This window comes from Pan troglodytes, chromosome 1, assembly GCF_028858775.2.
Source record: "Pan troglodytes isolate AG18354 chromosome 1, NHGRI_mPanTro3-v2.0_pri, whole genome shotgun sequence".
Lineage (NCBI taxonomy): Eukaryota > Metazoa > Chordata > Mammalia > Primates > Hominidae > Pan > Pan troglodytes.
In genome coordinates, this window is record NC_072398.2 from 192049390 (window position 1) to 192191860 (window position 142471).

A 142471-nucleotide genomic window follows, 5' to 3' on the forward strand; every position below is an offset into this window, starting at 1 on the left:
TCCTAACCTCAAGTGATCCACCCATCTCGGCCTCCCAAAGTATTGGGATTACAGGCATGAGCCACCGCACCTGGCCATTCTTCCTGATTTCTCAATCTTGTTTGTGGTCACCACTATCAACCTAGTTAGTTATTCCAGTTGGAAATCTTAGAGTCATCCTAGATTCCTCCCTTACTCTTTAAGTCCCATCAATTGTACTCCCTTAGCATCTCTTGAATCTCTTTCTCTCACTCCCACCCCCACTCCCTAGCCAATGCCTTGATAAGGACTACATTATCACTTGCCCTGACTCATGCAACCCTGACTGGTTTTCTTGCCTCTAGTCTTGCCTCCTTCAAACCCTTCTTTACATTGCAGTTCTCAGTGAATTTTTTTTTTTTTAAGACAGGGTCTCACTCTGTCATCCAGGCTAGAGTGCTGTGGTGTGATCATAGCTCATTGCAGCCTCAACCTCTTGGGCTCAAGCTGTCCTCTCACTTCGGCCTCTGGAGTATAGCTGGGACTACATGTGCACACTACCATTGCCTGGATAATTAAAAAAAATTTGTTTTGTAGAGACAGGTGCCACTATGTTGCTCAGGCTGGTCTCAAACTCCTGGGCTTAAGCAATCCTCCAGCCTTGACCTCCCAAAGTGCTGGGATTACAGGTGTGAGCCACCACACCTGGCTCCAGTGATCTATTTTAAATGCAGTCTGATAGTTTGTGTCCCTTGTTTAAGGCCTATCTGTGAGCTAGCAGGGTGTGGTGTACCACCTGTAATCCCAGTGCTCTGGGAGGTCAAGGCGGGAGGATCTCTTGAGGCCAGGAGTTCGTGATCACCCTGGGCAACAGAGTGAAATTCCATCTCTACAAAAAATTTAAAAACTGGCTGACCATGGTGGTGGGTGCCTGTAGTCCCAGCTACACAGGCAGCTGAAGTGGGAGGATCACTTGAGTCCAGGAGTTCAAGGCTGCTTCAAGCTATGACTGCACCACTGCACTCTAGCCTGGGTAACTGAGAGAGATCCCATTTTTTCTTTTTTCTTTTTTTTTGAGATGGAGTCTCACTCTGTTGCCAAGGCTAGAGTGCAGTGGCGCAATCTCGGCTCACTGCAGCCTCTGCCTCCCAGAGAGACCCTGTATTGCAACAAACAAACGAACAAACAAACAAACAAACAAACAATCTTTCTATGACTCCCCAGAACCTATAGGACACAGTCCAAACTGTTTACCAAGGCACACAAGGCCCTTCATGATCTGACACTCCCTGCTCACAATTCTGAACTTTGAGTAGTTCCTGCTGAATTCCGTCCCTTCCCATGGCCTTTTCTGTCAGCCTGTGCTCCCCTTCTGTGTGCTCCCCGCTCACAATTCTGGAAAACCCCTGTTCACCTTTTCAAAACCCATCTTGTATGTCATGTCATCTAGGAGCTTTTCCAGAACACTTCCACACAGGGGGATTCCTCCCTGGTCCCTTCTGCCTGAATTTTTTTTTTTTTTTTTTTTTTTTTTTTGAGACCGAGTTTCGCTGCTGTTGCCCAGGCTGGAGTGCAATGGCGTGATCTTGGCTCACTGCAACCTCCGCCTCCCGGGTTCAAGCGATTCTCCTGCCTCAGCCTCCCGAGTGGCTGGGATTACTGGCATGCACCACCATGCCCAGCTAATTTTGTATTTTTAGTAGAGATGAGGTTTCTCCATGTTGATCAGGCTGGTCTCGAACTCCCGACTTCAGGTGATCCACCCACCTCAACCTCCCAAAGTGCTGGGATTACAGGCGTGAGCCACCATGCCTGGCCACCTTCTGCCTGAATCTTGAGCAGCGTCTACTTAAAGCTTCATTCTTTGTCTTCCTAGTAGAGTAGGAGGTCAGGGACCCCGTTAATCTACCTCTTCATCCTCAGGGCCTCACACAAGGCCAGTTATTCTCAAAATGCTTTGAATGAATAATCAGAGCTGGCAAAGCTATTTCACCAGGGGCCATGGTGTCACCAATTCTTCTGTGGACTAAATCTCTGCTGAGGATCATCAAGTCATCCACCCTGGTGCCCAGTACAGGCCTGGCTTCAGACTGGAGCATAACCAAATGCAGAGTGATAGAGACCACCCGGTTGAGGCGTCAGAGAGCTGAGAGTGGAGAGCAGGGGACCCAGGCATGAAGCAGGAGGGCAGGACTTGGAGGAGGAATGGAGCTCAGTGTCCTGGAGAAAGAGCAGAGGCTGCCACCGGCTCCCTGGCTAAGACCCAAGCAGGCGAAGAGGAGGACTCATTCATCCAGGGCCAGCCCAGGAGCAAGACTGCCAAGCAGGCCGGCCCAGCCCAGCTGGGAGGGGATTTCCTCAGCCTCCCTCCTCCTGGGCTGGGCAGCTTTGGAACCTGTCTGGAGGATTTTTGTTTGGGGAGGGACGGAGGAGCGCCTGGCAGAGCGGGATCTTCAGGGCAGCGGGCAACCCCTTGGCCCAGGAAGCCTGGAACGCAAGGACCGGAGGGCGTGGGCTGGGACGCCCCTACCTTGGTCTTTCAGGGTAAGATGTGGGAGCTGGGAGGGAGTGGAGGGAGTCCCATGTCAGGACAAGGGGGCGGCAGCAGGAAGTGCAGGGCCGAGGGGTGCTGTGCAGAAAGGAGGAGGGACATGTGGGGTGCTTTGCTGGTAACCCCCATTCTGGAGTGACCTCCTGGTGTGGCCGCTTTGGATCCTGCTACTTTCATTTTAAAAGTTGGCAGCATGTTGGGCCAGGAGTCAGGGGCTATCTTCCCGAGGGAAATGGCAGGGAAGGGCTGAGGATGAGGACAGAGTAATTCCATTCCTCTTCCCTGCCCTTCACACTGGCTTTCCCTCCAGCCATCACGTTCTCCCCAGCACCCCCTACCCTCCTAAGTTTTTCTAACTCCAACTAAGCCAGTTCCTAGCCCTTTGCTGACCTGGACACTGGAGACCACAGCCAGGGAGACAGTCTCCACTTCTTCCTGCAAGGCGGCTCCTCCAGAGTTATTTGTTTCCTTCTTCCTGGTGTGGGTATCAGAGAGATTTCACTCAATCTTTCATTTATTCATTAGTGTTCATTTGTTTATTCATCACTGTTTGAGCATATACCTGGATTCTCTGGAGGGAGGGCTGCGCAATTTCTGCTCCTCTTGGGAATAAGAAAACTGAAACTTATTGCTCAAACATTTGATGGTCATCTACAAGCTGGTGGGCAGCATGGCAGAGTAGAAAATTATTTTGGAGTCACAGAGAGACTTCGCTTTTTATCCCATATCTCCTGTTTACCTCCTGAGCCTCAGTTTCCTCAGCTATAATTTTTTTTTAAAGAGACAGGGTCTTGCTACATTGCCCAGGCTGCAGTGCAGTGGCTGATCATAGCTTACTACAACTTCAAACTCCTGTGCTCAAGCAGTCTTCTTGCCTCAGCTTCCTGAGTTAACTGAGCCACAGGGGCCAGCTCAAAATGATATTTTTATGAAGATGACAGGGAACAATGCATGTTGAATACCAAGCCGGGTGCCAGGCTCATTGTGGAGCCTTCCTAAACACCTGTGCTTTTCCCTTCCTCTTTGACTGCCTTCTTGCCATGCCTCTCCCTAACCAGCAACTCCCTCACCTTAGGCTTGTAAAGATATGCTAGACAACCCCTGGCCTTGAAAGCACGTAGGCAGCGTGTAAACAGAATTGGCCAGTGACGGGTGGAGTGTTGAAGGGAGAGGGAAGGCTGGGTTCCATGGCTTGCTCCCAGCGATTTGGGAGGCCGAGGCGGGAGGATTCATTGAGTCCAGGAGTTCGAGACCAGCCTGGGCAATAAAGTGAGGCCTTGTCTTTAAAAAATAAAATAAAAAAGAAGGGAGAGCCACAAAGGCATGGGATTAGGGAAGGTGTCAGGTGCTGGTTTGTGGTAAAAATACTGGACCAGGGCTGAGTCCAGACATGCTGTGTTTCTGAATTTGCACACTCAACACTGAGCAAGTGATGGGAACCACCAATTCCTAAACTATGGATGCAGGCTAAGGGCTTTTAAATGCATTCTCTTATTTAATCATAATCCTCTTATGATATTATTATTAACCCTATTTTATAGATGGGGAAATGAAGATACAAACAGGTTAAGGGATTTGCCTAAGGTCACATGGCTAATAAGTAATGGATCCAGAATTCAAGTCTAGGTCAGACTCTAAACTCCATGCTTTTTGCTCTGGTGCTTGGTGTCTTTCAAGTTTCTCTGTATTAGAAAGACCAGGCTGGGGGTGGTGACTCATGCCTGTAGTCCCAACATTTTGGGAGGCTAGGTAGGAGGATTGCTTGAAGCCAGGAGTTCAAAGCCAGCCTGGGCAACAAGCGAGACCCTGTCTCAAAAAAAAAAAGAAGTCCTGGCACGGTGGCTCACGCCTGTAATCCCAGCACTTTAGGAGGCCAAGGTGGGAGAATTGCTTGAGTCCAGGACTTTGAGACTGGTCTGGGCAACACAGTGAGACCTCTTCTCTACAAAAAATAAAACAAAATTAGCCTGGTGTGGTGGTGTGCACCTGTAGTCTCAGCTACTTGGTTTTTTTTTCTGAGGTGGAGCCTCACTCTGTGGCCCAGGCTAGAGTGCAGTGGCGGCATCCCCATCTCAGTTGATTCTCTCACCTCAGCCTCCTGAATAGCTGGGACTATAGGTGCACACCATCATGCCCAGCTAACTTTTGTTGTTGTTGTTGTATTTTTGGTAGAGACAAGGTTTCATCATGTTGCCCAGGATGGTCTCGAACTCCTGGACTCAAGTGATCCACCTGCCTTGGCCTCCCAAAGTGTGGGGATTACAGGCATGAGCCACCATGCCCGGCCCATCTCAGCTACTTTGTAGGCTGGGATGGGAGGATCATTTGAGCCTGAGACGCCAAGGCTGCCGTGAGCTGAGATCAGGCCGCTGCACTCCAGCCTGGGTGACAGAGCAAGACTGTCTCTCAAGGAAAAGAAAAAAGAAAGACCAAAAGGGCATCAGCATTCCCCAACTACCTCCCTAGACACTGGCCTTTCACTTCCTGTAGATCTGCTCTGGGCTGCTGCATCCAGACTCCTTCCCTGATTCGTTAACTCATCCACTCATTCCTACATCATTCATTAAATCAAGTGCTCTGTTTATCCCCGAGACTGCAAAGTTTCAAGAGGGCAGGGATCATAAGCATGATCCTGTTCATTCAGTTTTATAATCCTGTTCGTTCAGCACCTCATTCATTCCTGATACGAAAATTTTCAATGAATTCTTTGTAAGTAAATGAATTTGACAAATATTTACTGATGCATTCCATGGACTAGGTAATAGGGAGTCAAAGATGAATAATGCAGAAGCCCTGTCCTCAGAATGCTCACAGCCTTGTAGAGGAGACAGTTATAATACAAAGAAGACATTGATGCTCTAGATGCAAGCAGAGGTTGCTGACGGAACTAAGAAGAGCATTTAATTCTACCATGCATCCTCGGTGCCTAACACAATGCTAAGCACGTGGTAGATGCTCAGTAAGGCTTTGCAGAGGAGTTGTAAAGGACAGAGTCGTTTAGTTTTGTTTTTCTTTAAGTAAAAAATTTTCTTTTCTTTTCTTTAACTTAATCCCAAATGTGATAGTAAGGAACAGAGTCTTAAAGGGGGTGTTAATACTTCCCTGGGACAACAAATGGGGAGTGGGGGAGGATGTTCTAGCAGAGGGAGGAGCTCATGAAAAGACCTCATGGAGAGTGGGAGCTGGAACTGCTAGGGACTCAGTGTGGCTGGGGCATAGGGTGTATTTGGGGAAATGGAAAGAAATGAAGGTGGATAAATAGGCAGGGTTCAGGTCATGAGGTCTTTCTGTGCCTCGTTAAGGAATCTAGGCTTTAAACCAAAGACATTGGATACCCATTGAAAAGATTTTGGCTGGGCGCGGTGGCTCACGCCTCTAATCCCAGCACTTTGGGAGGCCGAGGCCGGCGGATCACAAGGTCAGGAGTTCGAGACCAGCCTGACCAATATGGTGAAACGCCACCTCTACTAAAAGAAAAAAAAAAAAAAATTAGCTGGGCATGGTGGCGTGCACCTGTAGTCCCAGCCACTCTGGAGGTTGAGGGAGGAGAATCGCTTGAACCCAGGAGGCAGAGGTTGTAGTGAGCCAAGATTGCGCCACTGCACTCCAGCCTGGGCAACAGAGTGAGACACTGTCTCAAAAAAAAAAAAAAAAAAAATTAGCAAAGAGAATGACACTACCTGATTTGCATTTCAGAAGTGAGGCTGATGTGTAGGGGCCTAGGATATGATGACGCCAAGGTTTTCAGGCCTGATGGGTCCCCAGCTATCTATGAAAATTAGTCTTCCTTTTTAAGACTTCAGCATGGTTTGTTCATGAAGGGTCTCTTGAGTTGGCCTTTTCCTGATGACTGGTACTTTGCCCTCAGCTGTATACTGGGTCACAGTGAATCTGTTCCTCCTAATAAAAGTTTGGAAATTTATAAATAGTTTCCTTTTGTATAATCTGGAATAAGTTCAAGGATACTACTTGCAATACCTTGTGCTTTCTTATGCCAGAGAGCTAGAGATGGAGGTGTAGAAGGGTTTCCGGGAATTATATCTAGCTCTGAGTGTGCCCAGTGAGGGTGTGTCAAACTAGCCAGTGGTCCTGGAACTGGGGATGCAGGGGCACAGATAACATTAAAGGAATCCATTTCCAGATTCTCAGCTTCTGCAGGGACTCTTGCCTAAAAGTCATCTGCTTGTCTGGATTCTTTTAAGTTCTCCTTTTCAACTCTGTTTTCATTGTTTCTCTTCTTTGGCTTTATAAGAAAGTTACACCTCTGTCCATCCCAAATTCATTGAACAAGGTCCATTGTTCAAAAGGACAGTTAGAGAATGCTCTGTTCCTGAGAGATAGCAAGTAAAGGGAGATTAGGCAGGAGAAACTAAAGGGTGCTGTGCCTCTACTACGGACTCGTAGTATTTGTTTTATTTAAGAATACTCGGCCAGGGGCCAGGAGCGGTGGCTCACGCCTGTAATCCCAGCACTTTGAGAGGCCGAGGCGGGTGGATCACAAGGTCAGGAGATCGAGACCATCCTGGCTAATACGGTGAAACCCTGTCTCTACCAAAAATACAAAAAATTAGCTGGGCGTGGTGGCGGGTGCCTGTAGTCCCAGCTACTTGGGAGGTTGAGGCAGGAGAATGGTGTGAACCCGGGAGGCGGAGCATGCAGTGAGCCGAGACTGTGCCGCTGCACTCCAGCCTGGGTGACAGGGTGAGACTCTGTCTCAAAAAAAAAAAAAAAAAGAATACTCGAGAATACTCGGCCAGGCATGGTGGCTTACACCTATAATCCTAGCACTTTGGGAGGCCGAGTTAGGTGGATGACTTGAGGTCAGGAGTTCAAGACCAGCCTGGCCAACATGGTGAAACCTAGTCTCTACTAAAAATACAAAAATTGCTGGGCACGGTGGCTCACACTTGTAATCCCAGCACTTTGGGAGGCCGAGGTGGGTGGATCACCTGAGGTCAGGAGTTCCAGACCAGCCTGGCCAACATCGTGAAACCCCATCTCTACTAAAAATGCAAAAATTAGCTGGGCGTGGTGGCCAGCATCTGTAATCCCGGCTATTCGGGAGGCTGAGGCAGGAGAATTGCTTGAACCTAGGAGACGGAGGTTGCAGTGAGCTGAGATCGCGCCATTGCACTCCAACTGGGTGACAAGAGCAAAACTCCATCTCGAAAAAAAAAAAAAATACCCAAAAAGCAAAAAACCAAAAATTAGATGGGTATGGTTGCGTGTGCCTGCTGCAATCCCAGCTACTCAGAAGGCTGAGGCAGGAGAATCGCTTGAACCTGGGAGACAGAGGTTGGAGTGAGCCAAGGTCATGCCACTGCCTTCCAGCCTGGGCAACAGAGTGAGACTCCATCTCAAAAAAACCCCCAAAAACCAACAAACAAAAAAGAATACTTGTTTATTCAACCTGAGGAAGCTGATTAAGTAAAGCCAGAAAATAAAACATAAAATAAAAATAAAGAAATAAAAATATTTGTTTAGGCTGGGCACAGTGGCTCATTCCTCCAATCCCAGCACTTAGGAAGGTCGAAGTGAGAGGATCACTTGAGCCCAGGAGTTTGAATCCAGCCTGGGTAATGTGACAAGACCTCGTCTCTACAAGATTTGCTGGGTGTGGTGGCATGTGCCTGTAGTCCTAGCTATTTGGGAGGCTGAGGTGGGAGGATATCTTGAGCCCAAGAGGTCGAGGCTTCAGTGAGTTGGGTTTGCATCACTGCACTCCAGCCTGGGCAACAAAGCAAGACCCTGTCTCAAAAAACACCCAAATAGGGCCGGGTGTGGTGGCTCATACCTGTCATCTCAATACTTCAGGGGGCCGAGGTGGGCAGATCGCTTGAGCTCAGGAGTTCGAGACCAGCATGGGCGACATGGCTAAACCCTGTCTCTACAAAAAAATACAAAAGTTAGCCAGGTGTGGTGGTACACACCTGTAGTCCCAGCTACTTGGGAGGCTAAGGTGGGAGGATAGCTTGAACCCGGGAGGCAGAGGTTGCAGTGAGCTGAGATCATGCCACTATACTCCAGCCTGGGTAACAGAGTGAGACCCTGTCTCGAAACAAAACAAAACGAAAAATTTGCTCAATGCTAATTATGTGCCAGACACTCTTCTAAGAATTTTACAGATAATAAACTAATTCAATACTGATACCGAATCTATAAAGTAGATATTTACCACCCTCCTTTTACAGATGATGCTCCCAAGGCACAAAGAGGTTTAATAAGTTGCCCAAGGTCACAGAGGTGTTAAGTGGTGAAATCAGAATTTGAATTCAGACACCTTTGAATTCCTCTAGAATTTGTGTTTTAGCCATTATGCTATATTAAACTTAAGTGCTTTAGCTCTTTATTTATGTATTATAAAATTAGAATTGAGACATGAGCCAGTTGTCATGGGGATGCAAATTAATGCATTTATGGAACCTTTTAAAAATAAAGGTAGATTTTCTTATGGACAGAAAATCTCTTTGATTTGGCTAATTGGTTTGACAGTGAGGACAGGCTTTGCCAACTGGATTATGTGGTAGACATTTTCCATAAACTGAACAAGTGAAATCTGTAGCTCTAAGGTTTGGATGAAAATGTATTTAAAACATGTCTCTAACAAAGACTATGACAAAAAATTTGATCTTGGAGCCGATTTTAACTTGTAAAAAATAATTGTAGTTATTAACTTAAAAATGTATGAGACAGAACAGAGCTTCTTAAAAAAAATTTTTTTTTTTTTGTGACTGAGCCTAGCTTTGTCACCCAGGCTGGAGTGCAGTGGCATGATCTCAGCTCACTGCAACTTCTGTCTCCTGGGTTCAAGTGATTCTCCTGCCTCAGTCTCTCAAATAGCTGGGATTACAGGTGCCTGCCACCACACCCAGCTAATTTTTTTGTATTTTTAGTAGAGACGGGGTTTGACTGTGTTGGCCAGGCTGGTCTCAAACTCTTGACCTTGTGATCTGCCCACCTCGGCCCCCCAAAATGCTGGGATTACAAGTGTGAGCCACCGCGCCCAGCCATTTTTTTTTTTTTTTTTTGAGACAGTCTTGCTCTGTCACTCAGGCTGGAATGCAGTGGCGCGATCTCTGCATTGCTCACTGCAACCTCCGCCTCCCGGGTTCAAGCGATTCTCCTACCTCCACCTCCGAGTAGCTGGGATTACAGGTGCCCATCACCACTCCTGGCTAATTTTTTTGTATTTTTAGTAGAGACGGGGTTTCACTATGTTGGCCAGGCTGGTCTCGAACTCCTGACCTCACGATCTTCTGGCCTCGTCCTCCCAAAGTGCTGGGATTACAAGTGTGAGCCACCGTGCCGGGCCATTTTATTTTTATTTATTTATTTATTTTTGAGACAGTCTTGCTCTGTCATCCAGGCTGGAGTGCAGCGGCACAATCTCGACTCACTGCAACCTCTGCCTCTTAAGTTCAAGCGATTCTCTTGCCTCAGCCCCCTGAGTAGCTGGGATTACAGGCACCCGCCATAACGCCTGGCTAATTTTTTGCATTTTTCATAGAGATGGGGTTTTGCCATATTGGCAGGCTGGTCTTGAACTCCTGGCCTCAAATGATCCACCCGCCTCAGTTTCCCAAAGTGCTGGGATTATATGCGTCAGCCACCACACCTGATATTCTTCAAAATTTTTATGGGGATTTATGAAGACTTGTGGACCCAGCTTGTGGGATTACGGTGGCTAACTCCTGTAATCCCAGCTCTTTGGGAGGCCAAAGGGGGTGGATCATTTGAGGTCAGGATTTTGAGACCAGCCCAGCCTACAAGTGAAAGTCCGTCTCTACTAAAAATACAAAAATTAGCTGGGCATAGTGGTGGGCACTTGTAATCCCAGCTACTTGGGAGGCTAAGGCAGGAGAATTGCTTGAACCTAGAAGGCAGATGTTGCAGTGAGCCAAGATTGCACCACTGCACTCCAGCCTGGGCAACAGAGCGAGACTCTGTCTCTAAAAAAAAAAAAAAAAAATTGTGAAGACCTGTGAGGTATGACACTGATAAACATCGCCGGCCATGTGTTTGCTGGTGGGGATGAAGTTTCTGGTTAGGTGAGGGGAAGTAGCTTATCCATAGGTAAGCAGGGGCAGAATTGGAGCAAGGACCAGGATTTTCTGACTCCTGCAATGTCAGAGCTCTTTCCATGATACTTCCCTTTTCCTTCCTTCTCCATTCATGGGATTGTTAATTCAGCAAATACTTGCTGAGAAATATTTTCCACTTTCGTGGAGCTCATATTCTAGCAGAAAGAGACAGACAATAAATAAGCTAACTATTTTTAGATAATGATAAGTGCTGGGAGAATATAAGTGGGGAAATGTAGTAGAGCATATAGGGGTGCGGGAAGGCATGGGCAGGGGAGACTTCCTAGGGACGTGCTACAGGTTATGAAGGATCAAGACCAACCTTGTGTGTATGAGTTGTAGGGAAGGGAGAGGGCTAGGTAGAAGGAACAGCAAGTACAAAGACCTCGAGACAGGAGAAGATTTGGTGTATTCCAGGAACAGAAAGACGTCCCTGTGGCTGCAGCGCTGAGTCGTTAGGAGAAGGTAGTAGAAAGTGAATTCCACAAAGAAGGTAGGAGCTAGGTCATATAGGATCTTATCATTTGCCATTAGGATCCTATATCTATCCCAAAGACAATGGGAAACCATTTAAGCCGAGAGTTAATACACTCTGATTTACGGTTTTGTTTTGCTTCATTATTGGAGGGAGGCAGGAGTGGAAACAGAGTGAAGACTAATTTGGGAGGGTAATTTTGGGTCAGACATCAGTAATCTACTCAATGGAAGAATACAAAGATGAACAATGTGAATGGAAAGAAAGGCAGAATGGTATGAGATGTCATTCTGTCTTCTGGTTCTGATGAGGCATGCTGGTAGCTATTACTGTGTAACAGATCACCCCAAAATTTAGTGACTCAAAACAAGAATAGGTGTGGTGGCTCACGCCTGTAATTCCAGCACTTTGGGAGGCCAAGGTGGGTGGATCGCGTGAGCTCAGGAGTTCAAGACCAGCTTCGGCAAGATGGCGAAACCCCATCTCTACAAAAAATGCGAAAATTAGTTGGGCATGGTGGCACTCACCTGTAGTCCCAGCTACTTGGGAGGCTGAGGCACAAGAGTCCCTTGAACCGGGGAGGTAGAGCTTACAGTCAGCTGAGTTCGTGCCACTGCACTCCAGCCTGGGCGACAGAGTCAGACCTTGTCTCAAAACAAACAAATAACAGAAAAACCAAGAGCCATTTTATTTCGTCATAATTATGCAAGTCAGGGATTTGGGCAGGGTTCAGCTGAGCAGTTCTTCTCCATGTAGTCATCAGCTAGGGTCATTCACAGCTGTATTCAACTGGGGGATGAGCTGGGCTGGTAGGTCAAGAAGGTTCCATTCATAGGTCTGGCACCTTGGTGCTTTTCTTTATTTCATTTTCACATGACTTTTTTTTTTTTTTTTTTTTTAAATCAGGCAACCTCCTGAGCCAGAGCAGGCTCAGAGAGACTCCTACCTTTGTGCTCTTCTACATGGCCTCTCTTTCCACGTGGGCACCTTGGGCTTTCTCATAGCATGGTGGCCTCCAGGTAGTGTTAGGTTATATGGTGTTAGGCTTCAAAGAGGAAGCATTCCCAAAGGAGCAAAAGTGGGGACCACATAGCTGTTAAGGCCTGGCCCTGCAAAGTATCCAGCATAGCTTCTGCCACGTAGTATTGGTCAAAACCAGTCACAGCGCTGGCCCAGACTTAAGGAGAGGAGAAACAAACCCAAACCATATCTCTCAGTGAGAGGAATGGCAAATTATATGCTCCGTCTTTAGTCTACCATCCTTGGCTTCTGGGAACTGAATAGCCCTAACCATGCTGATGGTGCTGACCCACTTTTAAATCTAAACCACAGTATACTATGTTGGAACAATTTATAGGTGTTTATTCCCCAGTGAATAGAGAGGGACTGGAGAACAGGAGGTGGTTTCCTTTTCTTTCTTTCTTTTTTTTTTTTTCCCATGTGTTTCCAGAGCCTAACACATACAAGGCATTCAGGGAATGCTACCACTGGATGCACACATCACATAAGCATTCACTGGTAGTTGAAACATGATGTATATAAGAATCCCCTGGGAGCTGTTAAAAAGGCATGCAGATTTCTTTTTTCTTTTCTTTTTTTTTTGAGACGGAGTCTCGCTCTGTCACCCAGGCTGGAGTGCAGTGGCGCGATCTCGGCTTACTGCAAGCTCTGCCTTCCTGGGTTCATGCCATTCTCCTGCCTCAGCCTTCCGAGTAGCTGTGACTACAGGCGCCCACCAACACGCCCAGCTAATTTTTTGTATTTTTAGTAGAGACGGGGTTTTACTGTGTTAGCCAGGATGGTCTCGATCTCCTGACCTCGTGATCTGCCCACCTCGGCCTCCCAAAGTGCTAGGATTACAGGCGTGAGCCATAGTGCCCGGCCGCCTGCAGATTTCTGAACAAGACCTGAGCCCAGACCCTCTGAATCCAAATCTCTAGGGCAGAAGTTTTCAGTCTTGGCTGTACATGAAAAGATACAAGTGCCAGGCCTTCACCCCAGAGACCCAGTTTCTGTTGATCCGGGGTGAACTCAAACACATTTAAATCTCTTCAGATGATTCTGATGTGAGGCCAGGGTGAAGAACCAGTGCCCTAGGATTAGAACCAGCTATCTCTGCTAACCTCCCCAGATGATTCTGATGCAGGTGGTCCATGACAGGGTGACCAACACCCTTGGCTTGCCCTGATTTTAGCACTAAAAGTCTCACATCCCAAGAAACTCCTAGTCCTGTGCAAACCAGACAGTTGGTCATTATCAGTGGACCACTATTGAAAAAAAAATTCTACACGAAGCAGTGAAAGCCTTTTTTTGAGAAATGCCCACAAATACCTACTGAAAGCCATGATTTTGTCTCCTTACTTAAGGGCCTGAGCCAACTGTCCTTGAATTAAGGGGGAAGTGGCTCAGGGTCACTGTTTTCCTTCAGCCCTGTGCTGGTGTGCTAGGTCTGTTAACTCATGTAAATAGTGTGTCTGTCTTTGGGAATTCTTTCAGACTATATCCCTTAGTGCGCACACCACAGCTTTGAAAGCCCAATCACCATCAACAAAGATGATGTGTTTAGGATAATACAAGATACAGGATGAAATTCCTATGTCTTCTGCAGCAATGTGTATTATTATTACTATTACAAATACTATAATAGGGTACACAAATATATGTAATATGTTAAATAGCTGTGGGGCAGCCCAGACTCTGGTCTGAGATTCCCAGGTTTGTGCCCCAGCTTTGCTGTACCTAGGTATGTAATCATGGATGCCTCTTTTTTGCCCTAGTTGTTTACCTGTAAAATGGGAATAATAAAGAGGTCTTCTTCACAGAGCAGATGGGAGGATCCAGAAAATAATAAAAGCGAAAGTGGTTCTGTAGAGTGAGAAGGCTGAGTATTATGATGGTCTTTGAATGGGAGGGACTTGAAGACATTATTCCGCTGAGAGGCCCTGCATGTGACTGGGGCTCTGGTCCCCCTACCCTGAACCATAGCCCACCTGTGAAGTTTCAAGGAAGAAGCTTTTGACGCAGAGTGGACCATGGAGAGAGCTCAGGAAGCAGAGTTCTCTACCTTAGCTGCCCTTACTGCTGATGTCAAGTGTGCCTTGCTTCAGCAAAAAGCAAAGCTTTTGGAAACGGGGGTTTGTGAAGGCATTTTTTGTTTTCAAATCTTTTGCCTATTTATTCCAAGTGTATCCTCAGAAATGTAGCCAAAAGAAAACAACCACAACCACAAACCTGTAATATTGAAAAGCCAGTTCTTAATTTCTGTAGCTAAAAAAGCATCCTTTCAGGCTGTAACCACAGAGAGATTGCTGCAGGCCTCTGGCATAATGATGGTTTGCAGTGTGATGAAGGAGGCTGCTAAGCTCTGTGGCCCAGAAGTCCAATCCTGGCCTCTCCAATTACCCAGGCGCCTAGCAACACCACCAAAAGTCTCCCCGGCAGCCCCAGCTGGGCAGCAATTGGCTACACCCAGCACAGCCCGCTGCCCAGCCTCCTGAGCTCCCCAGCCACATCAAGGCGGGTCTCAGCCCCGGCAGGGGCCTGCCTGGTACCAACGAATGGGTGGGGCCAGCTGTTTAGAAAAAACAATTCAGATATTTAAAACCTCCCTGTTTGAATGCAGCTAGGCAAGCGGCACAAGCTCACAACTAAAAGTGTCTGCCATGGAAAAGGAGTTGTCATAAGGGTGTTGGCCTTGCCAGGGCCCTCCTGGGTGAGGCGAAGAAGGGAAGGTGAGCCTGATTTAGTCCTCTGGCTTCTCAAAGAGGCAAATCCTTTTCCCGTCCTGGACGCTTGTGTCCACCTAGAGTCCTCGTCGTAGCAGTGGGGATGGTGGGAATTCCCAGCCCCATCTTCTCCCAGGGGTCGTGACCTGCCACTTCCTCTACAGCTTCCTTTTGGGAATTCCCAGGGTCTAGTCTGGGACTGTCTAGGCAGCTGGAGGAAAAAGAGGGAGCTAAGAGTACAGGAAAGGATGGGTTGAAAATAACCAAAAAGAAGATTCACACTTCTTTTGTTTAAATTTTTATTTTTATTTATTTAGGTTTTGGAGACAGGGTTTCGCTCTGTCACCCAGGCTGGAGTGCAAGTGGCACCATTGTAGCTCACTGCAATCTTGAACTCCCCATTTCAAGCGATCCTCCTGCCTCAGCCTCCTGAGTACCTGGAAGTGCAGGTGTGCACACCACTGCACCTGGCAAACTTTAATTTTTAATTTTTTTTTGTAGAGAAAGGCTTTCGCTGTGTTGCCCAGGCTGGTCTCAAACTCCTGGCCTCAAGCAATCCTCCTGCCTCGGTCTCTCAAAGTGCTAGGATTACAGGCATGAGCCACCATGCCTGGCCCATTATTTTTTATTTAATTTTTTTTTTTACATGGCCAGGCACAGTGGTTCATGCCTGTAATCCCAGCACGTTGGGAGGCCGAGGCGGGTGGATCACCTGAGGTAGGGAGTTCGAGATCAGCCTGACCAACATGGAGAAACCCCATCTCTACTAAAAATACAAAATTAGCCAGGCATGGTGGCGCATGCCTGTAATCCCAGCTACTCGGGAGGGTGAGGCAGGAGACTCTCTTGAACCTAGGAGGCAGAGGTTGTCGTGAGCCAAGATCGTGCCATTGCACTCCAGTCTGGGCAACAAGAGTGAAACTCTGTCTCAAAACAAAACAAAACAAAACAAAGCAAAACAAAACAAAACAAAACAAGGCCGGGCGCCGTGGCTCACCCCTGTAATCCCAGCACTTTGGGAGGCCGAGGCGGGTGGATCAAGAGGTCAGGAGATTGAGACCATCCTGGCTAATACGGTGAAACCCCGTCTCTACTAAAAATACAAAAAAATTAGCTGGGCGTGGTGGCAGGCACCTGTAATCCCAGCTACTTGAGAGACTGAGGCAGGAGAATCGCTTGAACCCGGGAGGCGGAGGTTGCAGTGAGCCGAGATCGCACCACTGCATTCCAGCCTGGGCGACAGAGCGAGACTCCGTCTCAAAAAAAAAAAAAAAGAAAGAAAAAAATTTACATTTTAAAATCTTAAATTTATTTATTTATTTTAGAGACAGGGTCTTGCTCTGTGGCCAAGGCTGGAGTAAATTTTCATTTTTAACTCTAATCCCATCACAGATGAAGGAGTACCTTTCTATAACACTCGGTGCGTAGAAATCACAGGGGCTGTGGAACATGTGGGGGTTTGGAGTCAGGCGCCCGAGACTCTTCTCCCAGCCCTCCCCTTATTAGCTGTGAGACCTTGAGTAAGTTACTTTGGGAGCCTGGGTTTCTTTATCCTTAAAATGGGAATATTATTACCCTGCCTTACAAAGTGGTAAAAATTAATGAAGAGAATGCTTATAAAGTGTTTAGCCTGGAAGCTGGCACACAGTAAGTGTTTATTATTCTAGTACCTCTTTATTATTTTATTTGATTCTTACCACAATTCTGTAAGATACTCAGGGCAGAGGTGAGCTCTGTTTTATAGCTGAGGAAACTGAGGCCCAGTGGAAAACTAAATGTGGATGCTGGGAGTAGAATTCAGGTCTTTACAGTGTCAAACACAAGGCAGGCTATTCTTCAAAGGCAGATGGGAAGCCCTTTTTTTGGTAGCCATTATGACATGGCAGCTTCACAGTGATGGTGCCCAGTGATGGTAGAATGATAATGGAGGTGGTGCGGCCTTGCAGAGGAAAAGGTTGGTAGGAGGCTCTTTTCTTTTCTTTTTTTTTTGAGATGGAGTCTGGCTCTGTCGCCCAGGCTGGAGTGCAGTGGCGCGATCTCGGCTCACCGCAACCTCCACCTCCCAGGTTCACGCCGTTCTCCTGCCTCAGCCTCCCGAGTAGCTGGGACTACAGGCGCCCGCCACCACGCCCGGCTAATTTTTTGTATTTTTAGTAGAGACGGGGTTTCACTGTGTTAGCCAGGATGGTCTCGATCTCCTGACCTTGTGATCCACCCGCCTTGGCTTTCCAAAGTGCTGGGATTACAGGCGTGAGCCACCGCGCCCGGCCCGGTAGAAGGCTCTTTTCAACATAAAGTCACATAAGGACTTAGTCAATGTGTGGTTGGAATTCCTCCTTCCCCCTTTTCCCTCCTCTCTTTCTCTCCCTCTCTCTTTCCCTCCCTTTCTTCCAGAAGCATTCCTTTTAAAAAACATTTTAAAAAAAAATAACTCTGATGTTTTGTATGGAATGCTTCACGAATTTGCGTGTCATCTTTGTGCAGAGACCATGTTAATCTTCTCTGTATTGGTCCGGTTTTTAGTATATGTGCTGCTGAAGCAAGCACCACAAGCATTCTTTTATTGATTGATTGGTTGAGATAGGGTCTCGCTTTATCACTCAGGATGGAGTGTAGTGCCACGATCTTGGCTCACTGCAACCTCCACCTCCAGGGTTCAAGCGATTCTCCTGCCTCAGCATCCCCAGTAGCTGGGATTAAAGGCATCTGTCACCTCACCTGGCTAATTTTTTGGGTACTTTTCGTAGAGATGGGGTTTTACCATGTTGGTCAGGCTGGTCTCGAATGCCCGACCTCAGGTGATCCGCCCGCCTCGGCCTCCCAAAGTGCTGGGATTATAGACGTGAGCCACCGCGCCCGGCCCAAGTCAGGTTTTTTGATTGCAAAAGATGGGAACTGATTCTGGCTAATTAAATCAGGAAGTGAATTTTATTGAAAGCACATTGAGAAAGTTACAGAATCACTTGAAGGCTGTAGAAACAAGGCTTGGGAAAAAAGCAGAAACAGAGACCAGGTACCTAGAATTACACCAAATCCCATCACAGAGCCAGATAGGTGAGGACAGCCTCAGTGCTGCTGCTGCTGAACGCCCAGTGCTGCTGCCTTCATCACAGCCACAGCTGGCGTTGGATGCTGGATGCCATGCTGACCCCAGTGGCAAGGCTGTCTGGACACTGGATACTGCTGCCACTGCTGCAACCACTGTAAAGAATTTTTTCCATCCCCACCTCCAGCCTCAGAAATCCTAAGCAAATGCAGCTGATTGGTCAAGCTGCCCTAGCTGCCTAGGGACAGGCAAAAGTGAATATTGGGCATGGTTAATGTCTGTAGTGGGATCCGTTTCCTGCTGCCCACCAGGAGAAGATAAATTCCCCAAGAAAACTGACAAATGACGACTACGTACATGTTGTCAAAGAATCCACTGGAAGTCCTTGACATTTGCAGATTCAACACTTGCAATTTTGGTAATTTATTAGTTACTCCCAAAGGCCCATTATAAATGAATATGAGTTGAATGATTGGCTTTGCCTGTTAGTGAGCCAGGCCTACCACTCTGCCTGGACATCTCACATGACTGTTATCCTTTATGTAGTTTGCATGCAGTGATTAAAATATTTGTTTCTTGTTTGCAGAGTAGAAAAGATTCATAAAATAAATAATCCAATAGTGCCAGTGATATAAACAAAGAGAAAGTGGGGAGGTATAAGACAGTAACTTTGTTTTTTGGCTACAAATAGAAGTTTTGGATAAATTGGCATGCTGTGTCAAGTTCAGTGGTGTCTAAGATCCCTGATATCATTAGATCCACCATGTGTGTCACTGAGATACAAGGAAAAGTTGTTTAGTGAATGCATCAGCCAGGCTGCTCATCAAGAGAGAGATTAACCTTTTTTTTTTTTTGAGACAGAATCTCACTCTGTCGCCCAGGCTGGAATGCAGTGGCAAAATCTCAGCTCACTGCAACCTCCGCCTCCCACTGCAACCTCCACCTCCTGGGTTCAAGAGATTCTCCTGTCTCAGCCTCCCGAGTAGCTGGGATTACAGGCACATGCCACCACTGCCGGCTAATTTTTGTATTTTTACTAGAGACAGGGTTTCACCATGTTGGTCAGGCTGGTCTCGAACGCCTGACCTCAAGTGATCTGCCTGCCTCGGCCTCTCAAAGTGCTGGGATTACAGGTGTGAGCTACCATGCCTGTCCTGGCTATACTTTACAATGTAATTTTGGGAGACACTATGTGGTATGTAGTGCATTAGGGCATCTGAAAGGTCTGGAAAAATCTCTTGCAAATGTCAGGAGTCTCCTATGTAAATCTCTTTATAGAAATCTCTTTTCGGCTGGGCACGGTGGTTTACGCCTATAATCCCAGCACTTTATGAGGCCTAGGTGGATGGATCACTTGAGGTCAGGAGTTTGAGACCAGCCTGACCAACATGGTGAAACCCTGTCTCTACTAAAAATACAAAATTAGCTGGGTATGGTGGTGCATGCCTGTAACTTCAGCTACTTGGGAGTTTGAGGCAGGAGAATTGCTTGAACCTGGGAGGTAGAGGTTGTGGTGAGCCGAGATCGCACCATTGCACTCCAGCCTGGCAACAAGAGCAAAACTCTATCTCAAAAAAAAAAAAAAAAGAAAAGAAATCTCTTTTCAACAGATTTTTTTTTTTAAGGTAGTCAACTGTCCTGAGTAAATGAGCACAGTCTTGCCCTTTCAAGTCTTTGGCCAATACACTGGCTCTGTGATTGTTAACAAGTAATGCTTATTCCAGGCAAAGTCAGGAAGTAGGAAAGTTCCTTTCGTGTTTCCTTGTTTTTTTTTTGAGACGGAGTCTTGCTCTGTCGCCCAGGCTGGAGTGCAGTGGCGCAATCTCAGCTCACTGCAACCTCCGCCTCCCGTGTTCATGCTATTCCCCTGCTTCAGCCTCCCGAGTAGCTGGGACTACAGGCACCCGCCACCACGCCCGGCTAATTTTTTGTATTTTTAGTAGAGATGGGGTTTCACGGTGTTAGCCAGGATGATCTCGATCTCCTGACCTTGTGATCCGCCTGCCTCCGCCTCCCAAAATGCTGGGATTACAGGCATGAGCCACTGTGCCCAGCCCTGTGTTTCCTTTTAAGAGTACTTGTGGCCAGGTGGGATCTTTCTATGTTTCCTCTTCAGAATACTTGTGGATTACAGGGTCTCTCACACCTGTAATCTCAATGCTTTGAGAGGTCAAGCAGGGAGGATCCCTTGAATTCAAGGGTTTGAGACTAGCCTGGACAACATGGGGAGGCCACCATTTCAAAATAATAATAATAATAAAGTTTAAAAACTTATTTTTTTTTGAAAAAAGAATACCTGCCAACCATGAAGGAAAGGGTTTTGGTTCTTTTCTCTCCCTCCCCAATCCTTAGAACCCATGAAAGGGTTTTGGTTCTTGGTGTGCATAAGGAACATTTCCATTTTTAACCAGAAGGCTAGAGACATTCTAACAATCTACTCAGTTGTTCCCTACCTGTAGGATGAGAACTTCTCACAGCAGTGCCACCCAGTTTTGATCTGTGTATGCGAGGCCTTTCAAAAAAGAGTGGGCAGCAACTGTCTGCAGATAAGAGGTAGGAGGTTTGCTTAGTGAGTAAGAAAGCAGAGTCAGTGCAGTAAATCTCCACCCAGTGAATGACACCCAATAAGTGAGTGCTCGAGTGCCAAGTAAATGAATGGACAGCTGTTGATGCTTGAATATTTCTTTGAGACTAGAATGTGTTGTAATCATTATTTTGTTTTGAGACTCCTGCTCCATTCAATTGGGCTTCCAAAAATTCTGGTAATCTGACGTGTGTTTCTGAACGCTGTATCCCAAGTTTGACCTATAGAGCCCATGGAGTTTATATACAGGCCATGCCCAAGGAAGGACAAAATTAATGACAACATGACCTTCGATTAGATTTGCTTTGTGAGGCTCCAGGGAGGGAAACCTTGGACCCAGGAGCTGGTGAATAGATTCCAGCAGTGTAAGGAAGAACTACCCATGAATTAGAACTGTTAGAAAATACAGCAACCCCGCTGAAGTCCATCTAGGTTGTTTATAATTCTTCACGGCTATGAATAGTTCTGCATGAATATCCTTGTAATATACCATTGTGTATGTGCTCAAATACCTTTGAAGGGTGGATTTCTAGAAGTTGGATGGTTCTGTTGAAAGGTATATGCTTTTAATAGTTTATACACATTGGCCAATTGCTTTCCAAAAGGCTGCATTAATTTACACCTCATACATTGCACCCATTGCCACACACCTCATAAATATGGGATATTATCAGTCTTTTTTTTTTTCTTTTTTTTGAGATGGAGTTTCACTCTTGTCGCCCAGGGTTGAGTGCAATGACACGATATCAGCTCACTGAAACCTCCACCTCCTGGTTTCAAGTGATTCTCCTGCCTCAGCCTCATGAGTAGCTGGGATTACAGGTCTTGCTACCATGCCCAGCTAATTTTTGTATTTTTAACGGAGACGGGTTTCACCATATTGGCCAGGCTGGTCTTGAGCTCCTGACCTCAGGTTATCCACCGACCTCAGCCTCCCAAAGTGCTGGTATTACAGGCATGACCCACTGTGCCCAGCCTAAGTCTTTTTCATTGTTACCAATCTAATAGGTAATATTTCCTCAGAAATTCAGGAGTGGGGCAGAAGATAAACGTGAGCAGGAGAGATGAGGAAATGTTAGAGACTGGAAGGAGCACCTGTGAGCATTATAGCACCAGGTATTGGAGATAAGATAAATCAGAGAGAGGCCCCTGTTCTCAGGAAACAGGGTGGAGAGGTATGGAAGTTGGAGGATGATAGTAATTGACTGAGAAGAGAGGTAAAACCAAAATGCAGTGGCTCACACTTGTAATCCCAGCACTTTGGGAGGCTGAGGCGGGAGGATCGCTTGAGCCCAGGAGTTTGAGACCAGCCTGGGTAACACAGGAAGACCCCATCTCAACAAAGAAAAAAAAAATAGCTGGGTGTGGTGGCGTGTGTGCTTGCAGTCCCAGCTACTTGGGAGGCTTGAGGTGGGAGGCTCACTTGAGCCTGGGAGGTAGAGGCTGCAATGAGCCGTGATCCTGCCACTGCGTTCCAGCCTGGGTGACAGGGAGAGATCTTGTCTCAAAAAAATTAAATAAAAAAACCCCAAATGTTTCTAATTGCTAGCAATGTGCTCATTTGGTGCTAGAGCCTGAAGTAGCTAGAACTACATGTCTACTTTACAAGGCAAGGCAGAAAGCAGACATGCAGTGAGTTTTGGCTAAACCGGTTGGGTCAACTATCTTTGCAGCACAGGAAATATATTTAGGCACTAACATATTTAAAATGGTGGTCTTGAAGTTGTAAAATTTCTGGAAGTGTTGAAATCCCAAGATAAGGGCAAATGTAATCCTTATTTTTGTAGCTCCTTTTATACAGTTGTATTGTTAACAATGTGACATTTTATTTCCTCATAAAATGATTATGTATGATATTTAGATACAAAAAGGCTGATTTATACAATGTGAACTGTCCCTAATTGAACTTATTTTTAAAATGCTTTAATATTTGTGGTTAAAAGCTGCTGATCTTAAATCCACATTGTAGTTTTGTCAATTATGAGATGTGGCAAAAAGTAGAAAAAAATCATCAGTCTTCAAGGGAAATTAATAAAAGAGTTATATCTATGGACGGAATGTCTGACTCTGGGAGGCGGGTGAGTGGGTGGGTGAAAAATGCAGGGGAGAGAAAAAGCCTTTATTTTCAGAAAATTTGCTGGGGAAAAGAAAAATAAGATGTCTCTTCCTCAATTTATTGAATATAACCTATTCTAATGTGAAAACTTGCCTAATGAGTTTCATTTGAAAATCAATTGAATTTGATCTGATTCCCAGTAACATGCAGTGTGAAAACAGGCCCCAGGCTCAGCTCCATCCCTTCCATCTATCCATCCATCCATCTAAAACTCATTCATCCATCCATAGCCAATAACAACTAATAATTATAGGGTGTTTACTACGTGCCAGATACAGTTCTTTTTTTTTTCTTCGAGACAGAGTCTTGCTCCGTCACCCAGTCTGGAGTGCAGTGGTGTGAATTTGGCTCATTGTAACCTCTGCCTCCCAGGTTCAAGTGATTCTCCTGCTTCAGCCTTCCTTCAGCTTGAAGTACAGGCACGTGCCACTATGCCCAGCTAATTTTTGTATTTTTAATAGAGATGGGGTTTCACCAGGTTGGCCAGTCTGGTCTGAAACTCCTGACCTCAAGTGATGGGATTACAGGCGTGAGCCACCACGCCCGGCCCAGATACTGTTTTAAGTGCTTTACATGCATTATCTCAAGTAAGCTTCCCAGCAATGTTATGAAGCAAGTGCTATCATTATCCTCAGTTTAAAATGGAATCTGAGGGTTTCCCAATAAGTTAAACATAGAATTAATTACCATATGACCCAGCAATTCCACTCATAGGTATATGCTCCCCCTCAAACTGGAAACAGATGTTTAAAGAAAACTTGTGCCAGGTGCGGTGGCTCACGCCTGTAATCCCAGCACTTTGGGAGGCCGAGGCGGGCGGATCACGAGGTCAGGAGATCGAGACCATCCTGGCTAACATGGTGAAACCCCGTCTCTACTAAAAATACAAAAAAAAAAAAAAAAAAAATTTAGCCAGGTGTGGTGGTGGGCGCCTGTAGTCCCAGCTACTCAGGAGGTTGAGGTAGGAAAATGGTGTGAACTCGGGAGGCGGAGGTTGCAGTGAGCCGAGATCGCACCACTGCACTCCAGCCTGGGCGACAGAGCGAGACTCCGTCTCAAAAAAAAAAAAAGAGAAAACTTGTACAGGGATGTTCATTCACAATAGTGAAAAGGTGGAAACAACCCAAATGTCCATAAACAGACGAGTGGATAAACAAAATGTGGCATGTCTATACAACCCAATAGCATTCAGCCATTAAAAAAAGGAAATTCTAGGCTAGGTGTAATGGCTCATGCCTGTAATCCCAACACTTTGGGAAGCCGAGGCGGGTGGATCACTTGAGGTTGGGAGTTCAAGACTAGCCTGGCCAACATGGTGAAACCCTGTCTCTACTAAAAATACAAAAATTTTCTGGGTGTGGTGCCGGGCGCCCATAATCCCAGCTACCTGGGAGGCTGAGGCAGGAGAATCGCTTGAACCTGGGAGGCAGAGGTTCCAGTGAGCCGAGATCGCACCACTGGACTCCAGCCTGGGCGACAGAGCGAGACTACATCTCAAAAAAAAAAGAAAAGAAAAGAAAAGAAAAGAAAACATGTGAAGGAAGCCAACTACAAAAGGCCACCTACTGGATGGTACATATGTATTGTATGATTTCATTTATGTGAAATATCCAGAATAGGTCAATCTATAGACACAGAAAGCGGATTAGTCATTGCCAGGGACTATGGTAAGAGGAGAATAGGAATTAACTGCTTAACGGGTATGGGTATGGGGTTTTTGTTTGTGATGAAAAAGTTTTGGAACTAGTGGTGATGGCTGCACAACATTGCAAATGTACTCAATGTCACTGAATTGTACACTCTAAATGGTTAAAAACAGGGCCGGCTTCGGTGGCTCATGCCTGTAATCCCAGCACTTTGGGAGGCCTAGGCGGGTGAATCACTTGAGGTCAGGAGTTCGAGACCAGCCTGGCCAACATGGTGAAACCCTGTCTCTACTAAAAATACAAAAATTAGCCAGGGAGGGTGAAGCAGAAGAATTGCTTGAACCCAGGAGGCAGAGGTTGCAGTGAGCTGAGATCTCACCATTGCACTCCAGCCTGGGCAGAAGAGCAAGATGACTCCACCTCATAAAAAAAAAAAGAAAAAATATATATTATATATTAAATGGCGAAAATGGTAAATTTTATGTTATGTGTATTTCACCACAATTTAAGAAATACGTAATTTGAGGCTTGGAGAATTTAATTAAGTGATTTATCTGATGTTAACTTACAGCTGATACGTGATAGAGCTGCGTTTTAATCTCAGTCATCTGGCTCTTTTTAAAACAATTACAGAGAAAACTTTATTTTGGGCCATTTAGGAGGTTTAGATCATTTTGATCATCTTCAGCTGTCTTCTCTTCACATACAGGAAAGGCCTTGGAAAGCAGTCGTTGCGCCAGACAGCCCAGGGAAGAGCCGCAGCCTGAGGACCTAGGGCCACCTGCTGTTCCCTGGGATTCATGTCCTTCTGGGGAGGAGGGAGGACCCAGGACAATGGCTGCTGTTCATGATCTGGAGATGGAGAGCATGAATCTGAATATGGGGAGAGAGATGAAAGAAGAGCTGGAGGAAGAGGAGAAAATGAGAGAGGATGGGGGAGGTAAAGATCGTGCCAAGAGTAAAAAGGTCCACAGGATCGTATCAAAATGGATGCTGCCCGAAAAGTCCCGAGGAACATACTTGGAGAGAGCTAACTGCTTCCCGCCCCCCGTGTTCATCATCTCCATCAGCCTGGCCGAGGTGAATGGGGAGTGGGGTGGGCACTGGGGTAAGTGGCACCGGGAAGTTGCAAACAAACTAGGGGTCAGATCTAGATCTAGAGAAGAGACTGGGAACATGGGAGAGAGCTTCGCGGGGATGGGGACAGCACACACCTCACCTCTGCCTCTGCCCTCCCCACAGCTGCCTTTGAGGCTTTCCCTATACTCACGGTCACTGCCAACCCAGGGTGGAGTTTCATTTGTCAGACAAATCTGCCCAGCTGTGGCTGCAATTTCAGTGGCTTCCTTTCATTTTAGTTGTGAGGTCTTTAGGAAGCAAATCATTCTGGGGTTGCACAAGGGTTTTCTCTCATGAACCGATTTAGGCTGGTTGGTAAGGTATTTCTGGGACCCCAGGTTTAGAAGTGTTATAGAATTCTTCTGAATTTCAGTAGGAAAAAAACGGGATCCTTTAACAACGTCTGCTTCAGGCAGCACGTGGTGTGTTTTCAGGCTCTGATTTAGTCAGTCCTCTTGTTTTCCAGAACAGACTGCAAGGCTCAGAGAGGTGGGATGACTATCCCAAGGTCACATCATAGTCACTGGGCCAGGATGAGGCTCCCCTGTACCTCGTGGCACCTAGTTTTTCCCCCCACACTTGATGTCCTATAAAGGAATTGGCCAACCATGGCTGCCTGTGGAATTTGACTTCAGGGGCATTAGGAAGTTCCTAATGTAACCCTTTTAGTTCCCACTGATGCACTGATGCCTCAGCTTCCTTATCACAAACTGTATTAGTCAAGAGTTCTTCAGAAAAACAGAATCAATAGGTGTGTTTCCTGGGGGAAGAGAGATTAATATTTATTTTAAGGAATTAGCTCAAATGATTATGGAGACTTGGCAAGTCCAAAATCTTCAGGGAAGGCTGGCAGGCTGGAGGCCCAGGGAAGACTTGCCATTCAAGTCCAAAGGTAGAGTTCTGCTGGCAGAATTCCCTTTTCCTAACAGAGGACAATCTTTTCTCTAGCAAGGCCTTCAACTGATTAGACAAGGCTCACCCACAGTATGGTGGGAAATCGGCTTTACTCAAAGACTACTGATTTAAATATTAGTATAAACCATACCCTCACAAAAACATCTAGGATAATGTTTAAGCAAATGTCTGGGTAGCATAGCCTAGCTAAGTTGACACATAAAATTAACTGTTGCAGGGACCAAGCCTCTTATGGCTTAGACAAAGGTAAGGCTAAGGTGTAAGCATCCCAGGAGATGCTGTGGTCAAGTCTGTTTAGGTTGAAGGGGCACAATTCTAATTGTTTTCATGGGATTTTATTGTGAGACTGCTTGCAACTGGGAAGTCGTCCGGATCTGAGACATCTGTATCTGTTTTTTCTGCTTCTCCTTCCTGTTATCCTTCTGGCCTATGGGTTGTCTTGTGTTTCAATCAGCTGTGTGTGTGTCTTGTCCAGGTGAATGGGGAACAATGAGATAAGGTATCGTGGTACAAACCACAATTGCCTAGGCAATGAGTGCTATGGAGGAGGGCAGTTTGCCATAGGAGGCTCATGGAGCAGGTGCTGAGATACCTGCCTCTCACAGAAAGACCAATTTTTAAATTAAAAATTTTAATTTTGGAATAATTTTACCTCTATAGAGATATTGTAAAGATAGAACAGAAAGTTCCTGTAGGCCGGGCGCAGTGGCTCACGCCTGTAATCCCAGCACTTTGGGAGGCCGAGGTGGGCAGATCACAAGGTCAGGAGATCGAGACCACCCTGGCTAACACAGTGAAACCCTGTCTCTACTAAAAATACAAAAAATTAGCCGGGCATGGTGGCGGGCACCTGTAGTCCCAGCTACTTGGGAGGCTGAGGCAGGAGAGTAGCGTGAACCCAGGAGGCAGAGCTTGCAGTGAGCTGAGATCACGCCACTGCACTCCAGCCTGGGCTACAGAGCAAGACTCCATCTCAAAAAAAAAAAAAAAAAAAGAAAGTTCCTGTATGCCTCTCACCCAGTTTCTCCCATGGTTTATATCCTACATTTCCATAGTACATTGTATTTTTTTCTTTTTTTCAAACCCAGGATAATCTCTGTATATAGTACATTACATTTCCATAGTATTTTTTTTTTTTTTTTGAGATGGAGTCGCTCTGTCGCCCAGGCTGGAGTGCCAGTAGTGTGATCTCAGCTCACTGCAACCTCCGCCGTCCAGGGTCAAGTGATTCTCCTGACTCAGCCTCCCAAGTAGCTGGGATTACAGGTGTGCACCACCACGCCTGGCTAGTTTTTTTTTTTTTTTTTTTTTTTGTATTTTTAGTAGAGATGTGGTTTTGCCATGTTGGCCAGGCTGGTCTTGAACTCCTGACCTCAGGTGATCCACCTGCCTCAGCCTCCCCCCAAAGGGCTGGGACTATAGGCATGAGCCACTGCATCTGGCCCCATAGTACATTTGTCAAAACTAAGAAACTGACATTGGCATATTCCTAACTAAACTCCAGATTTACCTGAATTTTTACCAGTTTCTCCATTAATGTCCTCTTTCTGTTCCTCTGGTACCCACTCCATTTAGCTGCCATGTCTACCCAGGCTCCTCTGATCTATGGCAGCTTCTCAGTCTTTGTTTTTCATGACTCTGATAGTCTTGAGGGGGACTGGCTAGGGATCCTGTAGAATGTCCCCCAGCTGGGGTTTGACTGATGCTTTTCTCATGGTTTAACTGGAGTTATGAGTTTGGGAGAAGAATACCACGGAGGTGAAGGGCCCTTCCCATCACATAGCCTCAGAAGGTTGAGAACATCACGTGGCATCGCTGGGACATTCACCTCCATCCCTTGGTTAAGGCAGGGTTTGCCAGGTCTCTCCCCTGGCAAGTGACTATTTTTCCCTTTCCCTGTTCTATTATTCGGAAGCCAGCATTGACCTACTTTCATAGCAAGTTGTAAATGAAAGATCAGTTGGTGCGACGATGAGGGCAGTGGGTATTTAAGAGGAAGAGGGTAGTAGAGAACATAGTGCCAGAGAGCAGGGTGTCCAAGAGCAGGGCAAAAGGGGTTCAGAAAGTCTTCCTTACAATGTGAGCTAGCACTGCTCCCAACCATCAGAGGAAGTGGGGTATGGTGGAAACCATCACAGCGGGGGATGGTGAAGAAGTGTATTTCATGTCACCTTCTGGCACTGTGGTGTGGCCCACTTGAGAGCTGAATCATCTGAAACAGTTACTGCCCACGGGCTTGGATGGGGCCCCTCTCTGGAGAAGGTGTGGTTAACACTTATGTCTGCTCCGTCCGTCAGCTGGCAGTGTTTATTTACTATGCTGTGTGGAAGCCTCAGAAACAGTGGATCACGTTGGACACAGGCATCTTGGAGAGTCCCTTTATCTACAGTCCTGAGAAGAGGGAGGAAGCCTGGAGGTTTATCTCATACATGCTGGTACATGCTGGGTAAGCAATGATAGTTAAGCCCCTGGTATCAGAGGTGATTATATCATTGTAACCTCTAACATTTGTTGAGTGCTTTATTATTGATGAGGCACTTTCATGTCCATAATCTTCACAGCAACCCTAAGGGGTAGGTATTGCTCCCACTGTTTTATGTCTGAGGCATAGGAGATGTAATCATGGAGGCTGAGGTGGGCAGATCACTTGAGGTCAGGAATTCGAGGCCAGCCTGGCTGATATAGTGAAACCCCATCTCTACTAAAAATAAAAAAATTAGACAGGCATGGTGGTGCATACCTGTAGTCCCGGGAGGCTGAGGCAGGAGAATTGCTTGAACCTGGGAGGCGGAGGTTGCAGTAAGCCGAGATCGTGCCACTGCACTCCAGGCTGGGGGACAAGAGCAAGACCCCATCTCAAAAAAAAAAAAAAAGATGTAGTCACTTGCTCCAAGTCACACAGCTAAGTTGCAGAGCTAGGACCTCAGCCCACTAGTGCTAACTCTAAGGCCAGTATCCTTTCTTACTTTTTTTTTTTTTGAGACGGAGTCTCGCTCTTGTCGCCAGGCTGGAGTGCAGTGGTGTGATCTTGGCTCACTGCAACCTCCGCCTCCCGGGTTGGAGCGATTCTCCTGCCTCAGCCTCCTGAGTAGCTGGGATTACAGGCACCCGCCACCAGGCCGGGCTAATTTTTATACTTTTAGTAGAGACGGGGTTTCACCATGTTGGCTAGGCTAGTCTTGAACTCTGACCTCAGGTGATCCATCCGCCTCAGCCTCCCAAAATGCTGGGATTACAGGCGTGAGCCACTGTGCCCTTAAGGCCAGTATACTTTATATTGCATTATAACTGCCCGATATTAGTATTTATTTAGGAATATTAATGAGAAGAGATCAAATCATTGCAAAACCAAAAGCATGTTCCCCTAGTTGTCTAATGTTGTTAAATATACTCTTTAGGCTATGAAAATGGTGGTGTTGAATCACCAGTCTCCTCCTCCACCACCACATATCAAACAAAATTTAGTTCATGGCCGGGCACAGTGCCTCACACCTGTAATCCCAGCACTTTGGGAGGCTGAGGTGGATAGATCATCTGAGGTCAGAAGTTCAAGACCAGCCTGACCAATATGGTAAAACCCCGTCTCTACTAAAAATACAAAAACTAGCTGGGCATGGTGGCATGCGCTTGTAATCTCAGCTACTCAGGAGGCTGAGACAATAAAATTGCTTGAACCCAGGAGGCGGAGGTTGCAGTGTGCCGAGATCGCGCCACTGCATTCTAGAGTAGGTGACAGAGTGAGACTGTCTCAAGAATAAAATAAAATAAATTTAGTTCATGAACATATTGATGAGTGTGTGATACTGTTATCCATCTGGAATAATACTGGTAATAGGAGATGCAGTGCCCGCCATTTAGTTTTGCCTATAGTTTCTTTCTTTCTTTCTTTCTTTTTTTTTTTGAGATAGAGTCTAGCTCTATCGCCAGGCTGGAGTGCGGTGGCGCGATCTCGGCTCACTGCAACCTCTGGCTCCCTGGTTTAAGCCATTCTCCTGCCTCAGCTTCCCGAGTAGCTGGGATTACAGGCACGTGCCACCACGCCCAGCTAATTTTTGTATTTTTAGTAGAGACGGGGTTTCACCATGTTGGCCAGGATGGTCTCAATCTCTTGACCTTGTGATCTGCCTGCCTTGGCCTCCCAAAGTGCTGGGATTACAGGCGTGACCCACTGTGCCCGGCCGCCTATAGTTTCTTAAATGCCGATGGCCTTTCATGAACTCACTCAGCATCCATGATCCACCATGCCCACTGCAGACAGCGAGCAGCTTCCTGTTGGCCCCACCTATCCGGTGGACTCTTGTGGTCTCAGGTGGGGCCAACCTTTTCTGTGCAGTCTACCCAACTCTGGACTTGAAAACGACTTGTAGCTGGGGTGTGGTGGTGTGTGCCTGCAGTCCCAGCTACTTGGGAGGCTGACGAAGGAGGATCTCTTTGAGTCCAGGAGTCTGAGACCAGCCTGGGCAACATAGAGAGTGTCTCTACAAAAAAAAAAAAAAAAAAAGTTAAAAATAAATAAAAAATAAAATAGAAAGGATGACACTTTTGCTTGGTGGCTAAATAGGCATCAGGACACATGGCTCAGAGGCTTGATGAATCAGGGGCAAAATCACCAACTGCTCAGTTTCCATTTAACAAGTATGTTCTGAGCAAACATGGCTCCCGCACACAAGGACTTTAAGATGATAAGAAGGAACATGTCAGTTAAATAGCAATGTAAGGCAGTACAGTATTATAGTATACAGTAGGCTGGGTGCAGTGGCTCATGCCTGTAATCCCAGCAGTTTGGGAAGCTGAGGTGGGTGGATCACCTGAGGTCAGGAGTTTGAGACCAGCCTGGCCAACATGGTGAAACCCCGTCTCTAGTAAAAATACAAAAATTAGCTGGGCGTGGTGGCAGGTGCCTGTAATCGCAGCTACTTGGGAAGCTGAGGCAGGAGAATCGTTTGAACCCAGGAGGCGGAGGTTGCAGTGAGCCGAGATTGCGCCACTGCCCTCCAGCCTGGGTGACAGAGTGAGACTCTGTCTCAAAAAAAAAAAAAAAAAAAATACACACACACACACACACACATATGTGTATATGTAAATACACACACACACATATGTGTATATGTAAATACACACACACACATATATATATGGTATATGGTAGTTACTTAGCTTCCTTGTCCTTCAGTTTCCTCAGGTGTAAAATGGAGTAATATGAATAGTACCTACCTCATAAGATTGTTGTGATTAAATGAAACAATGGCTATAATTTTCACTGTGCCTAACACATAGTAAGACACTTAAAAAGAATCTGTGGCCAGGAGCAGTGGCTCACACCTGTAATCCCAGCCCTTTGGGGGGCTGAGGTGGATGGATTGCTTGAACCCAGGAGTTTGAGACCAGCCTGGGTGACACGGTGAAAACCCCATCTCTACAAAAAAATAAAATAAAATAAAAAATTCGATCTGCACAGGGTGTGTGCCTGTAGTCCCAGCTGCTGGGGAGGCTGAGGTGGGACGATTAAGGAATCCTCAGGCCCAGGAGATGGAAATGTAGTGAGTCGAAATCGAGACACTGCACTCTACCTTGGGTGAAGGGAGTGAAACCCTGTCTCAAGAAAAAAAAAAAAGGGCCAGGCGCGGTGGCTCATGCGTGTAATCCCAGCACTTTGGGAGGCCAACGCGGGTGGATCAATGAGGTCAGGAGTTCGAGACCAGCCTGACCAACATGGTGAAACCCCATCTCTACTAAAAATACAAAAATTAGGCTGGGCATGGTGGCTCACTACTGTAATCCCAGTCTTCGGGAGGCTGAGGCAGGTAGATCACCTGAGGTCAGGAGTTTGAGGCCAGCCTGACCAACATGGAGAAACCCTGTCTCTACTAAAAATACAAAATTAGCCGGGCATGGTGGCGCATGCTTGTAATCACAGTTACTCAGCAGGCTGAGGCAGGAGAATCGCTTGAACTCAGAAGGTGGAGGTTGCAGTGAGCCGAGATCATGCCATTGTACTGCAGCCTGGGCAACAAGAGCAAAACTCCGTCTACAAAAAAAAAAAAAAAAAAATTAGCTGGGCGTGGTTGCAGGCACCTGTAATCTCAGCTACTAGGGAGGCTGAAGCAAGAGAATCGCTTGAACCCAGGAGGCAGAGATTGCAGTGAGCCAAGATCATGCCATTGCACTCCAGCCTGGGCGACAGAGGGAGACTTCGTCCATAAAAAAAGAAAAAAAAATTAGCCAGGAGTGGTGGCACATGCCTGTAGTCCCAGCTACTTGGGAGGCTGAGGCATGAGAATTACTTGAACCCTTGAGGCAGAGGTTCTGGTGAGCAGAGATTGCACCACTGCACTCCTGGCTGGGAGACACAGCAAGTCACACACGCACACACACACACACACAGAAAAAAGAAAAAGAAAAAAAGAGTTGTCTGCTAAGAAAAATGAGAAAATGGAATTCTAGTTAAGCAAATCCTTAACTAGAGAAAACACATGAAAGTCTGTTCATCTCCCAGGGAAATAACTGCTTGGTTTAGTCATAATATTTGACAACTATTGTTTGTCTTTGCAGAGTTCAGCACATCTTGGGGAATCTTTGTATGCAGCTTGTTTTGGGTATTCCCTTGGAAATGGTCCACAAAGGCCTCCGTGTGGGGCTGGTGTATCTGGCAGGAGTGATTGCAGGTCAGTGTTCTGAGGTAACACAGAATCAATACCTCTGGGCTCTTAGGATTAAAAGCAAATGAAATACACACTTATAGTAGGCTTCTTTAAGTCAAGGTTTACTGCACTCCTAATATGTGCTCGGGAACACACTAAGCCTTAGAGATCATTGAATTAGAGATACTATCAGCAAGCAAAGACAAGTCATTGTGCCTGTCCTCAGGTATCTCACACTCAAGACAGGGTTTTGCATAATTGAAATTGCAAGTATGCCTGGCGCTCCTGCCTGTAATCCCAGCACTTTGGGAGGCTGATGTGGGTAGATCGCACGAGGCCAGGAGTTCGAGACCAGCCTGGCCAATATGGTGAAACCCTGTCTCTACCAAAAATACAAAAATTAGCTGGGGGTGGTGGCTCACCCCTATAATCCCAGCTACTCAGGGGGCTGAGGCACCAGAATCGCTTGAACCTAGGGGGTGGAGATTGCAGTGAGCCAAGATTGTGCCACTGCACTCCACACTCCAGCCTGGGCAACAGAGCGAGACTCTGTCTCAAAAAAAAAAAAAAAAAAAGAAAGAAAAGGAATAAAGAAAACTGCAAGTAGTTTGGTGTACAGGTACGTATTTGAGTAAAGGTCTAAGGCCAGATCATGGAGGCCCTTATATGTCAGACTAATGATTTTGAGAAGTAACATGATCAGATTTGCATTTAAGAAAGACAACTTTAAGAGAATGTAGAGAATAACCAAAGGGGCTCTAAGACTGGGTAGGTAAAAGTAGCATACGTCAGTGATCCCTAAATCTGGGTGTGCCTAAGATGATCCATTATGGCATGGGAAGAAAATATTAGAACTCCCATCCATCCATTTGTTTATTTATTGGAAACATTTTTTTAAAAAATTAAACTTTTAATTTTGCGATAATTGTAGATTTACATGCAGTTGTTAGAAATAATGCCTAGAGGTCTTATGTACCCTTTAAACCAGCGATCCCCAATGGTGACATCTTGCAAAACATTAGTACTGTATCACAACTAGGATATCCACGTTGATATAGTCAGGGTACAAAACATTTTCAAACCATATGGATCCCTTATGATGCCTTTTTATAGCTATACCATCTTCTGTCCCACCCTCCTTTACCTCTGGCAACCACTAATCTGTTCTCCATTTCTATAATTTTGTCATTTGAAGAATATTATATAAATGGAATAATCCAGTATATACCCTTGTGGGATTGATTTTCTTCACTCAGCATAATTCTCCGGGGATTCATCTAGGTTGTTGCATGTGTCAACAGTTTATTCCTTTTTATTGCCCAGTATTCATTCCATAAAATGGATATAGCACTGCTTGTTTAACCATTCACTCATTGAAGGTTATCTGAGTTGTTTCAGTTTTTGGCTATTAGGAATAACACCACTCCAAACACTTGTGTATATGTTTTTATGAACATAAGTATGGGGTTTTGTGAACAGAGTTTTCAGTTTTCTAGGATAAATGTCCAAAGGCACAGTTGTTGGAACATATGATAGTGGCATATTTTATTTTTAAATTTAATTTAATTTAATTCATTAATTTATTTATTTTGAGATGGAGTCTTGCCCTGTTGTCCAGGCTGGAGTGCAATGGTGCGATCTTGGCTCACTGCAACCTCCGTTTCCCAGGTTCAAATGATTCTCCCGCCTCAGCCTCCTGAGTAGCTGGGATTACAGGTGTCTGCCACCACACCCAGCTAATTTTTGTATTTTTAGTAGAGATGGGGTTTCACCATGTTGGCCAGGCTGGTCTCGAACTCCTGACCTTGTGATCCACCCACCTTGGCCTCCCAAAGTGCTGGGATTACAGGTGAATTTTTAAAGAAAATTCTTTAAATATTAAACATTTAAAGAATGTTTTCTAGAATGCCTCTCCCATTTTACATTCACCGTAGCAATGCATAAATGATTCAGATTCAGCATTTGGTGTTGTCATGATTTTTTATTTTACCTGTGCTCGTGATATGAAAGGGTGGAAGGGGAGTGCTGGATAGAGGAGGGCATAGTGCCTGGCTAGGGCTCCACCCCCAGGCCTGTGCCCACGGAACTAGGTGAGGACGGACATTTTTGTTTTCCTGCCCAAATGTTGCATTTTCCAATACCACCCTGACTTGCCACGCCCCCATCCTGTGCCTATAAAAACCCCGAGACACTAGCCTGCGGACACACAAGCAGCAGGATGTCAAGAGGAACACATCGACAGAAGATGACAGGACAGACGCCAGCACGCCAGCAGGCCACTGACCAGCCGGAGGACGCGGAGTTTGGCTGGGGCAGTCAGAGGAGATCCCGGGCTGCCGAGTGGCCTGACTCCAGGGGAAAACCATCCGCCTTCTGGCTACCTCATCTGCTGAGAGCTGCTTCCACTCAATAAAACCTTGCACTCATTCTCCAAGCCCACGTGTTATCCATCCAATTCTTCCTGTACACCAGGCAAGAATCCTGGGATTACAGAAAGCTCTCTGACCTGGAGATAAGGCACAAGTATAATTGAGCTGACTAACAGAAGCCACCTACAGACTACTAAACTAAAAGAGTACCCTGTAACACATGCCCACTGGGGCTTCAGCTGTAAATTCACCCCTAGATCACTGCCTTGGGGTCAGAACCCCACAGCCTGCCGGTCTGAATACTCCCCCAGAGGTTTGAGCAGCAGGGCACTGAAGAAGCGAACAACACCCCCATCGCACGCCCTGCGAGGGGGACAAGGGAACTTTTCCCATTTCACTCCTAAGTGGGTAGTGATATATGATCATGGTTTTTTTTTTTTTTTGGAGACGGAGTTTCACTCTTGTTGCCCAGGTTGGAGTGCAATGGTGCAGTCTCAGCTCACAGCAACCTCCACCTCCCGGGTTCAAGTGATTCTCCTGCCTCAGCCTCCCGAGTAGCTGGGATTACAGGTGTGCACCACCACACCCGGCTAATTTTGTATTTTTAGTAGAGACAGGGTTTCTCCATGTTGGTCAGGCTGGTCTCAAACTCCTAACCTCAGATGATCCACCTGCCTCGGCCTCCCAAAGTGCTGGGATTACGGGCATGAGTCACTGCACCCAGCTGATATTGATCTTAATTTGCATTTCCCTAATGGCTAATGATATTGAATATCTTTTTTTTTTTTTTCTCAAATTTGGAGAGATTCTGAGACGCATTGTTGAATATCTTTTTATGTGTTTATCTGTCATCTATCTTCTTTAGTGAAATGTCTCTTTATGTTTTTTGCCCATTTTCTAACTTTTTTTAACTGTTGAATTTTGAGGGTTCTTTATATATTCTAGCTGCTAGCCCTTAGCTGAATATGTAGTTTATAAATATTTTCACCCAGTCTGTAGCTTGTCTTTTTATCCTCTTACCAAGGTCTTTCAGAGAACATGAATTTTAAATTTTGATGAAGTCTAACATCAATTTTTCCATTTATGAATGGTACTTTTGGGGTTATGTCTTAAAAACCTTTCACTGAACCTTAGGTCCTGAAGATTTTTTCCAATGTTATCTTCTAAAAGTTATAGCTTTATGCTTTACATTTATTTATTTGTTTGTTCACTTTTAGAGACAGGGTCTCACTTGTTTGCCTAGGCTGGAATGCAGTGGCACAATCATAGCTTACTGCAGCCTGCAGCCTCGAACTCCTGTGCTCAAGTGATCCTCCGGCCTTGGCCTCCTAAAGTGTTGGGATTACAGGCATGAGCCACTGCACCAGGCCTTATGCTTTACTTTTTTTCTTTAATTTTATTTATTTATTTATTTTGAGACAGAGTTCCGCTTTTGTCGCCCAGGCTGAAGTGCAATGGCGCGATCTCGGCTCACTGCAACCTCCACCTCCCAGGTTCAAGCAATTCTCCAGCCTCAGCCTCCTGAGTAGCTGGGATTACAGGTGCCCACCACCATGCCTGGCTAATTTTTGTACTTTTATTAGAGACGGGGTTTCGCCATGTTGGCCAGGCTGGTCTCGAACTCCTGACCTTAGGTGATCTGCCTGCCTCGGCCTCCCAAAGTGCTGGGATTACAGGCATGAGCCACTGCACCTGGCCTTTACTTTTAAATATGCAACCCATTTTGAGTTTGAGGTTTGTTTTGTTTGTTTGGCCTGAAGATATCCAGTTATGCTAGAATAATTCGTTGAAAGGAATTTTTCCTCCTTTGTTGAATTGCTTTTACACCATTATAAAAAATCAGTTGCCTATAGTTTTGTGGGGGCTATTCTGGGTTCTTTTTATTCTATCAATCTCTATGTCTGTCCCTCCACCAAAACTACATAGGCTTGATTACTGTAGCTATATAATAAGTTTTGAAATCAGAATGGTTCCTCCCATTTTATTCTTCATTTTGAAAATTGTAGCTGTTTTAATTCCTTTGCCTTTCCATATAAGCATTAGACTAATTCTGTTTATAGCTATAGAAATTCTTGCTGGAATTTTGATAGGAGTTGCCTTAAATCTGTACATCAATTTGGGGAGAACTGATATATTTTCTATATTGAGTGTTTCAATGTATGAACAGTGTCTTTTATTTATATCTCCTAAATGGTGTTGTATTTTAAATTTCAGTGTCCATAATTTCATTGCTAGTATATAGAAACACAATTGATTTGTGCATGTTATTCTTTTTTTTTTTGAGATGGAGTGTCGCTCTGTCGCCCAGGCTGGAGTGCAGTGGTGCAATCTCCGCTCACTGCAAGCTCCACCTCCCAGGTTCACGCCATTCTCCTGCCTCAGCCTCCCGAGTAGCTGGGACTACAGGTGCCCACCACCACATCCAGCTAATTTTTTGTATTTTTAGTAGGGACAGGGTTTCACCGTGTTAGCCAGGATGGTCTCAATCTCCTGACCTCATGATCTGCCCGCCTTGGCCTCCCGAAGTGCTGGGATTACAGGCATGAGCCACTGCGCCTGGCCTGTGCATGTTATTCTTATACCTTGCAACCTTGCTGAACTCACTTAGTAGTAGGGTTTTTGTTTTGTTTTAGATTCCTTGGGATTTTTCATGTCATCTGCAAATCATCATGTCATCTATAAATAAGGATATTTTATTTCTTCCTTTCCAATCTATATGCCTTTTGTTTCTTTTTCTTGCCTTATTGTGTTGGCTAGCACTTCAAGCACTATGTTGATTAAGAGTTAAGAGAAAAGATGTTCTTGCCTTGTTTCCAATCTTAGGCAGAAAGCAATTAGTATTTCGCCACAAAATGTAATGTTAGCTGTAAGTTTTTTTTTTTTTTTTTTTGAGTTGGAGTCTTGCACTGTTGCCCAAGATGGAGTGCAATGGCACGATCTTGGCTCACTGCAACCTCTGCCTCCCAGGTTCAAGCGATTCTCCTGCCTCAGCCTCCCAAGTAGCTGGGATTACAGGTGCTCACCACCATGCCCGGCTAATTTTTTGTATTTTTAGTAGAGATGGGGTTTCATTATGTTGGCCAGGCTTGTCTCAAACTCCTGACCTCATGATCTGCCTGCCTTGGCCTCCCAAAGTGCTGGGATTAGAGGTGTGAGCAACCATGCCTGGCCTGAGCCACTGCGCCTGGCCTTTTTTTTTTTTTTCTTGAGACAGAGTCTCTGTCACCCAGGCTGGAGTGAAGTAGCATGATCTTGGCTCACTGCAACCTCCACCTCCCAGGTTCAAGCAATTCTTGTGTCTCAGCCTCAAAGTAGTTGGGATTACAGGCATGCAGTACCACACCCAGCTAATTTTTTTTTTTTTTCTGTAGAAACAGGGTTTCAACATGTTGGCCAGGCTGATTTCAAACTCCTGGCCTCAAGTAATTCATTTGCCTCAGCCTCCCAAAGTGCTGGGATTACAGGCATGAGCCACCATGCCCAGCCAACTGTAAGTTTTTTGTAGGTGCTCTTTACCAATCCATTTATTCTAAAAAATGAACAAGAAATCTATCGAGCAGAGTCCTGTGGATGGCAAAAAGAAAAATAAGGCTGGGCACAGTGGCTCATGCCTATAATCCCAGCACTATGGGAGGCCAAGGCCGGAGGATTGCCTGAGTTCAGTAGTTTGAGACCAGCCTGGGCAATATAATGAAACTCCGTCTCTACCAAAAGAAAATTAGGCCAGGCATGGTGGCTCATGCTTGTAATGCCAGGCTGGTCTCGAACTCCTGATCTCAGGTGATCCACCTACCTTGGCCTCCCAAAGTGCTGAGATTACAGGCGTGAGCCACCGTGCCTGGCCTTATTCTCTTAATAATATCTTTTGGAGAGGAGAAGTTATAAATATTAAATCTATAATTTTTATTTTTAAAAATGTTTTACTATATATATAGTACACATATTATATATATATAAATATATATATGTATTTTTTTATTTCTGTAGAGACAGTGTTTTGCCATATTACCTAGACTAGTCTCAAACTCCTGAGCTCAAGTGATCCGTCTGCACTGGCCTCCCAAAATGCTAGGATTACAGGTGTGTGCCATGATGCCTGGCCTTTTATACATTTTCAAACTTTAGGAATTGTGGCTTTTAGTGTCATATCAAATAATTTTTTTTTCTTTTTTTTTTGAGATGGAGTCTCATTCTGTCACCCAGACTGGAGTGCAGTGGCGCAATCTCGGCTCACTGCAAATTCCGCCTCCGGGTTCACGCAACTCTCCTGCCTCAGCCTCCTGAGTAGCTGAGATTACAGGCGCACACCACCACACCTGGCTAATTTTTTTTTTTGTATTTTTAGTAGAGACGGGGTTTCACTACGTTGGCCAGACTGGTCTCAAACTCCTGACCTTGTGATCCACCTGCCTCGGCCTCCCAAAGCGCTGGGATTACAGGCGTGAGCCACTGCGCCCAGCCTGTATAAAATAATTTTTACCTAACACAAAATCACCAAGATTTCTCCTAGAATCACCATGTTTTCTCCTAGAAGTTTTATTATTTTAGGCTTTCCATTTAGGTGTATCATCTGGTTTTTTTGCAAGGGGAAGGACTGAAGTGTCATTTTTTTGCATGTGGATGTCTGTTCTAACATCATTTGTTGAAAAGACAGTCGTTTCTCCATTGAATTGCTTTAGTATCTGTTGAAAATACAAATTGCTTTTGTATCTTTGTTGAAGTTGTTGTTTGTATATATGAGTGTGTTAATTTCTGGAGGTTCTATTCTGTTCCACTTATGTATTTGTATATCTTTACACCAATACCACATATCTTGGTTACTGTAGTTTTCATGACTTTTAGTCATGAAATCAGGAAGGGCTAGCACTCCATCTTTACTCTTTTTCACAAATTTTTTGGCTATTCTAAATCCTTTGCATTTCCATATAACTTGGTTTGTGCGTTTCTAAAAAAAAATCTGCTGGGATTTGGATTGCATTGAATCTATAGATCAACTTGGGGAAAACGGACATTTTAACAATATTGAGTCTTCCAACCCATGTTGAACAAGGTATACCTTTCTGTGTATTTAGGTCTTTCAAAATTCCTCTCAGCATGTTTTTTAGTTTTCAGTGTTTATGTCTTGCAGAGTTTTTAGTCAGATTTATCTCTATGTATTTCATATTTTTGATGTATTAGAAAGGGTAATGTTTTTAAAATTTCTATTTCTTGGCCGGGGGTGGTAGCTCATGCCTGTAATCCCAGCACTTTGGGAGGCTGAGGCAGGTGGATCGCCTGAGGTCAGGAGCTCGAGACCAGCCTGGGCAACATAGTGAAACCCCGTCTCTACTAAAAATACAAAAATTAGCTGGGTGTGGTGGTGGGCGCCTGTAATCCCAGCTACTTGGGAGGCTGAGGTAGAAGAAAGGCTTGAACCCAGGAGGTGGAGGTTGCAGTGAGCCAAGATCGCGCCATTGCACTCCAGCCTGGGCAACAAGAGCAAAACTCTGTCTCAAAAAAAAAAAATTATATTTCTCATTCTTCATTGTTACGGCATGAAAATATATACTTTTTGGTATATTTTGTATATAGATCTTGTGTTTTCCAACCTTGCTAAACTCACTTATTACTTCTAGAAGCTTTTTGTAGATTCCATTAGATTTTCTACATAGATTATTATGTTGTCTGTACTTTCCCTTTTGATGTTTTCTTTGACACATGGGTTATTTAAAATGTGTTATTTAGTTTTTAAATATTTGTGTGTTTTTCCAAAGATGTTCTGTTGTTAATATCTAGTTTAACTGTGGTTAGGGGCTGGGCGTGGTGGCTCACGCCTGTAATCCCAGCACTTTGGGAGGTTGAGGTGGGCAGATCATTGAGCCCAGGAGTTTGAGACCAGCCTGGGCAACATGGTTAAACCTCATCTTTAAAAAAAAATAACAAAGGCTGGGTGTGGTGGCTTATGCCTGTAATCCCAGCACTTGGGGAGGCCGAGGTGGGCGGATCATCAGGTCAGGAGTTCGAGACCAGCCCGACCAACATGGTGAAACCCCGTCTCTATTAAAAATACAAAAAAATTAGCTGGGCGTGGTGGTGTGCACCTGTAATCCAAGCTACTCAGGAGGCTAAGGCAGGAGAATCGCTTAAACCTGGGAAGCAGAGGTTACAGTGACCTGAGATTGCGCCACTGTACTCCAGCCTGGGCGACAAAGCGAGACTCCATCTCAAAAAATAATAATAATAATAAAAAAATAAAAAAATAAAATGAAATAAAGTAAAACAAAACAAAAACAAAAATTAGCTTGGTGGTGCACACCTGTAGTCCCAGCTATTCGGGAGGCTGAGGTAGAAAAATCACCTGAGCCTAGGAAGTCGAGGCTGCAGTGAGCTGTGATCACGCCACTGCGTTCCAGCCTGGGCGACAGAGTGAGACTCTGTCTCAAAAAAAAAAAAAAAAAAAAAAAAAGAAAAAGAAAAAAGAAGAAAAGAAAACTGTGGTTAGAGAACAAACTTTGTATGACTTGAATCCTTCTAAATGTATTAAGATTTGTTTTATGGTCCAGAATATGGCCTATGTTGGTAAGTGTTCTTTGTACATTTGAAAATAATGTGTGAGATCAGTTGTTGTTGGGTAGAATATTGTATACATGTCAATTAGGTCCATTTGGTTGATTGTGTTGTTTGTCTTCTGATTTTCTGTCTACTTTTTCTATAAATTATTAAGAAAGGATTATTGAAATCTCTGATTATAATAATGCATTTGTCTGTTTCTCCTGTGGTTCTATCAGTTTTTGTTTTATTTATTTATTTATTTATTTATTTATTTATTTATTCTATTTTTTTTGAGATGGAGTCTCGCTCTGTCACCCAGGCTGGAGTGCAGTGGTGCAATCTCAGCTCACTGCAACCTCCACTGGGTTCAAGCAATTCTCCTGCCTCAGCCTCTTGAGTAGCTGGGACTACAGGCATGTGCCACCATGCCCGGCTAATTTTTGTATTTTTAGTAGAGACGGGGTTTCACCATGCTGGCCAGGCTGGTCTCAGACTCCTGACCTCAGGTGATCCACTGGCCTCGGCCTCCCAAAGTGCTGGGATTATAAGCGTGAGACACTGGCCCATTTATTTATTTATTTATTTTTAAATTTTTCTTTCTTTTGTTTTCTTTCTCTTTCTTTCTTTCTTTCTCTCTTTCTTTCTTTTTTTTTTTTTTGAGACTGAGTCTTGCTCTATCACCTAGGCTGGAGTGCAATGGTGCGATCTTGGTTCACTGCAACCTCTGCCTCCTGGGTTCAAGCAATTCTCCTGTCTCGGCCTCCTGAGTAGCTGGGATTACAGGTGCCTGCCACCAAGCCCAGCTAATTTTTGTATTTTTAGTAGAGACAGGGTTTCACCACTTTGGCCAGGTCGTCTTGAACTCCTGACCTCAGGAGATCTGCCTGCCTTGGCCTCCCAAAGTGCTGGGATTACAGGTGTGAGCCACTGCAGCCGACCATATGCCTGATAATTTTTGATTGGATGCTACACATTTTATCTAGTTGGATGGTGCATATTTTTGTGTTCCTGTAAATACTTTTTTAATTTTTAAAATTTTTATTTATTTATTTATTTATTTATTTAGAGATGGAGTCTTGCTCTGTCACCCAGATTGGAGTGCAGTGATGTGATCTTGGCTCACTGTAGCCTCTGCCTCCTGGGTTCAAGCGATGCTCCTGCCTCAGCCTCCCAAGTAGCTGGGACTACAGACGTGTGCCACCACGCCTGGTTAATTTTTGTATTTTTAGTAGAGACAGGGTTTTGCTATGTTGGTCAGGCTGGTCTTGAACTCCTGACCTCAAGTGATCCTCCCGCCTTGGCCTCCCAAAGTGCTGGGATTACAGGCATGAGCCACTTTGCCCCGCCAATGCTTTTTATTTTTTATTTTTATTTACTTATTTTTTTTGAGACAGAGTCTCCCTCTGTCACCCAGGCTGGAGTGTGGTGGCATGATCTTGGCTCACCGTAACCTCCGTCTCCCAGGTTCAAGTGACTCTTTTTTTTCTTTTTTTAGACAGAGTCTAACTCTTGTCGCCCAGGCTGGAGTGCAGTAGTGGATCTTGGCTCACTGCAACCTCCGCCTCTCAGGCTCAAGCGATTCTCCTGCCTCAGTCTCCCAAGTAACTGGGATTATAGGCATGCACCACCATGCCTGGCTAATTTTTGTGTTTTTAGTGGAGATGGGGTTTTGCCATGTTGGCCAGGCTGGTCTCAAACTTCCGACCTTAATGATCCACATGCCTTGGCGTCCCAAAGTGCTGGGATTATAGGCATGAGCCACTGCACTCGGCCCAGGGGGTTCTTGTGTCTCAGCCTCCCAAGTAGCTGGGATTATAGGTGCACACCACCATACCCGGCTAATTTTTGTATTTTTAGTAGAGAAGGGGCTTCACCATGTTGGCCAGGCTGCTTTTGAACTCCTGACCTCAAGTGATCTACCCGCCTTGGCCTTCCAAAGTGCTGAGATTACAGGCCTGAACCACCGATCCAGGCCATAAATACTTTTTAGATTTGTTCTGTAACTCAGTTATGTTACTTGAAAGCAGTTTGATTCTTTTTGGTAAGATGGTAATTATTCCCACCACTGGACCCTTTTGTGTACTCTAAGCATTGCCCCATTAATTATGGCATTTTCCAGTACACATCCCCACACTGCTTGCAGGAAAGGACCTAGAGAAAAGTCGTAGGGCAGAAAAGCAGCGGAGGACGGCCCTGGATTTGGCTTATCAGTCCTTGGGGCCCTCCTGCCCCAGGAAGGGCAGCGAGGACCATGGTGTTGCCGCCATCATTATCACCCTGGCCATGAGATTGCAGGACTGGGGCAGACCCAGAGGAGGACTGGAAGGGCCAGAGTCAGCCAGGAACACAGCAGCTCAGCTCTCGGCTGCTGGCAGGTGGCCTTGATGGCTTTTCAAAGGCAATCACTCCACCCAGGACAAAGCTCATTTTTCTCTGGGGCAAAACACATTGGTTCATTTGTTCAGTTCATTAATTCAACCAGTCTGTTTCTAAGGGAAACCTGGCTGTGGCCAGTCCTGCTCCCACATCCCTAGGTGCCCAGTGTTCCCAAGGGACCTGAATTCCAACCCCAGTTAGGAGTTCAGGGGTCAGCATCCCCATGCCCCACATGCCTGTTAGGGAGGACAGTGAAGGCTGAGCACTCTTGGGCTCACCAAACACCAGCATTGAGAAACCACCCCCCATCTTCCCTAGGTAAGGTGACCTTGCAGGACAGTTCATGCTATTGGGATGGTCTGGGTAAGGTGGCCACGAGGGCAGGGGACCAAGGTCTGCCTCACCTTTGACCTTAGTGACATACCCATGATTGCCTGGCCCCCCTCTGGTTGTCGTCTGAGTCCCTTCTCTGGGGGTACCTGGGCCTTGCTGCACTTCCTTTGTATGCTAACTTCATCCTGATCACACTTGATTTTTCTACTGTGATTTCTTTCCAATTTCTTCATCAAGTTAAAAATTCTGTATTGAGAGCAGTTTCCTACATTACCTCAAATCCTGTTCAAACAAGGATTATTCCTAGAAGTCAGAAAGGAGGGAAAACAAGCTTAGTCACAGAAGACTACTCCATACTTGAGCTTCTGTTTCAAGGGAAGTGAGTAACTGGTGGTGGAGCCCTGCCCCTCTGCAATGTGTGGTTTTGTCCTGATATATTTTAAGATTGAGATGTAACTTACCTGTCATAAAATGCCCAGACTTATGATGTGTCGAAACAAAAGAGTTTTCCAGTACAGAAAGTTACTTAGCCTCTCTGGTGCTGTGTAAGAAACAGGTAGTCTTCCCACTTCATTTTTGGTGGTTCTTTCCTTGGCTTGGGTAATTTCCTTGCATGCTCCTTTCTGGAGTTTTCTGTATGCAGCTTTCTGCTCTCTGGTACCCTGTCCTGTAAACTCTAGCAGTCCAGATCTATCTGGACTCTAAACTTCATCTCATCAACTTAAAGTTTGCTAAGATCTGCCTGGGTTCCTGCTTCATGCGCTGTATTCTGTAATCTCCCTCAAGGTAGTACCTGGGCAATCAGATAACTCATCTATTAATAACTGATTCCCTGTCTCTAAGGGTTTACTGGTTTTGTTTTCTGATGTCTAGTATCTTGAAGACCATTCTTTCCTATATGTTGTCTAGTGCTTTTGGCTTTTTCAAGTGAGACAGCAAATCCTATTCTTGTGACCTTATCATGGTCAGAAGTAGACATTTGTATCTATTTTAAAAATAAATTTCTCATATGATTATGATATAATCACCCCAGCCCTAGTCTATAGGTTAGCATTTGAGAATCATTGCTCTAAGTTGCTCTGGACTACTTCTTTGTTTTTTGAGACAGAGTCTCATTCTGTCACCAGGCTGGAGTGCGGTGGTGCGATCTCAGCTCCCTGCAACCTCTGCCTCCCAGGTTCAAGTGATCCTTGTGCCTCAGACTCCCCAGTAGTTGGAATTATAGGCATGTGCCACCACAGCCAGCTAATTTTATTTTTTTTCAATTTTTTTGAGACAGAGTCTCACTCTTGTTGCCCAGGCTGGAGTGCAGTGGCGCCATCTCAGCTCACTGCAACCTCCACCTCCAGGGTTCAAGCTATTCTCCTGCCTCAGCCTCCCAAATAGCTGGGATTACAGGTGTCTGCCACCATGCCCGGCTAATTTTTGTATTTTTAGTGGAGATGGGGTTTCACCATATTGCCCAGGCTGGTCTGGAACTCCTGAGCTCAGCTGATCCACCTGCCATGGCCTCCCAAAGTGCTGGGATTACAGGCGTGAGCCACCGTGCCCGGCCTACTGGACTACTTCTCACTGATCTTCAGTCATGCATATACCTGTTTCTATGCCATTGCTTTTCCAGTTCTCTAAGTCCTGAATACCTTCTTCTCTTTTGTTTTTCTTATCCAATCCTTTTGTGTGTGGGGGTGAGGGGAGAGGTCTTCCTCTGTCACCCAGACTGGAGCGCAGTGGCACGATGATACCTCACTGCAGCCTCAAACTCCTGGGCTCAAGTGATCCTATTGGCTTAGCCTCTTGAGTAGCAAGGACCACAGGCGGGTACCACCATGCTTGGCTAATATTTTTCTTATATTTTTGGAGACGGATATCACTCTGTGGCCCGGGTTGGTCTCAGACTCCTGACTTTCTGGCCTCAAGCAATCTCCTGCCTGGGACTCCCAAAGCACTGAGATTATAGGAGTGAACCACCGTGTCTGGCCAATCTTAAAGATTCTTCAAAGTTTAGGCCGGGCGCAATGGCTCACGCCTGTAATCCCAGCACTTTGGGAGGCCGAGGTGGGCAGATCACGAGGTCAGGAGATCGAGACCATCCTGGCTAACATGGTGAAACCCCGTCTCTACTAAAAACACAAAAAATTAGCCAGGCGTGGTGGTGCGCGCCTGTAGTCCCAGCTGCTCGGGAGGCTGAGGCAGGAGAATAGCATGAACCTGGGAGGCAGAGCTTGCAGTGAGCTGAGATCACGCCACTGCACTCCAGTCTGGGCGACAGAGCGGGACTCCATCTCAAAAAAAAAAAAAAAAAAAAATTCTTCAAAGTTTAATCAAAATGCTATCTCCTCCTCCTCAGAGTAGCAAGGACTCCACCCTTCTGCTGAGAAAATCACTCCTTCCTAAGTGCTTCTACGATAAATTTATTTTTGTCATAGTAGTTGTTATATTCTGCACTTTATAATAGTTGTTTGCTCATCTTTTTGTAAAATTACTGAGGACAGACACTTTTTCTTGCACAAAATAGGTACTGTATTGTTTTGTATCATACACTAAGGAAATGAAAGAAGACCTTGAAAGGAATAGACCAAGTAATAGAACTAAGCAGTATAGAGAGAATATTTTTGTCTTTGCATAAGGTGGTTTGCAAAGCCTTGTTTTGGTCCAGTAAATCTAGGATTAGGTTAGCAATTAGGATTCATCTTGCTTGGGGAATCTGATTGGATCGTATGTTGAGAAGGATTCTGAGGGCACATTATGGCTCATTGAGAAAGATAGCTATTAGATAATAAAATGTTGGATTGTCTCAGGTATTTTGACTGAACATAGGATATTTTGCAATAATATTAGGTTGATGCAAAAATAATTGCAGTTTTTGCCCTTAAAAGTAATGGCAAAACCGCAATTACTTTTGCACCAACCTAATAGCTAACAAATATATAATACACATCAAGCAGTATTCTAAGTACAAAACATACATCAACTCATTACTTACCCTGACAATCCATTAAGGTAAGTTCTATTAATAGCCCCATTTTGCAGGTAGGGAAACTGAGACATAGAGAAGTGAACTAACTTCCTCAAGTCACACTGCTGGTAATTCTGGCTCCAGACGATTCTGCCATTGTCACTGCTATGTTGCTGTTCTAATGAACATTCCATGTTTTCAGAAACACTGTGGTAGTTAGCATATACAGCTATGCTTCTATGGTATGAAAGGGGCAAAATAGATTTGTTGCTTGCTAATGTGATAATAGACCAGACTTCCCAAATGTCTACCTTAGATTAGAAAGATTTATCTTTCCTGATCCATATAGTCATGTCTGATCCTTTGTGTTTTATTTCTTTAGGGTCCCTTGCCAGCTCCATCTTTGACCCACTCAGATATCTTGTGGGAGCTTCAGGAGGAGTCTATGCTCTGATGGGAGGCTATTTTATGAATGTTCTGGTGGTAAGAACCATGGGGATGGAGTCCACGAGTCTCTTAAAAAAACAGAAAACAGTAACTCTTCTTTGTTTCAACGAACCTTCATTTATCAATATTTACTGAGCACTCAATTTTCTGAGAATTGTATGGCAATGCCATTTTGTTTCCTTTCTTTTCTTTCTTTTTTTTTGAGACAGAGTCTTGCACCATTGCCCAGGCTGGAATGCAGTGGTGTGATACTGGCTCACTGCACTTCTGCCTCCTGGGCTCAAGCAATCCTCCCACCTCAGCCTCCTAAATAGCTGGGACTACAGGTGTGGGCCACCATGCCTGACTAATGTTTTTATTGTTTGTAGAGCCAGGGTTTCGCCATGTTGCCCAGGCTGGTCTCGAACTCCTAGGCTCAAGCGATCTGCCCACGTTGGCCTCCCAAAGTGCTGGGATTACAGGTGTGAGCTGCTGCACCTAGCTTCCTTTCATATGTTATCATTTTTTTTCTCATTTCAAAAGTAATGAGTACAACATAAAATTTTAAATAAAAAAGTAGAAAGTTAAGGTCCTCAATATAGTATCTGTTAACAGTTGGGTGGGTGGTGAAAGACGTTGTTGACAGTTTTATATATTTTTTTCAGCCCTTTTTATTTATTTATTTTTTTAAAGGAAACCAAGTTTATTAAGAAAGTAAAGGAATAAAAGAACGGCTACTTCATAGGCAGAGCAGCCCAGACCTTTTTCTACATGTATTCAAAATCCTACCGATGTTAATCTTACAACAATGACACCACCGTTATATTGTTCTGCATTTTATCATAGAGCATCCTGACCATCTACCCATGTCAGTGCTTAGAAATCCTCCCAGCTTAGAGCTGCTCCCTAGCATCCTCTATATAGATGCACCATGATTTATTTAATGAATCTCTCATTGAAAAAAATTTGGGGTGATTCCTGCTTTTCATGTTTACAAGTAATGCTATAAGAGATGCCCTCGGCCGGGTGCGGTGGCTCACGCCTGTAATCCCAACACTGTGGGAGGCCAAGGTGAGTGGATCATGAGGTCAAGAGATCGAGACCATCCAGGCCAACATGGTGAAACCCCGTCTCTACTAAAAATACAAAAATTAGCTGGGTATGGTGGTGTGTGCCTGTAGTCCCAGCTACTCGAGAGACTGAGGCAAAAGAATGGCTTGAACCTGGAAGGCGGAGGTTGCAGGGAGCTGAGATCATGCCACTGCACTCCAGCCTGGCAACAAAGCAAGACTCTGTCTCAAAAAAAAAAAAAAGAAAAAAAGAAAAAAAAGAAAAGAAATGCTCTTTTACATTTATCTTTTTGCATTTGTGTAAATTTTTTTTTGTAGGATAAATTTCTAGGCCAGGCATGGTGGCTCATGCCTGTAATCCCAGCACTTTGGGAGGCTGAGGTGGGCAGATCACAAGGTCAAGAGATCGGGACCATCCTGGCCAACGTGGTGAAACCCCGTCTCTACTAAAAATACAAAAATTAGCTGGGTGTGGTGGCACGCCCCTGTAGTCCCAGCTACTCTGGAGGCTGAGGCAGGAGAATCGCTTGAACCCGGGAGGTGGAGGTTGCAGTGAGCCAAAATTGTGCCACTGCACTCCAGCCTGGTGACAGAGTGAGACTCCATCTCAAACAACAACAACAACAACAACAACAACAACAACAAAATTCTAGGTAGAAAAGTGTAAAGCAATTATAAAACTGTTCCAAATATAGAAATCACTAAGAAAAGTGGTTTTTTCAACTTTGGATTGCAACCCATTAGTGGTTGTAGACTCACTTTAAGGAACTGTGGCCAAAAGTTAAACCCAAGAAAAAAAAAGTCAGTGTTATTGTTTGATTTATGTGTGTACTGGGTTGTTATGTAAATTATTTCTTACTGTAGGTCATGGTCACAAGAGTTTGAAAATAATTGATTTAGAGTAAACATGCCTATTTCAGCATCTTTACTCCTTGGGAAGAGAGTTACTAATTTGAAAGGGAAGGGACAAGTAATTCAATAAATTATATTAGAAATGTCTCACTCAGCAGTTCGCCACTGACGCATAAGGGACCCAAAGCTAAAATCCAACAATGAGCCAGGTGTGCTGGAATGCACCTGTAGTCCCAGCTACTCAGGAGTCTGAGACAGGAGGAAGGCTTGAGTCCAGGAGTTCGAGGCTGCAGTGAGCTATAGATTGCACCACTGCGCTCCAACTTGGGTGACAGAGTGAGACCCTCCCTGTCTTCTACCTCCCCTCACAGAACCCCCCAAAGAGCGCCCCCAAAAGACCCTGCAATAATTTTTGACGAATATTTTCAATGTTTTTGAAATTACCTCAAAAATTAAGGTAATACTCAAATCTCAGTTAAGTCTTTGCTAAATACTACTGGGAAAGAGGATGAAGAAACATCAAATGAATATTAACCAAAAATCTTATGAATATTTCATCAATCTTAGTTTAACAGCATTTATTTATCTATTTATTTATTGACATGTTAAATGCTGATTTTATATTACTTTTATTGAGATTATTTCTGGCTAGCAAAGTTGTGTCATTTATATTATTAAATTAAATGTCTTGTCATTTTATTCTCCAAAGTGCATTGTACTTCCCAAATACATTTAAAAACTCGGCTGTGACACTCATGCTTTGTTTTGCAAATATTTGATACTGGAAGATTATTTCAAATGAAGAGCAGATGAAGAGCGAGTAGAGTTGAGGTTTCATTTGTCCATAGATAGCTTATATAATTATTATTTATCTCTTTTTAAGAATTTTCAAGAAATGATTCCTGCCTTTGGAATTTTCAGACTGCTGATCATCATCCTGATAAGTAAGTGTGTTTTGTGAATACTTCATACTGTCCAAGTGAAAATAAAATATAGAGACAAATCTCTAAACATGTTATTTGGGAATCACAGGATTGCAATTTGGGGCATACACACAGACCTGGGAGGTCTATGGTATGTCTGAAGTACAAAAGAAAAGGCTGGGGGTTTTATTAGAAAGATAAATTTTACATATTATTTTGAAAGAAAGCTCATTGGCACTAGAGCAGCCTTTGGGAGCTGTTTGGTGAGTGATGGTAGTGGGGAGAACTAGTCTTAGACTTGTGTTGTTTAGACCTGATTCTTAGACTCAATTTGTTTTAGCAGCTATTAGGTAAAACTAGTCTTATGGTTAGAACAGGTAGTTTCGGCAGCTGGGCTTGTGGAGAATTCAATTGTTGGAGCAGTGCTATGTGCTCTGAGTGCTTTTGTCCCCTGGCCCCTCAACTCTGATTTAGCTGGGTTTGACAACAATGACCTATTTCACATAATCATCTCACATAATATTTTCACAATGTTATTGGTTTAGGCTTCAGAAGGCCTTTCCACATTTCCCAGACACTAACATGGAGAATAACTGCAAGCCTACAGTTAGAAAAAAATTGTCCACTTCACAGCACTAAGCAGAAAGAAGTAAACAAAGGAGTTTTACAGGCTCTCGTGGGTGGTTCTTAGACATGCCTACGTGATGTATTTTTGCTTTTAGTATCTTTATGGAGTAGGGGAAGCCAAGAGAATAGAGCCCTAGGCACCCCCTCTACTTGAACCACAATAGCTTCACTTATATTTTATATACTGGACTTTTTCATATATTGGAAGCTGTATGTGATTTTGTCTGCCGAGGGAAAACTTGGAAACCACTGATATAATCTCTTTTCTTCCTCAATTTCTAAATTTTCAGATTAAAAAAAAACTGATCCAGTAAGTATTGAGTGATAGCTGATAGTTGAGGATTAATGATAGAGAGTTGGGGGAGCGGGGGGCGGGTGGCAGCGGGCAACCGTTCAAGAAGCCCAGACCAAGAGGGTGACTAATGTGGCTTTTGAAATCTCCAAGCATTCTAGAATCACATGCTAAAGGAGGTTAGGAAGAATGCTGTCTGGAGAGGGGATGGAAGTGCAGCTGAGTCTGAGAGTAAAGGTAGATTCCAGATGACAGCAGGCCATAGAGCATGGAAGAAAACACGAGCAAAGGTGGGGGTGGTAACTGGTGTTGACAGACCTGCTCCAGTTGAAGTTCTCTCCACCTGGAGGGCTGTGGAAGAATGACAGACCCTGGGGTCAGACCTGAAAGCCAAGGCAGAGGTTATACCTGATAAAGCCTAAGATGTTTTTGGCTGTCCACATAGTAAGAAAACAGGATTTTGCAATTTCTATGAAGGGTTCGATTATCCCCATTACAGGAACAGAGGCAACTATGTCTGTGGGAAGGGACTCTTTCGTTTATTGACCATTTAAATATAAGAATGCTAATATTTCACTCAGATAAAATAATTCACTTGTTTATAGTTTATACTATTCTTAACTTTTTTCTTCATAACAAATTCAAAACCTAAGAGAAGGGAGAGTGAGTATCTGGGAGACAGCAGAGCCGCTGCAGGAGCTGAGCTGCCTCCTCAGTTGTTCAGGGTCACACCCAGAATCAGAGGACACATTGTTTGGGCACAGAAAGGTTGTCACCCGAGATACGGGGTCTTCAGTCAGTCTGCTTCATTTCTAAAAGTTCTTTGGCCTGGTTTACCTACTATTGAAAATGGGAAGAGTTACAACACATACCAGATTAATAAAATATAAGTGCATCTGTATTTGAAATGTGTTTCTTTGGAAATGTATATAATTTTGTAATATGTAATATGTAATGTATATAAAGTTGTAAATATTCTTCTTTTTTTTTTTTTTTGAGACGGAGTCTCGCTCTGTTGCCCAGGCTGGAGTGTAGTGGTGTGATCTTGGCTTACTGCAACCCCCGCCTCCTGGGTTCAAGCAATTCTCCTGTCTCAGCCTCTCCTGTCTACAGGTGCATGCCACCATGCCTGGCTAATTATTGTATTTTTAGTAGAGATGGGGTTTTACCATATTGGTCAGGCTGGTCTCGAACTCCTGACCTCAGGTGATCCACTCACCTCAGCCTCCCAAAGTGATGGGATTACAGCCGTGAGCCACTGAGCCCAGCCAAGTTGTAAATATTCTTCTTAATTGTAAATGGCAATTGCCCTAAAAAACATTCCTTCATCAAGCATTATGTTTGAGACCATCCTGTGAAACATAGGGAGACTCTGTCTCTACAAAAAAATTGGTCAGGTGTTGCGGTGTGGGCCTGTGGTTCCAGCTACTCAGGAGGCTGAGGTGGGAGAATTCGCTTGAGCCTGGGAGGTCAAGGCTGCAGTGAGCCGTGAACATGCCACTGTAGTCTAGTCTGGGCAGCAGAGCGAGGTTGTCTCAAAAAAAAAAATCCATATGAAGGCAACTCTTTTAAAGTAAATGTTAAATTTTTAAAGAGGACAATGGTTTGGCTTCTTGGAATAAGGGCTTATTTTCAGGTGGGAAGACATGTCTCAGTTTAGAGGCTGCAGCAACCCAGAAGAAAAGTCCCCTAGGAAGCAGAAAGAGGAAAGAGCCAGACTCAGATATAGGAAGGGGCAAGATGAGAGAAACTGGTTGGAGAAATTGACATACTAATGGTTACAAAGACTTTCTGAGAGGAGGTCTCCTATTGTGGAAGACTAAGCCAAAGTAACTGTTTCCAGTTATGTGGCAGTGTTTTTTAAAAACACTTTCCTAGACCCATGGGCATGTTATTTATGTGGACCAGGAAATGCAAATGATGATTGAAAATATGGGCCAGGCACGGTAGCTCACGCCTGTAATCGCAGCACTTTAGGAAGCCGAGGCGGGTGGATCACGAGGTCAGGAGATCTCATGGTGAAACCCCGTCTCTACTAAAAATACAAAAATTAACCAGGCGTGGTGGCATGGGCCTGTAGTTCCAGCTGCTCAGGAGGCTGAGGCAGGAGAATGGCGTGAACCCAGGAGGTGGAGGTTGCAGTGAGCTGAGATTGCACCACTGCACTCCAGCCTAGGCGACAGAGTGAGACTGCGTCTTGAAAAAAAAAAAAAAAAAAAAGGAAAAAGAAAAAAAAAAAGAAAATATTATATAGCCTCATGAATCTAGCACTTTGTGTAATAGTCATTTACAATTAAATGAATATTGAATATTTCCTCGACCTCAATTTCTGTCCAGTGACTTCAACATCAATCAATACAGTATTGAAAGGGAATCTAGTCAGAACACATGTCCTGCTGCTATTTTCCCAAAGGCAAGGACTAGGTCTTTTCATCTCCTAGGACACAGTGGCTCACTAAGTAGAGCACAGGGAATTAGGGGATGGGTGTGGAATGTGATAGCTGCAAGAGATGTTTCCAAGCACTACACATATAGGGCAGAGTTATTCTAGGCCAAGAAGTCGGAAGCTCCTTTTGCAGCGCAGATCCGACTTACTTGAAGACTGCCTAACTTCTGGCTCTCACAGTTTTATTGGAGAATATGGAATGATTTCCTTTCATGGCCTGACACCTTCAGAACTCCCGATGGTAATTACAGGCAATTAGTGTGGTGGCTGAGAGTGGAGTCTTGGTGTCTTGGTTTCTTTATGTATAAAATGCCACCATCCTTCTTCACTTCGATTGCTACAATAGTATTTTTCCAGCTGGTCTTCCAGTTCCTATTCTTGCTCCCTTATAGTCTACTTCCTATATGGCAGCTAGAATAATCTTTGTAAAACCACCAGTGTGGTTGCTCAAGCCTGTAATCCCAGCACTTCGGGAGGTCGAGGTGGGTGGATCACCTGAGGTCAGGAGTTCGAGAGTTGGAGACCAGCCTTGTCAACACGGTGAAACGCTGTCTCTACTAAAAATACAAAAATTAACCGGGCGTGGTGGCACATGTCTGTAATCCCAGCTAATCAGGAGTCTGAGGCACGAGAATTGCTTGAACCTGGGAGGCGGAGGTTGCAGTGAGCCGAGATTGCACTACTGCATTCCAGCCTGGGCGACAGAGTTGAGACTCTGTCATAAACAAACAAAATCTATCATGTCACTCCTGTGCTCAAGAGCTTTCAAAGACTTCCTATCACTCAGTAAAGGTTGAAGTCCTTACAATGGCCCATATAGACCCTACATAATCTGTCCCCTGCTACCTGTCTGACCTCATCACCCACAACCTTATCCCTAACTCTAGTCCAGAATCACCTGGAGGTCTTGTTAAAACAAAGTTGTTGGAAACAACTTTACCACAGTTGGTAGTTGGAAAACACAGCCATGGAAGTAGGAATCTGCTAAGGAGCGTACAACTCACCTTCTGAAAACAAAAACAAAAACAAAAACAAAAACAGAAAGCTGAGTCCCACCCTCAAGTTTTCTGGTTCAGTAGGTCTGGGGTGGGTTTAAGAGTTTTCATTTCTAGTAAGTTTCCAGGTGAAGCTGATGCTGCTGGTCTTGGTAAAAACCACTTTGAAAACCACTGATCCAGCCAGCTCAACTGCTTTGGTATTTTTTAAACACACCAGGCACATTCCTGCTTAGGGACTTTGTACTTGGTCTTCCCTCTCTCTGAAACACTCTTGTGTCAAATAGCAGCATGACTTGGACCCTTACCTCTGTCCAGCGTCATATTCTCAAAGAGATCCTCCTTGACACCCCTATTGGAAATCACACTCGACAACTGGCATTCCTAGTTCTTCCTCTCTTTGTATTTTCTCCATAGCACTTAGCACTATTTGACATACTGTATGTTTTACTTATTTGTTTGCCTCCCTGCCAATCACCCCCCCACACACCCCCCAACAGTTTGTCAGCTCCATGAGGCAGGGCTGTTAGATCTGTCCATTGCTGCCTATCTACCAGCTAGAATAATGCCTGACACATAGAGGACAATGAATGCTTGTTGGATGAATAAATCTGTAAAATGGGATAATGATAGTTCCTACTTCATAGGGTTGTGATGAAGATTAATGAGTTAAAAGATCTCTTAGAAAAGCACCTGTCACAGAGTTAAGTATCAATAAATGATAGCTAGTATTATTATTATTAGAGGGGAACCAAAAACATCTGGTGTACTACTGTGGAGATTCTGAGCCTTTATCAGGGTGTTTTTCCTTCTAGTTGTGTTGGACATGGGATTTGCTCTCTATAGAAGGTTCTTTGTTCCTGAAGATGGGTCTCCGGTGAGTTCAGTTTCTTTCTTTTATAAAATGGAAATTAGTTTACTGTCAAAAAGGGTTATCAAATAGGGGTTACAACGCTGTGATTTAGGGCAGCCAAATTTCCATTTGGAAGTTAAGAAAATTTTTAAGGAAATCAGACTTTTGAATTGTCCTTCCCACTTAACTCTCTCACAGCCCTGATCACTGGCTCTACTTCACTGCACCTGCCATATTGGTAGCTATTCCAAAACAGGAGAGAATGGCCAGGCGCGGTGGCTCATGCCTGTAATCCCAGCACTTTGGGAAGCCAAGATCGGCGGATCACAGGGTCAGGAGTTTGAGACCAGCCTGGCCAATATGATGAAACCCCATCTTTACTAAAAATACAAAAATTAGCTGGGCGTGGTGGCAGTCACCTGTAATCCCAGCTACTTGGGAAGCTGAGGCAGGAGAATCACTTGAATCTGGGAGGCGGAGGTTGCAGTGAGCCGAGATCGCACCACTGCACTCCAGCCTGGGTGACAGAGTGACTCTGTCTCAAAAAAACAAAAAACAGGAGAGAATGGATTTTCCTGTCCACATAGAATAAAAAGCAGTTGGTTTAGCCAGGCATGGTGGCATGTGCCTGTAGTCCCAGCTACTTGGGGAGCTGAGATGGGAGGATTGCTTGAGTCCTAGAGGTTGAGTCTACAGTGAGCTGTGATCATGTGACTGCAGTCCAGCCTGGGCGACAGAGTTGAGACCCCATTTCAAAAAACAAAACAAAACAAAAAAACAGATTGGAAAACAGCAATGAAAGATTGAGTTCTATAAATTGACAATAAAGAAAATTGACAAAAATTTCCAGTTTTGCTGTGATTTGTCTTTGAATTTGGTAGTTTCTGTTTGGGTATTTCTTGTGTATGTTATTACTTGTGTTTTAAATCTGACACCCCATGTATGTGGAATCAGATTATGCTGCTATAGAGATCCCTCATGGCAACTCAACCATTCTCTTAGTTGGCATTATATAGAATTATTTTAAATGCAATGATGATGAAGAATGAGAAACAATTTCTCTGTCTTTTGTACTCTAAGAATGGGTGAAAATGACATTTTTAAGCTTTGTATCTTTCAGAGTATCTCCTTCTCTCTGTGCACGTGGAGTTTTGTGTCTCTTTTGCCTTACCCCTAGTTCTCTAGACCTTTAAGACTCTTGTTTAACTGTGACGGTATTTGTGTTTGAATAAGAGAGATGCAACTGAAATACACAATTAGCATTGTCTTCACTTATTTCCATTTTCCCCCCTTTTCTCCCAAGGTGTCTTTTGCAGCTCACATTGCAGGTGGATTTGCTGGAATGTCCATTGGCTACACGGTGTTTAGCTGCTTTGATAAAGCACTGCTGAAAGATCCAAGGTTTTGGATAGCAATTGCTGCATATTTAGCTTGTGTCTTATTTGCTGTGTTTTTCAACATTTTCCTATCTCCAGCAAACTGACCTGCCCCTATTGTAAGTCAATTAATAAAAAGAGCCATCTGGAGGAAATAAAAAAAAAAGGAAGACTCTATGAAGAAACAGAGAAGTCTCAGCAAAGGCTAACAATTTTATATAGAGGACAAAACAGCACTAAACTCATCAGTTGCAAAGATTGCCTATAAAAGGACCTTAGGATTTAAGGAAGGGGCTTCTTAATGTAGAAAGGGAAGAAGAGAGAAAAGAAGGGTAGTAAAAACTAGAGATTGGGGCTAGGCGCAGTGGCTCACGCCTGTAATCCCAGCACTTTGGGAGGCTGAGGCGGGTGAAATCACCTGAGGTCAGGAGTTCAAGACCAGCCTGACCAATATGGTGAAACCCTGTCTCTACTAAAGAAAATACAAAAATTAGCCGGGCGTGGTGGCGTGTGCCTGTAGTCCCAGCTACTTGCGAGGCTGAGGCAGGAGAATTGCTTGAACCTGGGAGGCGAAGGTTGCAGTGAGCCGAGATTGCGCCACTGCACTCCAGCCTGGGTGATAGAGCGACACTCGGTCTCAAAAAACAAAACAAAACAAAACAAAATTAGAGATTGGGTCTTTCCCAGGCATATGGTATTCTATAAAACAGACTTACTCTCCTTGGGGGATATATTTTGGAGAATGCTTCATAAAATCTATGAATACTGTACAATGCTGATAATAAAAACTTTTTATACCTGTGTCAGACTCCTGATAATCACTTTAAAATAGATCACTGTTTAAGGAGATAGATCACTACTGTTTGAGGTGTTTTACACACTTTATTGATAATATTATCAACAACCCGGAAAGGTAGTTATTACTCTGCATCTTAGAGTAATCTTAAAGAATCCCTTAAAGGAACCCTTAAAGAATTAAGTACTTGTCTGAGGGGAGCAGAATTTAAACATAGATAATGACTTGGAAACCTGTAGTCTCCCCTATAGGTCCAACAATGTTGTGTTCCCCAAACACTGAAGGGTATCATAGGAGTACAGGAACAAACATCTATGCGGGGTACACCATGAATGGTGGAAATATCTCATAGAAGAAGACTGAGGATTTTCTGGACTGCTAGTTTAAGATTCTGATACCGTGTCTAAGATCCCAAGGAACTGGGCACTGGCTTTCTGGTGCACACTATATACCTAGACTTCAGATTCTCATCTGTGATCAGACTGTCATCCTTCGTGTGGGTCATGGCTCTCCTAGGAGTGGGTAGGATTTATTTACAGAAGGAAAAATGTCATACCTGAAAGCTGAGAAGCATGTGTCATTTTCCTGTATAGAATTCAGACTGCAGTTTATTATGTTTTTGGAAATGGTAGTTTTAGGTCATCTGAATATAGGAAATATAATTTTTTCTTTTATCATCAATGTATTTATTAAACACCCATATAAACATGTCACTGTATCTGGAAGGGGCATATACACTTAGTTAGATATAGTGAGAAAAGTTAATACTTTAGTATTTTGAGAAAAACTGATCAGAAATTTGTTTAAAAAGTTAAATTTAAGTATAAACATGGGAATATGAGTGTTTTTTTTTTTTTTTGAGATGGAGTCTCGCTCTGTTTCCCAGGCTGGAGTGCAGTGGGCTGATCTTGGCTCACGGCAACCTCTGCCTCCTGGGTTCAAGCAATTCTCCTACCTCAGCCTCCAGAGTAGCTGGGATTACAGGCATGTGCCACCACACCTGGCTAATTATTATTATTATTTTTTTGAGACCGAGTCTTGCTCTGTCGCCCAGGCTGGAGTGCAGTGGCCAGATCTCAGTTCACTGAAACCTCCGCCTCCTGGGTTCAGGTGATTCTCCTATCTCAGCTTCTTGAGTAGCTGGGATTACAGGTGGCCGCCACCAAACCTGACTAATTTATTTATTTATTTATTTATTTATTTATTTATTTATTTATTTATTTATTTTTAGTAGAGACGGGGTTTCACCATGCTGGCCAGGCTGGTCTCGAACTCCCGACCTCAGGCCCTCAGGCGATCTGCCCGCCTTGGCCTCCCAAAGTGCTGGGATTACAGGTGTGAGCCACTGTGCCCGGTCCCTAATTTTTTTTTTTTTTGAGATGGAGTTTCGCTCTTGTCATCTAGGCTAGAGTGCGATGGTACGATCTCGGCTCACTGCAACCTCCACCCACTGGGTTCAAGTGATTCTCCTGCCTCAGCCTCCTGAGTAGCTGGGATTACAGGCACCCGCCACCACGCCTGGCTAATTTTTGTATTTTTAGTAGAGACGGGGTTTCACCATGTTGGCCAGGCCGGTCTTGAACTCCTGACCTTAGGTGATCCGCCCACCTTGGCCTCCCAAAGTGCTGGGATTACAGGTGTGAACCACTGCACTCGGCTAATTTTTGTATTTTTTAGTAGAGACGGTGTTTCACCATGTTGGCCAGGCTGGTCTCAAACCCCTGACCTCAAGTGATCCACCCGCCTCAGCCTCCCAAAGTGCTGGGATTAAAGGTGTGAGCCACCATGCCTGGCCTTATGAGTGTGTTCTTGGTTAAACAAAGATTCAAACAAGAATTTAAAAGATAAAATCTCAGCCAGGTGCAGTGGCTCATGCCTATAATCTCAGCACTTTGGGAGGCCAATGTGGGAGGACTGCTTGAGCCCAGGAGTTTGAGAACAGCCTGGGTCACATTCAAGAACTCTACAAAAAAATAAAAAATAGCCAGGTGTGGTGGTGCTTGCCTGTAGTTCTAGCTACTCCAGAGGCTGAGGTGGGAGGATCACTGGAACCCAGGAGTTTGAGGTTACAGTGAGCTATGATCATGCCACTGCCCTCCAGCCTGGGTGACAGAGTGAGACCCTGTCTTAAAAAAAAAAAATCTCCTTTTGCCTTCTCACTTCAAACCTGCTGTTTTTCCCTAGTGCTGACCATCATCAGTGGTCACAACAGTATGCTCTGTATCCTTGCAGACGTTTTTCTGTGTAGGATGAGCAGAAAGGAAAATGGATTTAAGTTAACGGCCAACTCATCCACTGTATTGAACTTCACTGAATCTGCTCTACACCCTCAAAGGGACAAATTCGAAGAACAAATTAGAGGTGTCCGTGGTATAACTCCTCCTAAGCATCATTTGCTTCTCAGATTTATCTCAACTAGGAAAAGTTTTTGTTAATGATTTTAGCTAAATATATATATGTGTGTGTGTTTTATATATATATATATATATATATATATATATTTTTTTTTTTTTTTCTTGAGACAGGGTCTTGCTCTGTCGCCCAGGCTGGAGTGCAGTGGCGCCATCTCGGCTCACTGCAACCTCTGCCTCCTGGGTTCAAGCAATTCTCCTGCCTCAGCCTCCCGGGTAGCTGGGATTATAGGCATGCGCCACCATGCCTGGCTAATTTTTGGTATTTTAAATAGAGACTGGGTTTCACCACGTTGGCCAGGCTGGTCTTGAACTCCTGACTTCAGGTGATCCGCCTGTCTCAGCCTCCTCCCAAAGTGCTAGGATTATAGACATGAGCCCAGCCTCTAATTATTTTTATAAAATGTAGGTTTTAACAGGATAAATGTGATACATGTATTGTTCTATAACTTGCTTTACAACATGACCTAGGGACCTTTCTCTATTAGTTCATAGAAATCTTTATTCTCTGAATTGCTGAATGATATAGATGTACCATAGATAACCATTCCTCTGTCAGACATTTAAATTGTTGCTGCTTTTGTATAATTACCAACAGTGCTATGTGAACATCCTAGCATGTGCAGTGTGTCTCTGAATGTCTATGCTGAATGAATATTTCAAGTATCCAAAAGCAGAAATGCTATACTAATATTGATAGGTTTAAACTGCCTTTTAAATAGCTGTACCCATTTATATTCTTACCTACAGGATATGAGAGTAACAGTGTCTCCCTACTTTGCCAAAAGAAGGTATTATAAATCTTTAAAATTTTGCATTTTGATAGTTAAAAAATAATATTTCACTTAAATATGTATTCTCTGACTACCGAGGTTGAGGAAGTTTCGAGTTTATTAATAATTTATGAGTTACACATATGTAATTCAGATAACATAATATAGAAACATGAATATATTGTGTATGTATGTGTGCCTATACAAATATATATATATATATATATATGTATTTGTCCCTGGTGAAATGTTTGTATTTAATCTGAGAAGTAGCTATTGTTGGCAAAAAAGCCCAGGGAAGAAGTATTTATCTGTTATGCTCAACCTGCCAGATCACTAGCTCTGAAGGGACCTTTAATGACCTAAAATACAATGTAATTGTTAATAACAGAACATGGGAGACAGAATCAGGATCTATCTATGAAATCGGACATGACCCATTTATTAAGGCAGATGACCAAGAAGTTATTATCTAGTAAGAAAGACTTTTTTGGTTCTAGAAACATGGTTTATTGCACAAAAAACAATGACATTTTATTAGGTTCCCCCAGTGGCAAAAGTTGCATACAAACAGCACTCAAATACCTCCTGTCATTTTAAATTTGACATCTCTGAATTATGGAGGAATCATTCACTCAGCTTAATTTGGGGCTCATGACTTTAGTCTTCTAGACTGCAGTGTGTTATCAGGACTATTATAAGCATTGTTTATCTGTGCTGTCCAAAAAAGCAGCCATTAGGTAGATGCAGCTCTTTACATTTTTATTAAAATTATTTAAAATTAAAAATTCAATTGCTCTGACACACAAACCATAATGCAAGTGTTCAATAGCTACATTTGGCTACTGGCTGCCTTATTGGCTAGCACAGATAGAATATTTCCATTGTTGCAGAAAGTTCTATTGGATGGTGCTGTTTTAAAAGCAAGGATAAGCAGAAAGGGACATGGATTTTAGTTGATGGATGACTCACTCACTACATTCAACTGAACTGAATCTGCTCTATACCAGCAAAGGGACAAATTCAGAAAATAAATTGAAGATGGCCATGCTGTAACTTCTAAACATGGTTTGCTTCTCAGATTTACCTAAACTAAGAAAGGTTTGTGTTAATCTCTCTGTTTTAGCTTATTAAGAAAGAGTTGTTTGAAATGTTTTTATCTTTTTCTTTTGAATTCTATGGTACTGTATATATGTATACCAGTTTTTATGTCATTTGCTATGAAAGCTTTAATTTGTAGCTAAATACTACTGCTCCTTCTTTCAGGAAATACTATGTGTTGTCCTTTATGAAAAAAATCTTTTCTTTCTTTTTATGATTATAAAAGTAAAATGCTTATAGTAAAAAATTAAAATACATGTAATTACAATATATTAAGTATATAATTTGTAATCCCAACATCCAGAGCTAATCACCATTAACATTTTCATGAATATCCTTCTAGACTTTTTTGTATACATCTGTAAATGTAACTAAACTTATAATAATGGGGCCATATTATTCTATTTTATAACATCAATTTCACTGAAATGAAATATCAAATCCCATTTTATGTATGTTTATCATTTCTACTGGTTGCATAGTATCACACCGTGGATGTAGTCGATTATTTAACCAGTTTTTCTTGTATTGATAATTATTTTATGTTTTTAGCTTATGACTATTATAAACAACATGAATTACATCTTTGCTTACATTATTATTATTTATGAACCATAAATGAGACTTAACTTGCTTACATTTTTTTTTTATTTTTTGAGACAGAGTCTCACTCTATTGCCCAGGCTGGAATGCAGTGGCCAGATCTCGGCTCACTGCAACCTTCACCTCCCAGGTTCAAGCGATTCTCCTGCCTCAGTGTCCTGAGTAGCTGGGATTACAGGCATGCGCCACCATGCCCGGCTAATTTTTGTATTTTTAGTAGAGATGGGGTTCAACCATGTTGCTCAGGCTGGTCTCGAACTCCTGACCTCGTAATCCGCCCGCCTGTGCCTCCCAAAGTGCTGGGATTACAGGCGTGAGCCACCGCGCCTGGCCAACTTGCTTACATTTTAAAGTGCTTTGGGTTGTTGGGTCAGAGTATGCTATTATTATTATTATTATTATTATTTGAGACAGAGTCTTGCTCTGTCGCCCAGGCTGGAGTGCAATGGTGTGATCTCGGCTCACTGCAACCTCTGCCTCTGGGTTCAAGTGATTCTCCTGCCTCAGCCTCCCGAGTAGCTGGGACTACAGGCGCCCGCCACCACGCCCAACTAATTTTTGTATTTTTAGTAGAGCAAGGGTTTCAACCATGTTGGCCAGGCTGGTCTCAAACTCCTGACCTCAAGTGATCCGCTGGCCTCGGCCTCCTAAAGTATTGGGATTACAGGCGTGAGCCACCGTGCCCGGCCAGAGTATGCTATTATTAACATAATAAAGTCAGTGGAAAGTTTCTCTATTTCAGGAATACAACTATATTTTAGAAGGCTGATGCTTTTGCAAATCGTATTAACAGAGCCGGGCGCGGTGGCTCACGCTTGTAATCCCAGCACTTTGGGAGGCCGAGGCGGGAGGATCACGAGGTCAGGAGATCGAGATCACGGTGCAACACCGTCTCTACTAAAAATAACAAAAAAATTAGCCGGGCGTGGTGGCGGGCGCCTGTAGTCCCAGCTACCCGGAGAGGCTGAGGCAGGAGAATGGCGTGAACCCGGGAGGCGGACCTTGCAGTGAGCCGAGACCGCGCCACTGCACCCCAGCCTGGGCGACAGGGCGAGACTCCGTCTCAGAAAACAAACGAACAACAACAACAAAAAACAGAACAAAGGCTGAAGAAAGGAACTAAGGACTCTAGAACTAGTTATTTAAAAAGCCAAAGCTATCACTATTTTACATTCCTAAATTTAAATGATTAAACTTAAGAGAAAACAGATAATTTCTTAATGTTTCTTTCCGGCAAATTTGAAGTTTGCTTATAGAGGAAAAATAATAGTTTAGTAAAAAATTTAAAGAGCTGACTTTAAAGCCACAATGATTGGGTTTGAATGCCAGCTCCAGCTGTGTGACCTCAGGTAAATTAAGGTGTGCTTCCGTTTCCTCATCTGTAAGATGGGGGAAACAACATACTTACCGCATAGGATTTTAGTGATGAACACATCTTGTATCTTAGTAGTTTGTTTGATTGTGTAACAGTTCCCTTTATATAAAGGGGACAGGACATACATTTATATTTTAAATGAAAAATAATGAAAATATTCACTTTTAAAATCTTTCCTTTGGGGTATATTTCCTCTGAGATAACCTGGGATACCAACCTTAATATGCAATCTGCTGGCAAATAATCCAAGCAGCTAAATTATAACTTGCCCCACTGCTTCCTTCAAGAGAGCAGCTATATGTCTCAAATAGGTCAAATACTGCTACAGTGAAAGTTTCCATAATACTACCACCATACCAGTGAATAATCTATTGCAAGTAATATCTATAATGAGATTCTGGTACCACAAGGCCGGGCGCAGTGGCTCACGCCTGTAATCCCAGCACTTTGGGAGGCCGATGCAGGTGGATTACCTGAGGTTGGGAGTTCGAAACCAGCCTGACCAATATGGAGGAACTCCATCTCTACTAAAAATACAAAATTAGCTGGGCATGGTGGCGCATGTCTGTAATCCCAGCTACTCTGGAGCCTGGGGCAGGAGAATCACTTGAACCTGGGAGGTAGAGGTTGCGGTGAGCCGAGATTGTGCCATTGCACTCCAGCCTGGGCAACAAGAGGGAAACTTCGTCTCAAAAAAAAAAAAAAAAAAAAAAAAAAAAGATTCTGGTACCATAAAATAGTTGAGAATTTTTGGAGTTCTTTTTGTTTTCTGAGACAGAGTTTCTGCTCGTCGCCAAGGCTGGAGTGCAATGGCGCGATCTTGGCTCACCGCAACCTCTGCCTCCCAGGTTCAAGCGATTCTCCTGCCTCAGCCTCCTGAGTAGCTGGGGTTACAGATGCCTGCCACCACACCCAGCTAATTTTTTGCATTTTTGTAGAGACAGTGTTTCACCATGTTGGCCAGGCTGGTCTCGAACTCCCGACCTCAGGTGATCCACATCGGCCTCCCAAAGTGCTGGGATTACAGGTGTGAGCCACTGTGCTGGGCTTGAAGTTCATTTTAACATAAGAATTTACAAAATTTGGGCTGGGCGTGGTGGCTCACTATGGGAGGCCGAGGCGGGTGGATCACTCAAAGTTCAGAAGTTCAAGACCAGCCTGGCCAACATGGTGAAACCCCGTCTCTACTAACAATACAAAAATTAGCCAAGTGTGGTGGCACTTGCCTGTGGTCTCAGCTACTTGGGAGGCTCAGGCACGACAATCACTTGAACCTGGGAAGTGGAGGTTGCAGTGGGCTGAGATCCCGCCACTGCACTCTAGTCTGGGCAACAGAGTGAGACTCTGTCTCCCCCCCACCAAAAAAAAAGAAAAAAGTATACTTTTTCATAGTAAAGTATAATAAGTACTTTATACATATTCATAAATATTACTGAGATGAATTTCTGAAAATGTTCACCAATTGCCAGGAAGAAACCAGAATTTATTTCAAATTTATTTCAATTTGGATTAAAAAAACTAATCTAAATTCCTATGACAGCCAGATCTGTTTCCTCTGGTTTCACTGAATGCCGTATCTTACTGAATTATCAAATGAAGCATATTCGTTTTCCTATGTGTATAAATGAGATTTAAAAATCACTGACTTTTTGGCCGGGCACGGTGGCTCATGCCTGTAATCCTGGCACTTTGGGAGGCCGAGGCGGGTGGATCACGAGGTCAGGAGATCGAGATCATCCTGGCCAACATGGTGAAACCCCGTGTCTACTAAAATACGAAAAATTATCCGGGGGTTGCTGGCAGGCGCCTGTAATCCCAGCTACTCAGGAGGTTGAGGCAGGGGAATCGCTTGAACCCAGGAGGAGGAGGTTGCAGTGCGCCGAGATCGCGCCACTGCACTCCAGCCTGGCGACAGAGCAAGACTCTGTCCCAAAAGAAAGAAAGAAAGAAAAAAAAATCACTGACTTTTCAAGCCAGTAATGGCATGTTGGGGAAAAAGAAATTGACTTTGTTATAACTTTTATATCAAATAATCTTAATAAATAAGGTTAAGATCAGGTTACTAGTTTTAGAAACCTTTCCAAAAGTTCTGTTGAAAAACAACAACAGGCTGGGCATGGTGGCTCACGCCTGTAATCCCAGCACTTTGGGAGGCCGAGGTGGGCAGATCACCTGAGGTCAGGAGTTCGAGACCAGCCTGGCCAACATGGAGAAACATCATCTCTACTAAAAATACAAAATTATCCGGGCATGATGGTGCATGCCTGTAATCACAGCTACTCAGGAGGCTGAGGCAGGAGAATCGCTTGAACCCAGGAGGTGGAGGTTGCGGTGAGGTGAGATCATGCCATTGCACTCCAGCCTGGGCTACAGAGTGAGACTCTGTCTCAAAAAAAAAAAAAAAAAAGAATATAATTTTAGGCCATGCGCATTGGCTCATGCCTGTAATCCCAGCACTTTGGGAGGCTGAGGTGGCCAGATCATCTGAGGTCAAGGGTTTGATCTCAGCTCACTGCAACCTCTGCCTTCCAGGTTCAAGCGATTCTCTTGCCTCAGCCTCCCGAGGAGCTGGGACTACAAGCGCCTGCCACCATGCCTGGCTAATTTTTGTATTTTTAGTAGAGGCGGGGTTTCACCATGTTGGCCAGGCTGGTCTGGAACTCCTGACCTCAAATGATCCACCCACCTTGGCCTCCCAAAGTGTTGGGATTACAGGTGTGAGCCACCCCGCCCAGCCTATATTCTTAATAGAGAATATATACACTCTTCCTCCAGGTATCATGTTTTTTTCATTGTATTGTGATGTCTAAATATAAGTGATTTTAAATTCCTGACATTTAAGTATATTATTGGTAACAGATTCACACTTTGGCCAGGTGTGGTGAGCCACACCTGTAATTCCCACACTTTGGGAGGTGAAGGCAAGAGGATCACTTGAGTCTAGGAGTTTAAGACTAGCTGCAGCAATAGAGTGAGACCCTGTCTCTACAAAAAAATAAAAAAAATTATCTGGGTGTAGTTGCACACACCTGCAGTCCCAGCTACTCAGGAGGCTGAGAGGGGAGATGATCGCTTGAGTCTGGGAGGTTGAGGCTGCAGGGAGTTGTGGTTGCAACACTGTACTCCAGCCTGGGCAACAGAGGGAGGTCTCAACAAACAAACAAACAAAGAGAAAACCCCACAGCTATCTAGGGAAAAAGTAAAGCAACCAGCATATAGAAGTGACATATTGTTATATTTTCACCATAGGGTTGCTTTAAGAAATAGTGCTCCCTTCAGAATGGAAGAATTTATCTGCCTCTTATTTGATGTGGATCAGAGCTAAGATGGCTGACTAAATAAACATGGGGGACTGGAATCTCCTTGGAGATACTCTGGAGGAAGTTCACATCCACTCCACCATGATTGGAAAGATCTGGCTCACCATCCTGTTCATATTTCGAATGCTTGTTCTGGGTGTAGCAGCTGAAGATGTCTGGAATGATGAGCAGTCTGGCTTCATCTGCAATACAGAACAACCAGGCTGCAGAAATGTATGCTACGACCAGGCCTTTCCTATCTCCCTCATTAGATACTGGGTTCTGCAGGTGATATTTGTGTCTTCACCATCCCTGGTCTACATGGGCCATGCATTGTACCGACTGAGAGTTCTTGAGGAAGAGAGGCAAAGGATGAAAGCTCAGTTAAGAGTAGAACTGGAGGAGGTAGAGTTTGAAATGCCTAGGGATCGGAGGAGATTGGAGCAAGAGCTTTGTCAGCTGGAGAAAAGGAAACTAAATAAAGCTCCACTCAGAGGAACCTTGCTTTGCACTTATGTGATACACATTTTCACTCGCTCTGTGGTTGAAGTTGGATTCATGATTGGACAGTACCTTTTATATGGATTTCACTTAGAGCCGCTATTTAAGTGCCATGGCCACCCGTGTCCAAATATAATCGACTGTTTTGTCTCAAGACCAACAGAAAAGACAATATTCCTATTATTTATGCAATCTATAGCCACTATTTCACTTTTCTTAAACATTCTTGAAATTTTCCACCTAGGTTTTAAAAAGATTAAAAGAGGGCTTTGGGGAAAATACAAGTTGAAGAAGGAACATAATGAATTCCATGCAAACAAGGCAAAACAAAATGTAGCCAAATACCAGAGCACATCTGCAAATTCACTGAAGCGACTCCCTTCTGCCCCTGATTATAATCTGTTAGTGGAAAAGCAAACACACACTGCAGTGTACCCTAGTTTAAATTCATCTTCTGTATTCCAGCCAAATCCTGACAATCATAGTGTAAATGATGAGAAATGCATTTTGGATGAACAGGAAACTGTACTTTCTAATGAGATTTCCACACTTAGTACTAGTTGTAGTCATTTTCAACACATCAGTTCAAACAATAACAAAGACACTCATAAAATATTTGGAAAAGAACTTAATGGTAACCAGTTAATGGAAAAAAGAGAAACTGAAGGCAAAGACAGCAAAAGAAACTACTACTCTAGAGGTCACCGTTCTATTCCAGGTGTTGCTATAGATGGAGAGAACAACATGAGGCAGTCACCCCAAACAGCTTTCTCCTTGCCAGCTAACTGCGATTGGAAACCGCGGTGGCTTAGAGCTACATGGGGTTCCTCTACAGAACATGAAAACCGGGGGTCACCTCCTAACGGTAACCTCAAGGGCCAGTTCAGAAAGGGCACAGTCAGAACCCTTCCTCCTTCACAAGGAGATTCTCAATCACTTGACATTCCAAACACTGCTGATTCTTTGGGAGGGCTGTCCTTTGAGCCAGGGTTGGTCAGAACCTGTAATAATCCTGTTTGTCCTCCAAATCACGTAGTGTCCCTAACGAACAATCTCATTGGTAGGCGGGTTCCCACAGATCTTCAGATCTAAACAGCGGTTGGCTTTTAGACATTATGTATATTATCAGAGAAGTAGCCTAGTGGTCGTGGGGCACAGAAAAAATAGATAGGGGCAGCTCTAAAGACCAGCTGTTAAGACAGACAACTGCAAACTCATTTAAGCAAGAGAAAAACAGCTCTAATTCGAGATTGTGAAGCAACACTTCTAAATTCAAAGACATAGAGTTGTCAAATCAGGATTTTTTAAAAAAATGATATCCTTTCGAATGTAACTGATTTTGGGAAAATCACATGTTCAGAATTGAGGCTAAATGGCTTGATCAGGTTTTCTCTTTGAAGAGACCACAGCCTTAGGAAATGGTTCTTGATCTATACAATTCCACCTTGGACACTGGGTTAATTCTGTTTGCCCCTGGAACACAATCACGTAAGTTTCCTTCTAGACTGCATCCTGATGTGTCTTGAGTATAATCACATGTTGCTACCTAGTAAATAAAATCTTAAGAAGATCCGTGGCTTTCCTTCACCAGTTCATAGCATCGTGATTCATTGCCCGGATTGGACTCGGCTCTACTCACTGGACATCTAACCACTCCACTTAATTAACAGTACCCACCCTACAGGGGTGTTGTAAGGATTAAAATTTAAAATACTCGTGTTTTCTACAGTGCCTGGCTCAAAAGCTACTGCAAGCTCGTTACTGCTCATCCTCCAGAGGCCCACATCAAGTCAGCCACGACTCAAGGAGACTCCAAAGATAAAAGCTGAAGCCAAAATATATGATTCTAAACACCCTCCTCAGCTACTGCAAAGCACTGTGAGCACTTTCTCAGGACGAGAGCCAAGAGCCCAGCACCTGTGGGTCACCACAGTTTCTGAGGTCCCAGATGAAAAAGATGCGCTCGCTACCACCGTGCGGCGGTCCTTTCTCTCGCAATAGTCTGAATGCTCCCGGGCCCTGCCTCCGGACGCCAGGACAGAGCTACCAAAATCTCACCTCCTGCAAAGAAACCTAATTGCTACGGGGGCCGGAAGAGGAAGAGGTGCGGCTCCGACAGCCAGAGGGGCGGGCATACGCAGCCTCCCTCGGCTCAGCCTGCTACTGGGGATGCAGAGCGTCCTGGTCGCCATGAAAACAGGCCACACCCCGGCGATCCCGGCCCGTGGTTTGCAAGTGCGCAGGCGCGCGCCCCCTTCCGCGCATGAGCAGTGCTGCTCCCAACCCGCCAGTCGCGGTCTCCGGCGCCAGCTACGCCGCTGCCGCTGTCACTATGGCCCATTACAAAGTGAGGGGGGCGCGGCGTGGCTGGGGGCATGCGGGCGGTAGCAAGCCGCTGGTCGGCTCTGGGTGGGAGTGGGGTCGCGCGTGCAGGTTTGGGCGGGAGGGCCCCGAGGTAGCGAGGCGGAGGCGGGGTTGCCGGACTCCCAGCGCCTTCTTCCTGCTCGGCTCCCGGGCTCTGGCCACTGACCCCCGGTGTCTCTTCAGGCCGCCGACTCGAAGCGTGAGCAGTTCCGGAGGTACTTGGAGAAGTCGGGGGTGCTGGACACGCTGACCAAGGGTGAGCCTGGGCTAGGAGAGGGTACCTCGTGCCCTCGTCGTGCTCCCCGGCGCTGCCCCGTTCCCCAGCGGGCCGTAGCGTGGGGAAGGAGGGGAAACAGATGGGGCCCGTCCGGGGTCCAGCGAGGTGGGCCTCGGGGTTCGGCAGGGACCTGGCTGCTGGACGCCGCCCGGGTGGGGTAGCCTAGCTCCGCTACCCTTCTCCGCACCGGGAGTGAAACTCTTGCAGCTGTTGCAAAGTCTCTTCAACTTCCGTTGCTTTGCCTCCAGCAGCCGCAGTGGACATGTTTGCCAAGGACCTTCAGATCCCAATTCCTCCCACCTTACGGTTTTTATGGAGTCCTCAGAATCTTGTTAAGAAAGTTTCCCTCCAACAAAGAGCAACTGGAAAAATGACCGAATTTCCAAGTGGGCTATGAAGTAGCTGAGTGAGCCTAATCCCCAAAGTAGGAGATTCATAGCGAATTTGGCTGTGGCTTTTCAGCCCCCATTCCTTAGTCTGTCTGTGTCAATTCTTATTTTGTGTATATTTCATAAAGTAGAATTACAGCTTAAAGAGCTCGAGGGCATATCAAGGTGGTTACATTGTTTTCACTTTTTAAAATGAAAGCTTACTGTTAACGCTGTATCTCTTCATTCGTGGCTTCAAGATCTAAGCTAAGTAGATGAGTAAAGTGTTGGAAACAGGAGGATTTCAAGGGGTAGGGTACAGTTTACTTTATTGGCTTAGCACTAATTTGAATGCCTGCTATGTGTCACTCAGCTCACTGGGATATTCAAGGGTGTAGAATGGAATTGTTCGCAGGGATGAGGACTTGGGTCATATGAAACTAGGAAGTTTGGGAAGTGGGAAATAAATTGGTAACTGCCCTTTGGACAGAAGCAAAGTTTAGAGGAAAATTCTAGGAGCATAACTCCTGGGTCTTAGAAGAAAGAAGGCTAGTAATTTTGAATTGCTACCTATTTGGGGTTCAGATAATAGTTTACCTCTTTGCAAATAAACTTCAGCAAGTATTAAGGGACTACTCTGTGAAAGTACTGTGCTATGTTGTCTCTGAAAGTGTCACAGATGCTTTGAATGTCATTCCGTCTAAAAACTCCTTACGTTCATTTCTTTCATTTAATAATTTTACTCAGGTGTCTGTTCTGCACACTGGAGATAAGCAGGGGAGGATAAAAGTCTCGGCTCTCATAAGCTTATATCCTAGTTGAGGGAGAGAAACACATAAATAAATATGTAGTGTCAGCTAGTGGTAAGTGTTACAGATAAAAATACAGCAAAGTTAGGGATAAAGAGTAACAGGTGAGGCCAGGCACGTGGCTCATGCCTGTAATCTCAGCACTTTGGGAGGCTGAGGTGGGTGGACTGCTAGAGGCCAGGAGCTCAAGACCAGCCTGGGCAACATGGCAAAACTCCCATCTCTTAAAAAAAAAAAAAATTGCTGGGCATGGTGTGTGCCTGTAATCTAGCTACTGTGGAGGCTGAGGTGAGACAATCACCTGAGCCCAGGAGGTCAAGGCTGCAGTGAGTTGTGATTGTGCCACTGGGCAACAGTGACACTCTGTCTCCAAAAAAAAAAAAAGTGACAGGTGGGATGTGTGTGTCATTTTATATAGGGTGATGGGGGGAAGGCCTTTCTTAAGAAGTAACTTTTGACCAGAAACCTGAAAGAAACAGAGTTTCAGGAAGTATAAGGAGGCCAGAGTGGTTGGATGGAGCAAGTGAAAGACTGAATGGTAAAAGGCAGAAAAATGACAGTTGTAGGCGGTAACTGACTACACAGATGTTGCCCAGGCTGGAGTGCAGCGGCATGATCTCGGCTCACTGCAACCTCCACCTCCGGGTTCAAGCGATTGTGTTGCCTCAGCCTTCCAAGTAGCTGGGATTACAGGCATGTGCCACCATGCTTAGCTAATTTTTTGTATTTTTAGTAGAGAGGCGGTTTCACCACATGGGCCAGGCTGGTCTTGAACTCCTTACCTCAGGTGATCCGCTCACCTCAGCCCCCCAGAGTGCTGGGATTACAGGTGTGAGCCACCGGCCTCCACTAGAATTTAACCTCTCAATCTCCTTAGATTTCCAGGCTCCTAAATAACATCAGCCAACACAGTATTGATGTGATTTATTAAAAATTTGATTTTCAGCTCCAAACATAGGTGCTTTACACAATTCTATTTGTTTTTACTTTTTATTTTTTTTGAGACAGAGTCTCACTCTGTCACCCAGGAATGCCTGGCCTCAAGTGATCCTTCTGCCTTAGCTTCCCCAAGTGTTGACGTTACAGGCGTGACCCACTGTGCCCAGCCTCACAAATTTAATTTACATATATATATTTTTTCGAGACAAGGTCTCTGTCGCCCAGACTGGAGTGCAGTGGTGTAGTCATGTCTCAGTGCAGTCTTAATCTCCCAGGTTCAAGCAATTCTCCCACCTCAGGCACCCAAGTAGCTGAGACTACAGGCACGCACCACCATGTCCGGCTGATTTTTAATTTTTTTTTTTTTTTTTTGAGACGGAGTCTTGCACTGTCACCCAGGCTGGAGTGCAGTGGTGCGATCTCTGCTCACTGCAAGCTCCGCCTCCCGGGTTCACACCATTCTCCTGCCTCAGCCTCCCAAGTAGCTGGGACTACAGGTGCCTGCCACCATGCCCGGCTAATTTTTTTTGTATTTTTAGTAGAGACGGGGTTTCACCATGTTAGCCAGGATGGTCTCAATCTCTTGACCTCATGATCTGCCCGCCTCGGCCTACCAAAGTGCTGGGATTATAGGCGTGAGCCACCATGCCTGGCCAATTTTTTTTTTTTTTTTGTAGAGTTGGGGTGTTGCCCAGGTTGATCTCAAACTCCTGGGCTCAAGCAATCCTCCTGTCTTGGCCTCTCAAAGTGCTGGAATTTCAGGAATGAGCCACTTTGGCCTAAATTTTTACAGCTTATTTCCAAGATGATTTGAAATAGTTTATAACATTAAAACACTATGAAAGGATGGCTAAAGATGATAAATCATTTGGAAGCTGAAGCATTTTAGCTATTTTGAGCGCTATATCAACCTCTAAAAATCCTGGCTGCGAAGGCAAAAAGGGGAGCATGATTGGGTATAGAGTTCTTGTCTGATTACAAGGAAGTGCATTTCATCTATAGAACAGCACAGGAAACTTTGTATTTACAGTGTCTTCTGCAACTATCAACCTTTCAAGTACCAGTGACAAATTAGAAGCTGAAAGAAATGGGGTGGGGGAATAAGAGGAGGAGAGAGTAGAGTATTAATATTCATGTCTTATAAAATGAGGATTTGGCCAGGTGTGGTGGCTCACACCTGTAATCCCAGAACTTTGGGAGGCTGAGGCGGGTGGATCACCTGAGGCCGGGAGTTCGAGACTAGCCTGACCAACACAGAGAAACCCTGTCTCTACTAAAAATACAAAATTAGCCGGGCATGGTGGCACATGCCTGTTATCCCAGCTACTAGAGAGGCTGAGGCAGGAGAATCGCTTGAACCTGGGAGGCGGGGGTTGTGGTGAGCCGAGATTATGCCATTGCACTCCAGCCTGGGCAACAAGAGCAAAACTCTATCTCAAAAAAAAAAAAAAACAAAAAAAAACAAATGAATTTCTCAAAAAATAGTGATTTTTTCATACTGTATATTATTTTGGTAAGTTATTAAAACTCTAAAAGAACAAAAGGGAAGTATGTAAGTTGGTTTACAACAGGACTTAACTTGGGGTCTAGATAGCTATCACTGTTTTTTTGTTTGTTTTGTTTTTTTGTTTTTGAGACAGAGTCTTGCTCCATCGCCCAGGCTGGAGTGCAGTGGCACGATCTCGGCTCACTGCAAGCCCCGCCTCCTGGGTTGACGCCATTCTCCTGCCTCAGCCTCCCGAGTAGCTGGGACTACAGCCGCCCGCCACCACGCCTGGCTCATTTTTTGTATTTTTTAGTAGAGACGGGGTTTCACTGTGTTAGCCAGGATGGTCTTGATCTCCTGACTTCGTGATCTGCCCGCCTTGGCCTCCCAAAGTGCTGGGATTACCGGTGTGAGCCACTGCGCCCAGCCACATTTTTTTTGTGTGTGTTTACTTTTTTTGTTTTTATTAGATTTTTCAAAGGGTTCCATGCACAAAAAGGCCAACCACTGATTTAGAGTTTTTTATCTAAGTAGTAAATTCTAGGAGGAATTTGTTCCATAGATGAAGAGCAAGGCAGTGCTCATATGAGTGATTAGATATGAAACCACTCAAGTATATCTTATTTTAATGTTGATTTGAGCATGTTGACTACTGGTAAAGTTTTTGGTTGGTGGTTATTTAGCAAAACAAACTTAATTTTTAAGACCATTTTTGAATTCAGAGCTTCTTCCGGTAATTACCATAGTCCTGTTGATTCTTTCCTAAATTCTGGAATTTCTTTCTTCTCACTGTTCTATCACTCCCATCACTCTACTGCAGGTTGCTGTCTTTTTAAACTGGATTACCACATCAGCCTTTTAACTGTTCTTCCTGTCTTTATCCTCGTCCCACTCCAGCTGGTCCACATAGCAGTTAAGAGTGGATCCTGTCACTCCCTTCCTTTAAACTGTTTAATTATGTGCCAACCAAATTTGCATGACTCTCCCTAATCTGGCCATGACCACCTTTCCAGCTTCCTTTCCTGCCAAATTACATCTCCAGCCATACTTGAATTTTCAGTTCCTCAATACATTGTTTTCTTGCTCCTGGGCCTTCCCATTTTATCTGAAACACTCAACCCCTAAGTATCAGGTCTTTGCCTTCCTTTAGGAAGCCTTCCCTGATGTCCTAGGTTTGCTTAGGTGTTCTTCCAGTGTGCTACTGCAACCCATTATCCAGTATTCCTGCTTGATACCCTCTGTCTAGTTCCTTGCATATCTTTTATGCTTGACTGTAAATTTGTTGAGAACAGGGACCTTGTCTGTCTTGTTCAGCATTGTATAGTCTTTGCAATGTGCTCAGCGTATAGTTGGCACCTAATATTTACTGGGTAATGGAACATAATTTCAGCCATTCAAATTTAATACGTCAATTGTTGCTTTTTCTGCTTTTTGATTTGCAGTGTTGGTAGCCTTATATGAAGAACCAGAGAAACCTAACAGTGCTTTGGAGTATCCTTTCAAGTCAGAAAAAGGCTTTATTTTGAAACTCTTATTTTTTTAGATAGATAATAACCTTTAAAATACTTCTGAATATTGAGAAAGTTACTTTTTTTTTTTTTTTTTTTTTGAGACGGAGTCTTGTACTGTCACCTGGTGGGGAATGCAGTGGCGCAATCTTGGCTTACTGCAACCTCCGCCTCCTGGCTTCAAGTGATTCTCCTGCCTCAAGTCTCCCAAGTAGCTGGGATTACAGGTGCCCACCATCACACCCAGCTAATTTTTTTTATTTTTAGTAGAGACAGGGTTTCACTATGTTCATCAGGTTGGTCTCAAACTCCTGACCTCGTGATCTGCCCACCTCTGCCTCCCAAAGTGCTGGGATTACAGGCGTGAGCCACCGCACCTGGCCAAGAAAGTTAGTTTCACTTGAGTTTTTGGATGGTGATCTCTGGGTAGATATTGGTGGTAAAGTGGGTGACTCTGGTCAGGGATATTGATACTACTCTGTGCTATTTCATTAGTTTCATTCATGTCTAAGAAGTAAGTTCTTAACATTGATAATAGTTTTTTAAAGCATCACTTAGGAGCTGCTACTCCAGAAAATCCAGAAATAGAGCTGCTTCGCCTAGAACTGGCCGAAATGAAAGAGAAGTATGAAGCTATTGTAGAAGAAAATAAAAAACTGAAAGCAAAGGTAAATTTTTAAAAAGAATTCATATTCAAATAATTTTACCTGTAATAATTGTATGATGAAAACCTCACTGAAATGGACAGGAGGGGAGGGAGGTGGGTGAATATCAATTTGAATTAATTATAATGTAAGGCCAAAGTTATGCCCTGTCAAGAAAACCACAAGACGGGCCTGGCACGGTGGCTCACGCCTGTAATCCCAGCACTTTGGGAGGCCGAGGTGGGTAGATCACGAGGTCAAGAGTTCGAGACCAGCCTGGTCAACATGGTGAAACCCTGTCTCTACTAAGAATACAAAAATTAGCCGGGCATGGTGGCATGTGCCCATAATCCCAGCTACTCGGGAGGCTGAGGCAGGAGAATCGCTTGAACCCGGCAGATGGAAGTTCCAGTGAGCCAAGATCGTGCCACTGCGCTCCAGCCTGGGTGACAGAACAAGACTTCATCTAGGGGGGTTAAAAAAAAAAAAAAGAAAACCGCAAGACATACTGGAAATAGGACAAGCAAAGAAGCAAAGTGTGGTCAAGAAGAGGTTCTGGCTGGGTGCGGTGGCTCACGCCTATAATCCCAGCACTTTGGGAGGCTGAGGTGGGCAGATCACCTGTGGTCAGGTGTTCCAGATCAGCCTGGCCAGCATGGAGAAACCCCGTCTCTACTGAAAATACAAAAGTAGCCGGGCTTGGTGGTGCATGCCTATAATCTCAGCTACTTGGGAGGCTGAGGCAGGAGAATTGCTTGAACCCGGGAGGTGGAAGTTGCAGTGAGTCGAGACTGTGCCACTGCACTCCAGCCTGGGCAACAAGAATGAAACTCTGTCTCAAAAAAAAAAAAAGAGGTTCTTAGGAACCTGTATTACTAAAAGGATGAGACTATTGGTTAATGCTCTTTATAAGTAAATGGTCAGTTCTGAGGTTCTTAAGCAGTTGATTTTAAGTAGGCCAATATGGGGCGACTGCTTTGTAAATGGCACCTCTTAGAATTTGTATGGTTCATAGTTTGCAAGGCCATATGTAGCGGCCCTCTGTAAATTTGTTAGGACTTAATTTTATCTAGTGCTAAAGTTTTTTCTTTCTTTTTTTGAGGCAGGTTCTCTGTTACCCAGGCTGGTGTGCAGTGGTGCAGTCATGTCTCACTGCAGCCTTGACTTCCCAGGCTCAAGTAATCCCCCCACCTCTGCCTCCTGAGTAGCTGGGACTGCAGGCATTTGCCACCATGCTCGGCTAATTTTTAAACTTTTTGTAGAAATGGGGTCCCACTATGTTGCCCTGGCTGGTCTCAAACTCATGACTCAAACGTTCCTCCTGGCCTGGCCTCCCAAAGTGTTGGGATTATAGGCATGAGCCACCTCACCCAGCCAGTTTTTTCTTTTTTCAAAGTCCTGTGAGAATTTTCATGAACTTCAAATTAGTCAACTCTTAAGTCTTTCAGGTCTTACCACATTCTTAATCACATAATGTATTTTACATTACTCTAAGTATTTCTCATAATATATTTTATCTTCTCAACAACTTTGTGAGATAAGTGAAACAAGTACACAAGCCACTTTATAGGTGAGGAAACGAAAGCACAGTGAAGTCTAATAAGCTTCTCAACTCCAACAGGTAGTTGGCAGAACCCTAATGTTAGCCTAGTGTTCTTGCAAGGAACCACACTTAGCATAAAAGAAAATGCAGTTATTTTAAATTATCCAAGATTCCACAATGTGTAATGCTAGTTAACTCTTTGGAACCTTTTAACTCAAAGACATTAGTAGTTGTTTATTGGCTGGTTAAGTTAAGACATGTCACTTAACTCTTTATCTACTTTTCAGTGGGTATTTTCAGTAAACTTTTGGTGGAGAGGAAGAAAGTTCCTTATAAGCAAATGAATCTTTGGGAAGATATAGTTTATTGCATATCAAGTATTTGAACAGTGCAGTCATGAACTGGAATGAAATTTTAGTTTCAAAGCAATTTTAAAGGTTTATATGAAAAGGGCTTTCATTAGATTTGATTGTATTAAATCTTAAATCACTGAATGATTTAAAATGGATAGTTATAGAAACTGATATTAATACAATTTACTGACAGTAACTAAGTTGAATATAACAGTTACCTTGTTTTACTATTTTTTACTCAATTTAGAATAAAATTCACCTAAATTCCTCTGTCTTTGCCCCATAGCTTGCTCAGTATGAACCACCTCAGGAGGAGAAGCGTGCTGAATAGGATTCTTCTCAGTTTGAAAGACAATGAAAAATGGTTTTGTATGACTTGAATAGTTTGTATAGTATATAATCTTTTCTGAACAGATGCTATAGAACTCTTTTAATATGTTTAATTCACCTATCACACTCTGTTAAAAACACATAGAATCATCAATAAAAACTCAATATAACTTTCTTTGGGTCTTAAAGCAGGAGAATCCAAAGTAAATCCTGAACAAAACCTAAACACAGCCATCTAACTCATTACCTTAAAAGACATTCTGTTTATTAGTCTGATTAGGAATGATGGCACTGGTTGTATTTTAGCCAAGACAGTTTAGCATGGAGCTATTCCTTGGTGCAGTTCAGGATATGAACACAGGTACAGTCATTCTTTGAAGGTGACACTGTTCTGTATATTCCCTATAGGCAGCTGGAGAGATCTGTGTGACACAAGATGCTTTTGTACGGGTTCCCATGAATCTTCTGCTCTTGTTTGTGTGACATGGAACAAATAACTTCTTTGCCACCACTTTGCCTTAGATAACTGTGTGTGTGTGCCAGTTTGAACTCTGACACCACATTTTCCTTCTATGCAATCATGCCTTGTCTGATAATCTTGCATTGCTTTCCTCTGAGCTTTAGTGGGTCCTAGTTGCACACTGGCCTTTCTGTGCTGTTTTTCAATTTGCCTAATAATAGCAGTTACCCTGATTGTAATTTATGTAACTTTAAACAGGATCACACTGTACTCCCTGCCTGCCTTATTTGCTTACTGAGCACAGGACAGAGGCAATATACAACTCTGGGTTCACACACAAGCTGAGATGAGAAGAGGAATGAGCCATATATTGGGGAAAATCATAGTTTGTAGGTATAATTATATAGTGCTTTTCTCCCTCAAAGTATTTTTCTAGCCTTGAATTCATTTTATCTTCATTATCCCTGTGAAGTAGGTGGGACCAAGTATAAGGGGAAGAGGGGTGCTGAATTTTTAGGCCAAAGACTGATATTAATACAAATCACTCACTAACTGTAGAGCCTTGGGCATATCAGTGAACTACTCTGAGATTTACTGTCTTCATCTGTTTAATGAGTAGAATGTCCGTGATGCCTACCTCACAGGGTTGTTGTGAGGGTCAAATGAGAATGTATGTGAAAGATTTGTAAATGGTAAAGCACTATATTCTTGTTTGTTAGTCCTTTTTCCTTTCTTTGGGTAGACCTACAGTCAGATGTTTTGTTTTATGGATCACTTATTTTCCTTACTGGTAGATTGTCGTTTTATAGACATATTCCTATTTCATATATTCTCTCCCTGTTGTTAGAGAACCTATCTTTGTTTTTGGTCAAAACACACATAGAAAACAGAATGATCCAATGAAAACTGGTTTAACTAGCAAAAGCCTTGGCACCTGTTGGAGACTATGACCAAGCCAATAAAAAGGGCATTTAAATCAGCCCTGTTAGTAGGAATGTGGCTATGGCTGGTGCCTCTTCTAGTCACAAGTTTGTTTTTGGAGGGGGTCCAGAAGATCATTCCCTTGCATAGATTTCTCTTTTACCAATTTGAGTGCCTCCTACATGGGCAGCAGTGGACTAAGTGCTGGGTGTGATAAAGAGGAATGACTTAATTATGAGACTGTATATAATCAAATACAGTGTGGGTTAGGACCTGTGACAGACCATTATAATAAAGCATGGCCCCGTGAGGGTTTTGAAAGAGAGAGAGACTTGGCTTCCTTAGTTGGTATGATAGTTTCTTGGTAGATACAGGTTGAAAATTTTTTGTGGCAGCCAATCCTCATGGGCTTTTTACTCATTTGATTAGTATTAATATTTATGTCAGTAAGCCAGGTGACTGTGACTGTCTTTGGTACCATCCTTTTTGAACAGAAAGGCAACATGTGGGTTGGATAATCACACTTTTAGGTGAAACTGACTTGCTTAAACTGTAACAGTCAGTGCTATTTAAGAATTCAGGATAAGCTTAGCCTCTAGAGGTCCTCTTCAACATTTCTGTCAAGGATTTGGATGAATACAACAAGATGCTCCATGGAAGAGAAAATGGATCCCACCAGTTAAGCTCCTATTATGCTTCAGCTGCTTTGTCTATAAAATATCGACTTCACATCTTGCCTATCTCACAAGGTGGTTGTAAGAATCAAATTAAATATAATGGATGTAAAAGTGCCTTGCAAACTGTAAAGGATTACATACAGACCAGATGGTGGTAGTGCCAAATCTGTAAGTGACACAAATTGGAAAGTCTGGTTGGAAGACTATATTGAAACAAGCTTTAAAATGATTAACCACGTGGAATACCCAAACTGCTGGGCCTAAACCAAAAAGTTGAAGTATCAAGTCTTACATTTAGGTTAAAAAATGCAGTTATACACATTTAGGCACTAGGATTGCTGACAAAGTATTAGTTACAGTGATTATCAATGTGACCCACCCTATGGATGCTTAAAAAAAATTACATTCTGGAAAGCAGGAATAGAAATATTGTCTAGGTGTTAAATGGTCATTCTGAAAGTTGTACTGTTTAGTATTGCTTTGTAGGAGTCAGATGTTTGATGGATATTGACAAGCTGGAATGCATATAAAGAGTGACCAATAGAGGATTTGAATATATAAGGCTGGGCTCTCCAATTTGGTACACACTAGCTGCAAGTGGCAGTTAAAAATTTAAGTTCCTGGTGGGGTGCCGTGGCTCACACCTGTAATCTCAGCATTTTGGGAGGCCATGGAGGGTGGATCTTGAGGTCAAGAGATAGAAACCATCCTGGCCAACATGGTGAAACCCCGTCTGTACTAAAAATAAAAAAATTAGCCGGGCGTGGTGGTGGGCACCTGTAGTCCCAGCTACTCAGGAGGCTGAGGCAGGAGAATCGCTTGAACCCGGGAGGCAGAGGTTGCAGTGAGCTGAGATCGCGCCACTGCACTCCAGCCTGGCGACAGAGCGAGACTCCGTCTCAAAAAAAAAAAAAAAAAAAAAAAAAAAAAAAAAAAATTCCTCAGTTACACTAGCAACAATTCAAGTGCTTATTCCTCATAGGACTAGCGGCTACATGTTTGACAGTGCAGATAAAGAACATGTCTATCATGTATATCAGTTGTATTGAACAGCACGATAGGAATGGTTGAAACTGAGGATGTTCAGCAAGGAACAGAGAAGACTTAGTGGGTAATGAATACTGCAATCTGGTATTTGAAGGGCTGTCATGAAAAAGATGAAGACTATTCCTATTTTATTCTATTATAGGCTTCAGGGAGTGTGGTTTGGTTTTAAGACTTTTTTTTTTTTTTTTTTTTGAGACGGATTCTCGCTCTGTCGCCAAGGCTGGAGTGCGGTGGCGCGATCTCGGCTCACTGCAAGCTCCGCCTCCTGGGTTCAAGCCATTCTCCTGCCTCAGCCTCCCGAGTAGCTGGGACTACAGGCGCCCGCCACCACGCCCGGCTAATTTTTTGTATTTTTTTAAGTAGAGATGGGGTTTCACCATGTTAGCCAGGATGGTCTCGATCTCCTGACCTCATGATCCGCCCGCCTCCGCCTCCCAAAGTGCTGGGATTACAAGCGTGAGCCACCGCGCGGCCGGATTTAACAATTTTTAAACAAAGGTTTACCACAGTGGAGTTGGCTGCCTTTCGAGATGGTGAGCTCTTTTACCTTCGAACTATTTAAGTGCATTCTGCACGTCTATTAGACACTATAGAGTTGGTTCGTTTTAGGTGAGAGGTTGGGCTAGATGACCTCTAAGGGTGTATCCTACCTCTAACTTCTGGGTTCAGACAAAACCAAAGTCCCAGACCTGCCCGCATGTGCGAATTTTTCCTTCATAATCAAGAAGTCAGTCTCCTTGGAGGGCTGGGAGCACCCCCACTCCTGTACTTTAAAAAGTGTATAGGGCTGTGCTTTTAAGAGGATCCTCTTCTCAAACTTCCAGTTCTAGAGCCTGATTGTCAAAGATAAAAATTCCTCTAGATTTCTCGGACATATTTGGTGACAAGCATTTGCTTTTGTTTGCTTTCATTATTCAATACTTTGGTCTCTAATCTGAACGAGGTCATAGAAGAGGCAGTGTTCTATGGGGGATGGAATTCCTAGAGTAGACTTTGACAAGGCGGGAAGGAGGGCAAATTGAGTCCCGTTGGGTTTGAAGTGGCAGCAGTATCCACTATCGGCGACTTACTGAAGAAAGAAGATAAGATGTTCTAGCTTGGCTGCATCTGCTTTCCCATCAGAGTCCAGCTACCTGCTAGAACAAACTATCACGGTGACCCATGACTCTGCCTTGGTTGAGGTTTGCCCTCAGTGTGGCTGGCTCCCCCATACCTTTGCACATCCCAATCTATCCATCCACCTAGATCTGCTCAGACGCTTTCTCATTCAACTCCCGAGCATTATTTATCCGTGACCTTCCCACATAATATTTCGTAGCGAGGTTACTTACGCAGAGGTCCGATCTCTCTGTTCATCTTCAAGCAACCTGAAGGCAGGCAGGGTCTGAGTCGGATCCAGTTCTGTGCCCCTTGGTAGGCACCCAGGACACTGCAGGCATCAATAAATATCGGTTGGGCAAGTACAGTTGCAGGATGAGGACAATCAATTCTTCCTCAAATGCCGGGAGAGCATCTCCATAGCGGTGCTCTGGGAGCCCGGAAGAAGGCAGGGGAGCGGTGCAGACAGCGTTGTATGCGGGCCGGGGCGGAGGGCTGAGGGCCCGAGCCCGGGCTAGAGGCGCGGCCGGGCCGCCCTCCTCGTGACTCCTCCTCCCCCCTCCGCGGCTCTGAGTCAGGTGATTCCGGCACGTGACGGGACACCACCTACCCTGCTGCTCTCGAGTAGCAGCTCGGGCGGCCAATAAACGGCTGGGCTTCGGCTCGGGGCCTATGAGAGCCGGGCTCTGGGGGGCGGGCCGGACTGTGGCGGCTGCCGGGGGCGGTGGCGGTGGTGGCGGCGGCGGCGGAGGCGGACTGGGGAGGCGGCGGCCTGGCTCGGCCTGGCCTGGCCTGTCAGGGCGCGGGCGGCGGCGGCTCCAGCACCATGTCCCTGCAGTACGGGGCGGAGGAGACGCCCCTCGCCGGCAGTTACGGCGCGGCCGATTCGTTTCCAAAGGACTTCGGCTACGGCGTGGAGGAGGAGGAAGAGGAGGCGGCGGCGGCGGGCGGCGGGGTTGGGGCAGGGGCAGGCGGTGGCTGTGGTCCGGGGGGCGCTGACAGCTCCAAGCCGAGGATTCTGCTCATGGGACTCCGGCGCAGCGGCAAGTCCTCCATCCAGAAGGTGAGCAGGGCTGCGCCCGGTCCCCCGCCCCCTCCCCGGGGCTCAGGTGGCCGGTAGCGGGGACGCCCGGGAGGGCGGCGGCCGGGGCCCGCCTGCGCTCCGTCCCTCCGCACTTTCTCTTCCACTCTTGCGAGCGCACAGGCGCGGCCCGCGCGGGGACCCCGACCTCTGTGTCCACGCCCAAGTCAGCTGAGGCCAAGTGGAGCGCTGAAGGCGAAACTGGTTGCAGGGAGGCAGGTGCCCGGTGGCACCGCCCAAGACCTCCGCCCCCTGGGACCCAGCTCCTGTGTCATTTACGAAACTGAGACGTACTCTCCAGTTCTCACTTGGAGAACTTCGTTGACTCCCTCCCCTGGCCCGTTTTGATTTGTTCTCACTTCAGGTGACCTGAGTGTGTCGGGATTCCCAGCAGAGCCCCAGGGAGCAGCGTCAGGAAGAGTTGTGACTAAGACACTGGGCGTTGTAATTCTCGCTACTGATGTGAAGGAGACTTCGCTGTAGCATTACTGGGAATTGGGTAGTGAGATTGCACCCATTTCAGTAGTTGTGGCCTGGTGAATGTAATTACTGGTGCTGTTCCCCCTGTAGGGGTGTGTTTTTAAAAATCTGAGACTTTGAGAATATTTTGCAGACCTAGTCTGTTTGTTTTCACTTTTGGGCCTTCATGAACAAATGGAGGGCTGTACACGTTTGTTTGTTTATGTTTTTGAGACGGAGTCTCTCGCTCTGTCACCCAGGCTGGAGAATGCAGTGGTGCAATCTCGGCTCACTGCAACCTCCACCTCCCTGGTTCAAGCAATTCTCCCGCCTCAGCCTCCCGAATAGCTGGGATTACAGGCGCGCGCCACCACGCCCGGCTAATTATTGTATTTTTAGTAGAGACGGGGTTTCACCATGTTGGCCAGGGTCATCTCGAACTGCTGACCTTAAGTGATCGTCCGCCTGGGCCTCCCAAAGTGCTGGGATTACAGGCGTGAGTCACCACGCTGGCCTACACTGTTTAGTAAGGGTTAAATAGAGGCAAGGTTGACTTCCTCCATCAGCCAAACCCATTATACGCGGAGTGAGCTGGTAATAAAACTAGTATCAGCAGGCACCTGGTCTTTTCACCTCTCCACTCTGTTGCAAAGGCCTATCCAAAATAAATCTTGATTTTTTTTTTCTTTCTGGATCTGTGATATTTTGTAGATGGGATCTTTTTAAAAAGCAGCGTTCTTCCAGATTTGCTGGAGTACTGTGTTTTATTTACCTTGATTTTCACCTCTACAGCAAAACTTGGGTACGTTGAGTGTAGGTTTTTAGTAAACTAATTTCAGTTATTCACATTTGTTACTGAGAAAACCTTGAGAGTAATTGTTCACTTTTCTCTTCTAGAAAGTAAGAGGCAAAGTAGTTTTATGTTAGAACTGTGTAGGTTGTGATTATTGTGATCCTTTTTTTTTTTTTTTTTTTGTTAATGGAGTCTTGCTCATCGCCCAGACTGGAGGGCAGTGGTGTGATCTTCACTCACTGCAGCCTCCACCTCCTGGGTTCAAGTGATTCTCCTGCCTCAGCTTCCCAAGTAGCTGGGACTACAGGCGTGCACCACCACGCCCGACTAATTTTGGTATTTTTAGTGGGGATGGGGTTTCACCATATTGGTCAGGCTGGTCTCGAACTCCTGACCTCAAGTGATCCGCCCGCCTCGGCCACCTAAAGTGCTGGGATTGAAGGCGTGAGCCACCGCACCCGGGCCGATTATTGTGACTCTTAACAATTGCCTTTACGTTTCTTTTCTCATGAGAGCTATCTTTTCCCTGTCAGTCCCCGTGGCCTCCCCCTGGACGTTTTCACTTTCTACTTGGTATAGTCACTGCCCTTCTTAGACTGCAAAGTCAATGAGGGCAGAGTCCAGTCTGTTTCACTTTTTAAATTACTCCTCAGAGCCTGAGGTAGGCATTCAAGTAATTTTTGAATAAACCAGACTTCTTAAGCTTTAGCTGTAAGACTTTTATAATCTTAAAGCAGATTTTGATAGAATTAATGTTAGCTTTCCCCCAGAAAAACTAATGGAGGTGATAGAGATTGCTACTATTAGTACTGAGTATGGTGCATAGAACATAGGAGAAAAGATTTAGCTCCAAAATAGATTTAATGGAAATTAATTTGGTGTCTTCTTTTGTCAAAAATAAAGGGATAGTGAATACCAATGGATTCACCATTCAGTTTCTACTTTTCAAAAAAATTTTTTTTTGTTGTGGGATCAAATGTTTAAATGTTAAACCAGGGTGGAATTTTAAATTTAAATTCTGAAGTTTAATAGTCATAAAATTGCCTGTTTTCTTTTAACAGGTGGTGTTTCATAAGATGTCACCCAACGAGACCCTCTTTTTGGAAAGTACCAACAAGATTTATAAGGACGACATTTCCAATAGCTCCTTTGTGAATTTCCAGATATGGGATTTTCCTGGGCAAATGGACTTTTTTGACCCAACCTTTGACTATGAGATGATCTTCAGGGGAACAGGAGCATTGATCTACGTCATTGACGCACAGGTAGTCAGTAATGTGTTTACTCCTCTTTCCTGGTGGGAAAAAGATGTAGAAACAAAGGAAAGTTGTTTATCTTCTTTGTCATGTGCTTGCAGCTTATCTCTTTGGCAGTAGATTCCCTAACAGTGTAAGAGATGCAGTTGCAGAGTGCTTTGGGAGCAGACATGCATTGTGCAGGTACAGAATATCAGATGATTAGGAGATATGGTTTACATCCTTGAGTCCTAGTTCATGAGCAGCTAACATTGGCTTTCCACTTTTATTGGTTGCCATATTTTATAATAATTTTATAATAATAGTGATGTTATTCCCTGAAAAGATCCCATCCCATAACATAAAGAGGAATATGAGAACTGAGTCAGTAGATATTAGAGTGAATAGTTTACTTAATTGTCAAAATTGAGTTTAGCTCAACAAACATTTATGGAGGGCCTAGCATGTGGCAGTCAGTGAGATGAATGGGGCAAGTCCCTATCCTTTAAGAAGCTTACTTTTTATAAGCTTAAGCATTAGTTAAGAATGCTTTCTGAGTGATAGGCTCTACAGAGGGTGCCTTCACGTACAGGACCTAATTAATTTAAGCTTCACAATATTGTTAGGTAGGTATTGTAATTCTGATCTTACAGATGAGTAAACTGAGATCAGAGTTTAAGCAGCTTGCTTAAAGTGACACACTGAATAAATGGCAGAGCTGGGATTACTTAAAAAAATTATATTGGGAAAAAATGTTCATTTCATTTTTTCTTTCTTAATATTAAAAATTACAAGCATTAACTTGGTAATTGAATTTTTTTATCTTGAGACAATTGAAGAGTTATTTAGTAGTATAGTATATTTGAATGTTTGAATATTGATGATAATTAGGATAGTATTTTTCTGTGGTTGGGGAAAGAGGTGGTTTGAGGCTTTAACTCATTACTTGGCTTTTGTAAGATTTATTTTAAAAAATATTTTGTTCTGACTTACAGGATGACTACATGGAGGCTTTAACAAGACTTCACATTACTGTTTCTAAAGCCTACAAAGTTAACCCAGACATGAATTTTGAGGTTTTTATTCACAAAGTTGATGGTCTGTCTGATGATCACAAAATAGAAACACAGAGGGACATTCATCAAAGGGCCAATGATGACCTTGCAGATGCTGGGCTAGAAAAACTCCATCTTAGGTAACAACATGTGTGTTTGATATGAAAGCCCTGAACAATGTGTAAATGTATTCCCATCTCTGTCATTACAAACACCATAGCTTTCTGCTACCTGTGTGCCCTTTGCCACATCTTTTATGTTTTTGATCTTGTTGTTGAATTCCAGGCTGTCTGGGGAGCCTGATATTGAGAAATTACCCACTTTTTGTGTTTTCCTGGAGATTGAAGTCATGTGAAGTGTTTCCACTGGTGCTTTTCCAAATTCATCTCAAGAGACTGGAGTCAGGCTGTTTCTTCATGGCATAAATCTGCTTTGGGACTCCTTCCTCTTGGTTTCATTACTTTTCCCCGCCTTGCATCAGTGAAGTGAATCTGTCACATTTGTTGTAGAAGTCTTTAGCTTGAGTCTTAGACAGTATCTTTCTCAGTAGGAACAGCCTTATACAGAGAGTGCACTTTCAAATCTGGACTGACTCTTTTTATTTTTCATTTTTATTTTTCCTGCTGGCTCCCTTCCACCTCCCCCCTGGACTGACTGTAATATATCTTAGCTTTTAAAACACTTTATACTTTTATGAAACTCTATAAAGTTTGGCTTAGGTGGGTTTATCTTATAAATGTGCATAAGGCTGCTATTAAATTTAGAGGACTATTGGTTTGTAACTACTGTTAAGAAATTATTATTAAATAATACCTACTAGATAGGATTGATTTGTGTATTTGCATTCTAAAAGTGTATGAGGAATATTTTTGTACATCTTATTTTATTTGGTGATATAGGTAGAAATGAGTATTAAAAAGTACCCAAGAAAATATTCTCTTGATGATAGAAGTAGCTTAAAGAGGGAGAAGGGGAGAGAGACAGCAAGTTATTTCTCTGTCCCCGTTCTATTGTTGTGACTTCTTCATGGGCTCAAACTAACTGCTATCCCTCCCCCTAAAATTCTCTGGGTCTCAGGCTCCAAGATCTTTCAGTTATTCTTCTAGGAAACCATGTCGAAAAGTCTCATTGACCTCTAGTTTGCCTGGATTAAATTTCTAAATAATTTGAAAATAATTCATGTTAAAAAAATAAAAATTCAGCAATGTTTGTAGGAGAAAATGTAAGTGGCTCTCCACAAAAATTCAGTCTTATTTTTTTGGGAATCCACTGCTAATAGTTTTTACCTGGATTTTGAGCCGTTCTTGTCCTGTGTTCCCCAGTGCTCCATGGGGATCCTTCTGATTCTCTTTACTCCGTGTCTGTGTTCCTTTCCAGGGCATCCCACCCCAGTGGTACATGCCATCCCTTTCCTCAGTACCATGTAGGGTCCTAGACCTTGTTAACTTCAGTAGAATGTTGCATCAAGCTTTTATTTAGGCCAGGCACAGTGGCTTATGCCTATAATCCCAGCACTTTGGGAGGCCGAGGCAGGCAGATCACTTGAGGCCAGGAGTTTGAGACCAGCCTGGCCAACATGGCGAAACTCCGTCTGTACTAAAAATACAAAAAATTAGCCGGGCATTGTGATGTGTGCCTGTAGTCCCAGCTACTTGGGAGGCTGAGGGAGGAGAATCGCTTGAACCCAGGAGGTGGAGGTTGCAGTGAGCCAAGATCGTGCCACTGGACTCCAGCCTGGGTGACAGAGCAAGACTCCGTCTCAAAAAAAAAAAAAAAAAAAAGACTTTTATTTAGTACTAGCAGTCCTATGGATGAAGCTCTTTTTCATTTCCAGTTTCTAGAAACTCAGTTTACTAAAATGCCCTGTGACTTGCAGGTTCTCCCTGTCCCCATCTACCTCAAGCCTCAAAGGTGCGGGACATTCTTTCTTTGCTCACCTTTTGGCCTACAGGAAACACTAAAATATTCCTTTCTCCCTAGTATCTATGGGGTCATCTTGGCCTTACCTGTTCCAGTGCTCTTACATCTAGATTAGACCCCTGTCTTGCTAGATTAGGTTCTTAGGTCAGCTCCTTGAAAGTATTTTTTTTTTTTTTTTTGAGATGGGGTTTCACTCTTGTTGCCCAGGCTGGAGTGCAATGATGCCGTCTCGGCTCACCGCAACCTCTGCCTCCCTGGTTCAAGCGATTCTCCTGCCTGAGCCTCCCAAGTAGCTGGGATTACAGGCATGCGCCACCACGCCTGGCTAATTTTTTGTATTTTTAGTAGACACGGGGTTTCTCCATGTTGGTCCGGCTGAGCTCGAACTCCCGACCTCAAGTGGTCCACCTGCCTTGGCCTCCCAAAGTGCTGGGATTACAGGCGTGAGCCATCGCGCCCAGCTGAAAGTATCTTTAAATTACCTATAAAGTTCTGTGTCTCTGATGTTATATATACGTATAAATGTGTGGTGGATGCGACTATATAATGAAGATTGTACTCCCTGAGTTATAAAGCAGATAGAATTGTTGACAGTGTTTAAATTGTTAAAGGCTTCCCTCTCAAATACATGTTTTATTGAATCTACATGTGTTACTTCTCCACCGTAAGTCCTTTTAGGCCTCCAGACTCCTGTAGATTCCTCCATTCTCTGTAGAGTCCCGACTCCCATCCTGTTTAATATGCTCTTTACATAAATTCTAAACACCAATTGTATTCATTTGTTTATTCAGCAGATACTTATGAGCACTGTTCAGGGAAGTGGGCTTGCTGCTAGGAGCAAGACTGACAAAGTCTCTTTCCCCTGGAACTTAACATTTTCAGTGACACAGCTCAAAAGCACCTAAATGAATGTATAGTATCGTTTTAAGTACTTACCAGTGGTGTGAAGAAAAACAAATTAGGGGAAAGGGGTTGAAAGCCTTGGGTACACGAGTGCTATTTTAGGTAGGCTGGTCTGGAAAGAACTTTTTGAGGTGACATTTTAGTAGAACCCTGAATTATGTTCTTATTTAATAAATGTCACATAACTCTTCTAGTTTTCTCGGTTTTTAGTCTTATTTTTGGTCTCAGTTATGTGCTTAAAAAAAGCTTTTTGGATCAGATTGCAAAGACTTCGGTGAATATTGGAGTTTATGTACCTGAAAATCCTTTTCTCAGTACTACTTCAGTTGCCCCCTGTGTAAATGCAGTAAAGAGATGAAGCCAGGTGGGAAAGTGTATTTGTCATCTTGAGTGATGGGTATGGTAGACAAGATAAAGAGGCATTATTGAACTCACTGAAATCAAATGTTAAGAAACTTAAAATTTTATGTATTATTATAGTTGTCATAGAACATAAGGTATTTTTCAAATTAATCAAGCTATGTTGTGTTTTTCAGCTTTTATCTGACTAGTATCTATGACCATTCAATATTTGAAGCCTTTAGTAAGGTGGTGCAGAAACTCATTCCACAGCTGCCGACCTTGGAAAACCTATTAAATATCTTTATATCAGTAAGTGAGCAATTCATATTTAATTCACTGCAGCTTCTGATTCCATTTTTGGGAATATATTTGTGTTTTCAAATTTTCCAAAAAAGTCTTGAATTAATCTGTATCAAGTACAAAGACTAGTGACCCACTTAACATGTAAAATAAATGATAACATATTATTCAAGTTATTTTCTGAATTCTTAAATAGATGTTGATGTCAACGTGTAATTCTTTTATGGTTTGTAAATTGCCACATAACGCCTTTCTTGATAGCAAAGTGATTCAAATCAGAGATGGTTTATATTAATAAGAGGATTATTGAAAATGTAGCATTGCTTGATTTTTAGAGATTTTTGTTAAATTTTTTGTGATGTCTTAGAAAACAATTCATTTGAGTAAAGAGGAAGAAGAAGATTTGACTTAGGAAATTGTGTCAGTAAATCAGAGTAGAGAAATAATTCCTCTTTCATTCTTTGGATAATAGAAGAGTCTCTCAAGCAAGTGCTATTTGTTTTTTGGTATTGGGTTATATAATTAAAAATGACCTTGGATGTTATTCAATAATTCTAGATCTTCGATAAGTTGTAAATTGTGATTCTTAAAAAATACTGAACAGTTTCCCATTTGTTTTTCCAAGAATTCAGGTATTGAAAAAGCTTTTCTCTTTGATGTTGTCAGCAAAATCTACATTGCAACAGACAGTTCCCCTGTGGATATGCAATCTTATGAACTTTGCTGTGACATGATCGATGTTGTAATTGATGTGTCTTGTATATATGGGTAAGTTATGTATATATTCCTGCAATATCTCAGACAGGCGGAAAACTATTAACTTGATTTGTTCAGAAGACTAATTTCTGAGGCCCCTGGCAAGTGGTACTACATGAACTGGGATTGTTCTGACCATAGTGCTTTAACTTGGAGCATGATTTCTCTGGAAGTTGGCTGCTGGGTCTTACTCCTTCAGAGAATGGCTAAGAAAAGTTGGAAAGCATGACTAGAACTGGACTTGTTTATCACTGCAAGTTTCTCCCGCTGTTGTGGGGATGGGGGAGGGTTGCACTGTGTCTTCTCACTACTGGAACTTAGTTAGATTGAAAAACTAGATTAATTTATTTAAAATGGTCTGAATAACAAAGTAAGTTCTGGTTCCTGATTTAACCTCAGGCTTTGTGGAATTAGGGATTCTTAATCTTTCAGAGAGCAAAGAAAGTAATTAGAATTTTGGATGTTGGAAGAACTTATAAAAATCTGACCCATATATACAAGTTTCCAAAATAAATCTCTAAAATTTGAGCTCCTCCTTTATGTAAATTTGCCAAACTTGCTATAGAAATTTATGAAAGCCAGCCAGCAAGTGATTTTGTAGAATAGGCCAGAGGACTGGTGAAAACTTTGGAGAATTACTGGCTTTTCAAAAGCTGATAATGGCCAGGTGTGGTGGCTTGTGCCCATAATCCCAGATGTTTGGAAGCCTGGGGTGAGAGGATCGCTTGGGGCCAGGAGTTGGAGACCAGTCTGGGCAACATAGACCTCAGCTTTACCAAAAAAAAAACAACAAAAAAAGAGTTAATAACATTCTCTGTACCCTCTGACTTCCTAGATTCCCCTGGTATATTAACATCAGCACTCTCGAGTTGCTTTTCAGATGTTTTAGCATTATCTTTGCTTTCTACTACCTGTGTCTTCTCTCTGCTCCATCTAGTCTAAATATCTCTTTCACCTCTGACTCTGCCCTTCATTTTGGTCTTTTGCTTAATTTTTCGGTGTCTTTCTCCAGCTGCCTCTGAGTAGGAGAGTACATTTGTCTTACCTATTCTGTATCTGTCTATTCCTTTAACTTTTATGATTATATGCTCTCTTTTGTTATTTATTTATTTATTTATTTATTTATTTATTTATTTATTTATTAAACGGAGTCTCGCTCCGTCGCCCAGGCTGGAGTGTGGTGGCGCGATCTTGGCTCACTGCAAGCTCCACCTCCCAGGTTCACGCCACTTTCCTGCCTCAGCCTCCTGAGTAGCTGGGACTACAGGTGCCCGCCACAATGCCTGGCTAATTTTTTGTATTTTTAGTAGAGACGGGATTCCACCATGTTAACCAGGATGGTCTCGATCGATTTCCTGACCTTGTGATCCACCCGCCTCGGCCTCCCAAAGTGCTGGGATTACAGGTGTGAGCCACCGCACCTGGCCTTTTTTGTTTTGTTTTGTTTTTTGAAAAAGAGTCTCGCTCTGTTGCCCAGACTGGAGTGCAGTGGTGAGATCTCAGCTCACTGCAATCTCCGCCTCCTGGGTTCAAACGATTCTCCTGCGTCAGCCTCCCGAGTAGCTGGGATTATAGGTGCCTGCCACCATACCCGGCCAATTTTTTATATTTTTGGTAGAGATGGGGTTTCACCATGTTGGCCAGGCTGGTCTCGAACTCCTGACCTCGTGATCCACCCGCCGTGGCCTCCCAAAGCGCTGGGATTACAGGCATGAGCCACCATGCCCGGCTTGTTTTAATTCTTTACATAATCAAAATGAGACATTGTCAGTTTATTATATATTTTAGGAAAGTTTCATATTTCCCACTTCTAATTTAAACAATGGATGAGTAGAACGTTTGCTTTTTCTTTAAAACAAATCAAAATTTCATAAACCAACTTTTTTATAATACAAAAATCAAATTTAACTGTAAAATTTATTTTCAATGTTAGATACATTTTATTTATTTTATTTATTTATTTTTTTGAGACAGAGTCTCGCCCTTGTCGCCCAGGCTGGAGTGCAGTGGTGCGATCTGGGCTCACTGCAACCTCTGCCTCCCGGATTCAAGCAGTTCTCCTGCCTCAGCCTCCCGAGTAGCTGGGATTACAGGGGTGCACCACCACGCCTGGCTGATTTTGTATTTTTAGTAGAGACAGGGTTTTACCATGTTGGCCAGGCTGGTCTTGAACTCCTGGCCTCAGGTAATCCACCTGCCTTGGCCTCTCAAAGTGCTGGGATTACAGGCGTGAGCTACCACTCCCAGCCAATACATTTTAAAATACCTTATACATAATAAAGTACATTATATTAGCTGGGTGTGGTAGTGTCCACCTGTAGTCCTAGCTAAATTTGGGGGATTAAGCAGGAGGTTGAGGCAGGAGAATTGCTTGATCCCAGGAGTTCCAGGCTGCAGTGAGCTATGATTGCATCACTGCACTCCAGCCACGGGTCACTGCAGCCTCAATCTCCTGGACTCAAGTGATCCTCCCACCTCAGCCTCCTGAGTCGCTGGGACTACAGCCGCACACCACACCATACCCAGCTAACCTTTTTTTTTTCTTTTTTTTTTTTTTGAGACATGGTCTGTCACTAAGGCTGAAGTGTAGTGGTACAATGACAGCTCATTGCAGCCTCTGCCTCCCAGGCTCAAGTGATGCTCCCGACTACAGGCGTGTGCCATCATGCCTGGCTGAGTTTTGATTTTTGTAGAGATGGGGTCTCACTATGTTGCCTAGGCTGGTCTTGAATTCCTGGACTCAAGTGATTCTCCTGTCTCGGTTTCCCAAAGTGCTGGGATTACAAGTGTGAACCATTGCAGCTGGCCTTTTTTGTTTTTTTAATTTTACTTTTTTGTAGAGACAGGGTCTCATAGTAGGTGTTACCCAGGCTGGTATCGAACTCCTGGCCTCAAGCAATATTCCCGTCTTAGTCTCCCAAAGTGCTGGGATTACAGGCATGAGCCACCACTCTTGGCCTGCCTTGGCATTATTTTGATTAAGATTAGCATATTTTCCTAATAGTCTTAAAAACTGTTAAAACAGATAAATGTAGAAAGCAGATCTTATGCTTTACAGATTCTGAGCAAGCATTTTAAGGTCATTAACATATTTTTATTCTTAATTTTATTAATCACAGCCAAATCAAGTCACTCTAATCTCCAGACTTTGAATAGAATGTGCCTTTCTTATTTCTTTCTCATGTTAGTGTGTGATTCAAGATCATATGCTGGCTTGACATTAGGAGCTTTATAGTTTCTTACAGTTGCTGGCTGTGGGTACTGGTTTAGGGAATCATCTTCAGGGTTGTCTATGTTGGAACCTGTTGTCAGAGTTAGTTCTTGTTCTCACTTTCCATGTGGCACAGAAAAAGATCTACATGGGGCATCTTAACTATAAGCTGAGAACATGTAGCACTTATAACTTCCTCTTCTCCAATTAGAAGGAAGTAGTTTTCTTCTATACTCTTAAAAGCAAATGACACCAACTTCCCCTCCACTCTGCCGTCCCAAATTAACTTTATATTAGTTAAGGTACTGGAAACTGCATGGAATTGAGTTAAAAACCCTAAGTTTGAGTCCTGACTTTGCCAGGAGATCACTTCATTTTTAATGAACTTCAGTTCCTACCTTTTTTTTTTTTTTTTTTTTGAGTTAGGGTCTCTGTTGCCCAAGCTGGAGTGCAGTAGTGAACACAGCTCACTGCAGCCTCGACCTCCTGGGCTCAAGCTGTCCTCCTTCAGCCTCCTGTGTAGCCAGGAGCACAGGCGTGTGCCACCGCACCTGGCTAACTTTTGGATATTTTTGTAGAGATGGAGTCTCACTTTGTTGCCCAGACTGGTTTTGAACTCCAGGGCCAAAGTGATCCTCCTTGGCCTCCCAAAGTGTTGGGATTACAGGTGTATGCCATGTGCCTGGCCTCTGTATCTTTTCAATGGGCATAGTCCTCTTTTATTTATGTAGTTTACTTTTGCTTGTTGCAGAAAGGACATAATGTGGTTAAATAGGGCTATAGTAATAATTCGTGTCCTCAGGGTTGTTGTGAGGATCAAAGAAATGTATGAGAAGGTAAACTGCAAGGTTTGGAATAGTAAAAATAAGCCCCCACTTCATGAAAAAAAAATACACGGAAAATATAGAGAAATGAAAATAGGAGTAAAGAGCCACTACTCAAGTCAACCACTAACAACTGTTTTAGTGTTATTTCTGTCACCTTAAAATTGTGTGTGTGTGTGTGTGTGTGTGTTCTTGTGTTGCCTAGGCTGGTCTTGAATTCCAAAGCTCAAGCATTCCTCCCACCTCAGCCTTCCAAAGTGCTGGGATTACAGGCATGGGCCACCATGCCAGACCCCAAATTTTTTTTGACATTATGCTTGTGCTACCATATGAGAACACAAATTGTAAGGCTCGGAATAGTTTAAAAAATAAACCTCACCCCTATTCATTAAAAACTGCATGGAAAATATAGAAAAGTGAAAATAGGAGAAAAAAGATACATTGTTTTACTGCCAAAGAAAATTACCAATTACTCCTGACATTTTCTTTTCCTTTTTTTCTTTTTTTTCCCTGAGACAGAGTCTTGCTCTGTCACTCAGGCTGGAGTGCAGTGGCACAGTCTCGGTTCACTGCAACCTCCGCCTCTTGGGTTCAAGCGATTCTCCTGCCTTAGCCTCCCGGGTAGCTGGGACTACAGGTGTGAGCCACCATGCCCGGCTAATTTTTTTTTTTTATTTTTTAGTAGAGATGGGGCTTCACCATGTCGGCCAGGCTGGTCTCGAACTCCTGACCTCAAGACAGGTGGCCCGCCTCAACCTCCCAAAGTGCTGGGATTACAAGCGTGAGCCATTGCACCCAGCCGACATTTTCTTTTTAGTATATTTCCCTCACCTTTTTTGTTTTTGAAGGCAAATACTTTTAAAAAAGCATTTTTGATAACTCTTAATTCGTAACAATAGCTAGATAACCTTTAGATTTTTATAGGCAAGTACATCAGAAAAGACTCTTGAGTCCGTATCTCTTTTTAAAAGTTGTTGATTTCAACATAGTCCCTGCTAGTCTCTAGCTGAGACTGTTCTTGTTTAGTCTAAGTATTTTCTTGCTTTTGTGAGGAAGCAAAAAATATGTTTTCTGTGAAAATGTGATTGACCTGGCAAATAGAATATGCCTCGAAGGAGCTCATCTAAGTGAGGCGGCAGGTCCCAGAGGGTCCCTGTTACCTTAGGGCAGTAAAGAGAGGAGACACCTCAGCTGGGTTTACAGAACACAGTCTAGGGGGTGAGTAGCCCCACTTGGTGAGATGTTGGTAACGTTGTCATTTCCCTGGTTAAGATATACATATGTTTGCACCTTTTTCTCCAAATGTCTGATTATCTATATTAAAGGATGTGTATGGAGTTGTTGTTTTTAATAGGTATCCCTGAAATTCTGTGTTTAGGAACACTATACCTTAACAACACTCTCTCCCAATATGTTTAAGCCAGTATTCTTTCCCAGAGACATTTGGGAAACTGGGTGGATGTCATTGTGCAGATTAAATGTGGCAGATGCCTAGATGGGAAACCTGTAATGAATAGTACTTTCTTTTAAAATAGGTTAAAGGAAGATGGAAGTGGAAGTGCTTATGACAAAGAATCTATGGCAATTATCAAGCTGAATAATACAACTGTCCTTTATTTAAAGGAGGTGACTAAATTTTTGGCACTGGTCTGCATTCTAAGGGAAGAAAGCTTTGAACGAAAAGGTAATAGCATTTTAAAAAGCTGTTTTTATGTTAATTTCTTTGCCATAACTTCTCAGGTTCTTGAAAACAAGTGAAAATACTAATTGCAGTGTTAGACAAATAGCTATCAGAAAAAAAAAGCTCAAACTGCTTTTGTCCCTTTCCTTCCATGTATAGTCCAGACTTTCTCTTTTCTTTTTTTGATCTTTCATTTTAAATCAAGATTTTAATTCTAGCTTTTCTGCGTTCAAATGCTTTCATTACCTGTTTAACTGAATGCAGTTTGGCTTCCATCTGAACAAGTCTACTGAAACTAGACTTTTATTTATTTATTGTTTATACTTTAAGTTCTGGGATACATGTGCACAATGCACGGGTTTGCTACATAGGTATATATGTGCCATGGTGGTTTGCTGCACTCATCAACCCGTCATCTACATTAGGTATTTCTCCTAATGTTATCCCTCCCCCAGCCACCCACCCCTGACAGGCCCTGGTGTGTGATGTCCCCCTTCCTGTGTCCATGTGTTCTCATTGTTCAGCTCCCTACTTATGAGTGAGAACATGCGGTATTTGGTTTTTTGTTCCAGTGTTAGTTTGCTGAGAATGATGGTTTCCAGCTTCATCCATGTCCCTGCAAAGGACATGAACTCATCCTTTTTTATGGCTGCATAATATTCCATGATGTATATTTGCCACATTTTCTTTATCCAGTCTGTCATTGATGGGCATTTGGGTTGGTTCTGAGTCTTTGCTATTGTGAAGAGTGCTGCAATAAGCATACGTGTGTGTGTGTCTTTATAGTAGAATGGTTTATAATCCTTTGGGTATATACCCAGTAACAGGATTGCTGAGTCAAATGGTATTTCTGGTTCTAGATCTTTGAGGAATCACCACACTGTCTTCCACAATGGTTGAAATAATTTACACTGCTACCAACAGTGTAAAAGTGTTCCTATTTCTCCACATCCTCTCCAGCATCTGTTGTTTCCTGACTTTTTAATAATCGCCATCCTAACTGGCATGAGCTGGTATCTCACTGTGGTTTTGATTTGGATTTCTCTAATGACCAGTGGTGATGAGCTTTTTTTCATATATTCGTTGGCTGCATAAATGTCTTCTTTTGAGAAGTGGCTGTTCATATCCTTTGCCCACTTTTTAATGGGGTTGTATTTTTCTTGTACATTTGTTTAAGTTCCTCGTAGATTCTGGATATTAGCCGTTTGTCAGATGGGTAGATTGTAAAAATATTCTCCCATTCTGTAGGTTGCCTGTTCACTCTGATGATAGAAACTAGACTTTTGGAAGTTACCAGGTTACCTCCTTCCTGCATTCAGTGGCCTTTTCTTACTCTGCAGGCTTTTCAATCTTCTAAACATGTGATCTTGTCAGTCCCTCCTTTCTGAAAACTTTCCTCTCTGTTTCCTTCTCTGAAGCTGAATTCTTGGGATATTTTGTGTGTTTGTTTTCCCGACCACCTCTCCTGTTTCTTCTGTTTTTTTTTTTTTTTTTCTCAGTCCTGTTTGTCAGAGCCAAGTCTTTCTGCTTGCTTATTTTCTAGGTCAGCTCATCAAATACATGGCTTCAGTTAATCTTCTCTATGTGATTGAAAAATTCACATCTCCAGCTGTGACTTGGTATCATGCTCTCGTCCCATGTTTGGAGCTATTAGTAAGACGTTCTCTCTTAAATATTGTGAATGTTACCTTCAACGTCATGTCAATCATTGGTTGATGAGTATTTCCCCTGTTTTGTGACTCTCGTGGCTGTCATACTTCTGTCACTAGCTACGCGAGTTTCTCCTGTCCAAGTGTAGATACGTTGTAGTTAGGTAATTGTGTGGTGTGATTGCTGAAGGGGCCCTTGCAGATTGGTTCACAGAGGAGATTTCGTGATCTCCTTTTTCTATTCTTCTATGTTGTTTATATTGAATTTTCACCAAATCTGATCATTTGTTTCTTGTAACTGTTTCTTGGGTTTCCTTTCCATTTTCACTGTCAGTGATTCCACTCCAGGTTCTCATTGCTTCAGGCCAGTGGTGCTGCAGTAGTCTCTTACTTGATAATATTCGTGTAGTTGACATATATGTGGAGGGTGTAGTATGTGTCATCTTTTATCCCAAAGGCAGATTAGTTTTCAGAAAATTTATTTTATATTATTTAACTACTCAAGGATCTACAGTAGCTCTGTTATTTACTGCAACAAGTCCTTCCTCTACCTGAGTTTTTTTTTTTTTTTTGAGACAGTCTCGCTCTGTTGCCTAGGCTGGAGTGCAGTGGCGCGATCTCGGCTCACTGCAAGCTCCGCCTCCCGGGTTCACATCATTCTCCTGCCTCACCCTCCCGAGTAGCTGGGACTACAGATGCCTGCCACCACGCCCGGCTAATTTTTTGTATTTTTAGTAGAGGCGGGGTTTCACTGCGTTAGCCAGGATGGTCTCAATCTCCTGACCTCGTGATCTGCCTGCCTCGGCCTCCCAAAGTGCTGGGATTACAGGAGTGAGCCACTGCGCCCGGCCTGAGTTTTTAATGGAATAGTTCAGATATACACAAATTTTTGGGTAAATCAAAACATGTATCTTCACCTTTCAGCTTAAGAACCAAAATGACAAATACAGTTAAAATCTTTTTTTTTTTTTAAGAGACAGAATCTCACTCCATTGCCCCAACATGATCATAATTCACTGTAGCCTCCAACTCGTGGGCTCAAGAGATCCTCCCACCTCAGCCTCCTGAGTAGCTGGGACTATAGGCTCATGCTACAGGATACTGGCTAATTTTAAAATATTTTGTAGAGATAGGATCTCTCTCTCTTGCCCAGACTGGTCTTGAACTCGTTGCCTCAAGCAGTCCTCCTCCTTCAGCCTTCCAAAGTGCCGGGATTATAGATGAGAGCCAACTGCCTGGCCAGCTGAAGTCTTCTGTGTGTTTTTCTCAATTGAAATCCCTTCCTTTGAGCTATATGTATTTTATTTTTCTCATTTTTTCACTTCATGTCTATCCTTAAACAATAGAGTATTGTATAAATGATATAAAAATATAAGTAGTCTTCTGCAACTTGCTTGATTCTTTTCCTTCAGGTGGTTTTTGAGATTTATTCAGATCGATGACACATAGTTCTAGTTCATTCCTTTTCACTGCCGTATAGTATTCTACGGGTTGACTATACCACATTTTATTTTCTTGTTGCTGGACATTTGGATTATTAAAAAAATTTCAAATCTGTAACAAATGCTCATGAACAAGTTTAAGTTTGCCTTTGCACGTGTGGAGAATTTCTCTAGGATATGCCTTTAGGAGTGGAATTTATAGAGTACCTATATCTTTTGACTAATAAAGATATTGCCAAACAGCTCTCCAAAGTGACTTTACTATTTTCACCCCTGGCTGGCACCGGTCTGTGGAAGTTCTTATCACTTCTTGTCCTTAATAATGCTTGGTATTGTTAGACTGTTTAATTATTGTCAATCTGGTAGGTGTGAAAGGGTATCTTATTTGATTCTCATTTTTACTTTTTAAATTACTGGTTAGAGCAAGTGTCTTTTCATGGCAAGTACCTTTTCATGGCTATTCAGGTTTCTTCTTTCACATTTTACCTGTTCCATATATATTTATCTTTTTTTGCACTGATTCTTAGCAGTTCCTTATTTTTCTCTATGTTAGTTTATTTATTTATTTATTTTTTTGAGATAGAGTCTCGCTCTGTCACCCAAGCTGGAGTGCAGTGGTGCGATCTCGGCTCACTGCAAGCTCCGCCTCCCGGGTTCACGCCATTCTCCTGCCTCAGCCTTCCAAGTAGCTGGGACTACAGGCGCCCGCCCGCACGCCTGGCTAATTTTTTGTATTTTTAGTACAGAAGGGGTTTCACTGTTAGCCAGGATGGTCTCGATCTCCTGACCTCGTGATCCGCCTGCCTCAGCCTCCCAAGTAGCTGGAATTACAGGCGCCCGCCACCACGCCCAGCTAATTTTTTGTATTTTTAGTAGAGATGGGGTTTCACTGTGTTAGCCAGGATGGTCTTGATCTCCTGACCTCGTGATCTGCCTGCCTTGGCCTCCCAAAGCGCTGGGATTACAGGCGTGAGCCACCGTGCCCAGCCTATGTTAGTTTATTTTTTTATTTGTGTTTTTATTTTGAGATGGGAATCTTGCTGTGTTGCTCAGGGTGGTCTTGAACTCCTGAGCTCAAGCAGTCTTCACACCTCAGCCTCTCACATAGCTGGGATTACAGGTGTGCATCACTTGTGCCTGGCTCCTAACCATTTTAATCTTAAAAAAATTTTTTTTTTTTAGAGTGGGTGTGGTGGCTCACACCTGTAATCTCAGTGCTTTGGAAGGCTGAGGTGGGAGGACGCTTGAGCTCAGGAGTTCAAGACCAGCTTGGGCAAGATAGCAAGACACTGTCTCTACCAAAAAATTAAAAAGTTAGTTGGGTGTGGTGGCTTGCACCTATAGTCCTGTCTACTCAGGAGGCTGAGGCGGGATTGCTTGAGCACAGGAGTTTGAGGTTACAGTGAGCTATGATTGTACCACTGCACTCTAGCCTGGGTGTCAGAGTGAGACCCTGTCTATAAAAAAAAAAAATTTTTTTTGTTTATGGAAATTTTCAGGTTTACACAAAGGTGGAGCAGCACGAGGAGTCCCTATGCATTCAGCTCCTGGGTTCAGCCCTCATTCCCACACACTTCAATCATGTTTCCTGGAGAGCTTCTCAGTTATTATAGATTATTAAGCTTTTTTATTTTATTGTGGAAACTGTCAAATATATAAAAAAGTAGAGAAAACAGTATAATAAAAGCTTTTTAATCCATTGCCCAGATTCAGTAGTTACCAAAATTATAGCCAATTATGTTTCATATTTATACCACTTTCCCTACTGGATTATTTTGAAGCAAAGGCCTGACATGAAATCATTTTGTCTCTGCAGATTTCAGTAGGTATCTCTAAAAGGTAGTGGTTTTTAAAACAATAAACAACAAAATTAACAGTGACTTAATGATATCAAATATCTGGCCAGTGTTCAAATTTCCTTGATTGTCTTTTATTTTACATTTGGCACAGAAATAAATTTTAATGTAGTTGAATTGATCAAAACTTGTCTTTTATAGTTTGTTTCTTTTCTGAGTCTGAAGGTCCACCTTAATTTGGCTGTAACCTACTTATTCAGACCTGATTCTTAGTATTTCCTACCAAGAGTTCTCTGATGTCCCACTCTCCAGTCAGACCGTTTTTTTTTCCTGTCTTCCACCTGTGCTGTATTCTCATGGCCAGGTTCCTGCAGTTTTCTTGTGATTTTGTTCCCCTTTTCTGCCTAATTAAATCGTGTCTGTATTCCCCAAGTTCTTTCTTGTCCCTGAAGTTTTCAGTTGATTACTTTGCCCTGCACTTGGCTTTTTCTTTGGATTTCCTTCACAGTTGTAGTCAATTTGACACCAGATTGTTTTGGTTTGTTTCTTGTATTTTGGCTTTATGCCTCAGCTAGCATATCCTGTCTGGAAGGCATGGACCATATCTGCTGTTTCCTTTGACATATTGTACCCTCTATCGTGCTGTTCAATAAGTATTTACTGACTTTCATCAAATCAAATATAAATTATTGAAAGATCACACTATGTTCAAGCAGGCCACACAGTGTATTTGAATATTTTACTTTTCTTGAATGTGAATTGAGTGATTTGAAACTTGGATGCCAGAGGTATTAATTTGGCCAAGGTGATGGTCTAATGGCAATCGCATTTGTTTTCTAGCAGAACGTTATGATGGTGGATATATATGATGACCAGCTGTTCTTTTTTTTTTTTTTTTTTTTTTTTTTTTTTGAGTTGGAGTCTCGCTCTGTCACCCAGGCTGGAATGCAATGGCGCGATCTTGGCTCACTGCAAGCTTTGCCTCCCAGGTTCACGCCATTCTCTTGCCTCAGCCTCCTGAGTAGCTGGGACTACAGGTGCCCGCCACCATGCCCGGCTCATTTTTTTTGTATTTTTGGTACAAAAATAAATTATTTCACCGTGTTAGCCAGCATGGTCTTGATCTCCTGACCTTGTGATCTGCCTGCCTCGGCCTCCCAAAGTGCTGGGGTTACAGGCGTGAGCCACTGCACCTGACCGATGACCAGCTGTTCTTACGATTGAAGAAGTTGCTATCTAGTTTGGAGGCTTAAGAATTTCCAACCAGTGTTTATCCGAGTTATTTTTGGCTGCAAACCCAAATATAAAATTTCACAATTGACAATTCAGGAGACATTCTTTTCTTTTTCCTTCCTGCAGGTTTAATAGACTACAACTTCCACTGTTTCCGAAAAGCTATTCATGAGGTTTTTGAGGTGGGTGTGACTTCTCACAGGAGCTGTGGTCACCAGACTAGTGCCTCCAGTCTGAAAGCGCTGACACACAATGGCACGCCACGAAACGCCATCTAGTCTGAATCCCAGCGTCGGGGCTCTGTGCCAGCTTACTCTTCACTCCAGGGTCGGATGCCACGTGCTACAGGACATGGGAGCTGCCGCTTGTGGGAATCTGGTGCCTGTTCCACTAGAGACAAGGGGTAGAGTTTCTCATTTGGATGAAAACCCCTTCAACTGGTGGTGTACAACTGAAGCTACTATTTCTTTTTTGAAAATGGCAAAAAAAAAAAAAAAAAAAAAAAATTCTGGAGACCACAGAACTCAAGTGTGTGTTTCTCCTCTTTTGGGTCCCCTTTAAGTAGTTGGGATATTTTGGACCTGGAGATAACACCAGTTACCCATCCTTACCAGGGAATGTTGCCATCAATTCCAGTTGAAAATAATAGAAAAGACTGAATTTTTATATGCTTCACTTAGGCTTTCATTTGAGTAGACTCTAAAAATTCTGCCTTGCTTAAGTTCTAACACTGCCTCTCAGATTTCAGTTTTGGACATTGCACAACTAAGACCTTTTAAACGCATTTGCTTGCTAACTCGGAAGACACATAGTCTGCAGCAAGACATTCCTATATTGAAGAAATGAGAGAAAATTTCATGCTGCATCAGGTGGAGAGGAAGGCTCAACGGTGGTTGCATTAGTTCCCTCGGAAGTGTTGAAAAAACTTTGAAATGGAAGAAAATGTTTGCACCTGTGTTCTGAGTACCAGATGTCTGGGTTCTTTCTTCTGCATTAGATAAATGATCATGCTCAGTGTAACAAAGGGAATTAAAAGTTTTTCCCACAGTCCCCTTCTAGGGGAGAAACTCATTGTGTCACTGAAATGTTTAGCTTACTTTAATCTTGATATCAGCCTCTACAGACCTTTTATTCTAAGCTATCGAGCTTCTTGATTGCATTTTGTTGACCACGAGTGACCCTAAGGCATTGGGGGACTGTCCACTGGGAGTTGGAGTGAGCACGTGGTGCTGCAGCAGGCATTGTTTTACATACTTTGTCTCCAGTATTCTGACACCAAGTGTCAACTGTGGTACTTTCTTTGCCTAGGATATTAATTCATAATTGTTGCTTTTGTTGATGGTTGATACCCTTTCCATTGATTTAAACCTAACACATTATTTCTATTCCACATGCCCAGTAGACATATATTCCAAAGCCACTGGACCACTTGAGTACATAAGTGCCACTGTTTAATGCAATATGTATATTCAGGTCTGTAAACCTAACAGTGTGACTTGGAGTGCTTCCTGCAGATGATTCTGACTTGAGTATTTACATGGACCATGGTGATATCCAAAAGAAAAATGCTTTTTATATTTATAGATTATTTCATTGAACTATATATGAAATGGGTATCAATAAATGTATTTACTCCAAAATCAGCGTTTCTCCTTGCCTGAGGTATGGAGGGTGGTGGCGGAACGTTGGGTTGTCCCACTTTGCCGTTTTCTCATCGATTTCTTTTTCTTTTGCTGCTTCCTGTGGTTAATGTTTCTTATGTGTCAGAGCTTCAGGTTCTATCCCGATGTGGGAATTTCATGGCCTTGTGTCTAGGTATCTCCCCTGGCCCATTTCTGCTCTAGGGTAGTAAATCTAAGCTCAGGTGAAAATGTTTTTGGTTGGGTGTTTCATATCCACAAATCTCACACATGGTGGGGAGTATCCTGGTCCTGGCATCATTAATGTGTTAATCCAACCTAAGAAGGAGTGAGGAGATGAGTGAAGTAAAACACACTTAAACAATTGTACCGATTCCAGCTTGTTTTCTGTTTCCTCCAGTTGCTGACATACTCATTGACTCTTAAATGTCAGTTAAATCATTGTTTGTCTATACAAACAGGTTGGGTCTAAACTAATCAGAGAAAAATAGACATTAGTTTATCAGTGGGAGGAAGACAGATTGAAAGATCTTTAAATTTTGTAATTGGACTACTTTAGAAGCTGTTTTAATTCTGAAATGGAAATCACAGAAACAGCTTGAAAAAACTCTTGTGAAACTATCTAATCCTGTCTTCTTTTTCAGATTTTGGAAACAGGTGCAGAGGGATAAGGAGCCTTGTTGAGGCTGTAGCTAGGAAGACTGTATAACTTAAATTCCAGATACTGTTGAGAGTGGAAGGGATGCCATTAGTAAGGATGCCTGAGCAGCAGGTGTGAACTGGCACTGTTGAGGGTACACTAAGGGTGGCCAGCCTCATCATAGATCTAATTAGTGGCAAAACAGGGCTTGTCCTCCAGGCCTGGCAGCCCAGTGTGGCATGCCTTTACTTGCAGCTTCCAGCCTTAGGCTCCCATTGGTTAAATGAAGAGAATGTTTCAAGATGCATGTGGTACATAGATGCCCAATAAATGTTATGTTTTCCTATTACTGAAAATTATAAATTCAGTCAGTGATTAAGGAGAAGACTTTAATTGTGAAATAGAAAGTAAATGTGAAAGGAGACAACTCAGGATGAAGAAAACGGAGAATAAAATGATCAGGGTTTTGCTTGAAATGTTCTGCATCCCAGTGGATGTTGATCTCTACCAGTCTACTTCAAAGAGAACTAGGACAGATGGTTAAAAAATACCTTAAAGTCTTAAGCAGCAAGGTATTTTAGCTATTTCACATACCACCACCTCTCCCATTCACATTCATATATACACACACATACATATATGCATGTATATAACATCTCAATATAGAATGCTGGAGGTATTTGGGAGTTAATTTACCTTCTACATCTTGAGTTCTGTGTGGAGAAATGATTTAAAAGATAAAATCAAGCATTGTTGGAGAAAGCACTGTGAATTTTGGATTTTGGTAAGGATCTCTATCCTTTGTTTTGCAAATGCTGAAAGCCCTTCCAGTTACAAAAGAGATTATTAGTATCACTGTTTTCCATCTAAGCTAGTAAGTAAGCTAGTTAGTTTAAATGCTCCCCCTGTCCCTCTCGGGGGTCCCAAAGGAACATAGTCTGTAAGGGGAATGTGGACAGCAGCTGGGCATAACAGGAGAGATTTTTGGTTTTTTTTTTTTTTTTTGAGACAAAGTTTCGCTCTTGTCACCCAGGCTGGAGTGCAATGGCGCAATCTTGGCTCACCGCAACATCCACCTCCCGGATTCAAGCGATTCTCCTGCCTCAGGCTCCTGAGTAGCTGGGATTACAGGCATGCGCCACCACACCGGCTAATTTTGTATTTTTTCGGTAGAGATGGGGTTTCTCCATTTTGGCCAGGCTGGTCTCGAACTCCCGACCTCAGGTGATCCACCTGCCTCGGCCTCCCAAAGTGCTGGGATTACAGGCATGAGCCACCGTGCCAGGTGAGTGTTATTTGTTAATAGTAACTTCCCGGAACTGTACATTAGGATACTTTGGATACAAATAACATCCAAGAAGGACTTGAAGGGAAAGCCAACCACCACTAATTATTTTAGGTGGTTTACGTGTATTACCTTGTAATCTTCACAACTCCTTGGGAAGTAGGTGTTATATTCCTGTGTTACAGAAGGGGAAATAGATATAGAACGGCTCAATTGTAAAGTGGTAGAGTTAGAATGGGAACCCATGCAGTTTGATTCCATAACCTGCAGCCGCAAACTACCACTCGACCTTCCTTTCCTAGTAGGGAGGGCGAGTTTGCTCACTGGTGTGTTTTGCAAAAAACAAACAAACAAACAAAAAAAACAAAAAAAGGATTCTATAGTAAAGTTTTGGAAACTTGCAATCTGTAGTCTCTCTTTGGAGATTTTCTACATACAGTCAAATATGAAAGGTTCTGAGAAGACCTGCAATAAGGAAGTCTGTTTACCTTGGTTTATATCCCATGTTCCTAGGTTTATTTGACACATTAAAGAAATGCATATTCATTCAATCAGTGTGTAATAAATTCACACTTTTGAAATGTTTTCATGAGATTGGAAGTATGATTTTTACACTGTTTTCCAAGTATCTTAATACAACCATCACCAAACTGGTTTCTTGGATGGCTAGTTCAACACCTGTCTTTGTAGGTAGTGAGCAGGAAGCATATTTAACTACTCTGTAACATTCCCTCAGTGTCTCTACTCATTTAAGCCAGCTGTGCTGCGAAGCACAGGCAGCTTGTCTACCTTTTCAGCTTGTTTGGTGATGGTGTCCAAGTCCTTAGTGTATGGCCTCTAGGTGGCAGTGTTGTATTATCTAAACACAACTTCTTGCTTTCTGGCTTCTGCGTGTGTGCTCTGTCCTGAAAGTTTGTATTGCCCATATCACCTAAGTGCACACCTAACGTAGAGATCCAAAAAATTCCTGAAGTATTTTCCCTAGGATAACATTCAGGACTGATTTGAGACATCTTATTGGAAGTGGAGCAGTTGATGATTTCCACTTTTTAGTGAGGGGTTGGGTAAAACGAAGGTCATTAACATCATTTGCTTTACGTATTACTAGTTACAAAAGGGCCTTAAGACAGCTGTAGCCACATTCCTATAGCAGGCAGAACTTCTTGCTTCCTCTTCTAATCCATCTGTTGTAAATGTGTGTGCTCTTCAAGACTCCATGGAAGGAAATGCCACATATTTGAATTAAAATATCTGTTTTCACCACTTTTCTTTGTGTCAAATGAGGTTTGTTGAAATTATTTCACACTTATGCTTGAGAGAGAAAATATGGCAAAGGAAAAGGCTGCAGAACCTTTTCCTTCCATGGGTACTTATTTTTCCTTTTTTTTTTTTTTTTTTTTTTGAGACAAGGTCTTGCTCTGTCATACAGGCTGGAGTGCAGTGGCACGATCATAGCTCCTTGCGACCTCAACCTCCCAGGCTCAAGCGATCCTCCTGCCTCAGCCTCCCGAATAGCTGGGACTACAGGCATGCACCACCATGCCTGGCTAATTTTCTTTTTAATGTAGAGATGAGGGTCTCTCCATGTTGCCCAGGCTGGTCTCAGACTCCTGGGATCAGGCAATCCTCCACTGCCTCAGCTTCCCAAAGTGCCGGGATTACAGGTGTGAGTCATTGCTCCCAGCTTGTTTTTCTTTCTTCTAGAGCCATGTAATCGCTTCACAATCCCCAGCTGTGACTTTGCTTTGCAAAGACAAATTTTAGTGTAAATAGAACTAGATACACCAGTGCATCTTCAGACCTGTTTAAAATATAATTGAGAAAATTGCAAAGGACAGTTATAATGAGGAACTGAATGGCAGGAAACTAGTTGTTCCTCCCCACACTTGAAAATGCCAGTTACTACCAACGTGTTGCCCGCAAAGTGCTGCAACTTCCACTTTAAGATTCTTACACTTTAAAACGCATCTTTTGAACTGATCAAATATATATATTTATTATTGTGTGTTTTGTTTTGAGATGGAGTCTCACTCTGTTGCCCAGGCTGGAGTGCAGTGGTGTGATCTCGGCTCACTGCAACCTCCACCTCCTGGATTCAAGCAGTTCTCCTGCCTCAGCCTTCTGAGTAGCTGGGATTACAGGCGTGAACCACCAGGCCTGGCTAATGTTTTGTGCTTTTAGTAGAGATGGGGTTTCACCATGTTGGCCAGGCTGGTCTCGAACTCTTAACTTCAAGTGATCTGCCCGCCTCGGCCTCCCAGAGTGCTGGGATTACAGGCGTGAGCCACCACACCCAGCCTGGACTGATAAAATATTAGAAGGCATGTGGGAGACAATTAATTTGGTTTATTACAAAGTAACCTGCCGAACAGACAGGAACTTGACTTAGAAAAATGGAATATTAATTTTCTACAATATTCTTTTTGCTTTTCTTTAAAAAAGAGGTGCTGGCACACACATTTTAGCAAATTGTGAATATTCCTTCCTTTCTTTCCATGTCCTCTCTCTTATCTCCGTGCAAATTGGCATGCAAACTTTGTGTTCCAGGTAATGAGCCTGCAGACGGCCTGTCTTTCTCTGAAAAGCAGTGCTGGCATGCTCTGTACTGAGGCTTTTTCCCAGAAAATGTACTGCCTCTACAGCTTTGGAAGATGAACTGAGAAATAACGCTTATAACCCTACCAAACATTTCTCGAATATCTGTCTTGACTTTGGAAAGGGAGCTATTGGCCATTTCCATGCTTGGAGGATTCTTTTCTTCTACTGCACTGTAGTTCTTCCTGGCTAGATGTCTAGCACGGAGGCTCCTTGGACTATTTCCTCACATGACCCCTGTGGCAGTCTATGGATGGGAATGGGACAATTGAGAAAGGCAGGCAGGCTGTCTGGCAAAAAGAAACTCATTAGGGTCAGGGGCCACAGGATCTCCATGGAAATGTTCTCTGGACTACTAGAGTGTTGAGGCTGGATGAAGGGGAAGAGGGCTGAGCTAGAGATCGAATTGGCATACTGAGTGGGAGCAGGGTGGGGTGGGAGGCAGAACTGGGCCTTAGGGAGGGCCTTGGTCAGTCAATGGAAGGAAGACAGCTGGAACAGAAGTTAGAATGATTCATGCAGTGAGAAGGAAACCAGGTAGAAAGGGAGGAATGCTCACCACTGAAATGTCTCTTATTTGTTGAAATGAAATTAAGGTCTCTAATTTGTTCTTATCCTTCAGGTTTCTGTGCCTGGAATCTGGAAAAGGAGACAGATTCTCCTAGATTTTGCCTAGGAATGTTAGTGACCTTGAGAGGCCTTCCAAATGGAGATCTGGGCCACACAGTGGAGATCTGGACCTGCCTCTGTAGGTCCTTGACTCTCCTCTTCCAATGTATCAAGTCCTTCATTTATTCTTGATTTCTTTCAGATCCAAAATAATGGTCAAAAAAGTGCTGTTTAGCTGGTATTATTTTCATGTTATCCCTTACCACAGTTTATCTCAATTCTCACAGGAGCCTCAATGCTTATCTCTTAGATCCTTTTCTTCTTTTAAAAAATTTGGGCTAGTCTATACTAATAATTGTACTAGTTTAATTAAAATTATGATTAGCAGTAGCATGCGTATCTTAATATTTGAGAGCTTACACCTTGCCAGCCGTTGTGCTAAGAGCCTTACTTGTGCCTTCTCCTCTAATCCATCCAGTGTAATGAGGTTGCAGCTATTGTTGTGGTCCATTTTACAGATGAGAAAACTGAGGCACAGAGAACCTGCAGGAACATATTGCTAGTTTTATTGGCATAGCTTGGAATTGAAGTCCCATCTGTCTGATGCCAGAGCAAAGATCTGCCTTCCTGATAGTAACAGAGCTTCTTAGAGGCTGCCAGGAAGGAAGGAAGAAGGAACGAGGGAAAATGCTACATTGGGACTCCGAGCAGCTTGTCCCAGAACTTTCTGAGAGAAGCTGTACACACCCGTTGTGGCAGAGGCAGAATAAGCTTTCTTCTCCTTGGGCATAGAGATAATATTTCCAGCCACTCTTGCAATTAGGGATGGCTATGTGAGTTCTACCAATGGAATGTGAGTGGAGGTGACATATTCCATTTCTAGGCGTAGCCCATGTAATCATCTCAGGCATGATCCTCCATGTTCTTTTCCCTTCTACTAGATCACTGCAGATGAGCACAGAAACACTGTTGAAAATGCAGAGCCTTGACATGGAAGGAATCTGGATTCCTGGATCACACAGTGGAAGGCTCATCTGCTGACCAGAAACACTTGCATTGGACTGATGAGCAGTGCATAGACGTCTCTGCTGTTAAGCTTTTGAGATTATGGGCTTTATTTATTATAACAGCTAGTGTTACCCTAACTTACACACTAACATACTATATGGGTCATGATTCTTGGACATGAGCTCAGGCAGATAGTAGGTGCATGAACCAGAAAGATCCAGTTTTTGTGACCAGTTACAAAATGCCAGAAAGAAATAATGTTTCTTAGGCAAAAGAGATTATAGTGATTACTAGAATTTGAAGTCGGGTTTATTGGATACTCGTCAGAGTGAACTTCTCATGCGAGGAGATCACCGAACTATCTTAGGAGTCCGTGGATGGGTTACAGAGGCTTTAGGAGCCCCTGAATTTGTGTGCAAAATTATATGTACCAACTGGACAGAGAGAACCTGGCCTTTTCAGTCTCCAAAAAGGTGAGGAACCAGTTGTGAATCTGAGCATAAGCCACTTAGGAGGCTTATTTAGAACAGAAATGCAAAATTGGACTTGGCTGCATGTTCTGGATTTCACATTTTTTTCCCTAGGATTTCCAATTCTGCCCCTTATATATGTAAAAACTATAAAAGGAGAGCTTTTCTTGAAACTGATACATTGGCATATGGTACAAGTGTCAATGAGCAAGTAAAATAGTCTGGGTGAGGGAAATCATGAATATAAAACGTAATTGTCTTGTGGTCAAGTACAACATGAAGCCAATCATTTTGGGAGGAAAAATAAGCCTAGCTCATTAGTTCCCCCCTTCTGGCCTGCCAGCTTCCTCTTCTCTGTGTGTCCGAGGGTCACTGCCCTTCGTGTCCCCTGACGGGTCCCTTCTGTAACGAGCCTTCCTCGATTCGGCATCTCCCTTCTTGATGGCATTCCTCAGTGGAGGGGAAGAAGAGTTTCCTCAACCCACTGAGGGTTCCTGGCCAGGTCTAGTAAAACAGACAAAGACAGGTTAACAGGATCAGCACCATAAGACAAGGCAAGAAAAGAAAGAAAAAAAAGACAGGTTAACAGGAGAAAAGCATAATAGATTTATTTAAAGTTTTACATGACATGGGCCGGGCGTGGTGGCTCACGCCTGTAATCCCAATACTTTGGGAGGCTGAAGGGGGTGGATCACCTGAGGTCAGGAGTTCAAGACCAGCCTGCCAACGTGGTGAAACCCCATTTCTACTAAAAATACAAAAAAATTAGCCGGGCATGATGGCGGGCGCCTGTAATCCCAGCAACTCGGGAGGCTGAGGCAGGAGAATCGCTTGAAGCCAGGAGGCAGAGGTTGCAGTGAGCCAAGATTGCACCATTGCACTCAAGCCTGGGCAACAAGAACGAAACTTCATCTCAAAAAAAGAAAAAAGAAAAGAAAGAAAGTGAAATAATGTTTTACATGACATGGGAGCCTTTAGAAACGAAAACCAGAGACGCAGGGAAAACTGTCCATTTTTATGCTTCAATTAGATGAAGAACGGACAGCCGTGTAGAAATGGGATTGGACACAGAGGGTAAGACTCGTGGTAACAGACTGAAGGGGGAGACCCTGCAAGGTCTGTCCAGATTCTTCTTGGCCTTTCTATGCAACATTCCTTCCTCCAGGGTATAGGGCAGGACACCTCCTGGAATGAGGGTCTTAAGACCTACTATCAGACAAGGTAGGTCAGAGAATTTCCTTATGGTTAGCTCTTACACAGAAAGGTGGGAAAATGCTAGAGTAACATTACAGGTTTTATGGCTGGCTTTGGGAGAGAGGGGTTCTAGTTGCTATGACCTACCTTGGGGAAGAGGGATTCTAGTTTTTTGTTTCTTGGCTTTTTTTTTTTTTTTTTTTTTTTTTTTTTTTTAAGACAGAGCCTCGCTCTGTCACCCAGGCTGGTGTGCAGTGGCGCGATCTCAGCTCATTGCAACCTCTGCCTCCCGTGCTCAAGGGAGCCTCCCACCTCAGCCTCCTGAGTAGCTGGAACTATAGGTAGTGCCACTACGCCCAGCTAATTTTGTTTTGTATTTTTAGTAGAGACAGGGTTTTCCCACGTTGCCCAGGCTGGTCTCGAACTCCTGGGATCAAAATGCTAGGATTATGGATGTGAGCTACCATGCCCAGCCAGAATTTCAGTTTTATGGCCTGCCTTTAGGTAAAAATGGGAGCAGGAGAAAGAAGAGCAGGAGAAGATCAGAAAGAGACTTCTGAGCCCCTTTCCTTCAGTTCAAAGTATTCAGCACGTCCAGGCACCACACTTTAGGGTACTGTGTTCTGAGCCCCAACATTTTGAAGATTCCTGGCCCACATTTTGGCCCATCTAATTTCTTTTTCAATTATCCTGTATATTTAATGAAATTCTGCAAGGGCAATCACTAGGCTGAAGGGCAGAGTCTGTATATTTGCCAGTCCTCTTTTTTATGCAGTAGGGGTGCCTGGCACAGGGCTGGCTTCATACTATACACTCAATACAGGCTTCACTGTGCTGGGTAAGAATGGGAAAAATGTAAACAACATGACTGGCAGACACAACTTGTGATCCGTTTAAGGCTGCTCAGGGGCAGTGGTTGCTGGGCTTGCCGTGGATAACAGTGAGGCTGGGGTCCAAGCCAGATGCTTATTCATTCATTCAACAAATCCTTAGTGAGTGCTTGCTGGATGCAAGGCTGTGTTCTGGGTTCCCAGGATCTATCAGTGAACAAGAGAGCAAAGTCCTTGCCATTATAGTGCTGACTGAATTTCAACCTGACAAAAGTTAGGATGCAGATGGGGGAGAACGGAGTCTCAGAGAAGTGAAGTGGCTTGCCCTAAATCACGCAGCTGGTAAGCCAATGAGTGCTGACCTTCTGACTCCAAGCCCTACGCATATCAACACATCAAGAGAATAAGGAGGATAAACATTAGAGGCGATTTAACAACAAATTCTGGTGTGTGTGTGACTTTACACACCTAGAATGAACAGATTCTTTATGTCAAAACTTACTATTAAATTAAACAAGAGAAACTAGGAAATATGCTTATTATGTATAATAGAGAAAGTTAATTTTTTTTTTTTTTTTGAGATGGAGTTTCCCTCTCGTTGCCCAGGCCAGAGTGCAATGGCACGATCTCAGCTCACTGCAACCTCCACCTCCCGGGTTCAAGTGATTTTTTTGCCTCAGCCTCCCGAGTAGCTGGGATTACAGGCACCCGCCACCATGCCTGGCTAATTTTTTCTATTTTTAGTAGAGACGGAGTTTCACCATGCTGGCCAGGCTGGTCTCAAACTCCTGACCTCATGATCCACCCACCTTGGCCTCCCAAAGTGCTGGGATTATAGGCATGAGCCACTGCGCCCAGCCTGAAAGTTAATATTTTTTATACAATGTTACAAATCAGTAAAAAATACATTCTAAAACAAAATGAGGGAAAGATAGTAGTGTGTGACACAAAGTAGAAGAGGCCAAAACCATGAAAACCCATAAAACCTCACTAATAATAGAAGAAATGAACACTAAAATAATAAGCTTCCCTTTCTCTTTATCAAATGGGTATTTTTTTCAAAGGATGATATTCAATGTTGATGAGAATACAAGAACAGGGTCTTTCATACATGTTTTAATCATCAATTTTAGGACGTTCTTAAATAGATTGATTCTTATACTTTAATACAGATTTGAAACATCTCATTACTTTTTTTAAACCATATTAACAGTGTTTTCCAATTTTTCTACAGTGAATGAATATGTATCCTTTTTATAATTAACAATATACATATATGCATTTTTAAAAATCCTTTAAAAATTGAAGGGGATAGGAGGAGGAGGTGTTTATTGGTTTTAATATGTCGTAGAAAATGGTCTTAGACTGAGAGCAGGGACCCGAGTTTATTGACTGCAGTCTGCAAAGTATCCAAGTGCCATTTTGTGCACTCTCACCTGGCCTGGCTGCAGCTCTCCGTCAGAGCCTGATCAGCTCTTCCAGTCCTCTGAGCGTGGTCTGTGCAGTTTCTGTTGTTGTTTTATTACGTGTCTATAGTGGTTCTTAACCATAGTTGCACACTAGAACCACTTGGGGTGAGTATAAAAAAAATAGTGATACCAGGCCCATCCCAAAGTATAGTCATGTGTCGCTTAGTGACAGGGATACATTCGGAGAAATGTGATGTTAGGCAATTTCAGCATTGTGTGAACATCACAGGGTGTGCTTGCACAAACCGAAATGGTAAAGCTTCCTACATACCTAGGCTATAGGGGGTAGCCTATTGCTCCTAGGCTACAAACCTGTACAGCATGTTACTTACTGAATACCGTAGGCAATTACAACACAATGGTTAAGTATTTGCGTATCTAAACATAGAAAAGGTACAGTAAAAATAAAATCATATGGTACCACTGTAGTATGTGTGGTCCATGGTTGAGCAAATTGTCATTATGTGGTGCATGATTATAAGTAAATAAGGCTGTTCCCATGTGGCTTAATGTCAGTTAGTGTTGAGAACCACCAGCTTCTAGGCTGGATCAAACTACCTCTAGCTACTCTGTGTGCCTACGCCTAGGTCATGTGACATATTGCAGGCTTGTTCAATTGACTTAAATAGGTTTGGTTTCTCAGCTCCTCAAGCACGAAGAATTGTTTTTGCTGCTGCTTTTTGTGTGTGTGTGTGCTAACCCAAAGTGTCAAAGAGAGACACACAAGAGGTGAAGAGGTGGCAGATGTATAGCTGTTTGTCAGTACATTGTTCTTCTTTCTTCTAAATTCCTGGGTTGTGACAGCTCAAAGTATCTGTGGTTAGTACAAATTTAAATTTAGTTATTGTTAAAATTTCAAAGCCAAATGAATTTTGATTCATTGGTTAAACAGAGAAATAGGTTGCATTACACTATCTGACAGAAGCAATAATTAGTCACCATAGGTTATAGTATTTAACCATCCCTGGCACTCTGTAGGTACCCAATAAATAGAGGAATGAATGAATGAATGAATGAATGACAAAATGGAAATCGGGACAGGACAGCATCTCTCACTTTATACTTGCCTCTTATAGGGGTCTCTAGCTACTTCAACTACTTTCCATTCTACCTTTCACCACTAAAATTTTATTTGAGACTTAGATTGAATATCACTGTTTTGGTGATGCTCTATTCAAAACAACTTCCAAGTATGAAATAATCTTCAAAGTAAACCAGTTTATGGGCTGGGACAATGTTCAACCACTGTCACTGCAGAAATTGGGCACCTGTAGATGGTCTGTCACTTCCTCACAGTGGCTTAATGCGAGAATTTACTCTCATATAAAGTCCCCTCTTTCCTTCTCCTCTGACTGCAGACCCTAAAACACAGGTATGAGCCTAACCTCACTTCTCCTGTTGCATCTGCTCTGGAGGCAGGCATGGTTCTGTGAAAGCAAATGTCACTGCAGCAGCCATAATTTAAGACGTCCTTTTAAAAAATTCCAATTTCATCATTTCACAGAAGAATAGATCAATATTTCTACAGTTAAGAGTTTAGTTAAAAACCCTGCTGTGCAATGAAATAATGCATCTGCTATTGGCGTAGAGCGACTGGGATGTTAATTCCCTGGTTTTGTGTCAGTTAAGGGCAAATTAGCCTTCCAGCACCAGTCATGACTCATTATGTCATTATGTAGAAGGCACTTACTGTACCTCCACTACTATGCAATTTAGATCCAATAAAAATTGTGACAGCGTTTTTATCCACTTCATTAAGCTACTAATTTCTTGTAAAAAATGTACATTAATCTTTTTATAGCTTCATGCAGAGTGGCATATTTTTAGACTCTAACATTGATTAGGTCCTGGTTAAGAATAATTTTCACAGTACTTTTAAGAAATGTAAATAAAGTTACAATAATTTAATTTTTCAACATAGTTATGACAGTATTGATCTTAAAATGAACATGTTGGCTGAATTAAATGTGTAGCCCAAATGAAATACAGACTGAATATTTAAACATGCAACAAATTACAAAGCACGGCTTAACAATACCCTGCAAACAGAATGAAGAGAGGGAGCATGAACCTTCATGGAAAATATCAATTGCTCATATTTTAAAAGAGGTAAATGGGGATTTTTTTGACATCTGACTTTCCCTACCCAAATGTTTAAAAAATACAGCAAAAAATAGTTTTCCCCTTTTGATTTTTCATTGCTTGTGAAGTATTAATGACTCTTCCGCCTGAATGACTTAGGAAAAAGTAGAAAAGAAGAAAGTTCCCTCTGCCAGCTAATTGTGATATTAGTGGGTCAGAGTCAGAGAAGACAGTGCCCAGGGTTTTCAGAGGGCACCGTGGGTGGTTGAGGGCAGAGTGTTGGCACCTGTGTACTCAGTGACAGAAGCTGCCCCCTTCACTCTAACCCTTCATCAACCCAGAGCTTTTGGAACAGGGCTGAGGAGGCTGTGAGTCACGTCCTCATTGGCCGTAAAGGTGAGCTCTAAATGCTGGCTGGCATTTCACGCAATTACTCAGGCTTCCCATTAGATGCTGACCTGCCTCGCTGGACCTTGTCTCCTTGCTCTGGACTCTTTGAGTTGTGCTCTGACTTTGATCCCCTCTGGCGGTTGGTGTCTTTTGCTTTCCCAGGTGAACGAACCCTAGCTCTGTCTTGGCCTCCAAACCTACCCGGTTCTAGCCCTTCCACAAGTATCTACCGCATCAGCCCCAACGGGCATGCAGGGAGCTAGAGACCATGAAGAATGATTAGGCTTTATCATAGGAGACACACAGAGTGTGAACAGAACCATGTTGGAGTCGAAGACTTAGATTCTTCCAGACAATATCTATGTCCCCTCTCCAAGCCTGTCTCTATCTCCCGTTAGAAGGCTTTGTGCTGGATGATTGAAAAAAGTTCTAGGATATGAAGACCCCCTTCTCACTGCAGGAAATCCTCCCTGGAACAACCCTACAGGCTGTGCGTGGATCCTCATTTCCTTGTATTTTTTGAATGTATGGGGCCCTGTATCTTTCCAGAAGGGATTAAAGTGGAGGTAGAGAAGAGTTTCCTGCCTTATAGCATCTTCACTTCCACAGAGTCAGTGCAAGTCAGAGCTGTTCAAAGTGCTGTGAGCAGCCAGCTATGTCTCAGTACAAAAGATTCTGCAGCTGATGTTAAGAGTAATAATGATCTCCTTATCAATGTCCAGGTCCCTGGCTCTAGAAGTGTGGTTGTCCACCAGCAGGATTATATGGGACCAAAGGCCTATTCTTAGCCCATAGCCCAAGCAGCATCTCTCCAGTCCCTGGGTGCTCCCTAAAGAGCCCATAGCAGCTGGAAACACCCTCTCTGCTTTGTAGCTGTCCCAGAGCGTGGGCTCAAATACAGCCTGCTTCCCTGGCATTTCTCAAAAGCCATTCCTTTTTGCAGTTGCTGCTGCTGCTTCCCAGATGTTAACTGCTGTGCCATCCTGTTCCTGATAGTAAAGCTCATTTTGATTGCCTTTTCCATTTGTACAGTTTCATTTACTCATTAGGAAGAGCAGTCTCAGCCTTTACCTCTGAGAGCATCACCACCACTCTGTGAGGCAGGCAGATGACCCAGAGAGGCAAAGTGACAAACTCAAGGTCACACAACTGCTCTGCAGTGAGCAGTAGAGCCAGAAGTTAACATCCCGTGTTCAGTATATCAGAGATTCAAAAATGCCTTTGGTCATGGAACAGAATCGTGGTTAAGAGCTTGGGCACTGGAGTTAAGGTAGATTTGGACTCAAACTCCAGCTCTTCCACTTACTAAATTCCTTAGCTCGAGTACATTACCCAATTTCTCTGACCCTCTGCTTCATCTTATCATCTTTACCAATGGGGAAAAATGCTTTTTAACCTCGCATGGTTATGCTGAGGAATTTTCTTTTTTTTTTTTTTTTGTTTTTTTTGAGATGGAGTCTTGCTCTGTAGCCCAGGCTGGAGTGCAGTGGCACCATCTCGGCTCATTGCGACCTCCGCCTCCCAGGTCCCGGTTCAAGCAATTCTCCTGTCTTAGCCTCCTGAGTAGCTGGGATTACAGGCACACGCCACCATGCCCAGCTAATTTTCTTTTTTTTTTTTTTTTGTATTTTTAGTAGAGATGGGGTTTCACCATGTTGGCCAGGCTGGTCTTGAACTCCTGACCTCGTGATCCGCCTGCCTCGGCCTCCCAAAGTGCTGGGATTACAGGCGTGAGCCACCGCACCCGGCCTGATTTTTTTTTTTTTTTTTTAAGCAGAGTCTCACTCTGTCACCCAGGCTAGAGTGCAATGGCACAATCTCGGCTCACTGCGACCTCCGCCTCCTGGGTTCAAGCTATTCTCCTGGCTCAGCCTCCCAAGTAGCTGGGATTACAGGTGCCCGCCACCATGCCTGGCTAATTTTTGTATTTTTAGTAGAGACGGGGTTTCACCATGGTGGCCAGGCTGATCTCCAACTCCAGACCTCAAGTGATCCACCCGCCTAGGCCCCCCAAAGTGCTGGGATTACAGGTGAGAAGCCACCACGCCTGTCCAGTGGTGAGGATTAAATGAGATAAAATGTGAGTCACCCAGCTTCATACCTGGTACATATCAAACCCAATAAATGGTAGCTATTATTATTTTTATTATTATTACTATGAATTCATTTGACTCTCACTGTAACCCCATGTGGCGGGTACTCACTTATTCACATGTGGACACTTATAATCATAATAGTTAAAATTGACAGAAGGGAAGGATGAGGCTTGGCATGGTTTGTTAGGATCTCCCTGAAACCTGCTCCTGTATTTCTTTCTGCCTTTGCCCAGCACCACTTTGTCAAGCTCCAGACCCATGAGGCTCCTGCCTTTTTCTTTTCTGGCACATGCCCAGCCTCAGCAATGCTGGGCCTCATGCCTGGGTGACCTCTGGCTCTCAGGCCACATGCCTGACACCGATGCAGTGGCCCGAAAGCAGGATCCAGCCCAGAGGAGGAGCTGAGCTGTGCCCCAAGTGCCCAGCCTCTCTCTCTCCAGGAAGAACTAGTGTTCTGGGGTCACATAATTACTCCCCACAGAAAGCTCTTTCAACTTAAGTATAGGGTTCTGCATGTGACGCTGTCTGCAAGGCAACCCTGGGGACTGGCAGGAGGTTAAGTTCTGTTTCTCTTCAAAACAATGATTCCTCCAAGGTTTATACAAATACTCAATCAGTTTCCTATTATGACATTGTGAAGGAGAAGTTGGTTGCATCTTTGTAATTAGGACTTGAAGAGAAGTCAATGACAGTGAATAAATTAGACTTAGATGCTTTTCACCCGCCCTGTCCTTCTTTTCCCTTATCCCTTAGCATTCTCTCAGGGTGGGCCTGCTGCTCTGAATTCTCAGGCAGGCCTGGCCCCCTCGTGCCATTAGGTGAAGAAGGAGGAGGCTGTGGGCTGCCCCCTCCCACCAGGCTGGGAAGCCCCAGAGGTTGGGTTTGCAGGCTCCTTTGCCAGATGGTATTTGATACGAATATTGATGTTAATGGCGTTTGGATAATGACACTGTCTGTGGCAGGGGCTTTATTACTGTTATGAACAGCACGGTCCTGGAGGGAACCATTCTGTTTAGTTACCTTTGTGTGTGTGTTGCAAATGTTTAACAGATAATTATCAAGAGGCAGTGTTCTAGGGGATTTGGGTTATTCCTGGATTCCCAGGCAGGTCCTGAAATCAGTGCATGTCACAGAGCGCTGGAGCGTGCCTTGTTGGAGTCAGTGGAACTGCCTGAGATGATTCCCTTCCCTTCCTGCAGAGCGTGGTTACCCCAACCTTCCCTGCCTGTCCTTCCACAAGACATTCCCATTCTCGGAGGGTCTGCTTTGTTGCAACCTCTCCATAACCAGATACATCAAAACCTACCTTTTACACTTCCTGGGGGAGTTTGAGCTTCTTCCTATGAAAAATGAATAATAAAATCCTCCGCTTTCATCCTAATGGGGTTAGTAGGAGGTGTTTAGCTTTTTATAGCTACCTAGATGATCGAAAGAGGCAGATGAAGCCATCACAAAATTAAGGAAGAGGTCATCATTAGAAGACCAGAGACCAGAGTCTTTTAAAAGCATTTCTGGTCTTAATTCAAAGTGCCTCTCTGGAGAGCTTTAGCAAGCTGAGCCCTTGGGTTTTCTCTGTTGGAACCAAAGCTTTGGTAAGGTGAGTGCTATAGCAGGCTTCTCTGCGAGGCCTGTGGAAGGACCAGTCCCTTCAGAGCAAATATGACATTTTCAAGATGGATTATCTGGTAGATACTTAGGCCTGTTTCCCTACATCAGGCAAAAGCCTTCTGCCCTTGTGAAAAACGAATAAATGAATGAATGGGACCTCAGGTGTTTTCGTAGCCCTGCAAAATGGCTTCAGAGGTTGGGCTGGCAGTTGCTGCGGACCAAATGCTCCTGGGATCTCAGCGATCAGGCAAAGTGGGAAATCAGGAGGCCTAGCTGAACTCCTGGAAACAGCATACAAATGGATTGTTGTGTGTGCTCCTGGCTTGGACAGCGCAGCTCTAAATCTGAATACAAAACAGAGAAGATGCTCTTTTGCTCCTTTCAGACTAATGATTTTGTCCTTTTTCCCTCTCCTCCTCATTTTATTTCTTCATCTATAACATCTGCAAGAGGGCAGCCAGACTAATAAAACTGCGCTAAGCTCCTCTAATGCCAGCCATTGATCCAAGGGTGGGACCCGATTAATCAATGGGATTTTAGCGGTGTTCACATCCCCAAGGGACATCAGGCCCAAAGACATTTCTTGTCTCCGCAGAGGGGAGGAATCTGAGAACTGATGGAATGATTCTCTAGCTGTAGATTCTGGAGGTGGTGAAAGGCAGGGTGCCAGCCCCCAGAAACAGTCTGTGGCAGTATCAGAGGGCCACCTTGGGTGTTTGATGGCTTTGCTTTGGGGATGTTCACTTGTTCTGGCAGTGACATCACTGCAAGATGTGTGGGATCCGAGGCACCTGTCACATGACCACAGACCTGAGAAGTCATCTCCTGTAACCCCTGCCATTGTGCAGTAGAGGAAACTGAGGCCCAGAGAGGGAAGGTCATACAATGAATTAGTAATACTGTAGAACTAGAGTGCAAGTCTCCTGGGCTCAGCTTTTTGCCTTCCCAGTGTCTGTAAGGCTGAGTCAGGATCAGAACCTGTTGCAACCATCAAATGGTTGATACAAGCAGTGATAGAGAATTCAGGCAAGATACAGACACCCAAACTGAAGAATTCAGTTTGAGAAAATTATAATGCATTTTAAAAATAGGCTGGATGTTCTTTTTCTTCCTTTATCTTTTTATTAACATTTTTAAAATTTGGGGCTATTACATATGTAAAAGTGCATAAAACATAGATACAATCTGACAAATAATTTATAAGCAAATACCTTTGTAACCACCACCCAGGTCAAAAATGGAGTATTGCCAGCCCCACAGAAACCCACCATATGAGCTAAGAGTCCTTTATCTCAAGACTCTCTCTCCTAGAAGTAATCATGATCTTAATTTTTGTGATGATCATTTCCTTGCCTTTCTTCATAATTTTACACCCAAATAGCATATTACTGCCTGCTTTAAACTTTATGTAAATAGAGTCATACTGTGTGTGCTCTTTTGTGTCTTATTTCTTTGATCCAACATTGTGAGATTCCAACACTGTGAATTATTTTAAAGAAATCTACTAGAACACTGCCCTGTGAAGTAAAGTGTGATCCTTAACATAGCTCAGCCTAGGATATGGGTATTGCAACAAGGGTGCCCCAAAGAGGTTGTTTTTGGACTTTGTTCCTGGTCACTCTGACCAAATATCACTTTTTTTTTTTTTTTAAGCTTCAGGGACCTGATTGTTTCATGAATTCCCTCAAAATATACACTAATTTAAGGGACATATAATTGTGTGTGTGGAGGTGGTAGGAGGTCCAAGGGGCAAGGGGTGGCAATCCCAGAATTCCTTACTTTGCAAAGGAGGCACCTGACTCAGGTTGTGAGCCCACTGGGAGCAGGAGTTGTTTTATCTGTCTTAAATCCCCAAGGCCCAGGATGGAGTCAGTCTATAGGCGGAGATCAATAAACATTTGTCCAGTGAACACAAGAATAAAGGTCACTCAGCTTAGGCCTCCGCGGGACGCCTGAATTTCCTCCACAGTACAATCTATGACTGTTTCCTTGGTGGTCTGATGGAGGCCCACCAAATGCAAAAAATCAGCTTGCTGGTAGAGGTAGGAACCTTGGTCATCCTTGATACATTTGTGTCTTACATTCAAAAAGACCTTAGGAAGGTCAGTATTAACCAGACGTGCTATTTCTCTAGAAACTATATAAAGGGAGTGTGGGAAAGAGAAGCTTTTATTAAAAACAAACAAAGCCTGCAATGTGCTTTTGCAGGGAGTTGCGGGAGAGCTGGGTGGGGCCACTCCAGGTCTCCTGGCCCTGAGGTGGAGGCCCTGTGACCACGGAAGCTTCTCTAGGTAGCTCTGAGCCCACTTCTGGGGTCTCTTGCATGCCTCCTGTCAACTCAGGAGAGGCAGCTGAAAACTGAGCCATCTCTGCTGCTCTGGTCAGCTGGACAGGCTGCATAGTTTGAAGGAAAGTCCTTGTTTTCTACCTCCTCCTGCCTAAGATCAGTGACCCCCCCTCCCCCACCTTCCCCAGCCAGGTCAGGCATCAGAGAGCTACCATGGCAGCCACAGATGCAAATGCATATTGCTTGAATTATTTATTTTATTATTTTTTTAAAGTTCACCCTTTAATGAAATACCTTAAATATGTAGGGTAGTCAAGACTCACAAGAGAAGGCTAGACTCGCTCCCTTCAGCGCCCCTTCAGGCTCTCAGAACTTTGATGGAAAACATCCCGGAAGCTAAAAAACTGTATTTACCTTCCCCAGCCCCACCCCTACCCCCATCCCGGACACTGTAATTTAGAAGCACGCGTTCATATGTAGGATTATTCACCAAGTCAATCTTCCCCACCAGCTGTGATTCTCACGATTGTTTTTTGACTACCAATGGTCAGCTAAGGGTTTAGTAGGTATTTGGCGATGGGGAAGCATTGCTTGAATGCATGATGGGTGAATGCTGAGGGGTCTGACTCGGCTGTGGATGGAAGGAAAGACCTCCTCCACCACCACCCGGGTCTCAGTGAAGGACGGGTTGGGAGCGCTCCAACAAGAACCACTGCCTGTCCCCCAGCCCGCACCCGCGGCCAGGGAGGAGGCCCCGGGGAGCCCTGGAAGGCGCCGCGGGGAGGCCTGCCTTCCTGGAAAGCCACGCTTGGAGCTGTCTTCAAAAGCGGCGACGCAGCCCCCGGCGTTTGAGCACGAATAAATCATTAGCATTTTATTTACAATTCTGGGTTTACAATTCCTGGAAAAGGATCCTGCTGTTCAGTGCGGATTCCTGCTTTGCAGGATTTCCCCAGCGCCTCCTTCCACCTCTCGTCTAGGGGGACTGTGTTCCTTAAGACTTCCCTGGACGGGAGTGCGGTGCGGAGTGGATGGGGCGGGTGGTCTCGGGAAGGAGGGGGCGCCGTCCCTCGGTCCTGCGTTTCCCGACGACCCCGAGCAGAGGAGTTGTATCCTCTCGGTTTTACCGAGAAAGGACGGTTGATCAAAGAGGGCTGGGCGTGCCCAGGGTCACACAGGTCGCGCTGAAGCTTGCGCCTAAGTCCCCGGTCTGGGAACCCCGTCGCGCAGCCGCGGACCCGGGAGCCCCCAGCGCTCGGCCCGGCTCCGGTCCCCGACGGCGCCCCGCGTGGCCGCTAGATGGCAGCCTTGGTCTCCGAGGCGGGTGGGCGGCCGCCCTCCCAGGGTCCGGAGGGGTCAGCGCGCGGCTCCGCTGAAGGCGCTGTCTCTGGCACCCTAGCCCACGCTTCCGGGGCCCCAGTGACCAAAGCAAAGAAAGAGTTCCAGAAAGCAGCCCAGGCTCCCCTGCCCGGAACGGAGCGGGGGCTTGCTCCGGGCTTACCCGGAGCGGGGTCCGAGGCGTGGCGCTCTGGGCTCCGTGTTGGGGTAGGCTCCGCCGGGCGGGGGCGCCTTCAGCCCCTCTTGGGCAATGCCGGCCGCGCACAGGGCCCGGGGACGGTCGGGGCGAGACCGCGTGGGGTGAAATCCGCGGCAGGAGGCCGCCTGACTGTGTCCTGATCCGGTCCCTTTAGACGTGACCCATGGTCAAGCCTTCTACCTATCTCCCCTCTCCTGCTCCAGACCTGGGCATGTGGAGTCTCTCCCTAGCTGGGAGAGGCCGCGGGCCGGTCCCTGCCTGCCTCAGCCCCAGCGACCTCCACCCAGAACCCACAATGGCAGGTGGAGGCACCCGCCCATCCCCGCGGCGGCACCTGTGGGCGAGCAGAGATTGGCATGTCTCGGAGGTTGGCACATGGATGATTTGGGCCTCACCGGAGAGAGACATCTGTGTGGGCAGAGGAGGTGGTGGTGCTGGGCAAACCGTGCCTTCCCTACATCAGAGGGGAGGTGGGACTCAGGGGACTGGGATCAGTCCTGTTGTCTCTGGAGTGTGCACCGATATGAATTCATAGGTTCGTTTCATTGGCCCCTTTCTTTGGGCCTCAGAGTGGTAGGTTCTCTGCCTTTAAGGTCTGACATTACAGTGCTGGGATCTGCCTGACGTGCAGGTGAGGTCTACAAAGGACCCTCTCACCTCCCTTCTCTATTCATGCTTCTTCTCTGGATGTGGCTTCTTTCTTTTCTAGGAGGAAGGGGCTCAATTTTGTGAATTTGACCTGGCCTACAGGTCATCTTTGTGCACTGGGCAGCAACAGACCTGAACTGTGCTTCAGATTCTGAGAAATTGGACTTTGTCTTGGCCCTTGGAGGTGGGGACACTGAGGCCTAGAGGGGGAAGGCCTTTGCCAAGGTCACTTGGGGCATCCAGCTTTCCCAGTCCAGGACTCTTGTTGCTGCCAGGCCTTCTCAAAAGACATCCTCTAGATCCCAAAGTCCTTGCAAAGTTCTATACTTTGCATTGCTTTTGAAAATCATCTGAAGCTTTGTCCGAGTGCATGGGCCATTAGGTCCTAGGAGTAGAGTTGGGCACTGAAGGGTGTTGTTCCTCAGGATGGCTCTCCAGGCCTTGTCTTCCCCAGTCTGGGCCGTACAGGTCAGGTCAGATGAAGGCAGTTGGGGACTGGTGGTGTGAACATCCCTTGATCCCATCAGTAGCCCCCTGGGAAAGCCACGTAGTACAAGGATGTGAGTGGAATTGGTATCTGCCACATGTCCCTCTGTTAAGATCACAATTTCCATGACAGAGTCGCTCTCTAATGGAGCCTGTCAACTCGGCTTAGGCCCCAGTGGCTCAGAGCACACTTCCACGAGAGAGGCAGTGTGGGATCTAAGGCATTAACTGTGCCTTGTACTGGGAGGAGGCATAGGGCGGCAGAATACCTTTTCGAAGTCCCCTTGGAAACCAGTACCCGGCACCTATCATGCCTGCCATCTAATTACCCGGTAATTATTCCACACAGCCATGCAATTGGCCAGGGTCGCAGGGAGCCCACCAACAGCCCAAGGGGGAAGGTGGCTCTCTCTAGGGGCCTGCAGCTCCAGCTCTGGGCGAACAAGCCGCCTCTGAAGCCGCTGGAGAAGTACTCCTTTGACAGCATGCAAGGGCCTAGAGCAGCCGTCTTTATTGGCAGCCGGAGAGGCTGTTTGGGGAAATGGAAAAACTTGTGTCGGCGGCGTCAGTCTTGTAAAGGGGTAGCCAAGCAGTTTGCAGCGTGTTCTGTTCCTCGCGCTGCTGCCACCGCCTCGGCTCCTCAGAGCCTGCCGGGGAGGAGCGAGGGGGAGGAGGTGACCGAGTTCACGTCCCCACCGCTGCCTCTCCTGGAGTGATGGATGGCTGTCTGCTCAGGCGGGGGAGCGCCTGCACAGCTCTGCAGGGTGCGCGCTCAGACTCCCACACCTGGCGCAGAGGCTTCAGCAAACTCCCATGTCCCCCAGTGCTCGGAGAGTATGAGCTCTGGGTCAGTTAGCCTGGCTGGTTATTTCGGGTTAATGAGACCGTCCTTTTCAGTTTCACCCCGATCTGTGACAATCTCGCACAAACATCTGTCGCCTCCTCTGGGCTCCGCTCCACCCTTTTACAGCAAACCCAAGCGTGTCTCCCTGAGGCTTAGGAGGTACCAGGATTCACCCGAGTCTTCTGAGGGTGGCACTTGGGTTAGGGAACAATTTACTCATGACGAAGACAGAGATCAGAGGGTAGGTATTGGGTCATTTCTTCTTTAAAAGATGTTACATTTTAGAATTCCATTAATTGAGGGCTGTAGTTAATCCGTTAAGTACGGGAATAAGGTTCTATTTTGTCTTTCTTTTCTTTCTACTCCAAAATGTTCTCAGTAAGTGTTTCGTAGCTGGGAATTCTGCAATCAAAACCTGGGTGTGGGGAGTGAGGGTTGGGGAGGAGAACCCCCCTGCCCCCACCAGAAGGGGCCTTGATTTTGCAGTTTGCCTCATGTCAGGGGATCATTGAGTTTAGTTCATGATGAAAACCAAGTCTCAGCTGTGACTTCAGTGCAGGACTTGTGGATGCTTCTGCTTCTGGGGGCCAAGGTGCTTAAAAATGACCTCACCAACAATAACGATGATGAAAATAATAATGTGCAGCAGTTTACATTTTTCTTGGGCACCTAGTATGTGTCAGATACTGTGTACTTTATCTCTATTATTTCGTTTAATCTTCAGATCAGTCTTGTAAAATAGGTGTTACTGTTATTCCCATTTTACAGTGGAAGAAACTGAGGGTCAGAGAGATTAATTAACTTGCTTAAGTGACACAGCTGGAAAGAGACAGAGGCAGAACTCAGCCCAAGTCCTTTTGATTCAAAGCCTTGCACTTAATCGGTCTGCTCTATTGCTACAGAAACCTGCAGTTATCTTGTTGAAAAGCATATTTGTAGTTTGGGGAAACACCCTTTAAAACTCTCTTACAGTTTTACAATGAGTTGATGTTTGGTTTGGTTTTGCTGCTTCTCTCTCTCTCTTTTTTCTAAAACAGAGAAAAACAAAAACAAAACCCCCAAATCTTTTGCTTTCCAATGGGTCAGTTAGCTTGCGTCAGCCAGATCAGAGGAGGAAGAAACTGCTGAGTTTTCATTGCTGACTTACGTGAAAAAGAAGTTGCCTTGGAATTATTTGCCTTAAAAATTATTCATTAATTTAACCAATATTTGATACACTTGCTGTGAAGCCATCTTGAGTATCTTCCTTATGTTTCTGTGCCTTGTTTCTGGTGTGCCCCGGAGTCCAGATGGACCTGGAGAAGTCTGGAGTCCTCCCTTGGTACTCAACCACACTTGCTTGTCAGCTTCCATAAGGATGGAAAGAGGGGTACCTGATGAGAAACCCTTACACAGGCTGTTCAGCGAGTCGGCTGCGAGTTGGCTCAGAGCCAGAGAGTGTGAGAAACTTTCAAATTTCAAAACTGCCCTGGGCCAATTTAATAAACTTCTGCCACCTCCATCCTCTCCACATTTTTGAATTCTCAAATATTCACTCCCATCTAAGACACGTACAAGAGTGGAAGGATTTTGGAATGTTAATAATGCAGAATTTTACAGTACAGCAAGGTGAATTCTCAAGGGGTGATGGTTAACATCTGCTTTCTCTTTTCCCAAGATAACAATAGGGAAACCTGTGTGCATATGCACACACCAAGCCAGGATTGTGAGGGCTGAGTCTGTCTCTCCGTCTTTCTCTCTCACTCTCTCAGCAAAGAGATACATTGTTCGCAGATCTGGCACTAGGCACAATCACCAGAAAACTTGGATGAAGCAGGCGTGACAGTGATAGGGAAAAAAAAACAAAGCCAGTCTCTCGGGGGCACTTTCTGCACTGTGAACAAGACCTTTTCTTCCGGGGAGCCTGAAAGATGGCACGAAGCACTCTACTTCCTCCCAGTGGGGCACATTCTTAGCAATCAGCAACAGAGCTGTGGTTCTGACATGTCCCCTGGCAAGCGGCAGGAGGCTTTGTATCAGAAGGAGACAAACAGAAGGGGCTGTCTCAGGTTCTAGATGCAGGCTCTGGAGCACCCAGGGAGTCTCAGGCTTGTCCTCTTTGGGGGTGTCTGTGTTTCCACCATCGTAGCTGCGCTCCAGGGTAAAGGGTAGTGGCTCCCAGTGAGCTCCAGAAGCAGAGGAACCTGGGTCCCAGTCCCAGATCTGCTGGAGGGAACCCCGGTAAATTACCTCTCCCATCCTTAGTCTTCTCGTATATAAAATGGAGAGAATAATACTGGCCTTGTGGGTTGCTTAGCACAGAGTCTGACTCAATACACGACAACACTTTCAAAAAACTACACATAAATAGCTATAGTCCACACTTGTTTTCTAAGGCCTGTTTCATGCCCTTCAAGCTGCGCATCTTAGGGAATAAATTATTCTGTGACTTGGAACCAGGTGACCCGGAATCTAATGTTTGACCTAGCCCAGCCCTGTAGATTCACTTAAATAGGCCTATGGAAAATGATCCAGATTCAAATCTCGGAGCAGCAAAGACATCCTTTTAAGGGAATCTCTTGGTTAGTTCTATGGTAAAAAATGACCCAGAAGTTATTTTTAAAAGCGAAAGGTGCCAACCTTATGTTTGCAGCCACCCAGAGATTTTTATCATGGGTTTTTTTTTTTTTTTTTTTTGCTGAAACAAATGCTCCTCTGTGTTGCAGCAATGTCTTCAGTGCAGAGAAATGTGAGGAAATGGCCAGGCCTCACTGTATAGATGCCGTCCTAGCTGAATATTGGAAGCCCTGAACCAGTGCACTGGCTTCTCTCTTTCGTGTGCATAATGCAATTTAAATCCCTTGTTAATTTCCAGGTCGAGTTTCATTCATGAGGATAATCTTTAATTGATGTTAAATATAGGGATCAAGTTAAGTGCATTATTTCTTTTTTACAAAGTGCTAATTGTTCATGTTCTCATAAATTATTTTCTCTTCTCCTGTAGCAGATTTTATGAAAGAACTTTTCAGCCAGTGCTTTTAACCTCATTGTATGAATATTATCCTGTAATCAGCAGGTCGTTCAGATCCTTCCTGTGCTGATGATCTCCATGTCACCCTTCAGAGCAGTAAGGAGAAGAAAAATGAGCTCACTTGCTTTGAGTGTATGTATATAGGGGTAGTCTCACAGTTGTTAAAAACAATATTTATTCCTGGCCAACATGGTGAAACCCGTCTCTACTAAAAATACAAACATTAGCTGGGCGTGGTGGCACGTGCCTGTAATCCTAGCTACTCGGGAGGCTGAGGCAGGAGAATCACTTGAACCTGGGCGGTGGAGAGTGCAGTGAGCTGAGATCACGCTACTGCACTCCAGCCTGGCCACAGAACGAGACTCTGTCTCAAAAACAAACAAACAAACAAACCAACAAAAACAAACAATATTTATATCCAAATATTTTAAAACCTTTAAGCATATTTTTTCTCAGCTGCTTCTGTTCCTGCTAAGACCCTTGAGGGGTTCAGCCTGAAACTAGTTTTTTTTAAAGGTTCATTAGTGTTAAGTATATTTGCATTGTTGTGCAACTCTCACCACCAACCATCTCCAGGACTCTTCATCTTGCAAAACTGAAACTCTGCACCCATTCAACAACTCCCCATTTCTACCTCCCCAAAACCCCTGGCAACCACCATTCTACTTTCTATGAATTTGACTACTAATTTGGTACTTCGTATAAGTGGAATCATACAGTACTTGTCTATTCATGACTGACATTTCAAGGTCACACATGGGCTTGTAGGATGAATGTGGGGTTTTATTGAGTGGTGGAGGTGGCTCTCAGTGGGATGGATGGGGAGCCAGAAGTGGGGATGGAGTGGGAAGATGATCTTCCCCTGGACCCTGGCCATCCAGCGGCTGAACTCCTCCCTGACCACCTTCAGTCAAACTCCTCTCAGCATGTCCGCAAGTTTCATCCATGTTGTGGCATGTGTCAGAATTGCTTTCCTTTTAAAGGATGAATAATATTCCCTTGTATGTATAGACCACACTTTGTTTATCCATTCGTCTGTGGATGGGCAGTTGGGTTGCTTCCATCTTTTGCCTATTATGAATAATGCTGCTGTGAACATTTGTGTACGGTCTGAAATCAAAAGGGGAGAGTTCCCTGACTCCCCTTGCAGGACATGCGACAGGGGTGTGGCTCACCTGTTTGGTCACCAGTGGCTGCTCAAACCCCCGAGGGGAGGGGGAGCACGCAGACAGACAGGTGCAGGAGCCCAAGTGGGCATGTGTTACAGTGTGCCCTTTTAGCCCTGCCATGGATGGCTTGAGTGTTAACTAGCTCAGTGGACCGTCTGCCTTTTTGCAAGGGCAGAGGGCCATGTGACAGCTTTCTGTATCCCAAGCTCTTGCCCAGAGGACCCAGAAGAATTAGGTCACACATGGGCTTGTAGGATGAATGTGGGGTTTTATTGAGTAGTGGAGGTGGCTCTCAGTGGGATGGATGGGGAGCCAGAAGTGGGGATGGAGTGGGAAGATGATCTTCCCCTGGACCCTGGCCATCCGGCGGCCAAACTCCTCCCTGACCACCTTCAGTCAAACTCCTCTCAGCATTCAGGCATTCCTTCTCTTCTCTCTTTCCCTGCTGTATCGTTCCACCATTCATCTGCTTGTCTCCTCGTATTTTTGTCTGCCCGTCTGCTTCTGGAGCAGGTGGGATAAACCTTGAACTGGATTTAACCTCGAACAGGTATGGGATAGGGTGTGTGGTGGGCCAAAAGGCAACTTTTTGGGTACAAAAACAGGACTGCCTGTCCCCATTTAGGGATGAGGGTCTCCAGGGTTAAGGGTGGGGCCTTTCCTGGGGAGCCACCCTCTTCTACCCTGTGTTTTCCTGTCTCCTGTCTGTATCAAAATGACTTTTGATTATTTATTCTAAAATGCTTAGCCATGCTGAGAACAGACCCTGTGCTGAGCTTCTGTAAGGAGATGAGAAGGAATCTTTTTCTGCCCTCTGGGAGCTTGCATAAAAAGAAAGATAACAGTGGGCCAGGCACAGAGGCTCACATCTGTAGTCCCAGCTACTCAGGAGGCAGAGGTGTGAGGATCGCTTGAGCCCAGGAGCTGGCGGCTGCAATGAGCCATGATTGTGCCACTGGACTCCAACCTGGGTGACAGAGCAAGACCCTGTCACACACACACAAAAGAAAAATTTTAAATGCATCGTTCTATTTAATCTTTTCTAAGACCTCTGAAGGAGACGCTGTGTTATTCCCATTTACACCTGAGTAAAGTGAAGTTCAGAACTGTTAAGTCACTTGCCCCAGATTATCACAGTCAGGGCAACTTGGATTTGAACCTCAGTCTGCTTGATTCAAAACCTGTACCCTTAACCCAAACAATACAATACAGTGCCTCTTGCAAGGACACAAAACCCCATAAAAACAATGGTAGGGAGCTGTGTCCCCTGGGAGAGTCACAGGTATTGTGCTAGGAGGGTTCAGAGGAGGATGAGATGGCTTTCTTCTTGGGATCAGAGATGACTTCTTGGGGGAACTGATGTTTGGGCTGGAGCTGGGAGAATGAATAAGTAGGATTTGGGTGGGCAGAGATGAGGGTGGGGGAGGCAGAAGATTGTGCAGGAAGGGATATCACGAACAAAGGCCCAGGGAGAAAAGGTATGAGAGGAGTCCAGGGTAAGGCAAGCAGTTTGGGCGGAGTTTTAAAGGCCGTGCTAGGAGCTAAAGCTCTAGAGATATTCATGAAGTCAAACCCTCTGAGCTGGAAGCAATGAGAGGTGCAGACTCTATTTTACAGAAGAAGAAGTCAAGCAGTAGGGAGGCTGAGCCACCTGCCGAGGTCCCAGGAAAACAAGGCTCAGCTCTCCAGACTCCAGTCCAGGGCTTGCTCCATAGCAGGTCGGAAGAGGCTGAGGATCTGGTTGTGTGGATGATGAGAAAGCCCTGAAGATGTTGCAGCAGAGGGATGGTGCAGTTTGGATCTTGTATTCTAAGCCTCGGACCCACAGGGCAGTCCTAGAAGTGAAGGTGGTGGTCGGGCACGGTCACATAGAAACAAGGGCTGCTATGACTCAGGAGCCCTGCTGGTTCTGGCCATGGGCCTGTGCTGAGTAGACAGGGCAGCCCCTCCCCACAAACTCCTGCTGGAAGCCAGGAATTGTGTCCCTACAAAGCTACTGGGTTTGCTTCTTCCATAGTGGGTGAATTTCCAGATTTTTTTTTTTTTCTGAGAAAGAGTCTTGCTCTGCTGCCCAGGCTGAAGTGCAGTGATGCGAACTCAGCTCACTGCAACCTCTGCCTCCCAGGTTCAAACAATTCTCTGCCTCAGCCTTCTGAGTAGCTGGGACTACAGGCATGCACCACCATGCCCAGCTAATTTTTGTATTTTTTGTAGAGAGGGGTTTCTCCATGTTGGCTAGGCTGGTCTTGAACTCCTGGCCTCAAGTGATCCACCTGCTTTGGCCTACCAAACTGCTGGGATTACAGGCATGAGCCACTGCACCTAGCCCAGACTTTTTTTTTTTTTTTTTTTTTTAATAAAACAAAAATGAATGGCCAGGTGTGGTGGCTTACAATGTAATCCCAGGACTTTGGGAAGCCGAAGTGGTAGGCTCACTTAAGCCCAGGAGTTTGAGATGGGCCTAGGCAACATAGTAAGACCCTGTCTCTACAAAAAATAAAAAAAGTAGCCAGGTTATGGGTGGTGCACACCTGTAGCCTCAGCTACTCAGGAGGCAGAGGCAAGAGGATCAATTGAGCCCACGAGGTTGAGGCTGCAGTGAGCCATGATTGCACCACTGCACTCCAGCCTGGGTGACAGAGCAAGACTCTGTCTTAGGGAAAAAAAAAAAAAGAGCTCGTTTTGAGTGTTTGTATGTATGCGTAGGCATATTGGAGGCAGTGTGTACCAGGATGGTTAGGAACACATGCTCTGGAGTCAGATGATATAGGCTGGAACCCACCTCTATACTACAGTTTTCTTGGTGTAAAAAGAGAAATGTAATAGGGCTCTCGTGCAGATTAACTGAAATATTGCATTGAAGACAGGAGGGTGCCTGGCATTGGAAAACACCAATGTTCAATGTTAGTGGTCATTTTCCATGTGGTTATTTCCAAGATGGCTTGGGAAGATATTTTGTCCTGAGGAACAGCCCAAGGCAGTCACACAGCACTGGCTCTTAGACTGCAGAGCCTGCCCTGGGTTGAGAGCAACAGAGAAATCAGAGGGCCCAAAGGCTAATGCCAGGTATCAAGCCTTTGATGTGTGGATTTTGATGGCCATGGTTAAGTCTGAAAAGCTTGCTGCTTGGGACTGAAGTCAGACCTTTCTGTTCTTTCATCCATTCCACAAATTATTATTAATGGCTTGCCATGGCCAGGCATTGTCCAGATGATGTTGTCTGCACGTGGAGGTAACTGAACCTCTGCACAGGCTGGACTTGGCATTGTGTAACTCCTGCCCAAGGCATGGCCCTTCATGATCTATGGAAGCTTTGTGGTGCATGCCTGTGGCAGGATCTGTTTTTGATGAATGAATGAATTTTGCTTTGTTTCTATTCCTCAATCCCTGTGCTCCAAGCCAATAGCCTGGCCCTTCCACTTCCTCTGCCTCAGGGATTCTTACAGGAGGCAAAGCAGGAGTTGATTGACGAGCTGAGTCTCTTCTGTAAAAGTCAAAGCCCCTTGCATAAATGATGCTGAGTGTCTTAGAGAGTGGGAAGCACCTTGGAAAACATTGAGAGAGAGAAGATAGAGCCTCATGGTCCCTCCAAGGGAGTCACAGGGATCTATGTCCAGGAGAGATGACATGACCTCAGAGGGCAGGCTGAGTCTTGTGGAAGTAGCAGAGCCAACTGGCTGGCTAGCACTATAAGGCTGGGATCCCCAGGCATCTCTGCAGGAACAAGTAGGGCAGATGACTGATGGGTGACCAGAAGCCCTCTCTGGGGCTTGATGTGGCAGAAGACCCCAGGATCCTGGAGCAACCCCAAGGCAGAGAAGACCCCTATTAATGACAGATTAAATTTCCCCTGGTTTAGAGGGCTGGGTCCTCAGAGCTGGACTTAAGCTTAACAAACATAAAAGTATTCCTTGGACACTTGAGTTTGAAGATTACAACTTAATACCTGCTGCACTGACTCTCCATTTTAGCCACACAATCCCAAGAGGGAAGTAGGGCAGGCACTGATAACCACCTGACAGGTGAATAAGAGTGCTCAGAGGAGAAGTGCAAGCCAGAGATGTGTTCCAGAGACCCAGGAGGAATGTGGATGGCATTGTTGCGAAGGGCTGGCAGGTCAGGACGCAAGCCAGGGCTGTAGCCGAAACACCTGTGAGGAGCCAGCCTTTCTGAGGACAGCTGGGGCAGAGGCTGGGGAGTGCAGTCGCTCATTCAACACAGATATGATGCATGGGGACAGTGCTGGATCCTCAACACGGAGCACTGTAGCTCTCCTCTGCCGCCCTCCATGAGCACCCTCCCCCACATCGATGGGGTTGCTCTGGGGGCTCTGGGAGCCCAGAGGCGGGGAAAGAGTGAAATTCTCCTAGGCTGGAGGTTGGTGGGAGCTGGAGATGGGAGGTTGGAGGGGTGGTTTCCAGAGGCTGTGATATCTGAGCTGCAGCTTGGAGGACAGGTAAGTGTTAGCCAGGTGGATGAAGGATGATGGGGGCTCCAGGCAGGAGGAAAAGTGTAGAGGTAAGACAGGGTAGGTTGAGGGATCCCAAGAGACTAGGTGAGGGCAGCCTTGTAGGTGGAAGACAGCAGGACGGGACAAGGCATGGCAGGCTGTGAATCCGGATCTGTGCAGGTGTGCAGGTGTGTGTGTGTGTGTGTGTGTGTGTGTGTGTGTGTCAGGGAGAAGGACGATGTGGCTGACCATTGTCTTGGAAAAATTTCCAATTCATGACCATGGCCCACAAGACCCTTCCTGATCTGGCCCTGTAATCTGCCCTCTGACCCCATCGCATGACCCTGTCCCCTCACACTCTATTTTCCAGCCTTCTGACCTTCTCCAGTTCCCCCATAACACCTCTTCTCTTGTCAGATCTTTGATTCACACATGCTGTTCCCTCTGCCTGGAATTCAATTCTTCCTTGCCCTTAACCCCTTAACCTGCCTAACTTTTTTTTTTTTTTTTTTTTGAGACGGAGTCTCGCTCTGTTGCCCAGGCTGGAGTGCAGTGGCACGATCTTGGCTCACTGCAAGCTCCACCTCCCGGGTTCATGCCGTTCTCCTGCCTCAGCCTCCCGAGTAGCTGGGACTACAGGTACCTGTCACCACGCCTGGCTAATTTTTTTTTTTTTGTATTTTTAGTAGAGACGGGGTTTCACCTTGTTAGACAGGATGGTCTCGATCTCCTGACCTCATGATCCGCCTGCCTCAGCCTCTCAAAGTGCTGGGATTATAGGTGTGAGCCACTGCTCCCGGCCTAACTTTTAAAATAGTTTTCATTTGCACAAGTAATGCATGATCTCATTCTCTTTTTTTAGAAAATTTTATATACATATCATTTACATACCATACAATTCACCTGTTAACAGTGCACAATGCAATCAATGGTTTTTAGTATACTTACAAAGTTGTACAACTATTACCACTACCTAATTTCAGAACAATTTCATCATCTCCAAACAAAGCTGTGTATCTGTGAGCAGTACCTCCCCATTCCCCTCAGCCCCTGACAACCACACATCTACTTTTCATTTCTATGGATTTGCCTATTCTGGACATTTTATATAAATAGAGTTGTATAATTTGTGGCCTTTTATGACTGGCTTCTTTCATTTAGTGTAATGTTTTCAAGGTTCATCACATTGTAGCATGTATCAGTACTTCATTCCTCTTTATGGCTGAGTAATATTCCATTGTATATTCCATATTTTACTTATCCATTCATCACTGATGGACATTTGGGTTTCTACATTTTGGCTATTATGAATAATGCTGCTATGAAACTCATGTACAAGTTTTTGCGTGAATATGTTTTCATTCCACACCTGGGAGTGGAATTGCTGGGTCAGATGATAACACTGTTTAACTTTCTAAGGAACTGCCAACCTGTTTTCCAATGGCTGCATCATTTTGCATCCCCACCAGCAATGTACAAGGGCTCCAGTTTTTCCACAACCTGTCTCTTTGGTTGTAGCCCTCCTAATGATTACAAAGTGGTTTTGATTTGCATTTCCCTGACGGTTAATGATGTTGAGCATCTTTTCATGTGTTTATAGGCCATTTATGGTATCTTTCAGAGAAATATCTATTCAAAATTTTCCCCATGTAAAAATTTAGTTATTTGTCTTATTATTGAGTTGTAAGAATTCTTTATATATTCTGGATATAAGCCTCTTACTAGATATATGATTTGCAAGTTTTTTTTCCCCACCATTTTGGAGGTGATCTTTTCACTTAAACTTTTTTGCAGCACAAAAATTTTAAATTTTGATGTAGTTTTTCTTGTCTTCTTTTTGTGTGTGCGTGTGCTTTTGCTGTCACATCTAAGAAACCACTGCCTAACCAAAGGTCACAAAGATTTATTCTCGTGTTTTTTTCCCAAGAGATCTATAGTTCTAGCTCTTACATTTAGGTCCTTGATCCATTTTGAGTTAATTGTTGTATAGGATGATGTGGCTGTCCTGTTGTCGCAGCACCGTTTGTTTAAAAGAGTAGTCTTTCCCCATTGAATTATTTTGGCAACTTTGTCAAAATTAATTGACCATACACGTTAAGGATTTACTTCTGGACTCTCAAATCTCTTCCACTGATCTATGTGTCTGTCCTTATGCTAGTGCCACACTGTCTGACCATTGCAGCTTTGCAGTAGGTTTTTGCAGGTGCTTGGCGCATGAATGACGGGTGTGAGGGTTTGTGGAGGAGTTTGTGGGGCGGAAAGAGGCAGCGGCTCCCTTTGGCTGATGCTGGGGCAGCAAGTTTGTGCACACACATGGGAACCTCAGGGCTTCTAAGCTCCTTAACAGGTGCCTCCCCAGGTACAGGCGTCTTCTCCAGCCTCCTCCTTTGAATCCATTTGTCCCTGAGATCCTTCCAGGGCCAGGAAACTGTACTCATATACAAAGTGCATTCCTTAGTCTACGGTAGAGATGAAGACCGCTGCTCTTGGCTGCTCCCTCCAGCAGTGGAATAGCTTCCTGGCTGTCAAGGTCTCTGCCAAGTCACTTCACCCCCTGAACCCCATTTACTTTGACAGTATTAATACCCACCTCTCAGGGTTGGTGAAGAATAAATTAGATAATGTGTCAAGCACTAAGATATGTGCTTTACAAGCGTTTACTCCTGAGATATGTAGCCTCAGCCTCATTTATAAAGGCGGGGAAACTGAGGCACACATAGATGAGGTTGTAGATAGGGCCTCACATCATTCCGTGGCAGAGCCAGCATTCAAGGCCACCTCTTTCTGGCTCCGCGGAGGGCCTGTGCGCTCGGGCCAGAGTTGCAGGGACGGAGGGGGCCTCTCTGGGTTCTAGAAGATCCTGCTCTGTGCAAAATTTGGGGCGAAGCCTGCCCTGTCGCCTTCCCTTCCCAGGCTCTTCTTTCTTCCTGGCATGCCCTCCCCGCCCCTCCGTCGACCCCCACCCCACCCCACCCCACCCCACCCCAACAACCCCCGAGAGATCTGGCTGGGCCGTGCGGGAGGCAGAGGTCTCGGGGACAGCCGGGCCCGCAGCCCGCAGCTCTTTCTAAAACCAGGGCAGCTACGTTCGGCCGCGGTGGCTCCTGCGGCTCCGTCCGCGGCCCGGGATGTGCCGAGCATTCGGGCTGGAAAATGAGCACAAAAGAACACACAGGAAGGCCTCGGAGATGCTAATGCGGCGCCCGCGCTGCTGCCGGCGGCGCAGCCGAGGGCCGCGGTCATGGCGCTGTGCCTCATTATTACCGCCGGTGGCCCGCGGCCGCGAGCAGCGGGGCGCGGGACAGCACGCGGCGCGGCTGATGGCTGCGCTGATGGCGCGGCGGAGAGGTTCGCGGGCTCAGCGGGCGCCGGAGCGCACCGGGCTGCGCGCGCTCGGGCCGGCGCCCGCGGCCACAGCGGGAGGGTGGGGCGTGGGCGCCTCGCCCCCAGCCCGGACGCCGCCGAGGCCTGCCCCTGACTCCGCATTTCTATTAACTTTCGAATTAAAAAGTATTTCTTTTAAGATCAAAAAGTGATCAATGCTAGTCGGAAAAAGTTCAAACAATACCACCACCCTTCCTTCTCCAAATCTCTCTAGAGGAAACCACTGTTTACAGATTGGTATGTAGCCTTCCAGACTTTTACCTACTGATAGCGATTTGATTTTTTAAAAAATTCAAAATGGAAACAATACAGTTTTGTTTTTGTTTTTCACTCCTAAATGGAATTCTGGTATATATTGTGGCCTCTTACTCGCTTTTTTCATGTAAGAATGCCTGGAGATCTTTCCACGTTAGCAGGCATAGACCTACCCAATTCTTTCCAAAAGCCATATTTGAGAGTACTAGGGGACAGTGATGAATTTAACCTTTTTCCAGCGACTACGAATTGAACACTTGCTGCATGCCAGGACTTTAAGCACCTTACCTGTATCATGTCTTTTTTTTTTTTTTTTTTTTTTGAGACAGAGTCTTTCTCTGTCGCCCAGGCTGGAGTGCAGTGGCGTCATTCCGGCTCACTGCAAGCTCCGCCTCCCGAGTTCAAGCAATTCTCTTGTCAGCCTCCCAAGTAGCTGGGACTACAGGCGCGCGCCCGACTAATTTTTGTATTTTTAGTAGAGATGGGGTTTCGCCATGTTGGCCAGTCAGGCGTCGAACTCCTGACCTCAGGTGATCTGTCCGCCTGGGCCTCCCAAAGTGTTGGGATTACAGCCATGAGCCACCGCGCCCGGCCTGTATCATGTCATTTAATCATCATCACAGTTCCAGAAGGCAAGTGTAATAATTCCCCTTTTAAGGAATGGAAAAACAGGCACAGAGAGGTGAAGGAACTTGTCTGAGGTCACATAGCTAGTAAACTGTAAAGGTGGGATTTAAGAACCAGGTGGACTTTGAATCTTGCTCTTTTCTCAAAGCTCAGTGCCCAGCTAAATGTGTCATGCAGTTCACTGAATATTAGCAGGCAGGCACTTTCCCTACCCTGCAAGCTCCTTATCCCCACCCTGCAAGCTCTTTATCCCTCAGAGGAGCCCCACAACTGTGTTTCTATGGGATTCCGTGGGAGTCTGCTGATTTCATCCTGCTGATTCTAGCCCAATGATATTGATCTAGGGATTAAATAATTGAAATTGTATTGTATTTACTTGGTAGAAAACAAGTATTAAGGGGTATAAAATGAGAAATAATTATTTCATTCTGGATTTCCAGTTTCCTTTCCAGAGGAAACCCTCATGATCAGTTTCTTATGGATCTGTTGAGATATTTTCAATGCACATGCTTTTCCATATAAGTGGTAGCATTCACACCTTGCTTTTTCCAATTAACAATGTATCTAAAGATCATTCTCTCAGCACATATAGCTCAATCCCATTCTTTTTCTTCTTATTTTTAAGTTCAGTTTTGGTTTTGGGATAGGTCATACGGGCATACTGTTACAGGATCCTTGGGGTGTCACTTTTCTGGCTGGAAACCTCTGTGGCTGGTGGCACCTTTGCCTGAGTTTTGCTCAGGCCCACTGGGCTCTTTCTGCCCACTTGGCCTGGCAGGCTGCACTGACCTCAGGTGATCTGCCTGCCACCTCATGCTACTGGCCTGGATCCCACACTTGCCAAGGGTGGGTCAGTGTGGAGTGGTGAGGGGTTTGTGAGTGAGCATGGGGTCTGGCCACTGTGCAGTCAGGCATGCCAGCTGCTGCAGTGGGGTGGGCAGCTCCAGGTGCCAGCATGGGCACCAGCTCTCTGTGAGGCTATGGCTGGACGAGGCACACTGCAAGCAGCTTCCATGGCTGGCACCAGGGAAGGCGGTGGTACCTGGAAGCTTGGAGATGCCAGGAACCACCGGTCTCCAAAGAGGGAGTCACAGCCCTGGCTTAGGGAGCTCCCAGGTCTGGGCTCCCCAAAGGGCCACAGCTCCTCTGTACTTCTCTTTGTCCGCAATGTGGTGAGCAAGGGGCGTGTTTCAGCCCTGTTGGTGTTACAGCTCTTTTAGCCTTGCCATTCGATGGGTCCCGAGTTCTTGTCCTGTGACCAGGAAGAATGAGGTACGCAGGCAAGTAGAGAGTGAGTAAGATGAAGAGGAGCTTTATTGAGTGATAGAACAGCTCAGAGGAGACCCTCAGTGGGTAGCTCTTTTCCACAGCCAGGGTGTCCCAACGAGTATTCAGCTCCTATCAGAGAGGAGACCCTAGAGTGGGAAGCTCCTCTCTGCAGGCAGGTCGTCCTGTCATCTCTGCAGCTCTCAGCAGAAAGGGGGCCCTAGAGTGGGTTGCTCCTCTCTGTAGGCAGATACTCCCATTGTCTCCCCAGCTCCCAGCAGAGAGGAAGCCCTGGTGTGGGTTGCTCCTCTCTGCAACTGGTAGTCCCGATGTCTGCCCAGCTGTCAGCAGAGAGGAGGCTGTGGAATGGGTAGCTCCTCTCTGCAGCTGGTGGTCAGGAAGTCTGCTCAGATCTGGCTGAGCCTAGGGCTTTGATGGGCCTCAGAGGGAAGGAAATGCATGCCGATTGGTCCATGGGTCACCATGGGCAGGCCCAGAAAAGGCACCGCAAGTTTCCAGTCTGTTTCCCTGGTCCCCGGGACTGGTAGCCCAGCTCCCAGCCTTCAGGCCTTCCCTGGCCTGAAGGTGGGGCCTCACTGGGGATCCACCCCTTCCACCCAGGAACCTATCTGCCTCTCTGCCATTCATGGCATCCAGACTATAGGTGCCAAGGGTCACCTACAGGCCAGCATCAAGCTGCCCTCAGGACCCCCTTGGCTTCCCTCCTGTGCTCATCAATACCCAGACTGGAGCGGGCTGAGGCGGCAGGGGGGCTGGCATGTCAGCATTGCCCTGAATGTGTGCACACCTGGCCAGGCTGCGACAGCGCCCTAGCTCGACCCCGACTTTGCTCAGAGGTTGGGGCGGGCACTGACAGCAGGGAGAAGCCAAGCAGTGGGAACAGGCACTTCCAAACCTGTGAGAGCAGGGGGGTCCTTCCTGGGCTC

General features: G+C 44.5%; 4 protein-coding genes, 1 long non-coding RNA gene and 1 other non-coding gene across 7 annotated transcripts; 4 read left to right on the plus strand and 2 right to left on the minus strand.

Annotated features, from left to right (window-relative positions):
- The first annotated feature begins 14645 nt into the window (after nt 1-14645).
- RHBDL2 (rhomboid like 2) lies at nt 14646-58083 on the plus strand. Its single transcript, XM_001170361.6, has 8 exons — nt 14646-14796; nt 24892-25262; nt 28514-28662; nt 32769-32881; nt 47805-47905; nt 50654-50714; nt 55869-55930; nt 57210-58083. The coding sequence occupies exons 1-8, from the start codon at nt 14682-14684 to the stop codon at nt 57387-57389; spliced, it is 1152 nt and encodes a 383-aa protein (XP_001170361.2). The 5' UTR covers nt 14646-14681; the 3' UTR covers nt 57390-58083.
- LOC112207045 (U6 spliceosomal RNA) lies at nt 17230-17337 on the minus strand. The gene has a single exon (XR_002941527.1). It is a non-coding gene; the product is annotated as a U6 spliceosomal RNA (small nuclear RNA).
- Nucleotides 24798-28573, minus strand: LOC107973568 (uncharacterized). Its single transcript, XR_008547201.2, has 2 exons — nt 25453-28573; nt 24798-25055 (listed from the first exon to the last, which is right to left on the minus strand). It is a non-coding gene; the product is annotated as an uncharacterized LOC107973568 (long non-coding RNA).
- Nucleotides 58084-60698: 2615 nt separating the features above from the next.
- On the plus strand, nt 60699-69727 carry GJA9 (gap junction protein alpha 9). Its single transcript, XM_009454209.4, has 2 exons — nt 60699-62363; nt 67591-69727. The coding sequence occupies exon 2, from the start codon at nt 67686-67688 to the stop codon at nt 69231-69233; it is 1548 nt and encodes a 515-aa protein (XP_009452484.1). The 5' UTR covers nt 60699-62363; nt 67591-67685; the 3' UTR covers nt 69234-69727.
- Nucleotides 68031-79933, plus strand: MYCBP (MYC binding protein). 2 transcript variants are annotated; one of them, XM_003949377.5, is made up of 5 exons: nt 68031-70488; nt 70689-70761; nt 75827-75875; nt 76431-76560; nt 78719-79933. In XM_003949377.5, the coding sequence occupies exons 1-5, from the start codon at nt 70405-70407 to the stop codon at nt 78761-78763; spliced, it is 381 nt and encodes a 126-aa protein (XP_003949426.1). In that variant the 5' UTR covers nt 68031-70404; the 3' UTR covers nt 78764-79933. The 2 variants fall into 2 exon arrangements, with proteins under 2 accessions (XP_003949426.1, XP_016815061.1); XM_016959572.3 differs by lacking the exons at nt 75827-75875; nt 76431-76560; nt 78719-79933 and adding an exon at nt 71031-74255 and having other exon boundaries at nt 69255-70488.
- A 3731-nt stretch (nt 79934-83664) lies between these two features.
- RRAGC (Ras related GTP binding C) lies at nt 83665-105285 on the plus strand. The gene is made up of 7 exons (XM_513334.7): nt 83665-84028; nt 86360-86563; nt 87529-87728; nt 90948-91062; nt 91679-91821; nt 97380-97528; nt 103772-105285. Exons 1-7 carry the CDS (start codon nt 83792-83794, stop codon nt 103921-103923), a joined length of 1200 nt encoding a protein of 399 aa, XP_513334.4. The 5' UTR covers nt 83665-83791; the 3' UTR covers nt 103924-105285.
- The last annotated feature ends 37186 nt before the right edge of the window (nt 105286-142471 follow it).

Coding starts and splice junctions, on each gene's coding strand:
- RHBDL2 (XM_001170361.6), top strand. CDS start 14,682: ATGCAGCTAGGCAAGCGGCACAAGCTCACAACTAAAAGTGTCTGCCAT. Junction 14,797..24,891: donor GGTGAGGCGAAGAAGGGAAG/GTGAGCCTGATT, acceptor CTTCACATACAG/GAAAGGCCTTGGAAAGCAGT. Junction 50,715..55,868: donor GCTGATCATCATCCTGATAA/GTAAGTGTGTTT, acceptor TTTTCCTTCTAG/TTGTGTTGGACATGGGATTT.
- GJA9 (XM_009454209.4), top strand. CDS start 67,686: ATGGGGGACTGGAATCTCCTTGGAGATACTCTGGAGGAAGTTCACATC.
- MYCBP (XM_003949377.5), top strand. CDS start 70,405: ATGAGCAGTGCTGCTCCCAACCCGCCAGTCGCGGTCTCCGGCGCCAGC. Junction 70,489..70,688: donor TCACTATGGCCCATTACAAA/GTGAGGGGGGCG, acceptor GTGTCTCTTCAG/GCCGCCGACTCGAAGCGTGA. Junction 70,762..75,826: donor GCTGGACACGCTGACCAAGG/GTGAGCCTGGGC, acceptor TTTGATTTGCAG/TGTTGGTAGCCTTATATGAA.
- RRAGC (XM_513334.7), top strand. CDS start 83,792: ATGTCCCTGCAGTACGGGGCGGAGGAGACGCCCCTCGCCGGCAGTTAC. Junction 86,564..87,528: donor TCTACGTCATTGACGCACAG/GTAGTCAGTAAT, acceptor TCTGACTTACAG/GATGACTACATGGAGGCTTT. Junction 91,822..97,379: donor GATGTGTCTTGTATATATGG/GTAAGTTATGTA, acceptor CTTTTAAAATAG/GTTAAAGGAAGATGGAAGTG.